Genomic DNA, 110407 nt, shown 5'->3' on the forward strand with positions numbered 1-110407 from the left:
ATTTTTAGAGTATGCATCTTGAAATATGTCCGACAAAGAAGTTGGAATAGAGGCTCGATTTTTCTTCCATGTTCTGTTCTGCAGAAATTACCACAATGGGTACAGTAACCTACTGTACCAATCACATTTTTACAATCTAGGTCTATTTTTTTTTACTACATTTACATGTGTCTCTTCAGTGGATGAGAGAGGGATCTAAATGTTTACAGATACAGATGACCTAAAGATCCTGTCCCGAGAGCCTATTCTGTATGGATGCAGCTTCAAAATCTGTCAACTGATCACTTTGTTTATCACAGATAAAGGTGATTTTATCACTTCATTTACAACAAAATAAATTCAAAGCAAGCATTCAAATTTTTAACATTGTATTTTAAGATGCCATCCAGTGAGTGTTTACATTTCAAAGTGGACATAAAGGTATAAAAATAGGATTACAAATTCAGTCCTTTGGCTTTCTTTATTTTACAGGTTCAGTAATACACTGTGATGATAAATGCAGGTGTAGAGCTGGTTTGGGTCTTTATTACTCAGTCTTACTGAGGACCTCTGAGAACCAAAGGTTCTCTCTTTTGCCACAAAAGGGGCATATTAGAGATGGATGGTCACTGTGACTGGTTACGCAGCTTCCCACTCAGATCTTGCAGCTCAGTGATGACTTGCTCCACAGCAGTAACGCCGTCCTGCAGCTCAGCATGGATCCTCCCTGTGGCCACGTCTGTGTGGATTTGCTGGAAGACGATATAAAATGGAAGAGTCAATTATAAAGTCATTAATGTTAACTTATACCACTGAGAAGAACGACTTAACAACCCAAACGCCTGTGTCTATAAATCTTCACGTCTGATATTTGTCTTGATCGCCTGCTGGATGAGTTTGTTCAGGCAGAACAAATGATTTGAATGGTGTCACAACCTGGTAAAGATTTTGTGTCAGGCTGCATGCTGACAACATCTGCATGAGCATGTGCTGCCGTCGTCACTTACTGAGTGAAGGCCACGAGCTAAAGAGGTTCCAGACACCTTATTGTTATTTTGCAGTTTAAAATAATCCTTATTTATCTTATACTAGGCCTTGATGCAACCATTGACTTCACCCTGTGTCTGATGAAAGTAATTTAGTCTTGCCCCCTTTAAGGTCTGCATTTCTTCAAGCCAACTTTTCTTCTGATTGGCTGCCCATGGTGAAGTGAGGCAGGAAGGTGTGGCTTTCTTGCTCATAGCCAAAGCTGTACACCTAGAATGACCATATAAGGATGCCCATTCTTACTAACATCATGGAGAGCCAAGAACAGAAAGAAAATGAATCAGTGATCATAGCACTCCTAAACCTGAGCTTTTACTTATATGGATGGTATGAAAATTTACTTATCTTTTAATATCAGCGTCTAATATTGGTATACAATATACATTAAATGTCCGGAAACAAGGGGAAATGCAAAATAGGTGCAAACAAGGTTTAGTGTTTAATTTTTCATGGCAGGTCAGAAGTACTCGACAAGCAGTAGGAACAACCCGAAAACATCACTGAAAGAGGTCCTATAGGAGCAATTGCTACAGTAAGAACACACACAGTAGGACAGGCTAAACTCAATCCTCCTCCTAGTTCCTGATCAGGAAAACTGTCTATAAAGTGAGGCAGATATCTGCTTCGTGCGAAGTGGGGGTCTCTTAATGTTACCTTGGCTTTGGTGGCCAGACTCCTGAGACTGAGGCGTGTAGAGGAGAGTATCTGAAGAGCTTCTGTTGGATTACTCTTCTTCACACTGCAACTGAGTGCCACTGTGATGCAGAGAAAGAGAGACTTAGAGAATGCAGGGAAAAGCTTCTGCATCTAAGCACAGAAGCAACATTTAGAAAGTCAGAAATCAGATTTATTACCATAGTAGTTAATTCTTTGGGACAACCGTGCACAAGCGCAAATATCAAATATAGGAATCCTAAAGGTGTCTTCCAAAACCCTCAAAAGTGTTGCATTTCATTGCTTGTGTGAGCTGTATCACTGGAGTGTGTTTGGACCATTTTGCAACCCACAAGTATGCCCCCAACATGGAGGGGATTAGGGGGAGATTAAAGGGATTAGAAAGAGTTCAACCAAGACCTGTAGTCAAGTAACAGCAACACATTTTCTAAACTCACTAGGAAGTACTATTTTGCTATCTTTTCTCTAAGCCCTCTCCATTTATTCTTCTGTCTTCAAACAAAAGCAAAATCTAATCCTACAGATGGTAACACTTGAGTTATTCTCCATTTCAGATTGATTGGGCATTTCTACTGTATGACAGTGTCCAGCTCACTTTTTGGCGAATGTTTACCTCTATTTGAGTATTTCATAGAGTGTGTATGTAATCAACTCCTAACCTTTTAGTACTTTGGGGAATCCTAGCAGTGGGAATGAGAATCAGCACCTCCAAATCTGAGGCCATGGTCCTCAGCTGGAAAACAGTGGATTCCCCACCTCGGGTCAGAGACAAGTTCCTGCCCCAGGTGGAGCAACTTAAATATCTTGGGGTCTTGTTGACGAGTGACGGGAACAGACGAATTGGTGCTGCGGCTGCAGTGATGCTGATGTTGTACTGGTCCAGTTTGGGGAAGAGAGCGCTTAGTGTAAAAGCGAAGATCTCAATTTACTAGTCGAACTACATCCCTACCATCACATATGCCCACGAGCCGTGACTGAAAGAACGTGATCGTGGATACAAGCGGTGGAAATGGGCTTTGTCCGAAGGGTGTCTGGCCTCTCCCTTAGTGACAGGGTGAGGAATTAGGGGCTCAGAGCAGAACCACTCTGCTTAGGTTGCTGCCCCTGCGACCTGGCCACGGATAGTGGAAGAAGATAGATGGTTGGAATCCTAGATTCAAGTGTGGCTGATGTTTGTAGCTTTCCCAAAATGTTTTGTAATTTTTAAGTGTCCCAGAAGCCATTTTCTGTACTCAAACACTATTAAACAATGTGTACTTGGACTTAGGCTGTATAGCTTCTGCTTAAACATAAAAACATCTGGTTGATAAAACTCTTGATCACCTCCCTGATTAAAGCTGCTGTTGTTCAGTGGTTCAGTTTGGACGCTTTCATTTAACAGTAATTGTTCCACCCCTTTTCCATTAGTGGACACTATAAGAATTTATGCTAGCCAATTTCAGGGGTTTTTCCTTGAAATTTAAATTTTTTACATCATTGACTTCTAGTTACAGCTTCTAGTGTTTTTTTTAATTTCACACATTTTAAATCAGGTCAGGGGGGAGATACCAGCATGTCCAACTGTGAGATTAGGTACCAATCCCAAAGGACAGGTAATGCATCGAACGCACTGAATGCCTCTCCACCTAAAAGAGAAGCTCATGACAAAGATCTGGTCCTCCATGCCCAACTGCCAATACTACATGAAGTAACAGACCCCATCTTACTTAGAACTCATACTACCATATCACCTCAATACAGCACTTTACTCTCAGTTTACTTGTGAGAGCAAAAAACTATATTAATGTGGAGTTTTGTAACACTATCAGATTTACATGGGTGAAAATCACCTGACATTAGTGTTTTAGGGTTAACAGTAGAATGGGAGGTAGAGGCTTCAAGTTTCTCTGTGGAACCAGTGCCCAGTTTGTATTTGGGAGACAAACTGGGCGCTTACATTTTTTTTAAAGCTTATTGGCAGGAATAGATCAGGTGACCCTGAACGCTTACCCAATACATCACAAAAGTATTCTCAGCACTTTACTTGTTTGTCGTTTTGTCATGTAAGGGAGGTGATCAAGAGTTTTATCAACCAGATGTTTTTGTGTTTAAGCAGAAGCTATACAGCCTAACTCCAAATGTTGCATGTTAAAGCCTCAAGTCTAACTATTTTTGAACAGGTTCTTCCATTCTTCTTTGCAGAACCTCTCGAGCTGCATCAGGTTAGATGCAGAGCGTCATTGCACAGCCATTTTCAGATCGCTCCAGATATGATCACTTGGGTCGGGGCTCTGGCTGGGCGACTCAAGGAATGTTCAGAGTGGTCCTGAAGCCACTCCACTGTTATCTTGGCTGTGTGCTCTTGGTATATAAACCTTCGGCCAAGTCCGGCCTAGTGAGCACTCTGGAGCAGGTTATCATCAAGGCTCTCTGTACATGACTGCATTCATTTTTCCCTTGATCTCACATCCTCACAGCATGTGGATGTGTGCCAGCGATGGTATTGGCCAGATGATGAGCCCAATTTCCTTGAGAGAGGACACTTTGCATTTAGGCCAAAGAGTTCACTCGTTGTGGCCGGGTGGGGCAGTGCCAGGAAGCCTAGCAGGGCAGCTGGGTCTGATCAGGCTCTCCCTATATCAGGCGGTAACTGAGTTGAAAAGCTGCACAGCACCCCAAAAACTAAAAACACTCTAAGTAAAAAGTCACCAATCCCGCAATATTGTGTACGTGAATTAAAACTGAATGTATTTCCATTTTGAAATAAGGGTGTAACGTGACAAAATGTGGAACAAGTGTTGTGGATACTTTCCAGATGCACTGCATGTATAATTTACCTTTTTGGTATTTGGAATAATTCATTTGCTGTTTTTATCTTAGAGGATGTAAGGGTTCCTCTTTCAGATAATAAAACATTGTAAGTAAGTAAAATTTATTTATACAGCACTTTTTAAAACAGGAAGTTATTTCAAAGTGCTTCACAAGGGAATAAAAGCATACCAAACGAAAAATAAAACACTATAAAGAGGGTATAATAGCATATCCACTAAAACAGTATACTACACATGAATAGTACCTAAATGCCTGTCTAAACAGATGTGTTTTGAGTTGTTTTTTAAAAGTAGCTACAGAGTTGATGGTGCGTAGCGGGGGAGGTAAACTGTTCCATAATATTCGAGCCAAGGTTTGAAACGCGGGATCCCCCTTCGTTTTCAAATGGGTCCATGGAATGGTTAGAAAACCACTATCAGTGGATCTAAGGATCTGGTTTGGAGAGTAGGGTTGGAGAAACTCAGTGATATAAGTGGGGGCCTCACCTTGTAGGGACATGAATGTAAAAGTGAGGATTTTAAACTGATATCTATACTCAACCGGAAGCCAGTGCAAGGATTTTAACACAGGGGTGATATGGGAGAATTTTGGTTTGAACATTGGTTTGAAGAGAGCTTGCAGATGAGCAGATGGTACTGTGATCCTGCATCACAGACAGCATACAAAAAACCCCACAGACTATATGTAGCATGAGGCATTGATCGTTATTATTATTATATTGAATACAAATATTAACTAAACTAATGTAGACATGTACAAAAATCCAGTCTTATTCACTGACAATCAAATCTAACACACAAGTATTTAAAAGTATCTAAAGTATTTAAAAGTGAAGGGATTTGAATTGTGTTTTAAAGAACCCAAACATCACACCCAGGAACATGGCTAACATTAGTTGAGGGAGGAAGGATAAACTGATGGAGAATGCAAACACATTTAATACCTCACAGCATTATTATTATTTTTTCAAAGTCACTTCTGATTGCCTCTCCAGTGTTTAACTCTATGAATCTGTCTTACTGTAATGAAAACATCAAAGGTTTGAGGAGATTATCATCTAAACTGTAATCAGAGATATCGCTTTTCCATCTCATCACCATCCTTTCATCTTCTCTGTTCCTCTGAGAAATGGCTATGAGGGCATACAGAGCTGGGTGGTGAGCTAACCTTCTCCCATGTGGACAGCTTGTTTGATCACCTCCTTGAAGAGAGCAGGTTCTTTCTCCCAACCACCTCCCTGAACCTCACAGCGATGGGCCTTGGACAGGAACTGCAGTGCCTAGAAAAACAAAACAAAACAAAACACAGAAGCTGCAGTACCATTCTGGTAGTCAAATGCAGCCCCCACTTTTACCCTTGACTTGTTTTAAATTTCCAAACAAGGAGACTGTTGGAAACCAAAAGTAAAACAAGAGTGAATAATTGATGGTGATTCACTGAGGAGTGCTCAAGGAATAGAGGATTTATAAGAGACCTTCTGTTAGCCAAATATCCACTGGATCATTAGGCATCCAAACCTACAAACGGGTGTTTTCAAAGCCATCTATTGCCACTTTGTGTGGCTCAACTAAATACACGATTCAAGCAGCAAAGTTAAACAACAGGGATTACACTACAGATTTGACTTGTGAGGCCATCATGGTAACATTTTTCCACCATATGCTTATGAGGTTTGTAAATGTTATTTTAATGTTCAAATGTGTTTTATGCGGTATATTACATCAGTCAGTGGCATTCTGTTAGTACAAGGAACCTTGTATTATTTCATTTTGTAAAACAAAATAAATTTAAGTATAAATAAAAATTTAAAAAAAGCTCCACACCAGTCTGCATCTATCCTTTATATTACTCTGATCTTGTGGCATGAATGTAAAGGACAACAGGCTATTGTTGCTGAAAGCTGCGCTTGTTTCATACTGATATATACTGTGGCAGTCTCACTTTGTTAATGACTGGAACTGGACAAACTGAGAGACCAGTAGCTTTTTTCTAATGATTTGCAAAATGCTCAAGCCTTTTAATTTAGCTGATTTTTTTGATTAATGTACATTTCAAAATCAAGATTTAGCCTGTTTCTGAGCTCAGCAACAACCTTTCCCCCCCCAGAGATCTGTGGTCCTTAAAAGATTAAACGATTGACATATGATTTAAAGAATAAGAATTTACAATTCTTTAGTCAGGAAGGAGTGCAGAAAGCTGAAGATGTCTAAGCAGAGTGCTGAAAGGCACAAATGTAATTCAATACAATGTATTTATATTAGAGATGGACCGATCCGATATTACGTATCGGTCCGATACTGACGTAAATTACTGGATCAGATATCGGAGAGAAATAAAAAATGTAATCCGATCCATTAAATATCAAAAAAGCACCTCACAAAACTTGAGACATGGCGTAACTCGGCTCATAACCGTAGCACGTCGGAACAGTGTGGTCACGTGATAGAGCAGCTGTGTGTATTTGTAGCCTCACTACCAATCCAGCATTTCATCTCCGAGGAAGTTATCTCAGAGAGAAGTAAAGCAAATGTGTAAGTTCATCTCTGAATGTTCGTAAAGCATTCCCACGTTAAGCTTAACAACCGATATATGGAGCGACTGCCTCTTCTCTCCCCCTCCCTCTCCTGCTGCTACTTCCATCGTGAAACTGATCAATGATCAGCTGATCGGCTTTTCTGTCGCGAGTCCGTCTCTCTTCTTTGTTTTTGGCCCACTTTGCACCAGAAAGAGGAAACCAGCGGCTGAACAATAGCAGCACGTTTAAGCTTGATAATCTGTTGTTAGAATTTATTTAATATTACTTTCTACACCAGGATCTTTTTCTACGTAGCTGACGGCTGTAGCTGTGCAGGGGCGGATCTAGCAAAGTTTAGCCAGGGGGGCCGATAGGGCATGAACAGGGAAAAGGGGGCACAAAGACATACTTTTCTTTCTTATTCTCATTTAAAATGTCGAGCTTTTAATAAATAATTATCCGAATCTTACACCCAAAGCTTTAATCTGATGTAAACTGTATAGAAGTCCATTACTGTACAGGGAGTGCAGAATTATTAGGCAAGTTGTATTTTTGAGGAATAATTTTATTATTGAACAACAACCATGTTCTCAATGAACCCAAAAAACTCATTAATATCAAAGCTGAATGTTTGTGGAAGTAGTTTTTAGTTTGTTTTTAGTTTTAGCTATTTTAGGGGGATATCTGTGTGTGCAGGTGACTATTACTGTGCATAATTATTAGGCAACTTAACAAAAAACAAATATATACCCATTTCAATTATTTATTTTTACCAGTGAAACCAATATAACATCTCCACATTCACAAATATACATTTCGGACATTCAAAAACAAAACAAAAACAAATCAGCGACCAATATAGCCACCTTTCTTTGCAAGGACACTCAAAAGCCTGCCATCCATGGATTCTGTCAGTGTTTTGATCTGTTCACCATCAACATTGCGTGCAGCAGCAACCACAGCCTCCCAGACACTGTTCAGAGAGGTGTACTGTTTTCCCTCCTTGTAAATCTCACATTTGATGATGGACCACAGGTTCTCAATGGGGTTCAGATCAGGTGAACAAGGAGGCCATGTCATTAGTTTTTCTTCTTTTATACCCTTTCTTGCCAGCCACGCTGTGGAGTACTTGGACGCGTGTGATGGAGCATTGTCCTGCATGAAAATCATGTTTTTCTTGAAGGATGCAGACTTCTTCCTGTACCACTGCTTGAAGAAGGTGTCTTCCAGAAACTGGCAGTAGGACTGGGAGTTGAGCTTGACTCCATCCTCAACCCGAAAAGGCCCCACAAGCTCATCTTTGATGATACCAGCCCAAACCAGTACTGACTTTTCTCAGTTCATGGGCAGTTATTTTGCGCCTTGGTTTTTCCACACGCTTCTTGCGACCCTGTTGACTATTTTAAATGAAACGTTTGATTGTTCGATGATCACGCTTCAGAAGCTTTGCAATTTTGAGACTGCTGCATCCCTCTGCAAGATATCTCACTATTTTTGACTTTTCTGAGCCTGTCAAGTCCTTCTTTTGACCCATTTTGCCAAAGGAAAGGACGTTGCCTAATAATTATGCACACCTGATATAGGGTGTTGATGTCATTAGACCACACCCCTTCTCATTACAGAGATGCACATCACCTAATATGCTTAATTGGTAGTAGGCTTTCGAGCCTATACAGCTTGGAGTAAGACAACATGCATGAAGAGGATGATGTGGACAAAATACTCATTTGCCTAATAATTCTGCACTCCCTGTATATAGTAACTATTAAGTCTAATATACCCTAGTAAGCTATAGTACTTTTTCCTTTGGGAAGGTACCATCTGTGCCGTCTGCAATTCTGTTGAAGAAAAATGTTGAATCTATTTAATTATTCTTGAAAAATAATTTATTTCTGGGCATTTTTTTCACACTGCATCAAAGGGGGTGGTTCCCTATTTTTTATTTTTTTTGCTGGGAGTTTTAGAGCCCTATTGGTTAGGTTGCTTACTCTTTAAAATACCAGAATAGGGAGGATGGAGTAGGTTTAAGTTTATTAGATTGATCAGTATTGCTGAACTATGAAATATTTTGGGTGCAGTGTATTTTTTGCATACAGGTATAACAGAATAGCTTTAGTGTTTTTTGTTTTTTTTTAACTTGAATATGAACTTATACAAAAAGCAGCAAGATATTAAAAAAAAAACAGTTTTATTGATTAAAAAACACACTATATTGGATTCATATCGGTATCGGCCGATATCCAAATTTATGATATCGGTATCGGTATCGGATATAAAAAAGTGGTATCGTGCCATCTCTAATTTATATAGCACCAAATCACAACAACAGTTGCCTCAAGGTGTTTTATAATGTAAGCTAAAGACAGTACATTAATAGAAAGAAAAACAAATGGTATGTTTTAATTTGATCAAATTTATCTAAGATGATGACAAATGTTTGTGTTGAGGATTATCTTTCTGTAAAAGTCACCGCACACCACTGATTTAAGTGCATTTAGTTTTTATTAATGTTTAGGTGCCTTTACTTTGGTTTTTTATATAAACAAGTGCCAGATGAAAATGAACTTGTATGTGAAGTTGTTTCCTGCGGATTTCTGCATTACCTGTTAGGAAACAAACCGTTTGGAATCACATGCTTTGAATGAAGAGCTGGTCTGATCCTTTGTATAGTTGTAAAGTGGAAACTGGCAGATCCAAGACTTGTTAGAATAAAAAAACAACAAAAACAAACAAACAAACAAAGACATGCGAGTGCATGTTACTGACCTTGTCGTCGTTTTCTGGGTTGGAGCTGTGGCCGTCACCATACAGCAGGGCATACTGTCGCCATATCTCAGCGTCACTGCTGTGGCGAGAACTGACCCGACCTAGGAGCTCCTTCAGTTTGGACTGGAGGGCTCCTGCCTGCTCACCTTGGCTGTCTGTCAAATTCTCAACAACTGCTTTCACCAAGATCTGCAGAATCTGATGGGGAAAAAAACAAGTTTAAACATCATCATGGAAGATCTGATTTACTGATTTCAATGTGTTGCTACAACCTTAATCACTGTTAATCCAACCAGCAACGTTGCTCAAGACCATTAAAACCCCAATGACTGAGAGGCTGGATGGAAAATAATGGGCTTATGGGAAATGCGGTTTTCAGTTTTTATTTTTAAACTTGAATTTGTGATGGTATTACAGAAGTCTTTAAATAAATAGAGTTACTAGTCTGCTCATAATTATGCCAGTTTGCCACAGTTAGTACAGTTATTAGGACAATAAATAAATAATACAGTCAAAAAATAAATAAATGAAAAACAAATAACACGAGGAAGAAAACTTCTGCATGTAATACTTAAGCTTACTATTGGAACACAGATGAGTAATCAGAGGCCAATTGCACCAATAGAGTTTTGGTCTGATCATAAACTAAGCCAATCATAACTTTTTAAGTCATTCTAAGTCTGTTGCAACATCTAGGTTTAAGCCGCCTTCTTGGTATGACTGGGTGTAAATCTTAAATTAGTACCGACATTAGGCATCACATGTTGACTTTACAACAAGCAAACTTTTAGGTGGTAAGGACAAAAAGCCATCAGCTGGACATATACAAACATGAGGAGATTAAAGGTTTCAATAGCTGTCATGGTCAGGTCCCATCTTATCTTAAACACTTTTATAATACCGTATCAACCCATTAGAGCACTTTGCTCTGAGACTGCAGGCTTACTTATGAGTATATAAAAGGAGAATGGTACCCCTTTTCTGTGGAAGCAGTTTGGATTCAGGAGACAGACACCTTCTCTACTTTTAAGATTACGGTAGGCTTAAAATGCTCCTTTTGTTAAATAGTTAGGGTTGGATGAGGTGACCCTGAATCCTCCATCAGTTACTTTGCAATAAACTTGGCGGTGGCTATCATGGAAGATATGATTTACTGATTTGTGTTGCTGCACCCGTTAATCACCGCTAATGTACCGGTACCACTTTGCATGTAGGGCCTTTACCTTACAATAATAAGAGCCTTGAGGTGAATGTTTGGGGCTTTCTAGATAAAAACTGACTTGAAATTGATTAAGCCTGGTTCTGTCGCAGATTTCTTGCTTTTAAAAGGGATTAAGATTCGTGTTGAAGTGTCAGGGTGTGAAATTAGGTGGAATAGTACTAATTTCTGTGTTGAGAGAAAACAAGAATAACAGGCAAAAAGTTTCTAGGAAGTTCATTTCAAGTTCTATCCAAAAATGGAAAAGAAAATCTCCTCCCTGTGAACAGTAACTGTAAGGAAATGAATGCATGTGCAACTATAGCCCCCATTTAACCCCATGAAGCACATTCTGCTGTAGATTTCTTGCTGTTAAAAGAGAGTGTTTCCTTTCCAGCATCAAGTGCTTGCTTATAGGCATTTTGTCTAATTGTTGGGGTTTTCTCTGTATTATACAGGGTCTTTACCATCCATCCATTCGCTTCCACTGATCTTTTTCAGGGTCACGGGGAGCGCTGGAGCCTATCCCAGCTGTCATAGGGCGAAAGGCGGGGTACACCCTGGACAGGTCGCCAGTCTGTCGCAGGGCTAACACACAGAGACAGACAACCATTCACGCTCACATTCACACCTATGGGCAATTTAGAATAATGTCTGTGAAGGTTCTCAGTCATCCAGGTCATCGTAGTCAAAGGAGCTTGCAAAGAAAAGCGTCTGGACTTCTGTCCAAAATGTGAAAATTGGCATCCTCGAAAAGTCAGCAAAAAAGTCAGCAAAGAGGCACAGAAAAGAAGACCAGACACCAGCGAGGGAGGATAAGAAGGACAGACGCAACAACATTGTCATCCCCTATGTAGCCGGTGTATCAGAAAAACTTAGGAGAATTTTCTCCAAGCATGACATCCCGGTGCATTTCAGACCCAGCAACACGCTCAGACAAAAACTGGTTCACCCGAAAGACAAAACGCCAAAACACAGACTTAACAATGTGGTGTATGCTGTACAGTGCAGCGAGGAATGCCCAGACCTCTACATTGGAGAGACCAAACAGCCACTTCACAAGCGCATGGCACAACACAGAAGAGCCACCTCCACAGGACAAGACTCAGCAGTCCATCTGCATCTTAAGGATAAAGGACACTCTTTCGAGGATGCCAATGTTCACATTTTGGACAGAGAGGACAGATGGTTTGAAAGAGGAGTGAAAGAAGCCATCTATGTCCACTGTGAGCGACCATCTTTGAACAGAGGCGGGGGTTTACGACACCAACTGTCTGCCATCTATAATCCAGTTTTGAGATCCCTTCCCAGACGCCTTAACGCCCACTCACATCCTGGGCCATCTGACCTCAGGAATTCGCATGATAAGGTGGGGCCAGGTTTCACAATGAACACACCCGAAACTCTGGCTGATTGGGACCCACACCCAGTTTCACACCTTGGCTCAGGCGATTAGAGGATCATCAGGGGGTCCTTTTGTCCCTCTGTGGGGGGATACTCCCACTAGGTTTATATCTGGGACTCTCCACCATTTGACCTTAGAACTGAAGAAGCTTCTCGGATGAGAGGTGAAACGTCTTCAAGTAACTTAAAGAAGTCCAGACGCTTTTCTTTGCAAGCTCCTTTGAATTTAGAATAATCAATTAACCTATCCCCACAACTGTTAGGTAAAAACCCTGTGGGGTCTTTACCTAACAGTTTAAAGGGCCTTGAGGCAACGGTTGCTTTGGTTTATTGCTGTATGAATAAAACTAAAATTAAAATCAAATACTGTCTGATATATCTCTCTGACCTTACTGAAGCGCCATCTCTGCACTGTAGTTTGTGTTGCACCACAACTCAGCCCCTGATTTTTTTAAGCTGACAAAATTGTATTCATTTTGAATTTTTATTTCTTTGTACAGTGTGACTCAGTGTGTTGTCCTGTCATGAGCCTGGCAGAGTCTAATGCATAACTTTATGCTAACCTTACCGGAACAAATGCATAGCATTTCCTTTATCCGTTTCCCTGTGATTGGCACTCGTAAGCTTCGTAAGCATCAGGTGTCAGATCATATTCTCAAAAATGTTCTGAAACCCAGCAGCAGAAACCCTGACTGGCATTATTCTCATCCATGGACATGTGGAGATTTTCCAAGTTTTCCACCTCAGTGGGCAACAGAGTGCAGTGTCAGCATCAGTCTGAAGATATTTTGTCTTTCTGGTCATTCATTTGTCATTTTGTCTTATCTACCATTTGCTTTCGTTATGATTGACTGTGAGTTCTAATAAATATGGCTCACTATCAAAATGTAATGACTTGTGGCTATAATAGAACCTAGGTCACAATAACTGGACCATGTTCTGGATTCGAACCCCGACCTGTTAATAGAATTTGACAGACCATTTCTCATACTGACAGTAACATTACTTTAATCTACACAGCATCTGCCTTTTGTCTTTACAGACACTGTGTGTCCTCAGGAAACACACAAACCAACCGTGTACATTATAATTCATCCCAGGGGAACCAGGGATCGAACCACCAACCTTCCGATCAGTAGACGACCTGGTCTACCTCCTGAGCTACAGCCACCCCATATGAAAACAGAAAACTCCACAGTGGGACAAGGTGCAGAAGTAAGTCGTGGAAACAGACAAAGAGAAAAGAGGAGCTGATGCTCTGCTGATTTACTCGTGAAATGTAATTAATAAGAAAGAAAAAAGGAAAATATATTTTCATTATTTTTTAAATTAAGCACTTTATTAAAGGCACCTTTTAAAAAAGCTTTTATTTTTGAATAATAATAATAATTATTACTGGAGTACCCTCCAGGTCACTGTTAACATTAAATTAATAACAATTAATATTAATTAAATATTAATTAATAGTAAACACTGTTGACATGCTGTTGAATTTGAACTTTTTTTGTTGTTTGTTTGACAGTCAGCAGCTAACTCTTCAGACACTGATACAAGTGGAAGGCTACTTCAAAAATACATTGCACTGAATTATAAAAGCACCTTTGTCTGAGAAAATGTTCTCTAATTGGACCTCCTTAAAAATTTCCTTGCATATCCACGTAGAGCAATCCGCCATTACATTTAGCTGTGGTTTTTCTATAAAGTCAGCTTCAAAGATGGAAACAAGCCACATTTAACAGATGAAAATGCAGCATGGTTAGGCCAGCCAGCAAGCACCCCTTCACTCCCTGATAAAATACCTTCTCTGCTGAACTCCATCTTATTTTGGGGTGATCGTAGCTCAAGAGTTGGCAGTTCGTCTTGTAATCAGAAGGTTGCCGGTTCGAGCCCCGGCTCCGACAGTCTCAGTCGTTGTGTCCTTGGGCAAGACACTTCACCCGTTGCCTACTGGTGGGGGTCAGAGAGCCCGGTGGCGCCAGTGTCCGGCAGCCTCGCCTCTGTCAGTGCGCCCCAGGGCAGCTGTGGCTACAATGTAGCTTGCCATCACGTGTGTGTGAATGGGTAGATGACTGAATGTGTAAAGCGCTTTGGGGTCCTTAAGGACTAAGTAAAGCGCTATACAAATACAGGCCATTTACCATTTATTTCTGCCATCTACCAGTTCCCCAACCCCCACCAGTTAGTGAACCATCTGCCAGGTTGCACTGCAGTCACAATTAAGATAAATCAACTGCAAGGCTATGGAGCAGAGACTGTAACATCATGTTAGACATCCTGCAAAACACCTCAGAGGTGTGCTGACGGACACATCCTCTACATCTGTTCAAACTCCAACACACAAAGTGTGATTTTAAGAGGGTAATCTGTAGTTCAGTCCGTTTGATGGGATTTTCCAGTGAATTCTTGTGAATATGGCAGTGCAAGTACATCTGTAAGTATTAGTTTTGGTATTTATCACTCTGGTGAAAAGTGATATTTAAAGGAAAAAACTGAATGAATCGATTAAGATTCCTGTTGAAGTGTCAGGGTGTTAAATTAGGTGGAAAAGTACTAATTTCTGTGTTGAGAGAAAACAAGAAAAACATGGATAACAGGCAAAGAGTTTCTAGGAAGTTCATTTCTACCCAAAAATGGAAAAGAAGAAAATCTCCTCCCTGTGCATAGTAACTGTAAGGAAATGAATGCATGTGCGTCTATATCCCCCATTTAACCCCATGAGGCACAAAAGCTGAGCCATGTGACCACCAGCTCCTCTGTCAGTAGCCCTTTCCACATTCCATAGGACAGCAATCCTTGGTGGCCCCTCCCACCTTCTGAGCCTGCGATGAAAAACTAACACAAAAAGCACATAAAATGAAATAAGGCAAAAACGTTGCTTCTAAATTTGTTACTGTGATCTAATGAAATTAACATAGTCTGTCACCACCAGTTATGCAAAGCAGCATTTTAAGGTGAATCGAAGTAAAAACAGACGGGTAAAAATAGAACAGCTATTTAAAGTACAGACTTTCAAGCTTTGACAGACTTTTCGGTGATAAACCCAGGGGACAGTACTACATTTTATTAAAGTAGTCATATAAAAATATTTAATTATCTCATACACGCCAGCACACACTGGCCTGGCTGTTGCAAATCGGCATTCAACATTGCTAGTGCTGTTGAAATGACCCAGTCCAAAGTCAGCGGCACCTGACTTTGGAAATACAGAAGACTGCAACATCATCCACTGGTTTCTGAACTTTACCCTTTAAAGCCTTATTTGTTTTTATTATTCAAATGTTTTTATTACATAAAAAGCACCTTGAATTAATTGGAATAATTTAACAAGAAAAAAGATCGAGTAGAGGATTAAAGCAGGAAAAAAGCCAGAAGTTGAAAATGCCACAAATGAAGAAGGATGGCTGTCAGAAGCTACTCTTAAGGAAGGGAAACAATCAGGACAGGCAGGTGTATGCCAAATTACACAGGAACTGGACACAGGTCATATGGAATAATGAATCCAAATTGGAAATTTTCAAATCACTGTAAATATGTACAGATGAGGTCAGGAGAGCATTATAAGAGTGAGTGTCAGGAGCCATCTGTGAAACACAGTGGAGCTTCTGTCAAGGTTTGGTGCAGCACTTCAGGCAGTGGTAATGGCGAGCTTCTCAAAATTGAACAAGTTCTATGTTCACTGAATTATAAACATAGAAAAGTACAGTGAGATTCTGATCCACCAGTACCATGTGTAATCCAGGTCAAACAGATTGGCCTGGATTTAAAACAAAGTTGAACACACATGTGGGCAGTCGGCCGGTCGCGGCTGGCCTTTGCAGAGCCTGAATCTCAACATTATTGCAGCAGTGTGGGGTTATCTTGACAGAGAACAGAACAAAAGGCAGGCAAGATTCAAGGAAGAGCTTTGGGCCATCGTTCTAGAAGCCTGGAGTCTGAGTCCGACTGCAGCTGTTCGGGGACGGAATTCTAACACACAAAAAAGTGGTTGCTATGACTACTTGCAATCTGTTGCTTGATATTTTAAAAAAATACAATTACCAATTTTTCCTAGTTGCAAGGAGGTTGTAGTCTTGTTCTCACTCTAGTGTGACTGAGCTATCATTAGTCACAGTTGATATTACTAAACACTCCTTTTATAGCACTCCTTAAATGTGCAATTTCATGCTCTTTTCCGTGAAAGGGCTTTGGTGTTAGGTTGTCTGTAGGAGATTGTCGGCCATTAATAAACTGTTCAAGAAAACTGTGTTCTGAGAAGATATTTAAAAATGAGGAGGAGGCAAACAGAGAACTAAAGACTGAGTGAGCTGCTCTGAAGCTGCTGCTGACCTTTTCAACCTGTGTGCTTTTACATCTGCCAACCTTATTGATGAGGCTGACCAGGACACAACCTGCATAAATGACCATTTTGGTTGTTTGAAACAGAGAAGACAAAGAGGGACACAACAAAAGAGAGAAAAAAAGAAGATCATGTATTGTGGGATAAATGTGACTCTGTTTGTATATTTAATTCCGAGGCCCACAGGATCTCTGAGTCAGAGCTGTGATTTTTATCCATTCCCATTAGGCTGGAAGACGTCTTCTTCAAAGTTAATTGCTCAAAACTACGTGAGTAAAATGACTGCAGGGCTGAAGCAGACCATTAACAATGGAAATACTACCACTGGCTGTCTCGCCTTGTTTATTCAAAGCTGATGGTTAATTTCTTATTTAGAATGCATCAGTTGCTGTGGAATTAATGAGCTGTGACTACAAGAGGCTTTTCCTTCAGAGTTTCTAAACGACTCGGCATGAGTGACCACAGTGATAAAGATTAACAGTTTCACCTGCTCGGTGTGTTGTGATTGGACAACAAATCACGTTTCCCCTCTCACAAAGCTCTGAGACTTTGCACAGAGTAGAAGAGGTGGATAAAGCCAAAACGCTGAACTTGAGCCAAGTATTCCAGAATTTAGAGAAATGTATATCTTTTGTTTCAAAAGTTCTTCCTTTCAACACAGACAAAGCTTCATTTACAGAAAGTCAGTTAATTAGTGCAACTTATTAGGAGCACTGCAAGGTGAAAGAAATACAGAGAGCAAAGGGACCAATTCCTGCTTCACAGCTCTGTCTCATGTGTTCAAGTCAGACATTTTTATTTGTTATTTTTGACCATGGTGAGCTAAACCTAACAGATTTCAGGAGACATAGATTGCCCCTGAGAAGCTTTATCCAGCCAGGTATAGTTTATTGTTTGCCAAGCTGCGTCTCATTAGACACGCAGCCTAGAATAAATGTTTTCCCCATTCTACATGGAACAAAAGAAGAGACTAAGTGCAGTCATGTACCTGGATGTCCTTGTAGTTCTCCCTCAGGTCCATAAGACGGTGGTATGCCTTGATGGCTTCAGCAAAATCTCCAATGTCAGTGCTAACAACAATGAAGTTCTCCCAGATCTGCCAGTGTTCGTAATTACACTTAAGGGCTTCCTGCAGGGTTCGAAAAGCCTTATTTCTGCCAATGACAAAAAGGAGAGACAAGTTAGAAGTAGATCATTAAATGTGTTGAACAGAGTTCTAGGAAGTTCTAGGCTTGGTTCATTTCAAAACTGCTTGAGCTTAACTGGCAGTAGAACTAACCAGGTATTAATTAAAAACTCGCCTGCTTTGCTTCGGTTTCAGGCCCGAACGGACAGAAGGCTGCTGTCAAGGGCTAAAAGTCTACCTCTGTATCTGAAAAGCCCCCACAGCCAGAAATTACAAAAAAAACAAACAAACAAAAAACACAGAGAGACACGAACATGGGCTGGAATGAAGAACTTCACATATTTTTATTTAGAGTATTTTTATTGTTTGTTTGTTTATCTGTACATTATAAATACATAAATAAATATCTGAACACTGTCTGGATGGTTACAAAGTTCTGGGAAGTTCTGATGCTTGTAACGACTGCTGTGAAGACTGTCTCAGCAGGCAGGCAGAGATGACTGTAAACTGGGACAGGCGAGATACTATTTTACAGCAAAGCTTAAGAATGCACTGGATTTACTTCTGAATGACTAAATGACAGCATGGGACACCCTGAATGAGTGCGACTTCACTCATCTGTAATGGCAAGTTTGTCATACAGTTCAATTCAGAATTACTTTGGTCTAAATTCCTTTTATAAGACATTAGGGAAGAAAGACAATGGTTAAGTATTAATAAATTCCATTCCACTAAGCTGTTTCCCCCCCACACAGATTTAACGATGAAGCTAGATCAAAAAGAAGCTCACAGTTCGCATGCAGTGGGAGAATTAGAAAGAAACAGCTGTGCTTATCAACAGAAAAATTCAGGTTATCTTCAACAACTCAACGGCCTCCTTCTGTCATCAAAGAGAACGGGGCTGTAAAACTTTCACAGAGCGTCCTCCACAGTAAGCAGACACTGACACCAGCTGAGGTAAACAGCAGCCTGACTGTCTACACTAACTACAGATGAACAACAGCCTCCGTTTTAAAGCAGTTACTGCTGATAACAAAAACAGTTAACTTCTGCTCTGTTTCATGAAAGTCTCAGTATATTGAGGAGCAATAATTAGGGTTTCCCCCTAAAACCTCAGCATGATGACTAAGTGAAGAGCTTTAGGACAGAGCAAGTTTTGGCGATACAAACTTTTGAGCTGCAAAGCACACCAAGTGCAGACTGCGCACTTATTCAGAAAACATCTCCCTCTACTAAAAACCAACACTCCTAGTAGTAACTATCACAACTACAACAGGCATAAGGCATGATTTTTGTTCACAGATTTTATGTAATATGCAGTAAATTCAGTACAACTGATTCATTTAAATACTCTTTTCCTGAAAGGGAAACTCTTTATGCCACAAGGCTGCAAAAACACTCTTGTCCCAAACTATCAGCCACAGAAATGACCCTCTTTAATACATCCAGTAGCTTTTTAATGTCAAGAGAAGGCTTTTCACTGCTGTCCACAGTGTGTTCTTTTGTTGTGTCTCTCATAACATCTGCAGATGGCCGCCCCTCCCTGATCTGCCAGAGGTTTCTTCCTGTTGAAAGGGATTTTTTCCTTACCACTGTTGCCAGGTGCTTGCTCAAAGAGGTTTGTCTAACTGTTGGGGTTTTCTCTGTATTATATAGCAGCGGTCCCCAACCCTCGGGCCACGGACTGGTACCGGTCCGTGAGTCGTTTAGTACCGGGCTGCGAGAGGTGAGGCTCGGGTGTGAAATTTATGTTTTTTGGGGTTTTTATCGTTTTTTATCTTCATTTTATATCGTTTTTATCGATGACTTGGTTTCTCCTGGGTCTTTTCACGTGTGTTATGAATAAATTTTCTTGTTTTTTGGTACCGGTACTGGTTTTATTTTGTTGTATTTATCCACGACACCTTAAAGGCTGGTCTGTGAAAATATTGTCGGACATAAACCAGTCCGTGGCGCAAAAAAGGTTGGGAACCGCTGTTATATAGGGTCTCTACCTTACAATATAAGGGGTCTTGAGGCAATGGTTGCTTTGGTTTGTTGCTGTATAAATAAAACTAAAATTAAAATGAACTACTGTCTGAAATATCTCTCTGAACTTACTGAAGCGCCATCTCTGCACTTTCAGTTTGTGTTGCACCACAACTCAGCATCTAATCTGTACTGTTTGACCACTAATTGACCTTACATTCAAGCCCAATGACATGCATGTTGGTTAAATTAATTAAAAGCTTTACCCATATGTGCATTCATGTTACAATGCTTAAGTTGGGAAGGTTCAAGTCCATTCGTAAGACTGGTCTTAACATTAAACAACTTTCCAGTTAAATCGCTGATTTTTTTAAGCTGACAAAATTGTATTCATTTTGAATTTTTATTTCTTTGTACAGTGTGACTCAGTGTGTTGTCCTGTCATGAGCCTGGCAGAGTCTAATGCATAACTTTATGCTAACCTTACCGGAACAAATGCATAGCATTTCCTTTATCCGTTTCCCTGTGATTGGCACTCGTAAGCTTCGTAAGCATCAGGTGTCAGATCATATTCTCAAAAATGTTCTGAAACCCAGCAGCAGAAACCCCGACTGGCATTATTCTCATCCATGGACATGTGGAGATTTTCCAAGTTTTCCACCTCAGTAGGCAACAGAGTGCAGTGTCAGCATCAGTCTGAAGATATTTTGTCTTTCTGGTCATTCATTTGTCATTTTGTCTTATCTACCATTTGCTTTCGTTATGATTGACTTTGAGTTCTAATAAATATGGCTCACTATCAAAATGTAATGACTTGTGGCTATAATAGAACCTAGGTCACAATAACTGGACCATGTTCTGGATTCGAACCCCGACCTGTTAATAGAATTTGACAGACCATTTCTCATACTGACAGTAACATTACTTTAATCTACACAGCCTTTGCCTTTTGTCTTTACAAAGGCTACTAATTCCTATAGGTGTTCCAACTTTTCTGGATTACTTACAGCCCCCTCTGTTTGCATAAAAGCAGTGTTGGAACACACTGTGGTGCCATAGCCTCGTGAGCATCAGTTGAACAGTATTAACTACAGAAAATAGTGTGTTGCTACAAAAATGTTGAGAGAAAGGTAATTAACAATGGAAGAGAGACAGACCATCATGACACTTAAAAATGTAGTCCGTTCCTACAGAGAAATCACAAATAAAGTCAAGATGTCAGTGAGCACAGTTTCCTTCACCATCAAAAGGGACTCAGAAACTCTGACAGGAAGAGGTCTGGCAGACCCAACGCCACAAATGAATCTGAGGACACGTTTCTGAGAGTTCACAGGACAATGGCTTCAAGTACAGCTTAGTCTCAGTTTCAACTGTGAAGAGAAGACTTTGAGCTGCAGGTTTGTCTCTTTGTCTTATTCTAAGACGTCAGAATAAAACAAAGAGGCTTGGCTGGGCCATGGAACACCGCCATAGGACTACTGAAGTCTGGAGAAGGCATTATGCACTGATGAATCAAAATTTGAAATCTTCGGTTCTTCACGCAGGATCTCTGTATGCCACAGAGTAGGCGAAGGGATGGCTCCATACTGTGTGGCATCAACTGTCAAACATGGAGGAGGAAGTGTGTTGTTCTACCACAGCATTCTGCAGCACCATGCAAAACCCTCTGATCTGCCTAGCTGGTCAGGGGTTTATCCTACAGCAAGATAATGACCCAAAACGTACATCCAAGCTATGCCAGAACTACCTCAGAAGAACAAGATGGTAAGCTTGAAAACATGGAGTGGCCAGCACAGTCTCCAGACTTAAACCCCATCGAGCTGGTTTGGGATGAACTGGACAGAAGAGTGATAGCAAAGCAACCTACAAGTGTCACACATTTGTAGAAACTGGAAACGGATATGAGAAGAACTTTCTGAACAATATTTGATTTCTATTGTAGAAAGAATGCCCCGGGTGTATTCAGCTGTTATATCTGCCAAAGGTGGCTACTTTGAGAAGTTTAAGATACATTTTGATTCCATGATTTCTTTGATAATTCCAATTGATTATTTGTATTGTGCTTTCATTTCAGAGTGGAATGAGGCATCAAACTGCATAATTTTCAATTTAAAAAAAATGGAAAAATGGGGTGTGTTCTAAAACTTTTGACCAGTAGAGTACGTTGATGCACGTTTTGTAGTCAGTCTGCACATTGTAGTTTCAATAAGGTGGACATCCAGCGTCATATTGAAAGAAGACTAGTGTAAAATAAGAAGCATAAGGAAGAACCTTAGGAATGCTCCCAGAGACTGTAGTTTAGAAATCTGAAGAGATAACTAAGGTGGGTGGTAAAATCCACTACATGGATAGTGTATGTCATTCTGTTTTAGAAACTAAATACCAGCAATAGCAATTTAGAGAGATATGGACAAACTTAGATGCAGTTGACCTCTGACCTTTCTGTCATCATCACCTTTGGGCACATTTATCCTGCCCAAGTTATTTTGAAAGACTACTGGAGCGTTTTCCAGTCTGCTGGGTGTGGATGGTTTCAAACACTTTGCTGCTTACGGCAGAAATCCTATTGGACAAAACTCAACCCATTCTATTACCTGGCACACACGTTCTTACACCAACAAGTTTCCAATATGCACTACACTCATACTCACTTCATTTGGAGGCGAATGTAAGCTGTAGAAAGGTTGTTCCATGCTTCTGCATTCTGGATGAAGGTGGGGTAGGGGGTTGGGCGAGACACAGGTCAGTGAGGGAAAGAAGACAGTGAGGAAAAGGAAGTAAAGAATAACAAAAAAATCCTACAAGACACAATTTTCAGGTTTATGCACATAAAGAAAAGCTGGAGTGACTATTAAACCCTCACCAAATGAAATGGTGTGTTAAAATGAGAGACGTCTATATATTTGCTGTGCACTAACTGTGTGCTATGAACATAAATTTACTGAAACGTTCACTTTGGGAGGACCAAGCAGAAACAACCTCCGAGACTGAAAAATAATCACAACTGCCACAAACTGCGTTAGCTCAGTTAGCACTTCAGGCTGTCTTGAAAGTTGATCCATAGAGACTCCCACAAACTTCACTTCATTAAAAAGCATGTTTACAGCCTGTTTAAAACATTTTTTCCAGTGGTCTACAGAAAATCTCCCCTTCATAACAGTTGTCTGCAGGGTGCCCTTTTCCATTACGCAAGGCGTAAAGTGAGGCATGTAGTTCCTTTGACATCTATACACATGCAACAGTAGTTGATAGTTGTCTACTAGCTTCACATCTACTTGTTCTACTCACTGTACTTGACATCTCCATGTCTGTCACTAAAATAATGTTATGTAATATGTAATTTAATATGGCCCTCTGCTTGGTACAACCATCCAAGAAGTGAAATTTGAGTATTTTATTAGTCTGTCAGTCCTGCAAGCTTACCAGCATTAGAACAAAACACTAAGGCTGCTGAGGTTTCAAAATGTGGAGCTCAAAACAAATAGGTGCTGTTATAGTAGCAATGTCCACTGTACAGTGGTACATGCCAACCTGTGGTGTCGCCCACACCAACACAACCACTATGAACCACCTGCCAGATTTGCCTCCCTGTGACTTTGTCCAGTTCCCAACAGTGAAAGATGCAGCATAAAGCTGTAGTTGATGCTTTGGACATTACTGAAATAAACTGCATGATTTATTTGTGTTAAAAAAAATCTTCATGCACTAGCAGCCTCAAGCAAACCCACATTACTTGGCCTTTAAAACTAAGGATGGACTTGGAGAAAATACATTATGTCAAAGAGTGTCCCTAAAAAGAAAGACTTTGTGTGTAGGTACTCACGTCTGGCTCCAGTCCCACACACCTCTGGAAAGCCTTAGCAGCTCCCTCATAGCCCTCCAGGGCAAAGTAGGCACAACCAAGAGAAAACCACACACCGAGCTGTGCACACACACACACACACACACGCACACACACACACACACACACAAAAGGTTTGTATTGAAGCGTTAAATTAAGGCACAGATATTTCCCTGAAATGACCTCAAAAAGTGTGTGTTAACAAAGCAAAGAAAGATTAAAATCCTGACCAGGCTGAGAATCTATCCCAGCTGTTCTGTTAATATGTACTTATGCATAGAGGTGTTTTAATTAAATATCAGTGATCCCACTTACACTGATTACACTGATGGATTTAATTGTCTTGTATCTTGTACCTGATGTCTAAAAATCTGAACATGTAACTACATTTTGAACAAATTAAATTCATGACTAAATCTGGTTGCTGTGCCTGTGGCTCGTGCCATGCTTGCTCTAACTAGGTAACGCATGGCTGTATAATGGTAACCTTGTACATGTCTATTATCCAGTTCCACTGCTCAAAGGTTTCAGGCAGTGTTTCCCCACCAGCTGGATCACTAGGTTGTAGTGTTCTTTGACATCCTTCAGGTGCTTTCACAAAGAAGATCTTGTGCTAGCAGTTAGACATACTTTACTGAGTTGGACTGCAACTAGTAACAAAACTTCTGTTATGTCACCAGTTGCATTGCACTCTAACAGCCTCCTTAACAGGAATACAGTCACCAACCGCAGTCCAGGATGGTGGAGTTGAAATTCATCTGCAGGATTCTAGACTCACTGAATTTACACCTCAGCCAAACTAAATCTGTGGAAAACACTGAAAGGTGAACAGGGACCAGTGTAGAGACTACAGAACGGGCCCAGCATTTTAACCACCTGTAGGTCTGACCCATTCTTACACATGTAATAGTGATCACTGACACACTCAACTTTTAGTACAATTGAGAAAATAATTCATTCTTGTGCACTGCTGAACATGAAAAAAAGTTTTAAAAAAGTAAATTATTATTAAACTTTATAGACAAATGTGAGAGAATGATGATTTTCTTGTACCTGCATGCTGTTGATTTTGAGTGACTGCTCAAAGCAGTTGACGCACTGCTGGAACTCCTTGTGGCGGAGGTGTAGCAGGGCTTTGGAGCGCATAGCTCTGGCGCTGCGCTGACCTGACAGCTCCCATGCACGGTCGTAATACTGATGCTCCCTCAAGATGTCTCCTAGTAGACAGTACAGACTAGGTGTCTCCTTCTTCTCCAGCTCCCTGCGCACAATTTCCTCGGCCTGAGCAGAAATAGAGAAGAACAAAGGTGAGTTCAGATGAGACATGTGACACTGCATTCAGCTTCCATGTTTGTTGGATTTTAGGTGGAATTTTACTGATTTCATTTCCAAACATAGCAACATGAACACTAATATCTACCTGTGTTAGATGTTAGGACATACGGAATATACCTCAGCGTCGACCTTTTTGAATGCCTCTAACTTCATCTATAATTTAATACAATCTTAGAAACAGTGCATTTTTCTTTTCAATATAGGTACTTGCTTACATAAGTTAACTAATCAGGTCAACCATTAATAGCTTAATTTAATGCCTAAAACAAAGATGAACTTTTGTGATATATCATATTAATCATGCATGTAACAGCAAAATGTGTTCTACCTTATAAAACCCTTGTCGTGATTTCTTAGAGCACCAAAAAGCAAAACAAATATTTGGCATTTTATATGAGGATAGGTCAGAGGCAGCTGACACACATCTCACCAGCTCAGACTAGGCTTGTGAGTGTTTTACATGTAGTCCATAAGCATGTCTCAAATACATGTGAATGATCCCCAAGAGTCGCCCTAGATATTATGTGGTGTTAAATAGGTTCATAGTGTCTTTATTTGTTTTTGGGGCATTTTTACACTGTCCGTTTTAGTTGACATCCTACCGGAATAGCATCTCTTGCTACTTCCTGCCTGCCTTTGCTACCTTTTAAGCCAACACAGTCTGTTAGTTGGCAGTAATGTTGTATTTTACTATTGTGTGTTTGGCACTAGCTGCCGTGAGTTGCTTGTAATAGTTTGTACAAGTGAGTTCACCTAAAGATGTGCTTTATCAGACATTAGCCTAGACGCTAATTAGCCATTAGCTTATTTCATTGTGCTTCAATTTATATGGTAAGGAAGTATAGCCTATGATGCTTAAAGGTCACAGCATTTTCTAATTGTAAAAGAATGTTTACGCATATCAGATCACACATGACATTTTGTGTCTTATTTATAGTTTTACAATTTATTCTTTCATCAAAATCCATGCTATGTATCCAACTGGACATAAACGAGCACAAAAGAACAACGGTGTGGTTTTTATTTGTGTGACGATTGTTATCTACCTGCCTAGTTAAGTGCAGGGGAAGAATAATAACCAAGTGACATAAAACTGCAACACTTAGTAAAACTTAATGATAATCAGATTGATTATATTTCTTTACGCTGCAAATTTAACACCTACCATAAATTTATGGCAAATTTCAGATATTCTGAGGACCTTTTGAAAAATTGTCATTTCACACTTTCTAAGACTTTTTAATGACTTGTAAGAGCTCTATTAAAAGATCTCCTCTTCACCTCTCCTCAGGAGATATGAATACCTTATCCTACCAATCTACTCATAGGCAGGACATAGTTTAACACTACGAGAAGCAAAAAAACCCCAAACCAAAACAAAAGAAAGTATCAAAACACAGGCTGAGATCTAGGAATGAAGTCTGACAGAAAAACAAAATTAACATAGGGATTATGTTACAAGTATAGTAGCTGTCAAATTACCTGTGGACATTTGCACTCTGTGCACTTTGTCTTGCCACTACATGTTTTGGATTGCAGCTCACGCACTTGTGAGGGTGGAATAATGAGATTGTTTTCTCTTTCCAAATCCCTGTGTCTTGATTTAGGTTGTGAAGAGTGCCAATCTAACCACTGCTAGCGAGCCGAGGGCCTCTGAGGTTTGACAGAGCCTTAGGTTCACTGCATTCCTTTGCTGTCATGGGGCTGATGCTGGGCCAACAGCCCAGCCCGATTAGGAACGAGAAACCCCATCATACTTATCTAAACTACACAACGCTGAGCAGGTTGTACCCCATGCAACATTCCCTAATTAAAGATAATACGGTAACACAGACACACACACCTATTAAGACCATTACTTTGAATTTTAATCTAAACTATAACTCAAACATGGAAAACAAATTCATCTGATCTGTCTGAAGTTAAATGTCGCTCCCAGACTCGAGCTGGTGCATCTCAGATTAATTTAGTATTTGCATATTACATATTAATGCATGAGGCTGATAATGACTGTAGTCATACTGTTTTCTGAGAAAATTCAACAGTGCATAAAACATTATGAGGATAACTTCAGGTCATTTTAGTTTTAAGGTTGAACAAATTTATTCCGAAAATTACCCCCAGAAGTGCAGATCAATCACGTGGACTTGAAGGATGGTGGCTGAGCAAGGAAGACAGCTGGACACTGTGAAATGCAGTATACCAAGGGTAATTGCTATTCCTGTGCTAACTGCTTTTCTATGAAAACAAATGTTGTTAAAAAGACTAGGACCTACTGGGATCTATGGAGGAGAGAAGTCCAAATTGTGAAACATCAGTACCAAGACATCCAGACTGAAGTCTCAGTTATACAAACAAGAAACTATCAGAGCCTCGTGCCGTCAACAAACAAGCTGTGTGCCAAAAAATACAGGGTGAATATGTGACGCAGTATGCCACAACATCGCCATTTTACCTTTTTTTGGTTTCCTGCAATTTCAAAACTTGTATCAATCATCTTTATTCTGTATCAAGATGTTAAATTGTCCTTTTTCCCAATGGTTGTAGTTTTGAAACAATGCAAACTCCATTACAATTACAAAAAAATGGCAGTTGATGACAATCCAGACAGTTTTATCACCACAAGCTAACGATGGAAAAGTCGCCAGCATCTGTAAGGGGGCAAATTTCACTGGCTGACTGTGGCTGCACTGAGTGGGGGTTTCCCGTCACAGCCAAGAGTTTGCTGGTTAACGATTTCAGGCAAAGTAGACAGTTGTTTGTTTGCAGTTTATGTATGAGAAACTTTTCAATAAGCTACATTTTTAGATTTTTTTAATATAGATCTTTTGAACCCGTTTTTGCTGTTGGTGTTTTTAAAGTAATTTAATGGAAATATATCATAAATAAATTGTCAATTCTTGACATCTGTGCTTCATTTCTGATGACTGGATTTCTACTTTTTTATTAGTTGGCATAATTAGCAGGTATCTCCCTGCAGACTGCAGAATACAGTCATTAGTTAAGAGCATAGCACTTCACCCTCTTTTCCAAATATGGTCATTTTAGGCTCAGAAAAAACAACATGCCAGTGGCTGAAATACTGTTTTATCTGTTAATATTTAGGAAAAATGTGGAGTTTAGAAACTAATGGGATGGTTTCCACATGCTTGCTAGTAAGAAAAAAAAAAAAAAAACAAAGAACAAAACAAAGTGACATTTTAACAGCAATGAAGATGTAACGTAACCACTAAACATCCAAGTGTTCAGCCTGCAACTTCTACTGCAGCTGGGCAAATGCAATGCAAACATTTAGTTAAACAGAGACAAGCTGTGAGCCATGCTGAACACAGCAGTCTCTTTCATTATTTATGTCCGACATTACATTACGTCATGAAACAATGTCATTATGACAGAGCAAAAAGGGAGTGTAGGGGATAACGGAGAAGCAGTGTTGGACAGAATCCCAACCACTCCAGACAAATGGATCGGCCTTGTTATTTTGGATCTCAGTGAGTACATAACACGGACTATTGGCTGGAATTACCACAGCACATGGTTTAAGACTAGAGAAGGGCACTGCACTTTTTATTAGCAAAAAGCAACCTGGCTAATCAAATCAGACACAAGAGACACTGTAACTGACAAACAAAGAGCTGACAGGCTGTTAGAGTCCTGCTGAGAGCTCTTCACAAACAGATAGGTTAAATGTTCAGGTCAGTGCTCAACATCCACACACAACATTTATGCACATCTGCATTTCATAACTGAGTTGGATTTGAGTACTGGGTATGTTAAACACAAAATTGGCGCAATCTAGTGTTTGATCCGTTACCTAGACCCAGTAGGAATTTAATTTCATCTTTCTAAGTTTTTGCCTTATGAACAGTCTAAATCAATATGGAGAAAACAGCATTTGGCCTCTCAATTTCCCTCAGTTCTTCCACTTTTTGCTGTGATTTTGCATCTTTTTGTGTTTCATTCCGTTTCTCTCTGATCTTTTTGCATTTCACTGTGGTGATTGTTCCTGTTGTTGTCATTTTGCATCTGTGTTAACTGTTTGTTTTTAGCTCTTTGTTTATTGTTTTGTGTCTCCCTGTAATTACTTTTTTGTATTTGTTGCCACTTTGAATCCCCGTGTGCTCATTTTGCATCTGTTTGTGATTGTTTTGAATTTTTCCGTCATTTTGCATCTTTTTGCAGTAATGTCATTGACTTTCCAACAAGAAACGTTACCCGAGCAGTCATGGGGCCTGTGTCTGCTAGGTCTGTTAAGTAGTCCATCCATCATATTAAACTGAAAAGAAAACATTTGTCATCTGGTGTTTCTGCTGCAAATGTGTTTACCAGCACTAAATCAGTGCCATGTTTGTTTTGGCTTTGCTTATTAGTGTCATATATACATTATACATGTATGCATATATAATGCATACATAAATATGTTGCTAGTTTTGCACTAATGCTTCTCTGTGCATGCATATAAGAGAATATAAGAATATTAGTAGCGTACACACAGCTGCAGACAGCATACGTGCTGACATCTGCTTTTAACCGTCTCTGTAGTTGTACTGGTTCTCTGTCCACACTTTTGCATGGCTGACTAAAATCATCGGAGTGAAAACTATCTGATGCAATAGTGATCAAAACTTAGTAATGTTATGACTGAGTGAATGACTGAATTATTTCTAAACACGGTCATCACTGGATGTCTTTGGAATTAAACTCAAACCTAAATCTAAACGCCGAGATCACTTTTCACGGCACAATCACAGCAAGAATTGTGTTGTACTCTTGACAGGCAGGTAAGAATGTCCTTGGTGAGTGCTGGCCTATGAATTGGTTATACTCCCAGACTGATAATGCTTTTATGAATATAACAATCTCTTTGTTCAGCTGGAGGGTGGAGAACGCGCCCTCCTTAAAAGAACATGAAGTAATAGGACTTAGTTAGGAGCCACATGGTGATTTTCAGGCATCAGAGCTTTTCCTCTGCGACTCCCTTTGTGGTTTGTGGCTATGTGTAAATGGAGATCTCTGACAGATCCAGAGCCTACAGGGGACATTACCCCTTTAGTTTAAAAACAATACAAAGTTAGTCACAGTCAGCATTTGCAGCTGCAGTACAAGTTCAGATAAATTAAATACTTTACAATTTTTTTTTACCTTACAATGTAAAGCAACTTGAGGCAACTGCTGTTGTGATTTGGTGCTATTTAAATAAAATGGTATTGAAGTGAAGTGAACCGTAATCCTAGCATCATGCTATGAGAAGAACATTTTTTGGCAAGGGATTAAAAATCACATGCTCCAGTCTTGGAAGTCTGTAATCCTGATGGCTAATCCAAGGGAGTTCTAACAAAAGGTAAACAAGCTAACAAATGAGGCTCATGTTGTAGTGAAAGTCAACATTATACTTCCTGTTTACATTCCCGAAGGATTATGACAAAGTTATCAGTAAAACAAAATTAAGACAAAGAAGATACACAAAATCCAGTTCTTCAGATTAATCAGAATCCATTAATACCCTTTTCACTGTAAGATATCAATATTTCTGTTACTCTTATATGCTGAAGTAAAGTAATTGAGGATATGTCTTCTGCGTTGAAACTATGAATAAAAAGTCATTGCAATTTTGAATAATGACCAAGGGAAAGATGAGTGGAAGTGCGGTTATCCTGATTTTTGACTTTTTTCCCCCCGATCGCTTCATCACTAATTACTGACAACCTCTAATTTGGCCTTGACAACCAATTTAAAATACCGATCTGCCAAATGAGCATCAAATCATTTAGTTTGAAATCTACAACTGACATGTAAATCACACCATCTGTGCTGCTGTGAACAGAGATCTGCAGAGAGTTAACCACAGCTTGGAATAGACAAAAGTTTTCCAGTCTTATTATAGGATTAAAATCTTTTTCTGACTCTTTTTTTTCTGATAAGATAAGAAATATTGTATCTATCCCATAGCCAGGAAATTCTTCAAATATCATGGAAACCTTTAATGTTTTTCCTAGATGTGAAAAGGTTTCTCTATTACATGAGATAAGAGAATCTAGAATTCAATAAAGATGATTTAATCCAACAAAACCCCAGATAGAAGGAAAAAAAACAGATAGTGACTGTGGGGGTTGTGATTAAAAAATATGTGTCATTTATGATTTCTACCAAAGTAACTAGGGTCTGTTTAAGAGAAAATGAAACATTTAATTTGATTTTACATTACTCTTGCCTACATACAGTAAGTGTTACACTATTTATGTGAAAAAAGAAACCATGAATTATTAAAACAAATTCATATCAACTCAAAATATAGTTAAAAAATGTTAAACTAAGCACTATTGCTTTTAGATGATTTTGATTATTCAAACAGCAAGCTGCTGGAAAAACCTCTTCTAATAATACAACTTAGAAATGTTGTCTAGATTAAGTGAAGGATTTAGGGAATAAGAAAAATTGTATGAACATTAAAACGACTTCATTTACATAGATTAGTGGTTTAATATTCAGATCAGTTAAGTTCAGGAATGTTAAGATCAGCGTGTACCTTTCCATGTTGGCCGAGTCTCTCGTAGCAGATAATTGCATCTTCCCAGAGCTCCAGCCTTTCATAAATGAGTACAGCTGAACTGATGCAGCCGAGATCCATCAGAAGGCTGGCCAGCTGTTTCTGTACACAGGGAGAGAATAAAGCGAAGACGTCTGAACCATGTTGAGGCTGCTGGCATGCTAAGGTGCTTACTATGACAACGCTAATAGAGTGACAGAACAGGTACATTTTATATTAGCATGCTAGAAAGCTAACATTCATGCAAAATACTGTTTGCAGATCTTTAACAACTTCTATAACCGTTGGCATGAAGGCATATAAATGCATCTGATGACGAAATCAGATAAAACTTGCTCTGACTGACTGATATGGAACAAATATTCTATACCAATAATTTATGTCCATCCATTTGTTGTGTATGTGTATATATATATATATATATATATATATATATATATATATATATCTACATTCAATTTCACTGTGTTAGTTAGTTCTGTGTGACCTGTGTTAGCATGGAGAAATATAATATCAAAGTGCTTCTAGCAGTTGTAGACTTATGGGAAAGAAGACAGGAAGACTCTATTGTTTTATTCTCATTTATGATGAATAGTTATCGTAATTTGCAAAACGACAGTTATACTGATAAACCCAACAGGAAAATATTTGCTATGGTCACAGACCAGCCACATGCTGACCTTTTTTTTTTTTTTTTTTTTTAAAAAATGCAAGTTTTAAGACATTTTTACACTGGGTTCAGACATTTGGGTGTCTGCAATTTTTTTGTAACCATCCACACTCATCTGTAAGACATTACAATAGTATGATGCGCCAACTACTGTACATCCATCAGGCAGGCTTGAAAACAGTGTAAAAGACATGAGTGAAGATCCAACCTCACCACTGTATGAAATCACAAGTTTTTAAAGTACCATGAAATTAATGGAAATCAGTGAAACATAGGGAAGCAACTGATGGCATGCTTTAGAAACTGGTTAGTAGTAATGTAAAATATACACTCCCTGATGTGTGGTTATTGACCAGAAATGTGCAAAACCACCTGTAAGTAAACTATAAAAATGGCCTCACCCTACAGGCATAAAAATGAAATGGCTTGTCATGAAAACAAAGTGTGAGACGGAAAAAGCAGAAAGCCACCCCCGGCAGAAAAATGCATTGCAGTACCTGCTGCAATCCTCCTCCTCAACCGACTTTCAGCTCCCCAGACGGTAATACAGACTCTTCAATTCCAACTTCATTGCTGTTATCAGTTATTACCGGCTGCCTGTGTGATGTTTCCTCCCAAACTGATTTCTCCCTTTCTCCAACACTCCTCCTACTTCAATCTTTGTATTACTGCCTATTCAACCTCTCCTCTTTCCTTACCCTACCTGGGACAACACTGCTGGCAATAATGTCAGCTGGATCTGGCTGATCACTTGCCTAATGGTGCAACACAGACACAAAGAGACAGATGAGGCAAAGATTTTATCAAAATATGTCACAGCCAGTTTCTCCTTTTCAGGTGCAATTTATTTATCAAAATGTGGCCAATTTGCCCAGCTGGGCCACTCTGATGTGGAGTTTTCCCTGTGACTGAGTGGGCTTCCTCCGAGTCCTCTGGCCTCCTCTGAACTCCATCCTCCCACAGCCTAATGACATGCACGTTAAGTAAACTATTGATTCTAAATTGGCCATGGATGCAAGGCAGATAAAGTGCTTAAGGTGTACAGGTGTGCTTAAGGTGTGAACTCCAGAGGTCAACTATCAATCTAGTATAAAATTCCCATACACATAAAGTGCTTCTACATCCAGTAACTCGCTATAACTTTACAATGGGATTAAAGGTGACATTAGAGTTTAGATCAGAGTTTTGATACAGATATGGGGGCAACTTTTGTTACTCTAGCAAGCAAAAACCTTAAACAGTGGTATGCAACATGCCTTTCTAGTTCTATTATGGAAAAACTAACGTAATATAGGTAATATCATGCTTACTTCTTAACCTGACATCTCAGAGTTCTAATGTTTTTTTTTATCTGAATTGAGCATCACAGTATGTATGCAGCCAAAAAAGTTATTTACATACACGGTTTTTAAGTATGTAAGTTAGATGAACGTTTTTACAACAATCAAGCTGTTGTCACTCGGTGCTTTTCTGTTTTTGTCATGTTCTCTATGAAATAAAATCATCATATCATTACAAGTAGTTGATGTTCTCTTTAAGACTGTAAAGCGGATGTGTACGTTAGTAAATTGGAAATCTTAACAGACAATGTGGTAGCAAGGAATGGATTTTCTTTTAAAATTTAATCCAGTATAATAACAATTATGTCACATGCGCTGAGTAAGCAGAGAAGAACTTCAGGGTGATAAAGTTTGTTCTTGAGAGAGTCAGAATTTAAATTAGGAGAGTGCTGCTGAGAGGTGCCCCTCCATTAGAAATGCAGATGAATAGAAGCTCTGACCGCAGAATCAAATATTATCACAAACATTTCTCAATAGCCAAAAAACTTTTGAGATCTCATGAGAACTATATAAGCTAAGGACGACCTGCCAGAGAGGTGGAGAGATTTGTCTCAGACAATGATAAATATTTGTCTACATTACATTTTAATGCCTTAGAGGAAATTGGCTTATTGACCAGATATCTGCCTTGGTCGAATTATGTAAACAGATGATGTGATGTAAGAGACTTTGTGGTTAAATGTAACTATGCCATGAGAATTAAGGCACTTGAATTCTTATTAAAGGCAAAGAATCTTCATTATAAATAACAGCTGAACTGTCTTGTGTTTAGTGTTTTCTTTGAACATTGTGCCAGAGCTAAACGAATGTGATGTAACACATAAACAGCAGTGACCAGTACCAGTGTTCTAGTGGTACACGCACCAGAATCATAAGGTGATGTAAGCTATTTGTTACTGGTGACCAAAAATGTTCCAAGCATGCCAAAAGAATGGCAACGACAAAGCCAACTGAGCTGATTGTTGCATTGCTCTTTGTTCTGTTAGCCAAGAACAAACAGCAGTTATGCATTATTGATTATAACCTTTGACAAGGCTGCTACTTGAAGAACGCAGCACGTGGGCAAGCACTACCCAGGAACAGCTGCTCTTTTCCCCTACACCCTGCCCTGGAGGCCTTTTGTCGTATTGTTCTGTACCTGTTACGGGCATGACACCGCTTGATTTCAATCCAAATGTAATATTAATTTTAATCTAATTTGCCATTCATTTATCTATGCTTAAAGAGTTAACTTAATTATAACTTTGGTTATCTCTACTTTTTCTTTAGTTTATTTTGAAACAAAAAAGGAATTTAGAATAGGACAAGACAAGGTATGATAACAACAACATTAAGTATACGAGCTATGAGCTCTGGAATGAAAGAGGATGAAGTCAGCCCTGTGACAACATTCACAGTATTTAAAAAGTAGCTCTCAAACCCTTAACAGCAAGCCTAAGGGGCGTGTCAGCGCTTTAGTGAATTCTTGTTTTAAGGACAGCAGACGCTTTTTCTTATAGTAGAACAATCAAGGCAAGGTTTATGACCAAATAACAGCAAAAATGTTATTGTATTCCATCTCAGGTGCACTTATGTGACATTAATGCGAATTATTCAATGTATTCTTAACTGAGACATTATTGTTTCGTGTCATCAGTGACATTATTAGTCTCTGTCCAAAAGATTTTTTTAATGATAAATTTTAAAAAACACAGACTCTCACAGTCAAAGTGAATAAAGTGCTAGTTAATTTTCTTTTAGTTTACCAGACGGAACGTTTTTGAAAAAAACAGAAAGGGACCTAATACCTGGACAGCCCATCTGGGTGGTGCTTGGCAGCAGTAAAAGACTTTGAGGCGCTCCGTCACAGGACAACTCTTGTCTTCAAAGTGGTCTACTATTGCCTGGAAAAGAAAGAAACTCAAATAAAGAAGGAAACTGGAATTCAACAGCTGAATTTGTTCCACAAAATGTGCTGCAGTGTCTGTAACACCAGAGTTCATCCCCCAAAATGACTGAGTATTACTTCCATCAGTTGAAGATGTAACCAGTATCTTTACTGCTAGCAGTGGAAATATATGTATATATTCTGTGCCACTGACAGGGTTACAGGGTCATTAGGCATGAAATGGGCAATGAGAGGGAACATTCATGGAGACAAAGAGCAAATAGTGAACACAACTCTTGTAGCCTACAGCTGTTCGTTCTCCTTTTATGATTTTGAATTAAATAAAATGCAAGGAGGAACAAACAGACACTTTTTGTGGTTTCCTTCTGCCACCATCCTTGCAGAATCTTGGCATCTTTTCCAAAGGGTCAAAACTGATCAGATGAACAAATTAAAATTATTGAGACACGTTTTAAATGTCCCCCCATACAAAAAATGTCGTTTATCTCCAATGATACACATAAAAAACACAAAAGTAAAGAGGAATGTTTTTGTAAACACAGAGTTGTTGCTAATTGTTATGATTCAGTGTTTTTTTTTTTTTTTACTGTGTTTTTTGTCTGCCACACCAGAGGGTGGCATAGTTTGTGTCCTGTGTTATTGCTGCTATGTGAGTTCCAGGTGGAGGCTGACCATTGGTGGAGGACTGGGAGAGGCCAGCTATAAATGAGGACCCTTTTCAACCGGTACACCCCGCCTACTTCCTGTTCCCAACGAACTGTGCATGTGGCTGCGTGTGAATTTGTATTCTGGGAGCTTTTGCCGTGTTGTAAATAGTTTGTTGTATATAGATGTAAATAGTTGTCGATACTTTTTTTTTTTTTTTTTTTTTACTCGGTAGCTGTAGGGGTGAGAAGCCATTTTTTTTGGGAACCTTTTCTCCTGTTTTTGGTTAGGGAGGCAGGTAAGACACCTGTAATTTTCTTTTGGGGTTTTCTGTGAAGGTAAGCCAGCTGCATTTCATTTCTAGAGTTTTTGTTTGTTGTTTTGGCCATGCTCACCCTGACGCCTGCTACCTTTTGGGACTTAATAAACTGACTGGCTGTTGTGAAATCCGTGGTAGCTGTTTTTTTGTTGGTTCGTCTTCCTTGAGAGCAGGGAGTGTGGGGGCATTTCTCCTTATTTTTATTTTCCTTATGTTGCACGCCGGGTTTCCCTGGGCTGGGGTGTAACATAATAAATTAGAAAATGGCAGTGGAAAGCTAACTTTATTAAATTAAATAATTGATTGCTCGTTTTGGGTTGTGGGAGAGTTGCTGCCCCATGCGAGGGGGTTGAAGCACAGCACCTGGTGTGATGAGGACATTGTGGTACAGATAAACGTGAGCTAGAACACGAAGCCCTCAATTTACCGCTCGATCTACGTTCCAACTCTCAGTTATGTTCTTAAGCTCTGCGTAGTGGCCAAAAGGATGAGGCTGTGGATAAAAGCTGTCAGAATAAGCTCCCTGGGCTCAGCCTTAGAGGCAGGATGAGGAGCTCGCACATTTGGAGGGAGTACAGCCACTGCCGCTTTGCACTGATAGAAACAGCTGAGGAGGTCAAGGCATCTGATCAGGATGCTTTGTGGATTCCTCACTTTGTAGGAGGCAGACCGAACAGTCAGGAGCCTCTAAGGGTAGTCCCATAACCTTCTGGAGAGATCCTTTCTCTCTCATCCAGGATCCTCCATAAAAAAAACAAAAACCAAAAACCATTTTATCTGAGAGACCCTGTTAGCCTGCTTTCAAAGAGAAATTATCTCAGAGTGGACTGATGGGCAGACTGATGGATGATCCTTATCTTGAGAACTGGAATTATTTATCCAAAATCAAGCAAAACAACGTAGAACAACACTACATGCCAAATTGATTTAGATGCATGTCATCATATAGAATGAAATAGAAACCAAGTGCATTTTATTTGCTCAATAAGCTTGAGACCTTTATAGGAAACCAATCCAACTACACAAAATCACAATAATACATCTTAAAAATGACATTCACTGCTTACAACTTTACTCTCTACCAGCCCAGGCTGTGGCAGCTAAAACAGCCTCGTTTTACTTCTGTAAGGAAGACTGTTGTCTGCAAGCCATGTCCTCGAGTCCTCCATTTGCGGCTTTTTTTTTTTTTTTTTAATAAACCCATAATGCACCTTGTGTTCACTCTTTCAGGGATGTTATTGATCAACATCCACAGTAACATTTAGAGCTGTGCAACATTAATGGTTTGGTTTGTGCTCAGGGTTGTTTGGAGAAAAAAAGAACAAGGTTACTCAATAACTCACTGGAACTGTGAGTCTGTAGAGCTCTGCGGCTCTTAACTTTGTTTGTGGTCACACTAATTTTCTTATTCTGTAACATGACGGCGAAACCATTCACAGATGGGCAGATACGATTACACACAAAATGAAAACACAGTAACAAACAGTATCCTTGGATGGACTTGCACTAGAGCAAAAACCATACTCATCATGAAATCAAGGCTGCAGAACTTCTAGAAGCTTCTGCCATGATACGCGAATTGTCTTCAAAAACAAAGCAAGAAAACTAGCTTCCTTCATTTCAAGCAGTTCAGATTAATACTCAAAGTTCAATTAGATAATTGAACTTTGATAAACCTTTATGATTATTAACTTTTTTAATGGGCTGTGATTTAATTATCCAAATCTGGGCAGGGCAGATAAGGAAAGCATGTGCATCCGCAGAGTACTGTGGAAAACCTGGCCTTTGATTTTCCTGCTATGGTTTTCACTAACATACCACTCCCCAAAGGTGATCAGGTGACCAAAGAGGCCACTTATATCCACTTAACCACTGTCACGTTTATGAAACAAGCCTTTAGAAGATGCTGCACTCTGCCCACAACCAAGTGAATACAGCAAACAAAAAACTGACAAACTGAGATTCAACCAGTGATTTGTTATTATTTAGGTGTATGAAGAATGCCAAGAAAACATTCAACATATCACAGCAGCAGCCTGGACTTTCTCCATGAATTCATGGAGCCTCAATTTTGGATATCAGAAATACGGGTTCATTAATCCATGTTTGCAGTTTTCTATTCTCCAGTTTTGGTTCCAGTGCCCTGTGCCCACTGCAGGTGCAGATTTCTGCTCTTTGCTGATTGGAAATTATTTCTGTTATTGACAGCTCATTGCATAGTCCATGATGAGCAGCACTCATCATTCCAGATGTGCAGCTGATTGTGAGTCAATCAAAAATCATGACTCAGAGTCAGACGACTGTTACCAGGTGTTATCTCCTGACAGCTGATAGCACACTACTAACTTACATACGTTTTTGGAACGACATTCATTTTTCTGATAGATGCAGTTACAATACAAACTATCCAAAATAAACAAACAACAACAACAAGTCACAAGAACAATGTTTTTACCAATTCCAAGACGATTCATGTCCCCGTCTGCCTCCTTGGGACTGGAGGTGGAATGTTTGTACTTACAGACCCTTTCCCAAAAATGTGAATATAATGGAAAAGTTTATTTATTTCCATAATTCCATTCAAAACATTAAACTTTCATAGATGATAGATTCAGGGCCCACAACTTAAACGATTTCAAGTACTTAGTTGTTTATTTGTACATAATTTGGGCTTAGAGCTCATGAAACCCACGAAAACAGGCAGACAGAAGATTCAAGAATCTGGCAGAGATCCAGAAAGAGTGGAATGAAGCAGGAGTCAAAGCTTCAAAACCACTTCTGAGTCTGAGCCAACGTCGGAAGCGACTCAACTGGGCCAAGGAGAAGATAGACTGGACTGTTAGCCAGTGGTCAAAGGCCCTCTTTTCCGATGAAAATAAAGAGTGCCTTTCATTCGGGAATCAAGGTCCAAGTGTTTGGAGGAAGACAGGTGAGGAACAGAACCCAAGCTGCTTGAGGTCCAGTGTGAAATATCCGCAGTCAGTTATGATTTGGGGTGCAATGTCCAGTGCAGGTGTTGGTAAATTCTGCTTTCTTAAATCCAAGGTCACCGCAACAGTCTACCAGAATGTTTTACAGGGCTTCATGATTCCTTCTGCTGAGGATCTGTATGGAGATGCAGATTTCATCTTCCAGCAGTACCTGGCCCCTGTGCATACCGCCAGAAACACCAAAACTTGGTTTGATGGCCATGCCATCACAGTGCTTGACTGGCCAGCCAACTCACCAGACCTAAACCCCATTGAGAATATATGGGGTATCAAGAGGGAAATGAGGTCCACCAGACCCAAAAACAAAGAAGAGCTGACAGCAAGCATCAAGGAAATCTGGGCTTCCATAACTACCAGGCAATGCCACAGGCTGATTGCCTCAATGCCACGGCGCATCGAGGCAATGATTAACGCAAAGGGATTCCCAACCAAGTATTGAAGATTGACATATAATTTTGAAAGTACCACATTTTGATTGATTTGATGTGATCCTAATTTCTGTCTTTTTTTTTCTGCAAAAACTGAGAAGTAAATGGTGATGTCTTCACAGTATTCTAATTTTTTGAAATCCTGTTTTTGTGGGTTTTATGAGCAGGAAGCCCAAATTATGTACAAATAAACAACTAAGTACTTGAAATCGTTTAAGTTGTGGGCCCTGAATCAAAATGTATGAAAGTTTAACGTTTTGAATGGAATTTTGGAAATAAATAAACTTTTCTGTGATATTCTAATTTTTTGGATAGCAGTGACTGGCATTATTTTGACATATGGTGTGATAGGTGGTGGTGCTGGAAGAAACTCTGAATCTTATTTCAACAGGGTGACTCGTAAGGCCATTTCTACAATAAGCTGGATTGATTAAGGCAGGCAGACCCTTGCACACACTCTGCTTTCTGTTTATTTTGACCTTCCTCCCCGAGTAGTTATTTACCTGGGTTTGCATCATGGCTCTTTCTACACATCGGGATTTTCCTTTTTCCAGTTTCGTCCTGAGGCAAAGTGCTGACACTTGCACTGGCCAAAACTTGGGTTCAGACAAAACACACTGCGGAACAATAAAAGAAAAATAGAGGGTCAAAGATAACACTTTATTCACATCATCAAGGAATTAAACCCTTAAAAGCAAACGCAAGCAGATCAATCCAGATTCGTAGTCCATAAAACCAATTACATTACACAAAAAAGAAGCAAATGAAAAAGCAAACCTGGCATTACCTTCCCACAAACAGAACTATACAAGAGCTTTATATACCTGACAATACAAAGATTGTTGTATTAACAAATGTGTGTGTGTGTGTATTTTATTTATTGGTGAATATGGAACATGACACACTCGTTCAGCACTTCAAATTATCGACATCGTTCTGAACAAGAAGTAAATTGATGCATAACCAAGTTTTCTTTTAAACACAAGCATAAATTAAAGGATGCTTTGCCCCAAAAATCATAGCTTACAGATGACAAATGAAGTATAGTATGCATTACACTGGCACTCATGATTTTGGTATAAACAGTATAAAACAGTACAGAGACAAATAATAACATTAATAACCTAACATTATTAGGTCAGAATTGTCTTTTTTTTTCTTATCAAATTCTGCAGCTTTAATAATAAGCTCAGAATGCATCCATATGCACTACTAAAATAGATAAGACAGGGATTGAATTGTAAACTATAAACTGATCTGTGTTGTATGTTGGTCTGTCTCAAAATAAAGTGGATTATACAATATTTGTTCCTCCAGTATTCAAGTTATTACTGTTACATGTTGTGTATATAAATGTGCACAACTTTAAAGGTTGTCACAGATTGACTCCGCTTCTGATTCTGGGTGTAAGTATTAAACTAGACGATGATCAAAGTGAAGATTAGACATCAGTATATAGTTTGGCAGCTAAACCCAAAAAAGATCTCTTTGCTTTTAGGTTTTTCAGTCTGGGCAAGTATTGTCCCAGTATCATTCCAGTTTAGGATATTCTCCAAAAGCTGCCTTGCACTGAGCCATGCTGCAGAAACAAAAGTACAGTCATAATTGAATGCACTGTGAATGCACAGTGTGCTACATAAACAGTAATAGGTTCACCTTTTTGACCTTTACAGCATATACTATATTATACTGGTGGAACCTGAACTTTAGGTCTAATTGCAATCTTATTAATCAAGTAGTATTTTGGTAAGCTTAGTTTTTGTTACCGCATCCCTTCAGATTTTTTGTTTTTATTTTTATTTTCAGTTGGGACTGTATGGGCGGGGATGCACTGCTTACGAGTTTGTTTTGTTATGGTTATACATGGGGAGGGCGGTGGGGGGTGAGGGTTGGGGCCCATATCTTGACTGCAGAAGTATGGAGAGCACCAGAATTAAGCCGCCTTAATTTATTCAAATGCAAGACAATGGAAATGGAAATGAAAAGAATGTGGATCTGACCTTTTGTACATGGAATGTTAAAGGTGTAAATGAGCCTGTTAAGAGAGGCAAAGTGTTATCACACTTGAAATCTCTTAAAGCGGATATTATCTTTTTACAAGAAACTCATCTGAAAAATGCTGCTCATAATAAACTTAGGTGTAGATGGATTAATCAGGTGTATTACTCAACATTTTCTGCTAAAACCAGAGGGGTAGCTATATTAATTAAGAAAGATACTCCGTTCAGGCATACATAGCTGATAAGAATGGTAGATATGTATTAGTGACCGGGGAGCTGCACGCCATTCCGATTATTCTACTGAACATTTATGGACCTAACCATGATGACCCAGAGTTTTATAGAAAGGTTTTCAGCTTAATTCCGGATATACCTAATAATAATTTAATAATTGGAGGTGATTTTAATTTAGTGTTAGACCCATACTTAGATAAATCCCTCTCCAAAAAAAAAAAAAACATTGTGTAAAGGTAGCAACTTTATTAAAACATATATGAACAATATGAATATTTGTGATGTGTGGAGAACTTTAAATCCATCAGGTAGAGAGTATTCTTTCCACTCTTCTACACATAACGTTTATTCAAGGATTGACTATTTTCTGGTAGATGGAAAAATGCTCTCCCTTGTTGGTAACATAACCTATCACAATATTATTATCTCTGATCATTGCCCTGTCACCTGCTCCTTTGCACTTAGCAACTTCACCAAAGCATATAGGAATTGGAGATTTGACCCACAACTACTGAGCGATTTAAAATTTCAACAGTATATAAACTCTCAGACCTCTTTATTTTTCGATATAAACGATAATGCCGAAATCTCACCTAATATATTATAGGAAACGTTTAAAGCCTATATCAGGGGGTGCATAATATCATATCAGGCCTCACAGAATAAAAATAATAAACTAGAACAGTTAAAATTAGAAAAAATGATCCACGATTTGGGCGCCAATAATGCAAGGGCTCCCTCTTTAGATAAGTACAACACTATTTGTGCATTAAAATATAAACTAAATCAAATACTAACCAGCAACATTAATAGAGCGTTCACCTTTGTAAGACAGAAGTACTTTGAATTTGGGGACAAGCCACATAAGTTGTTAGCTAGACAGCTAACAACTTATGTGGCTGTCTAGCTAACATAAGTTGTTAGCTAGCAGGGCTAGCTAACAACTAGCCCTGTTAGTTGACAGCTAACAACTAACAGAATGACAGAATGATTCACAAAATTAGATCACGCAATGGAAACCTGGTTACATCACATAAAGACATTAATGATAACTTTAGACAGTTTTATGAATCTCTCTATACTTCTCATTCCACTGCAGGGCCTAAAGATATGCAGGACTTTTTAGACAAGTGTGACCTCCCTGTGTTAGATCAGGTGGATCGCAAGATTTTGAATGCCAAGATTACAAAGGAAGAAATTATTAAATCTATTGGTTTATTAAAAAATGGTAAGAGTCCAGGCCCAGATGGGTTAGGGAATGAATTTTACAAACAGTTCAAGATTAAACTTGTTCCATATCTTGATTAATGTTTCAAGTAGGAAACAGTGACAGGAAAACTGAAGAATAAAAAGCTTTAAAAAAAAAAAAAAAAAAAAAAAAATGGAGTAATTCAATCAATACTTGAAAATTTACTGTATAATTAATCAGTCTATATTCGAAGCTGCCATCCAAGCTTCTTTTGGACAAGATTTATTTCTCTGTTGGAAAGTGGAAAGACTTTATTATTACATGGTCTGTGATTTTAATCCAGTCCATACTGTGTGAGTATTAATGGTGCTATTCTCTTTTGAGTGCCATTTTTGACTTGTTTTTTTTTGGCACTTACTTAGCATTAAAAGTTAGTTACTGAATCAGATGGATGTACAGAGTGAGATTCTAAGAAGACTAAAACTTAATGAAATATGATTTCTAAGCAAGACTTAGAAGCTCATGTTCAGCACCATCATAAAATAAGAGCTGCTCTCCATGAACACTAAATATTTCGGTGCATACCTTTCGTCTATATTTGCATAGATTTAGACATTATAATCTAAACATAAAAAAGCCCACCTCTTAATAGTCAGAGGTACAGTTAGCAGCTATATGCTGTTAATGAAGTCTGTAACACAATAGAAGTACAAAGTAATCCAGAAAAATCTGAACACACCACGCTATCCATCAAAATTAGTACGTCATTAGTATTTATGAATATATGAATAAATTAACAAATTACATATACAACCCAAATTTTAAAAAATAAATTAATTGAAACAGAATGCAATGATCTGCAAATCTCGTAAACACATTTTCCCTTACAATAGAGGACAGAAACCATATCAAACATTTGAACTGAGAGAGTTTACCATTATTGGAAAAATACCCTTTTTTATAAAAGCTTTCCAGCAGCTGCTCTGAAATGTTGTCAGATTCTAGTCTGACAAAAGATTTTACCTGCTCAACAATCCTGGGTAATCTCGCGGCGTTTTTTTATTTCATGATGCCCAAATGGTTTGGTGCAGTTAAGCCAGTTCAGCAGTCAGACTCTTTTACTATGAAGCCATGATGTTGTTATAGATGCAGTGTTTTGCATTGTATTGATTAAATATGCAAGGCCTTCCCCAGATGGGAGCATGTGTTACTTCGAGCTTTGGCCCAGAGAAGAGGGCAGCATTTCTGGATCATGTTCACATCTGGTTTGTTATTTGCATGATAGAGCTTTTGGATGGCACAGACGATACTTTCTGGAAGGGTTCGTGAACACATGCAGTGTCTGCATACCAGGATGATGTTTTTTTTCCTAATGCAGTGCTGCCTGAGGACCCAAAGATCATGGGCAGCCACTGATTTTTAGATTTTCTAATTTATTTATTTTTTTAATACAGACACTCTGAATATCTGATGATCTATCATACATAATGACATAAAAATTCAAAGTCTTCTTTATTATGTTGAATGACATTCTGAAATGAATTCCCAATCTGTAGATACAGGTTCTTCTGCTCATTCATAAATACAGCCTCTCTAAACTGCAAACACGTCAGTGACCTGTTGTCAGTTAACCTACTTACATCTGAACACCTCTCAAACGTAACACATTTTAAGCATTTAATATATTTCTAATGCTCTATTATAGAATATATATGTTCTGCAAATTGTTGCCGTTTTAAAAAACATTTTAATTCCCAAATTATTTGGAGTTGCGGTTGTACCGAAGCACTGTAGAAATGCACACAAGAGTAACTTTCTTTTTCCTCTTCTTCTGTAGCTGAAATAAGCACAGGGCTCGCCTGTCTGCTGTGCACTGTAGTGGGAAATCAAGCAGCAAGCTTTAGTGAGAACACCTAATTATTAAAACCTATTACAGCCACAAAGTCTTTATCTGTGTGCTGTGGTGATAATCTGCTGTATAATAGCTGGCACAGCTTAGTGGTTTAGCTTTAGATGAGCTGATTAAAGGGAAAGCGGGGAGGGTGCGTTCAGCAGATTTACTGGTAGGTAGATGTCAGAGAGAGACGACTGAAGCTTTTCATCTGAATTCATGTCTCGACTCATCTTTAATCAGAACAAGTTATACAACAGTAACTTTCTACACACTGTATATTTATGACAATGGAAATGCGTGATAAAAGAGATACATGGTTCGAGGTGAGATAAACAAACACTAATGATCTTTGTGGATGCTTAGCAAGTCTTGCTGGAGTCATTAATGCAACAGTAAATTGTCCTAATTATGCAGTTATTCCTCTACCAACATCAATCGTTGAGCAATTAAAAAATCAAACGATAAAGCATCCAAAGCATTTGTCATGTCGCTCCTGACGCAAATGGGTGTTTCTCAACAGCAACGAGAAGACAGAGGAAGTTTTGATGGTGATGACTAAATCCACTTATTATATTGATTATTTTCTGTTGTGTTTGACTAAATGCTTTGGAGTAACAGAAAAAAAGCTTAGAAAAAATGTTGCATACTTCATAATTACAAGTGGTAAGACCCGTCCAAACTCTATGCTTTTTAGAACCTTAAAGATGTAGACTCACACTTTTAACACAGTGCTTCATCAAAGACAGTCGCTCAGTGGAACAGAAGGATGAAAAGTGACAGTTTATTGACACATATAAATGTTGCTGCCTGCAAGTATCTATAAAACACTCAGTATTTTTTGTCAGAAATATCAAAATATAATTTTAAGACTACATATCATTCACTCCTATTGTGCATAAACAAATACCCACAATGAAATGAAGAGGGGGTCAAAATTACAATACAACAATTTGAGAGACTGATGAAGTCCGATAGGGACAGATTCAATACGGCAGACAGCTGTCTACAAGAAACTGAGACTCTGTTATGAGGAGACAGGTTTGCTTGGGAGCAGGTTATACTTATACTAAATTTATGTATTTATTTTTGTAGGTACTGAGTATGGTGATCAAAACTGAGTTAATGTGAGAGGCATTTAGGACAGTGTGTAATGCTGCAAAGAGTAGACTGGGGCTGAACAAACACATCTGGATGTGACAGAGGAGACATCAGGCTGTGTCACATGGGAATAAGACCTGTGTGACTTGGCTGTGAGTTTTTACTCCAACCTTGAGATGAGGTTCAATTTATTCATTTTATTCATTAACTGCAGAATACCATGAACTCTTATTGTGGGCCAGGCTTTCACCTTCTTCAGTTGCAAAGGGAGTCAGGCCAATTTACCCTTCTTCCAGCATAATTCATGTCCTGCAAACGTATCGATCTGCATAAATATTTCTGTTCGGATGGTAGGGCAGAGCCTTTTCACCTACCGTACACGTGCTTTGGTGCAGTTCTCCAAAATTAACAGATTTATTGAATAAAAGCCAGGGCAATAAATAAATCCGCATTGCTACATTTACAGTCTCTTTTTGTTTTTGAAGATCATTGTTTTTCTTTAAAAAAAAAAAAAAAAACAATGACATATTTACTATGCAATGTCCTGATGTACGAGTGGTGCAGAAATAGAGATCAGACAGAGAGATCTGTGAGGAAGCATGTTTGCAGAGATGAAAGGGATATAGATATAATGGTCCTAACTAGGGATGGGTATCGTTTAGGTTTTATCCGATACCGGTGCCAAACCGGTACTTTTGAAATGGTGCCGGTGCTTAAACGGTGCTCAAACCGGTGCTTAAAGAATGGAAAACACAAAATTGGTCCAAAAACCTCTCATGTTCAGCTGTTTTTTGTAAAAAGATAACAATGTTAGCCTTTTCTGCAGCTATGGGGCATATATGGTATCACTCTGGGCTGGAAGCAGTGCTTAAACAATGGAAAAAAAACACAAACTTTGTCCAAAAACCTCTCATGTTTAACTGTTTTCCACTTTTTCTTTGGTCATTTTAGCCTTTTTGGCCAGGGTGAAGGGAGCATCTGCCATCAAACAAGAAGACAGCCGCATGTAGCTATGATGATGTTTGCTAGTTCACCTTACATGCATTAATGTAATAACGTGGTTAGCCTACTCAACGTAAATTACACACGAACAACATTAAGCTACTCACGCAGAGAAGAACGGCTGCTGCCATCATCATCATCATCATTTCTGCTACACTGGCAGGGCTAGGGGCCAGGACTGTACTCTTCAGATTTTTGGGGGATGTTGCTAACTCCGGGTCCGATAACAGGCACCACACCCGCAGTAGATGTGCCCGGTGTGAGGTCTCGCAGCAAGCTATCAAATACGGCGCATTTCTCGGCTTTAAAAAAAAAAAACGCTATGCGTCGCCAGGTGTTTCATCGGATTTGAGGTGTTACCTCCTTTGACAGTATCACAGTATCAGCTTAAAGCACTTGTTGCAGGCTGCTGAGTTTGCATCTTTTGCTGTGAAGTACAGCCATACTTTTGACCGCTTCGCCTTGGGCATTTTTAATCTGTAGCTCTGCTCTAAAAGAACGTACGTACCTGGACCCGCCTACTATCCTCGGAAACGTAAAATGATTGGCTAGAATCTAAAGCGTATCATTCCATACCAGTTGGTGGCGGTAATGCACCTTTCAGTTGTTTGCCAACCGCCAATACAAATGTAAGGAAGAAGAAAGTGTATCACAGCTCAGGGAAAAAAAGCACCGAAATAAAGCACCGAAATGTGCGCTGCTTTTCGGTCTGGTTACTACCGTTTATGTCAGAACCGGTGCCATCATGGCACCGGATACCGGTACCCATCCCTAGTCCTAACTGGAACCTAGACACAAGTCAGGTCCTTAAATCCTCTTTGTTGGATTTCCAGCAGCTGGTAGTTTGCTGAGGTGCATCATCAATCCCTGTGATACTGCTGCCTGAACCCTATACAATCTGCCAAAGTCTCATAAGCTTCTCTCTAGAATGAATTCAAAGTTTCACTGCAGAGATGAAACAACTCGATTGATTTTTGTGCAGCTTATTATTAGTGCCTGTAATATTCTCTGTTACACTCAAATCATGGGTGAAAAGCTCCTGTAATAACTGACACATTAGCAGTGCTGAGAGATGTTCTTCTAGTAAGGTGATAGGATTCAGGTATCGACGAAGACAGCCAGACATGTGACAACCATCTAACCAGCCTGCAGATTCCTGGATCTACATGTAGGCTGGGAAGATGCCTGCCCACAGAGCCAGCAGCTGCTTGCAGCAGCATTTCCAGCCAACGCAGTGAGACACAGATATGCTGTCAGCTTATTTTGTATACACAGCTGGCTTCATAATAACCACTGTTCAACTTCAAAGAAAAGTGATGAACAGAGAATAACCACTGGCATAGTACAAATGTACCCACAAATATATTTGTTTCCAATTGGATAGCACCAATAAACATGGATACGCAGACTTGCATATTGCCTTATCTTGTTAGGATTTCAGGTAATGCACCAGGATTAAAAATGCAGGTACAGGACAAAGTAATTAACATTTTTCAAAGAAATACAGAGCAGCTGTTCTGATCTGACTTTGACTGCCGCATACTCTTCTTTCTAGTATTTCCAATTTACCTTCTTTGCAAAACAAAGTTTTACATATCATGAGCTCAAAAAGTTACAACCACTCATATCCTAAGTGTAAATAACAGTGCTGTGTCAATTTACAGCCATAGTGACAAAGACTGAATCATTATATTAGGACCAGTGGTGAGAATGTGACAATGTGTCATTTTAACAATCAAATCTAATGTTTTCTAAGACCTCATGAAAAGGAAACAAAAGCGTTATTATCAGGCTTAAGCAAGCCAGAACAACTAGTAGGACACACTGAACTATTCAATAATCCCACCAGTACAGTATTAGTTGCTTCTTTTTGCCAAGTACAGCTTTAAAGTGCATCCTAGTGGCTGGTAGATGAAACAAGGAATTTTAAAATACTGTGTTGATTTGAGGTTTCACAATTTACTTCTTGCTTCTTCTTGTCAGTGTAAACTCAAAGCAGACAGCCCACCAGGGCGATGTCCTTTTGCACCAGGCTAATGCTACAACCTTAAGGTAGTTGATGTATGGTTTTGGCCTATTATAGGAATACATTTTTTTTTTGGGCTTAAATTGTTATTAGTAATTTTATAGTCATGCTGCTACCTTATATTTCCTCTTTCTTTATTTGTAATACATGGAGAACTGCGCAAAGCTCACCCATTTTAAGCTGTGTACTACATGCTGGTGAAAACTAACCAAATAATTACAGCAAAGCTAAGGTTTGAAGTTTTGAAGACGTGTATGCTCTCCAGAGTGAATTATGGTGACAATATTCTTCATCTCAAATACGGCTTTATTTAAAAAGGTTTTTTTTAGGTTATTTAATTACACAATTATGTTGTACTCATAAATATACATTGATTAGCGTGTAATTATATCTTCCAACTAACATCATCATAAAGATAAAATCGTAGTAGTGGTCCCACTACAGTTTGTCTGCCACTACAAAAAGTTCCATTAAAGTTTTCAGGAATTGCCTTCATAAAAATCACTGGTTGTTTTTGGGAGTGTCCCTAAAGATTTATGGTTATGTTTCCCTCAACATGAGCTCAGCTTTCTTACTGCTCACCTTTGGGTGAGCCATTTCATCATTTTTGTATTGTGGCTTATGTTTGTATGTCCACTTCAATTTGCTGGTACGACGATATTTTCATCATTTTCATCAGAATTTCAGCACTCTGCTGAAAAACTTACATTTAGGATGTTTACCAATCTAATTGCAAGTCTGGTTGTACATATCTTATTTATTGCCTGTATAAGCAAGATGAATGAGGCCTAAATAGTGATTTATACACTGCTGCATTATTTTTCATTTTGTTAATTCTAAGTTTCACTGTTAATCAGAGGAGTGTTTGTGTCGGCTGGGTTAAAAAAGGCAAGGCATACTACCAAAGTCATTTCTCTTTAATATTACAGGGAAAACTTACAATGCTGGTCATAAAAAAAGTAAACAATGACTTACAGACGTGAAGGCCAGGAGTTCTTCTTCTGTTAGTTTGTGCACAGGGTTATTCTTCTGGAAGTCAGTGCTGCAGACAAAAATATTTGTGAATAAATAGTGGAAAGATTAATACAAATATCCTATTTTACAAGTAAAACAACTGGTAACTTGAGCTTTAATTAACCAGATCCCCCTCGATTGCAGTTGTTAAACAAACATTTTCTACAAAGCGGTGTGTCAGGGAATTTGGGTCGTTGACCCGGTGTTTTCGGCTTTGCCCCCGTTTAGTTTCCCATGCCTATTTCCTGTTTTATTGTGATAACCTTTTGTTATCAGAGTCCCAGCAGAGAGGCAGAGCACCCCCAGAACCCCAAGTCTCCAAGCTTGCCCCAGACCCACCCTGGGGCAGCTAGGCTACCAGGCCAGTGTCCTACGTCCGCCAAAACAGACCCTCCAGGCAGCCGCCAGAAAAACACCATCCAAGAGCCACCAGAGGTCATGAACACAGCCCGAGGTTGAGCCCCCCAAGAAACCTGTCCCTAGAGAATCCCCAGACACCCCAAGCCCATACCTACCCCCGCATCAACCACAGTAATGAAAGCGGAAGAAAACCAAACACCCCCCCACCCCCCATCCCCACTAGGTGATGGAGCCGACTAAAGGAGCCCAGAAGGATTGATCTATAGTGGTGGAAGAGGCTGTATTCAAAACTAATATGATCTATCAGACAGTCTCTATATTGGTTAGAATTAAGATTATTTTTATTTTTCCAGTTCATGAGTACAGTCTTATTCATCTCAGTAGTGATGTCATCCAAGCTGACCAACAAGCAAACTAGAGGGGAGGCTGGATTGTTACATTTCGGACCACCGATTTCCAAGATCAAGAATGGTCTTTTACACAACTCTTGAGCCAATGTGGATAACATCAGCCAACCATGCAAGCTCCTGGGAATGATTTATGATTTGTTACAATCAATAAAAGGTAGACCGTTAGAAATTATTTTAATTATTATATATAAGTCAGCGTGGGAATTAATCAGAATCCACAGTGAGCTTTAAAAGAACTTTTTCTAAGAGGTAAATTTCAGATCTGCCAAGAGCTCAAGAGGGAGAAAAGAGAAACCAGACAAGGTCACATTCCCAGAGTTAAAGGGACCATGGAGAATTCATAACCAGAGTCTCTGCTGTTTAAGCCCTTGGCAAGGAATTAATAAATACTGATTATATCCTGGGATTAGCACTCATTAATACAAAAAGCAGTGACAATAAAGACAAGTTATTAAAATGTATAAATATACTATACAGGGCTCGCAAAATCGCTAGCCCGACGTCCCGGAGCTAGCGATATCTATATTTTCTCAAGGTTTCTATCCTAGGTTGAGTGTCAAAAGATTACCTAGCTTAATTTTTGAATAAATGTGGTCTGCTAACACTCTGGAAGACACACACTATACAAGAGACTTGTTTTTAACACTGTTTTGTAGTGGTATCAGGGTGTACAGATCTTCCTTTAATTTAAACAGACCTGCTGCTCATCAATCATCTCCTAGCAATCTCTCTGACTGCTCCACTGACCTTCAGTTGGCCCATTCAGTTCCAGCACCAGCATAGAAAATTAATCACCAAGTTACTGTGAAGATAACTATTTTTATATATTATATTTTAGTCTCTATTTTATTTATCCTTTTGCCTGGATTAAACCACCAGGACAAACACGTTCACAAATAACAGTCACTCAGCTATAAATTTAGAGAAAACTACAGGTCACAAAAAAAAGAAAGGGTTGGGTAAAAGAAGTGTTGATGAACTCTAAACTTTACATAGAAAAACATTAACTGACTCTGGAAAAATGTTTGTGCAGGTGGTAAATGTACACAGTCACACATTCAGTTTAGTACCCACTGCACTATATTCCAGTGACTGTCATCTAAGACCAGAGCACAGCCCTTAGTACACCACTGATAGACATAATTAAATCTTAAGAATCAGGGAATTCGATCCATTGACGGACCTTTGTTTGGTTTTGATGCTGACCCCATATTGGCTTTTTTCTGGTTTATGTAAGTTAATACTGCTCTGCCTGGTAACCAGGCAGAATTCATAGCTATGTAACATAGCAAAACAGTTGGGACGACATCAGCTAACTCATGCAAACTCCTGGGGCTTACTGGCTGAAAAACTGCCTGGTGTGTCACATATTTATGAAATATAAAGGATCATGAGGTTCCCTCACCCCCAGAGCTGACAGGGGGTGAGGGCTAGGTTAGCAAAAGAGAGAAGAAGTGATAAAGAGTTAAATAGAAGAAGAAAGAGGAAAAAAGAGAGACTTAAAAACAGTAAAGACGAGTGGGAAGCGTATAGCACAGGATATCCTCCACCCGCGACAATCATGTCCCACAAGGGCCAAAGTTCAGCAAGCCCCAGTGCCAGATAGTCATGGGCTATCTATTAAGGTGTCTTGTTTGGTAACACACTTGCTCAAATTTTTGATAACACTTTTTGTCATTTTATCTTATCTTGCTCACACTGCTAACACACTGCTCTGCTAGGCCCCAAGTGTTAGCATATGCTATCATCTGTTCCTGGTGGAGGTACAGCAAGTCATCTACTAATCAGAAGGTTGGTTCTAAGTTCAGTCAAAACTGAGGATATATTGTGTTTGGCTTAAAAAACCTCTCAAAAATGACGTATAACCATATACTTACTCCAACTCACATATTAAACAGATCTGTAGGACTGCCTCTTTTGTCTGAACAATATCGCCATTTTAGAAACATACAGTTTCCGAGTGATGCTGCCCTAAAAGTTAGGGCTAGATCAAGTGACCCATAACCATAACTTAATTTGATCTCCTATAGGCTCAGGCTGCAGGGGGACTTCCCAAGATGCACTGAGCATTTCCTCTTTACTACCCCCACTCATGAAGGATTTATATACCATCATCTCATGTCATTAACACAGTTATTCTCTCTCCAACAGTTTGTCTTTTGTACTTGTCCTCTGTCCCCTTCCCTCACCCCCCACAACTGCACAACTGTGTACTTCTGTTGTATCTTGCTACTGTACCTTTTTTGCATATTTGTCACACTGAAAAATTTCAGATCAAAAAAAGTTTACAAGAAAACAAAGATAATCAGAGCAAATACAAAATGTGTAAAACAATGATGTATTTGTTGCCTATCTGGCCCAATGTGAAAGCGTAATCCCCCCGACCTCCATCAACTCTGATTAACCACATTTTCACTGCCAGAACCTGCAGAATCAAAAAAGCATAAATAATACCTCTGTGATAAAGAACGCCAAATTATCTCACAAAGCAACACATTATTCCAACTAAAGAAACTCAGAGAGATACAGAACAAAGTCATTGACATCTATCAGTATGGAAAGGGTAACAAAGCGCTTTCTAAGACTTTGGGACTCTAGCAAACCATGGTGAAAGCCGTCATCCACAAATGGGGAAAATTTGGAACAGGAGGTCACAAAAACATAGAACAACATCTAAAGAACTGCAGGTCTCACTTTCCACAGTTATGGCCATTGTTCATTTTTCAACACTGCGAAAGAGACTGGGCAAAACTGGCATCCATGGGAGAGTTCCAAAACAAAGACCACTGTTGACCAAATAGAACACAAAACCTTACTTCAAATTTGCAAACGTGAATATCCCCAAGACCTTTGGGAAACTATTCTGTAGACTGAGAAGACAAAAGTAGTTAAGCTTTCTGGAGGGTTAGTGTCTCATTACATCTGGTGTAAAAATAATTCAATTTGTTAAAAAGAACATCACACAAAGAGTCAAACATGGTGGTGGCACTGTGGTGGTGTGGGGCTGCTTTGCTGGTTTGGAACCTGAATGACTTGCCATCATTTATGGGCCCACAAAAAATACAAATAAAAAGAAATAAGAAATTGGAATGGCCTAGTCAAAGTTCAGACTTAAGATGTACTACAGAAATGGGGAAGGGGAAAAATACTTTCTTACAGTACTGTATACTAACAGAACAGTGCAGAATATAACAAAGTTTGTCCACACAACTTTCTACTAAACAAATAGGTGACATGACAAGAGAAAAACTTAAGAGTTAATGGGATCTACAATTTTCCAAGTGGTTAGCAAAGTCATAGTGACGCTTCAGACAAAGCAATTTATGAATATGGTAGGGCTGCTCAATTAATCGAATTTTAATCTAAATTACGATCTGGGCTTTCAACGATCATTAAAAATGACTGAGCTTTACTCTCGCGCTGCTGTGTGGCAAATCGAGTGCACCTCTCTGCGTTTCGAACACCGTCACAACAATTAAGAAGACCTGAGGGAAGCTCGGAAATCTAAGAAGAAGTTATTTGGAGAGGAGAGGATAATGGCTGCTGAAGAAAGAATGCCGCTGGTTGAAAAGAGAGGTAAAAGAGCTTCAGTGGTAATATTTTTTATATTGCAAACATTTGCACTGTTATCAGTATTTGCACACTATTTTATATTATTTTTGACAATCTTTTAAGCCATTATTCAATACATTGTTATCGTTAAATAAATATCGTCAAATAATCAAGCTCTCAATTTCAGTGAAAATAATCGTGATTATCATTTTTGCCATAATCGAGCAGCCCTAGAATATGGCATATATTCATGCAGGGGCAAACTGAACTGAGGGGATCATTAGATCTAAATAGATGTGCAGGATGGTGAGAAGTTATTTCAGTCTTCAGGCCTGAGACACAATTTCTTCTGACATCCAACAGATGAACTATTAACCCAATGTTCCTTATGAGGCTACCGTCGTCGGTATGTATCACAATATACCTGCACTCTTAGTGGTTTTCCCACTGTTTTAAACAATCCTAATTGCAATTTTACGCACAGCTACAGTTCGGCTCTGAGGCAGCAGACTTACCAGATACCCAGGATGACGGCCTGTTCTTCAGCAGTTAGGTCAGGCAAGTGGTACTGATCTGGCTCTGCTAAATTGATTTTATCCAGTAGTGTGTCATCCCCCAGACTATAGTCCTGTAGGCAAAGAAACACAATGTGTACAATCAGCAGCCATAAACCACTGAATATGAAGACTATAAGGTTCTGCCAAGCATACATTTTTGAATGTAGCATTACTTTTCAGAAATTGCTTGGAGCTACAATGTTAAGAAGGGTAAGGGTTTTAAATTTGAAGACTGTCTCAAGCATGCTGCTACTTGGGGCCATCACTTCAATATGGATATTAGCAAGAAAATAACTCATTTTACTGAGCATTCAAAGATAAGCTAAACAATCAAGATTTCAGTTAACTGCTGGTAACTAGTGATTCTGTTAATATGGTCACATAGACTGGAGGTAGAGGTAGGCTGCCACACAGTGGCTGCAAATTAGGACTTCCATATTTTAGGCCTCAATTTTCTCAGGTTTCTGTGCCAAACTGAGGTCTGTTGTGGTAAAGACAGCTGAGTATGAAGTCAAAGCTGATTTACTGGCCAAGCCACATGCAGTGGATGATGACTGAAAGAGTGTCTGGACTTCCTCTAAAGACGATAAGGTGATATGCTATGTCATTCAGGAATGACCCATAGTATCTCTGCATCAAGAGAAATGTTCTCTTGCACCTCACCTATTCTTAAAGAGCTTTAGAATATATGGTATATTAAACCATACATTAAACTTTATGCATTTTTGATCAACCTCATTGCTAAAAGAAAATCACCAAACAACCAATACACCATCTTTTTGCCCAGAGAGGGTGTGCTTTACTCAAATGGACTAGCAGTTCTCACTGGACCAATAACTGGAATGAAATACCAACCATACAACTATAAGCCTATTACATGTAATAGTTTGGATCTTTGAAAGATCTTAGAAATGAATTGATTTAAAAGACCTGTTTAACTGCGGAATATATTTAAAAAGAGATGCTGTTTGATGACTAAGAGGGTAATGTTCAGAGGTGATTAGTACTGGTTTAATAATATTTAGCTTGGTATTCCCCAGAAACAAAACATCTAAGGTGCAAGTTCCACTTCCAAAGCTTTCAAAGCTGAATTTGTCTAATTATATTTAATTTAATTGAGTTTGTCACTACACTGCTGATTGCACAGTCACATTTGATTAAACCATGTCAGATGTCACTCACACTCACAAGTATCAGAAATAAAGGCACAAAAAATCAGTATATGTAATTCTGCCTTTTTTTTCTAAAGATGTTTTTGGTAATTGAGGTGCTTCATTAAGACAGACTGCCTTGCACCTACCAACCAACAAGCTAATGGGTAGGCCTATATGGATAGGTTATTCAGACATAACACACATAACATCTTTAACCTTCAACACCTACACGTGTACACACTCAGTTTGAATTTTTAGAGTCCTGCATAAGAACACCATGCAGTCAGGATGAGCTAAGGCTCAAACTACTTTACCAATTATGAGGTATTCAAAAATTCTGGACTTAATGATCAGTAACTGTCAGTGACAGGCAAGTGCATTCCTCTGGTCTGAGCAAACTCAATCAAATCCTCTGTTGTGATAATGTGGTTTGGCATCAGCAAAAAAACAGAAGCCCTGGATCTGACTTCTAAGTCCACTCAGACCCACAGCAACAGAAATGGCCCCGTTTCCCGGTTGGCACTAGGTTTGATTGGCCAGTGATAAACAGTTCCTACTCCTTGCCTCTCTACTTTCCTTCTATCCACTTGAGATGGGGAGACTGTGTGCTCTAGTTAATGACAGCTTTGATTGAGCCAATTTACTCCCCTCCACCAGTAATGAGGGTATTAGTGGTCTGAACATAGCACAAGGAACTGGACCTGAGCCATGGCTACAAGACTAAGAGCTCTATGGGCGCACTACAGGTAAGGTTCGAAAGATTTCAGAAAATGTATATAAGCTAGAACCAGTGTCTCGTTCCTAAATTCTTTAGCACCAACTACCAGTATCTTGGAATGTACATGGACTGAACTACATAGCTAATAAGGTTTTTGTTAGCATGATATTAAAAAAAAGAAAACACAACAAACAAAATGTCCCTGACAGCTTTCAGTGAAATGTTAGCCCCTAGATCAAGGAAAAGTTCCACCTTTGTAATTGTGTTTTGCCACTGCTATGGTTAAATGTTAGATTAGCTTGAAATATGTGATTAGCTGGAAACAAAAACACTTAGTAAGTGAAATATTTGGGAAATTGATGGGGGAAAAAAGAACTATTGCAATTATTACAAATCAGAAACAGAGTTTTTTGGCTTGGCTACTTCTGAATGGCAGATGACTAACTGGGGAATTATGCTTCAATAGGAACTGCAAACCCCTCTGAAACCTAATGTGCACCTCCCTAGAAGAGTGAATGCACATCCGGTTGATGCAGTCTGCAACTATTGCTATTAGCCTGCTGAGTACCATTGATTCCTCCTGTGAATTTCCAGCTAATATTTTGGAGAAGATTTTGAATTTATTAGAGAATAAATCAGATCAGATCAATAAAAAAGAAAATATGAATCATTGTCCATCAAGGGGGACAAATCAGGTCTTACACCTGATTTAGACCTCTGCGGTCTAAATCTGGCTTAATATCGGTTTAGGTCACAGGTTATAGTAAGTAGTTTAAGAGGGGTGTGGTTCCAATGTCACCGTAGCATAGATTTACAGATGACGGATAAATCCCCAGTAAGAAAGCTAGAGAGACGGTTCTGTCCATTGTGACTTTTTCTAGGTCTTAACAAGCTAGACAACGTATATAATCTCTTACCATGTTCTTGATCTGATTAACAATCTCATACCAGTTACACATGATAGGAAAAACCACCAGAGGCAGACACTTTATCAGATACCAGACAGACAGAGTGGCTCCTTTTAATGCAAACGAAGTTGTAGCATGAATCCTGAATATCTAAGCTTTTTATCCTAAGTCTAAGGCTCAGCCTAGCCACCCTGTGCTCCAAAACAATGTTAACATAGACAATAAAACTCTAGCAAAAAAAAAAAAAAAAAAGGGAGGGTTTTGGTGTCACTTTTAGATTAGAAAAGGGGTTTTCATTTCCTTATCCAATTATACAGACTAGATGCCTGAATCTCTGGATACTAAGCAGGATTACTATCACAACAACACAACACATTTCCAGCAGGGTACAACCACCCTGCCTCACATTTGTACAATCCACTTTACATCCAGTTCACAAGAGGACACGGATCTGCTTAACATGTAACAAATCAAGACCATCACTGTGAATGAAATGTGTTACAGTGATTGTTTTCGCTTGATTATCTTGCTTTTAATGTTAATGTTTTAAGTCAAATTCCTGTCTGAAAATGAAATGAATCACCCAGCCCGAGCTCACTGCCAGTCTACACAGCATCCAGCAGTGTGAGGTAAATAAACCACCTCGATGTAAGCACACAATGCTGGCAAAAAGAACAAAAGGAGTCAGCCAGAGAGAGTGATTGACTGTGTAGGGACCTAAAACCAAACCTGCGTAGCGTAAGGATGAATGGGAGACTTACCAGGTATGATGGAGGGAAATTAGACAGTCATTGTGCAGTGTGTGTGGGAGATCGTTTAAATCTCTGTGCTTTACAGACCATTTAAAAGCAAGTTTCTCTCTGCCTGGAGAGCATAATGAAACATTTAGACAGTAACCATTCTTCTCTTTTCTGCTTGTTGGTGTTTTTGTGCGAGAGTGTGTGTGTCAGCACACTGTGGCGGGCATCTGACCAGTACTTCATCATGAAGTGGCTGACACATCTGAGCACTAGAGATCTGACTGTGCAACTTTGGGAAACACCAGAGAGGGAATTTAGGGAAGCAAAGTGATATTTTATTTTTCATAGACACCAGGAAAATAGGTTGTCACACACCAAGATCTCTTTCTTACACACAAATAAACTAAACTTAATCTAAATTTAAAGAGGACCGAACTAAGGAGGACAATCTGATTTTGGCAGAGTGGATAGCAAAGGATTGTTTTGTCAGCCGATTTACGCAAAAAGTCAGACAAATCTATACCAGAGGTATGAAAACCACATGAGAAGTAGCTCTTAGAAGTGGTTACCTTTTAAAGTCAAGTTTAATCTAGAACTAGACCCAGGATTTTTGAGTAATTGTACAAATACATATCAAATAGAAACAAGGATAATTGACATTCTTCTGACATTCTCAAAAAAAAAAAAAAAAACCCAGCAAAAATCAATCTGGATCATAATATCTTTGCTCTTGTTTAATTTATTAACAGTTGTTGTAAAAAGGTTTTATATGAGGATATCAGCATGCAGTTCCTGTCAAATGTGGCCAAAATAAATAAAGAAAAAAAGTCTGGGCTTTTACAGGTTCTCCTCTCTATAAATAAAAGTTCTTAACCATTTACAAAAACTTGGGTCACAGCAAAACCAATACAGTTTTAAAAAAAAGGTTAAATTTTATATTCATCTCAAGAAAAAAAAGAAATAAAACAGTGTGGACGGACACCATGAAGGAAACACAGTGGGTGGTACATTGGTTCAGATGTTAGCGTTCAACTCAGATGATGATAGCGCCCACTTCAAACTCTAAACTATTTATGTGAGGTTAAAAAGAAAGTAGTTGAAGCACTCCGAGTGATCAGTAAGACTAGAAAAAAAGTGCTAAATAAATGTGAGTTCATTACATTATACAATGTCTGTGAAGGTTCTCAGTCATCCAGGTCATCGTAGTCAAAGGAGCTTGCAAAGAAAAGCGTCTGGACTTCTTTAAGTTACTTGAAGACGTTTCACCTCTCATCCGAGAAGCTTCTTCAGTTCTAAGGTCAAATGGTGGAGAGTCCCAGATATAAACCTAGTGGGAGTATCCCCCCACAGAGGGACAAAAGGAGAGACCAATGGAGAGACCAAACAGCCACTTCACAAGCGCATGGCACAACACAGAAGAGCCACCTCCACAGGACAAGACTCAGCAGTCCATCTGCATCTTAAGGATAAAGGACACTCTTTCGAGGATGCCAATGTTCACATTTTGGACAGAGAGGACAGATGGTTTGAAAGAGGAGTGAAAGAAGCCATCTATGTCCACTGTGAGCGACCATCTTTGAACAGAGGCGGGGGTTTACGACACCAACTCTCTGCCATCTATAATCCAGTTTTGAGATCCCTTCCCAGACGCCTTAACGCCCACTCACATCCTGGGCCATCTGACCTCAGGAATTCGCATGATAAGGTGGGGCCAGGTTTCACAATGAACACACCCGAAACTCTGGCTGATTGGCACCCACACCCAGTTTCACACCTTGGCTCGGGCGATTAGAGGATCATCAGGGGGTCCTTTTGTCCCTCTGTGGGGGGATACTCCCACTAGGTTTATATCTGGGACTCTCCACCATTTGACCTTAGAACTGAAGAAGCTTCTCGGATGAGAGGTGAAACGTCTTCAAGTAACTTAAAGAAGTCCAGACGCTTTTCTTTGCAAGCTCCTTTGACTACATTATACAATGTATCACGGTACATTTTAGAGCATTTCTAAGACAATGTTCATTGGGCAGGTGAACTAATATTAACTTTTCCTAAAATTTTAGAAGAACAGTGTGCAAAAACAAACAAAACCCGTCATTGTGACACAAATGCATAGTGGTGGGAACTCCATGTATCAACATCATGGTTTAAGGTTGCTTTGCTACTTCAGGTTCTGGTTACCTACCAAACATCAATCAGATTCATAAGCCACTGTCAGTTATCATTCACTTGGTTAAGTAGGCAACCTATATGCCAAAAGGCTACAGGGACCGGGTTTGATGCAGCCTAAACCATGCCTCTCTATAAAGACTTACGTATGCATGACTATGTGCATGTATGTCAATAATCAAAAATATTATGACAACACCAGCCTGATATGCTGTTGGTCTTGCACATGCAAAGTATTAGAGGTAGAATATGAATTTTAACTGCATTCCAGCATAAAACTTTTCATTTCTTTTCCCATTTCAGGAGAAAGATTGAGTTAAAGGTCTATATATTGAGAACTTGTAATGCACAGAGAACTAACAGGGTCAACAGTATCAACAGGTTTCACGGGGTATTATAAAAGGTCCAGAAGTAGACACCCCCCCCTGCTGATGATGGTGGGTATTAAAAAGCATTTGCACCTCTGTAAATTTTGGCTAGCAGAAAAGGTTAAATGGGCAGACTGTTGCCAAGTCAACGAGACAGCTTCCATAAGCTATCCATTTTTAGAGGAGTCAAGGTTAGACTCTTGTCTGTTTATAGTATGGCCCCTGCCATTAAAGATTTTCTCCGAGTAAACTCAAACATATCCAATTTAAGTCACACATCAAACTTCAAATACTTATGCAATCACGAAACTGAATAAGAGAGACATTTCAAGTACAAATGGTCTTAGAGTGTATAAAGGCAAAATAAAAAGGTTAATTCAAGTTAACCAAGAATATAAATACCAACAATAAACACATAGGTTTCATGGAATCTCTCTCAGTTTTGAAAGGTAAATTGTTTGAACTGTTGTACCAAGTGTGAAATAAATAAATAAATGAAATGAAATGAACACAGAGTGTGAGTGTGTGGACATTAGCTTAAAGGTGGAAAAGACGATGTGTTATCAATGTGTGTGTAAGTGGGTTAACTTAAGGGACATGTTGCAAGTTACCAAACTTTAAATAAATGTGTCTGAAACATAGAAGATAGAGGCTCAACAGTCAGTCAGCCGAACAACCAAAGTGTCAAACAATCACGTACCCAAAACAGCGTTGGGAAGAAGACAAACAGACACTCATACCTTGGGAAGACTAGCCTGAGGTGTAGGGGTGGGAGTTGCCTCATCATTGATCTGACAAGGCTGGTCCTGCTTTCTTTTGACTTCAAGGATGAGCTGAGCCAAGTAGTTCTGCTGGAACCGGGTACGTTTGCCAAGGGCACCTACAGATGAAATCAGCTTAAAAGGTTTAGATATACTATGGTTACATTTTGACATTTTATTCAGCGTCACCACTGGTAACTACATTTGCATTATTCAACAAATATTCAATAATACAACATGTTGTCAGTCCAGCTTAGAACGTTGGACAACTATTGCTCTGTCCATACTTCAACACACCCAAATCTGAAATCAAGGATATCAAGGATTTATGAGGTTATGCTGAATATAAAGTTAGCAAAAAGCTAGCTAGCTACAGCAGCTGACATCTAAAGATCTCTTGAATATCTCTGAATACCAATTTCTTACAAAAAATAAAAAATAAAAAATAAAGAAATCATACATCAACTCTATAACTTTTGAAATGAAAGTTGATTGAATGATTGAAAATGCCGGTGAGAAAGATAATAGTTATGTTAGTTTATATAAAAAGATCTTACTAGCGTAGACACTGCAGCAAAAATAAAATATCTGAGAAGTTTAATTTATGGGCTACATTGTTCGTAATAAAAGATAAGATAAAGGTAAAAGGGGTGGCTGTAGCTCAGGTGGCAGAGCAGGTCACCTACTAATCAGAAGGTTGGTGGTTCGATACCCGTCTGCTCCAGTCTGCATGCCAAATATCCTTGGGCAAGATACTAACCCCGTGTGTGAATGTTAGTGCTACTTACATAGAAAGAACATAGAAAAAAAAGTGCTGTGTGGATGAGCACTTTGAGTGCTCAGTTAGAGTAGAAAAGCGCTAAAAAAAAAAGAACCAGCCCATTTACCAAAACGGGAACTAAAATATAAAAATACAGCATAAGTATTTAAAAACTTATTTTTTCAATAAAAAGCTGCACAGGTGTAAAATGATAACTGAACAGTACTTCATGGAGTCCTATAATACAGCACTGCAGTACACTGGAAAGATGAGCCACAGCCAAGGCACAAGGTTAATGTTACTTTATCACTTAAGAAGCTAATAGTTTACACTTTATCCTGTTTGTAGAATTCGAGAAATAACGAGTCACTGACTAAAACTAAAGCTCCTTCCTAAACAATAAGATCTCCAAGAGTTCAACATAGGCTAAACTACTGGAGGCCTAATTCTCCAGCTCTAGTAGCTTTGGGTTTGCTAATAATAATTTGTTAAACTGTCAAATTGTGTTTCATGTAGAACTCCCTTTTGTCAACTCTCCCTGATTATACAGGCCTCCTATGGTTATCTGTCAATTCAGCATTCTTTTCTCCAGGTGTGTACTTCAGTTACCAGTCATGTTGATGGTGAGCCCCGTAAGCTCCCGAGCCTTCTCGATGTGTTCCTTGGCAGGCTGGTACTCATAGTAGGTGAGACTAGTGTAGACGCACTCGAGGTGGAATTGAATAGCCAGGTTTCTGTGTTGTGATAACACAGACTGGCATTTGAGCACTGTAAAAGGAAAGGGAAGAACATTCCAGTGAGGATGAACATGAAACACAGATTAGCTAGTATCTTACATTGTGATTTTGCAGTTAAAATGTTCAGAGATTGTCAAAGTAGATGGACACTAAGAAATGATAACATTAACTGAGAAAAACACCAGGGGTCCAGTTTCTTTTCTATGCATGAACCAAATATATCTATGCTCCTTACAACCCTGCTCGAACTCAGGCCCTGAAATGAGACATTAAAAAGACACACTGAGCATGGAGTCGATGGGAATGGACAGAGGAAAGCGCAGTCTCATTCCCTCATTCTTTTATTTTGACAGCGAATGCGCACCTGCGGACCACTTATGTGCAGCTCTGCTTATATTTATGCCTGGCCAACATTCTTATCATTTAAGGTACCCTACCTTTCCAAATAGACAAGACTAACATTAACAAACAAAATAATCTCAAATATAACCCTCGATAAATATATTTGTAGAGCATTCTTTTGAAGACTGCAAATGAATTGCATTTTTTATTTTTAAACACATATCAACATCATTCGACAATTAAACCCCAACAACAGAAGTACACCTTTGTTTAATCTCTTTATTTGCTTTTGTTACAGTAAAATGACAAAAATCTCTCTAATTATTGAGAAAACCTTTGAACACAGTTTGGGAGTAACTTGGTTTTTGCTTAAACATTATTTTCATTACTTTAAAAACACCAAATCGTTCACTTTCATTATGTGTGACCTTAGAAACAGTGCCTCAGTGTGATCATAACCAGTCTTATTAATGACTCGGATTACTCTTTTTTTTGGTAGTATAAGTATTAAATTTATTATTGTTTTAAAAGCCGACCCCCACAACTCCACACAAGAAAAAAAATACAAGTGAACAGGAAATTATATGTAAAGCTCTAATAGAGGCTTAGTGTTATAAAGAACACATAATAACTTTAACATTTTCCCTATAATATAATGAAAATGTTGTTCATAGGATTTTACATCACTGACTGTTTTAATTTTGGTATTAAAAACCTTTAATTCAACATTTTCTTTATATCCTTTTTTGGTCACAAAAAGCATGAATTGAGTTTTCTTAAGGGACAATCTGTTGATATCAAACCACATGTTAAGAATGTCATACTCACGTTCTTTTGCACACAAAATATCCTTTAAATCTTTAAATCATCTGCAAAAATAACAAATTTAAACAATTTACTCATTTTAGTAAATTGTTTATATCATTAATGTAAAGTCTAAAGAGTTTTAAACCAATCACTGATCATAGAGGTACCCCACATTGAACCTTTCTAAACTCAAACACAGTTTTGTTAATTTGCACACACTGTTGTCTATTTTTCAAATGAGCTTTAACCAGGAACAGGCTATTCCTCTTATTCCACATCTCTCTAATTTCCTTAATAACTGACAATAATCTACTGTATCAAACACTTTCTGTAGGCCAAGATAAATACCGACAGAGAACACATCATTTGCAATGGCTTCTGTTTAAAAAAAACAAAATTTGGAAGTTTACTAACAGAAGCAATGCAAAGCAAAGCCAACCATATCAGCTGGCTAGCAGGATCATTTGTAACAGGTGTTACTGCGCTGTCGCAGGTTGGCTATTTGCACGTTGACTAAAGCGAGCACATCGTGTTAACAGTTATATACTACAGTTTGATTCACAGAAGCAAATAAACATGCAGTGTTCATACTGATTTGCTTACTTATGGTATATCTCTGCAAAACATACACATCACAAATGTTTCTAGCTTCATGGGACTTCTTTTAACATTTTTGGTACAAACTGTGAGCCATCTCAAAGTACTGAGTGCCTAAAGCTGCTGATTTTGTTCTTTCCAAGTGACAATAACCTCAACCTTTCATATTAAAATAGACTTATATGTAAAATATGTCTCACACACAGACACACACACCCTTTGTAGATATTTATAGGTGTGTTTTTTTCCATTCTAACCCAACAACTACTCTGATCAGCTAAGCTGTGACAATATCAGTGGGCACTTTGAAACATGCAGACACTTTGACTTTGCAGCTGAGAGTAAGTCTCAAAGAATATCCTTACAGAAAAAAAACCTGTTATAATTAAAGGCAACTGGCCAACTGTTAATGAACAGTAAAAATGTTCAGGAAATTAATTCAGCAAAAATATTCCTGTTGAGCACCAAACAAAAGGAAATCAAGCCAGACACGGCAGCACCTCCATGGGCAGAAAACAGATGTGCATGCTTGTCACAGCATCACCCTCACCTTTCTGCTCACACCACTCGTAAAAGCATCGTGTCCAACTGCTCCTCTGGAATATGGATCAGTATGTTTTGTAGTATGTGCAGTTGGCTCGCCCTTCACACTCTGTTAACTGCCACACAACAGACTGCGCTCCAACAAACCCACTGCCTTTAAACAACAAACCCACTGCCTTTAAACAACAAACTCCAGCAAGCAGCCATTTGGAAAGGCTGTGGAAAAAACCCAACAATAATTACATAAACAATCCAAATGCTGATAAAAGCTCTGCTGGGACGATGGGAAAGGGAGAGTAGCTTTGCTTTACGCAGAACAGAGTTATTTCACATACTGATATTTTCTCCACTCTAATTCCATTACAGGAACACAGTGTGATTAAACAACTGTTTATAAACAAAGAACATTTCTTCAGTGCACTGGTACCCACATGTCAGTTTGGGTAGTGGTACTCTAAGAAACCAGTGCGTGCTTCATGTTCTATATGCCAGAGACATTTTTGAAAGGAGTATGCATATGTATGAAATGGGCCATGCCTTCCCAGAAAACCTCTCAGTACATAATGAAATCCAAGTCATAGACACACATATAGAGACAACAAAATAAAATTCATGAATAAGATTTATCTTATAATAATGCACAAGACTACTCAAAATCTTTAATATGGATGTTTGTCTAATGCAGGAATAATGTTTAATAATGTTTTTTACTTCATAAATGGTTGTCACAACTGAGGAGGACTGTGGGAGTCAGACTTTTATGTGGAAATGCTGCAAAGAAACCACTACTGACAGAGACGAAGAGGAAAACAGGACCTGCTTAACCCAAGGAATACACATAATGGATGCAAGACCAGTGTTGATCACATAGGTCACAGTGTACTACAAAGCTAGATTAATGGCTTTTTTGAGCTTAAAGTGAGACTCTTTTTGCGTGGCTAAACCGCTGTGGTAATAAATAATGCGGTTGGGAGTAAGTTATATTTGGAGTTTTGGTTTCAAAGCAAAGCAATCTGTGAATCAGTCAAAAAGAGTCCAGTTTTGACTGATTCTTTTACTTAAAGCATGTTTTAATCACAAAATAGAATATAATTACTAAAGCCAATGAATGAAGCACAAACTATGTGTCGCATATCATATTAATGTGGGAATGCAGAAAATGCAGAACATATATAAGCTTACTACTTGACTATAATCTGCTGCTAAGTCTATTTTACACTGCAGGAATTGCAGCCATGAAGAACACCTATCCAATCAATAAAATTAATTAGAATTTGATCTGCCAACAAACTAAAGCCTGTCACCCCGAGGCTGTTTGTGTCCTCCCAGCCTCTATATTGTTTTGGCATTTATTAAATTTTTTGCCTCAACCAACCTTAAAACATTTTGCGATAATTCACGATTTGTTTTTTTCGTTTCATGTACGCAATAAATGTGTATTAATTTCATCAGCCAATTTAACAGTTATATAAGATACTGATAGATATCAGCAGCACAGCAACTCAGAGTTAACTGCTGACTATGATGTAGTCCTAATGGACCACAAAGAATTCACTACTTCTGACACCACAGACGTAACTGGAAACAACTCTATAGTCAATTTGTCCAAACTGTAGGATGAGCACACACAGCGCGAATACACTGAAACGGCTGATGCTTGACGTGGTAAACTGGCTAAATGCTCACTTAGGTTTGAAATAACCTTTTCCACATACACTCACGAGCATATAACACAACACAATAACAATAACAAAAAACAAACAGACCTTTGTCCATGCTGATCTGGGCCAAGCTGAAGAGTTGTGGGGAACGGGCCTCTAGAATTTGCTGGTGTAGGTTAATGTAGCGAAGGGTCCACCAGGGCAGCAGCTGCATGTACATGTGAACAAAGTGAGTCAAGTTTTTATTAAACGAAAGCCACGACCCAACTTCTCTGACAACAGGGTTGTAGCTTATTACCATTTCATCTGATTTAATTAATACAGAGATGAGATCATTTGTGCTTAAGCTTCTTACACTCTTCAATTTCTTGCTTGTTAGTCTGAAGACCACAAATACCATCTAAAATAATGCAATTAAAATATTGATAGGCAAGACTGAGGCCATGATACAAACAGTATTGTGTCACAGTTCCAGCCTGTGTGCCTGGTAATCTACTGAAAAGCTGGAATGTTTAAAGATCAACATATCTGGAAACTACATCACAATAATGTTTTGATTTTCTTTTTTATTTCTACATTATCAATTTGTTGTGTTTTTGGTTAGTGAGGATAAGTGTTTTTACATAGCAATATGTGTTTAAAGTGAAGACATTTTTACTCTGTTTTTAATGTTATAACAAGCACTCCCCTCAGAATATAGGTGAATAAATAAACACATAATGCTGATCTCGAGGCGCCTTCAGGACAAATACAACACCAGCATTTAGAGTGCTGCATCCTGGAGCTAAGTGCTGAGCATGCACTAAAAACAGCTCACTCCTTAGCTTTTTGCATCTGAACAGAACAGAAAGTGGCAGAGAGAGAGGAGGAGTGTTTTATTTCCCCTTACACCATTCTTGTCACACACTGGTAGAGTGCAAGTGAACCATGTTAAAATCTTACTCATGTGTTAGCGAGGATGCACAGTCACATGGAGATTTAATTGCCCGTCTCAATGAATCAGTATGCACTCACATTTTTTTCCTTCAAACCTTATGCTAAAGAGAAATTAAGTCCACTCAGTGTGAATAATGATGGGCCTTGATGGATAGCAAGGAACATGATCTGTACCACTAGGATCTAAATCAATGACGTAAAACAAATATTTTCAAACTATTACTGTTGGGTCTGTGTTTCCACAAGCCCCGCTAGTTTAGAGACTTATTCATCATGAAGAAAACAAGACATAACAGAACATCTTCAACCGGTTTTTCACTCGCTAACGAGGAAAGTTTTTGGTCAAGAACCAGCTCTTGGAGCTCACGCTCCTAACCTGTCTCATGCCCAAAATCCTTCAAAGAGCAGCTGTCCCCGTAGCTATTTATTGACATGACAGTTACAACAAGCACGTGCAGAGGGGGGGCGGGCTGGAGGGGCTTGAGCACCCGCCCCTTTCCTGATGGGTACCCAAAGTGCCCTTTTGTTGAGGCAACTTTAAAAAAAAAAAAAATTATTTATTTATTTTTTTTATGTGTGTGGGCGTGCAGAGTCCTGTCTGTGCCCCTCAACAATAATATATACTATTAATCACAGTTTTGCTAAATAAAAGGATCTGGCTTGCATCAGTCACATGATCACATTTAACCAATGATCGCTCTTGACGGCAGAATGCGCTGGTTACGAGCCGGGAACGAGCTCACAAAGAGCACGGGCATTTTTTGCAGTCCGGAGCTGTAGGAGAAACACAAATTAACTCAGAGACACAGACTTACTATATTTCTTCCATACAGACTGATGCGACAAAACCAGTAAGTAGGTGTACAGCGCACAGGAGTATTGGCTTATTACGTACACGTTGGTAAGTTGTCTTGTGGCAACTGACGAACTGAAACAAATGAGCCTGCTGTGTTTGCAACAGCGCGACAAACATTACCTGTCCTTTTATTTTTGGTCATAGCTGCTAGCTCACTGGGTAAGGCTACCATGGGTCTGTAGCTCTGTCCACCGTTTTAGGGAACATATTTAGTTTTAAAGTAAGTTACCGGGCTTTTCCTGTCTTTCTGGAGGGCTTATATTTCACTAAAAAAAAAAAAAACGATCTAATATGCATGTCCACATAATTATGCATTATTATAATATTTTTAAAAAACACACGCTGTATTTTAAAGAACATACATTAAGAAGCAGATTATATTAGATTTATATTTTAAATAAGACAAAATTTGGATTTTACAGCAGTAAAATTATTGTATCTCTACAGTTTAAAAATGTAATAAGCTTTGCCCCTGCACAGAGTGGATAGTGAAACAAATGGAATCATCATAAATACATTATTTCATATTTATTACTTCCCCCTCCTCATTGCTTTATTATTGTAGCTCTAGTAATAAATAATAATGTAAGGATTCTGGATCAGCACCGTGATGCCCATAGTATATACAGTATTCTGAAGAAGGTCTAAAATGTCACTGTGTGTGCGTGCATGTGTTTGTTTTATGTATATGGATTTTTTTTAATTATTACTCATGATATAACATTGTCCAGACATGCCTGGTAAGGACATGAGGAGGAAACAGTAGGAGCTGTGTGAGGCTACTAAAGGCAGCGCTATAACATTTTTCTGTCATCATTTTATTATAGATTAAGTGCAAGAGTTGTTAGGTGTGGATAATTAGATTATAGTTTATTGCAATAGCAAGTTGTGCCTTGTTCTCAGATAGACAGCAAGTGGAGAGTGATATATGAAATGATGGGATGGAAGGAAGAGGAGAAGCAAAGAGTGATTCACAGGCAGAGCCTAAATTATTTCTCACAGTTTTTTGTTGCCTTATGGTTCCAAGCGCTGTCACCAATCTTTGCATTTTGTTATTATCTCATGATACTTGTTTAATCAGCTACCATCTCTCCTATGGTCTACAGTCTCAGATCAACACAGCCCTGCCCTCCAGCACTATCAGCAGCAGGAGCAGCAGCAACCCCTCAACAGCAACATTGTACCCATCAGGTAAAACATAGGCTACGTTTGCTTTGCCTTGTTGCCACCTCACAACAGTGATATAGTATGATGCGATCCCATATTAGATTCTTGATGAATGTGTGTTGTTGTTATTCAGCCTGGTTCAATGTGCCCCTTTTTAACTTTGAGCACCCGCCCCTTTAAACGTCTCTACACGGCCCTGAGTTACAATATACAATACAACACAAGCACCTCCCACCGTAAACCCCCCCAATGGTTCTAAGGCTACGTCCACACGTACACGGGTATTTTTGAAAACGGAGGTTTTCCGTTTTCGTTTTAAAAAATAATCCCGTCCACACGTAAACGCAGAAATGAAGGAAAACGCTGCTAGGAACATGCCAGAGCAACAGGTGGCGATATATTCCTAACCGTGCAGAAATGTTGGCCAATCAGAAGTCTAGAAGCCTCGGTGGGAAAAAGTAAACAAAGATGGGGCATAGAAGCAGAACCGAGTCGTATGTGTGGAGGGACAGTAACTGTGTGTGTATATGTAAGCATTTAAACACTGCAGAGAGTACAATTAACAGTAATAGTATTGTAGAAATTCATTTCACCGAAACAATAACGCGGCGCACAGTGTGACGTCAAAAAAGGCCCACACCTTTGACGCTGTGTTTTCTCCGTTTTTCTCGTCCACACGTATACGCAAAAACTGAGTTTTCAAAAATATCCACCCTGGCCAGAGTTTTTAAAAATCTCCGTTTTCAGTGACCGAACACGCCGTTTACGTGTGGACGAAAGGTGCAAACGCATAGAAAAATCTGCGTTTTCAAAAATACCCGGGTACGTGTGGACGTAGCCTAAGACAAGGCACTGCGTGTGTGTGTGCATGTGAGAATGTGTGTGTGCGTGTGTGCGTGTGTGTGTGTGACCTCCTGCTGACGAAAAGGATCATAAAAGCAGGAAGCTTACAACACAAGAAACAGATCTTTCAGATAGCATGAATCTGCAATAAAACCTCCCCCAGCACAGAGTGGCTGGAGAGGTGGCCAGGAACAAAGGAATAGCTTTGATCCTACTGCTTGAACCAAGACTGTACAAATTTAAGAAACCCAAGGACAACATTCAACAATTAGACTTAACAATTACAAACACACATCCTATCGATGTAGTGACCTTAAAATTTATGAAGTAGATGTGAGTTGGTCTCCAGTTTTCATCTCTGGTGTAGATTGTGTCATCAAGTGTTAGCATATATTTTTGGATGGATGGATTCGTTATGTATGGAAACAACACAATGACTTGTAAAATTGATTTAAAAAGATTCTGCAGGCCACGAGTAAACATCAATGAAAATTATTATTATAATGCATATATTTATAATGAATACATAAGTTCAGATAATTCTATGATCATTGTAACAGAAAGACTGACTTACCTGAAGGCTATCCATCTTGGGGAAGCATTTGGTGACAATTACCCTGGCCAACAGTAGGAGAAAGGGGTTGGCCACCTGGCTATACACAGATTCCCCATCCAGGAGCAGGCTGGAGTGGATGGCATCAACCAGCATCTGAGGCTCCTAGTCAGGAAATTAGGATTAAGTCCTCACACTGACAAATGGCTGACAAAAATGAAGGTCTGACATTAGGACTGCTTTCTTACTATTGCTGAGTCGCCGCTGCTGCTTAAGCCTAGCTCTGCAAATCAACTTTTTGTTGATTAGAAGCCTAAAGGCACATTAAGGCACAAAAAGGACCTGCCTATTACACTGCAAACACTACGTTAGATGGCATTTCAACATGTTTTGTCAAAGTCGTTCGTCATGCAATACAGCTGTCCACCCACTGAATGACAATTGTTTAGCTAGATCAGAGTCAGCCCGAGTTCAGCTTTTACTGAAGTTTCCCAGTTTTACAGCATGTTCTCTTCTCAGGTGATTGTGCCAAGCATACATGCAGAGTCATTTCAGTTACTTAAATTCATTGTGTCATCCTCTCCGTCACACTCTCTCGTCTCACTAACATGAATGAGAGATGAAATCCAGGCTCCCCTTCACAACAACAGTGCAAGAAAAACTCATTTCTCAGCAGGTGCTCAAACTTGTTTATTACCATCACATTAAGATCTGTTCTATGCAAGTGTCCTAGCAGCCCATGACTAAAACGTTTTTTAGATTTTTTTTTTTTTTTTACCCTTCTCCCTAGTGTGTGTGTAATATATATATATATATATATATATATATATATATATATATATAGAGTCTTAAGAACATGGTAAGGTCACAGTTCATTTGAAAAAGATCATCTACATTAATCGGACTCAGAAGTGCATTTAACTTTTTTTTAAAATTTTTATCAGAATTAATTCCACACGATTGAGCCATGTTTGTCCTCCCTTTCACCCATGCTGCCACGCATGTATGGGTGACCTGCTTCATACCGCAGCCTCCTTCATGTGACAGCAGAGATAAATCACTGACACCAAAGAAATTACTTTGATAAAAGGACTGGTCCTCTCTTCTGGTGTTATGGCAGGGTGAAATGCTCTATTGTGCTCACAGTACTGCAGTGCCAGGGGGAAGCAATCTCCTAAACCCAAGTAATTAGGACTCCAGAGATGCTTCAGTACTGAGCTCTAGTCCACAGAGCTCCGTCTGGCTCTGCTCGATTCAGGTCACTTTATACACCAACTTAAAATGAAGCTTTGACCCCTTTGACAAGACTATGATTCCTTGATGTATTTTATAATATGCAAACTTACCAATCAGTAGGAATTGGGATGTTATTTAGATTGTAATTTAAAGTACCTTACTCCTTCAAATAATAACTTAGTCAATTAAAAGTCTGCTCTCATAATTACACTATATTGCTAAAAGTATTCACTTCAATATGAACTCGAGTGACATCGCATTCTTATTCGATAGAGTTTAATATGATCTCAGCCCATTCTTTGCAGCTATAACAGCTATAGCTTTTCTGGCAAGTGTGGGAGTGCGTTTATGGGAATTTTTGATCATTCTTCCAGAAGCACATGTAAGGTCAGGAAATGATGTTGAACGAGAAGGCCTGGATCGCAGCTTCTGCTCCAATTCATCCCAAATCTAAATCCTGACTCTAACAGGTCTTTATGGACCTAGCTTTGTGCACTGGTAATGTTGGAGCACAAAGGTGCCATCCACCAAACTGTTCCCACAAATTTACAAACATGAAATGTTTGTCCAAAATGTCTTGGTATGTTGAAGCATTAAGTTCCAGTTCCTGTCACTGGAACCAAAGGACTGAGCTCAGCTCCTGAAAATCAAGCCTATAATCTTTACACTTGGACAGTGAAGTCACACAAGTACTTTCCTCTTGGCAACTGGCAAACTCAGACTCGTCCATCAGATTGCCAGACAAAGAAGAGTCCAGTGGTGGCATGCATTACACCACTCCACCTGCCTAGGTGATGTAAGGCTTGGACGCAGCTGCTCGGCCATGGAAGCTCTTTCATGAAGCTCTTTACACTGCTAATCTGAAGGCCACATGAAGGCCTGTAGTGACTGACATCAGCACATTATACACCTTAGTGTTTGCTGACCCTGCTCTGTGATTTTACATGGCCTACCACTTTGTGGCCAAGTTGTTTTCATTTCCAAATACTGAGCAGTATTATAGCTCTTCCACTGCTCAGAGCTGACCGGACGTGTTAAACAGATAGTTTAGCATCCTATCACATTACCGGTGGAATTCACTCAGCTCCTGAAAGTGCCATTCTTTCACAAATGTTTGCTGAAGCAGTCTGCAGGCCCAGGTACTTGATTTTTTACACCTGTAGAAGCAACTGGAACACCTGAATTCAATAGACTGTGTGTGTGTGTGTGTGTGTGTGTGTGTGTGTGTGTGTGTGTGTGTGTGTGTGTGTTCTAATACAAAAGCACAAATCTTAAGTTGATTTGGTTCTTTAGGATTTCTGTTAAACAGCAGAGTGATGCTGCATGGCAGACTTGAAATTTACACATCTTTACTTTGTCTCCAAAAGCAGGGGTTTTTTTCCATTTCAGAGATTTTGCTGTGCAAATTCTGCTTTGAAATTCAATAATGCAATAACCTTTATACAATCAGTAAGGTCAATCAACCTCAAACAACCTGCATCCCCAAACATGAAGAAAATCACACATATCTGTTTCAGTTTAGCTGACACTCAGCTCCTTTGCTTTTCCCAAAAGACTATTCAAGTTTCCTCTATTACAGTTTCACCGTTTAATTTCTAAGCTAACTGACTTAATTCCAATATATGTTGACATTTACTGATAAGCCCATGAAAAAAAAAAAAATATCAACAAAACCTTGACAAAGGTCGGTTCAAATTTTCGCCAGCCTATAAATCACTGTAGAACGGACAGGATGATGAAGGAGAAGGAAGAAATCATACCTGAGATGACAACAGGGCTGGGGTCAGCAGATCACAGATATCGAAGGAGACCGGAGGACCGGTCCAGTTACTCTGGGCAAACATGTGGAGACATGAGACAGCCAAGGCCAAAACTGCCAACTCCCTGCAGCCAGAGGGACAAGACACACAGCAGATTTACTGCACAGAAATATTGCAGAGAGATTTTTCAACAATACTTTTCAGAAGTGAGAAAAACAAGTGAACTTTTTTTGAGAGATGCTCACTCAGGTCTTTAGGAAAAAAAACAGACTACAGCCAGTCACTCTGGCAATGGAAGGGACAACCATCGACATGTTTTGCTGTATTTCAATTAGGATGAGAAAATGATGGAGGGTGATGGAAGAGACAAAAAAGGACCGAATTATGAGGGGTGAAGGAGGACGAGAAGGAACGAGAGCTGGATTCAACATTTACTCACGTACAGTTCTGCCCTGAGAATGAGAAGTGAGAGATGTTAACCTGAACTTATTAAAGAATTAATATTTCATGCCAAAAGGAATATTGGGGGTGAATGGAGAGAAAGAAACAATGATTTACACTGTCCATCTCTGGGTCACCATGGACATCTTAGTGTCCTCAATTCAGAAAACTCACTTTTTTAGAAGTTTACAAAAGTAACAACAGAGATACTCGTTGACTCTTCAAGCTCTAAGCTGCCATGTCGGTGCTCAGGCTTGATTGACACATTAATACTGCAAGGTAATAGAAACAGACTTTCCCTGGTACCCATTGCTTACAAGGAAAGGGCAGGCTTTTTAATATTAGCATTAAAAATAGAAGAACCACAACTTAATTACTTTGTCAAAATAGGAAAGTGTTAAAATGTGGTATAAGGTAGCTGTGCCTAGTGTGACTGCGCCCTGAAAGTCTAGATCTTGACATGAGTATACTTGGATGTAGGAAGATTAGGTAACAGCCACAAAAGGCTCACCTGTAAAAACAGGTGATAGTGTTTGTCTTTATGAACAAAACTCAGTTTTTGTACTTTGCTGAATTTACATCAAATGTAAAAAATAACTGAAGTTAACATGCATCGTCTTAATTTATTTTTAGTGCAGCTCAAACAAAAGCCAACCACACCAGATATATGCTAAACACATATTACCAGCACAGTATATTTGCTGTTAAGTGATTCATGTAGAAATGAATGACTGAAGGGAGCTTGGCTCACTACTGTTGTGCAACTCCCCTGAAACTCTCCATCTAATTTAGCATGAACCATATCAGCCAGATTAAATGGGAAAGGTCTTTAAAAGCCCCACAGTAGTAATTTACAGTAGTTTTTGCAAATACTGATATTTATAAATGCAAATAATTGAATTATTTAATTATTATTTTGGTTGGCATAGCCATAGAGTTTAGAAAAGTCTATGAGATTCACATAAGTCATACTATTCCCAGTGAAATAAAATCCAGCCATGTGGTGTGTGGATTTCACATGGAATCCAAGAAGTCACTTGGGTGAGTGACGAAATGTTTATCAACGTCCAGATCAACACAATCTGCGATTTCCTTACCTGGATAATTGAGCATGCAGAAATGCCAGTAATACACAATAGCAATTTTCCGATTCAAATCGATTTTTGTTTGATTAATGCAATACTAAATGTTGAATCGATTTTAAATATAAATATATTTTGCCAGAAACGCCAGAATCTCAGCTTAAAGGTCATGAAACATTTCAAAAACTGCCAAAGAGTTAAAACACCAAACAACTGAAAAAGCAGGTAAATGGATTCCGATCAAAGATGTAAACACAAAGCACGACCCAGCTGCACATACATGGACACGCCGTCAGTGCTGAAAGCCGACAACTCAAAGATTCTGAAGCTGCAGGTTTTGTCACTCGGACCAAAATTTGCTGAACCAGCAGCAAAAGAAGATCAAAACTACGCTTCCCATTTGAAAAACATTGTCATGAATTCTCTCTTACTTTTGCTGTTTTGCATCCATCACGGTTAAAAATCACACTTCCTGCACAGTCCTCTCTTGCTCAGTGTACTTCAAGACCAGTTTGCCATCAAAAAGCCGTTTTCTGTATTATTCGTTCACTTATTATGCACCAGTCTGTGTTCACTGCTGGTTTTTTTTAAATGATGGATATGACTTTGTGGGGATAGGTTAATTGACAAATCTAAATTGCCCATAGGTGTGAATGCGGGAGTGAATGTGAGTGCGAATGGTTGTCTGTCCCTGTGTGTTGGCCCTGCGACAGACTGGCAACCTGTCCAGGGTGGACCCCGCCTCTCGCCCTATGACAGCTGGGATAGGCTCCAGCGCCCCCCGCGACCCCGAAAAGGATAAGCGGAAGCGAATGGATGAATGAATATGTACTGATAAACGATTAGAATTATAATATTTCTGACTGAGTCAAAATCAAAGTCCACTTGGAGATCGAATTGAATCAGGACCTTGTGAATCAGAATTGAATCGGTTATAGACATCAAGTGACCCAGCCCTAATAGTACCTGCTGGTCTGGTTATCATTGGTGCCATCGGTCAGGTACAGTAGTAAACGTCTCTCCAAGTAGGACTCGACGTTCTCCCCTTCGTGGTAGTCGCCATGTCCGTTGAGCAGATCTGTCACTTCCGTGCTCAGCAGAACTGCTTCAAAGTCCCCTTCCATAAGGGACTCCAGCAGAGGGCCTGCCTCTGGAAGACAATATGTTTGGAGAAGTGAAGTTTACCGTTTGGTTTCTGTAACTAAAAAAATAATGCTGTGTACTGCAGTTAAGGAAATTTGGATCAAGTACATGAATGACGATCCCAATATTGCCAGGAAATATCATACATTGCTTTAATACAGCATGTTGTGAATAAGAACAGACTTTTGTTTATTGCCAAAAGAAAAGAACATGTTTAGTGTCACTGCTTCTTAGTCTAGAAAAGACTCATTTGCACTCATACGGAAAACCCTCATACTCCAAGGACCAAAGAACATTATACCAACACAGTATTGACCATCTCATAACAATTACATTGTTTCAATGTTTACAAAAAAAAAAGCCTAGTGACTGGTGCAATCATAGACAGGCAGAAAAAGGAGTGTGTGTGTGTGCTAGAACAAGTCTTTAGCAGTAATTGCAGTTTTAGAGCTTCAGATGTCTGTAAAACATCTGAACTGCCATCTTCGGGTCTTTCCATCAGTGTTCTGTGGCGCTGAGTCCGTGTTTTGACGGAGTCCGTTGCAAACTTCTGCTGAAGAAGCTCCATTGTGGTTCTGGCAATTTGCTATGTGGTGTTGAACTCTAAACCATCACGCCAGCCTTTGGTAACTGGTTAGACCTGAAAGATCAATGCCTTGGACACTCACTGCTCAAAAGGATATTCCAACGGATAAGAGGGGTTTTTTTAGGCCAGTACTGATATTAATACTTGCAGTTGTCAAGCTGTCAAATGATGTCAAACACTGTTTGACTTCTTTTGCAGCAAACAAAGAAACAGGTAACACCTTTTATGCAATGGCAATTTTATTTATGAGTTGCATTTCATGACACACAAATTCACTGTACTTAACATAAATGACAGAAACAAAACTATGTAGATCTGCTATACCCAAATCCAAAAACAAAAAAACAATTGCTACAAAGAAAGTGTAGTTTAAGTTTGTGTGTAAAGCTGAATCGATTGGTCTGATTTTTTGTTTTTAAATCCTGTCTGGTCTGGCAGCTTTTGCAATCAGAACTGTGATCTGACTGCACTGTGGCACCAAACACATTTTGCTCTCTATAATGAGTCTTTTCTTTAAACCCCTTAAAAGAACAAGAAAGCTTTGCTTTGCAAAATCTAGCTGTATAACAATGTAAACAGGGACAAAGTTTGATGTTGAAACAATGACCAAGCCCAAGTTGACATCAGTGGTGCTAATGCACTTATTTCCACTGTAGCCTTATTCTGCTATAAACAATCCCCTACCTATACTGCATACAGTGTGTATTTACCTTGCTAATGCTCCAAAACCACCGTACACTTGTGAGATAAAGAGGACATGCTGAAAAGGCTGATACCGAGATGATGAAAAATGTCGATTTATTGAAAGACAGAGGGCAGCTGCTGGGCCACCGCTTGCCAACAAGAAATAATTGTGTTGCCCGAGTGCTCCGTTCAACATCTCCCCGTCTTTCATTAGCTTTTTATTTGAGCAGGGAGACTGGCTTGGCTCATTAGCATTGATTACTTTGTGTTACCCTGGTGGAGGGAATAGAGGGGAGGAAGTAGATTGTGCTCTGAGCTGCATAACAAAGCCTGGCCAAGTTGAGAAACAGACAAGATTGTCTCCATCACAAACCAGGTGTGGACAATAAATAACCTAAACACTAATAACAGATGTGTCATGTCAGAGAACCTGTGCCAGCTTCAATGCTCTCTACAACCATTTTTCTTTCTTTACTTTTTTTAAATTAAAAATAAATAAATAAAATATCTCTATATCCAAAAGAGGTTTGCTTAGTTGATTTCCAGACAGCTCACCATGCCTTGAATGCTAAAATGTATATTAGTTTTTTTTTTCCACTGCCCACCGTTCAGTGGCATTGGCAATTACTACAAAATTTGCTCTGATACTTTTTACTATGTATTTTAAAAGATTAAAATATACACAACTACATTGTGTATCAAAGTTTGTTACGTAGGGGGCTGTATAGCTGCAGACCAGTCAGGGTGCCAATGCTGACCCATGTCCACTGCTAAAGCGCCAAATGTTTCCTGAGGTGGCACTCATTGTGAAAAGTTTGAGAACCACTGCGCTATACTTTGATTAGACCGAGTAATCAGAGTTGATAGTCAGCTGCTGCACCCTCTCACGGCACCAACATACCTTCACTTTTAATTGTTTAGGGACAGGTTACAATCTGCTCTAGTCAGAGAATGACAATGGTAGACTGCAGCTGCTTACTGAGAATTGCTGCTGTTTCTGTATAAATGATATATCTGTTCATCAGACATGTTAAGTGCTTTTCCCATGTTACTGTGAACCTGAATGAATCTGTTAGAAACAATAAGACGATGCATCCCCATTACCAATGACATGCATCCTTGAATCCAAACACCATAGTTTTGTCAAAGATAGAAAACTATTTTCATGTAGGAATGTGAGCCTATCCCACATGCCCACATCCACAGGTCAGTCACATGATCGCTCAACTGTCCCCTTGGCTTTAATAAATGCTTGCAGTGTGACTGGTGCTGTAAAAGAGGTGTGGAGATTTGACTGCCGATCTAATGAAACCCAGGGGCTGCCATAGTAGCGCAGTGAGGTGGGAGGGAGAAGACGAGAGGAGGAAGGCTCTGGCTTTATGAGGGGAAAATGAAAGCCTGAGGTATGGCCACATGTTTAATGACATTTCAACTACTCTTCAGGTCTACTGACGAAATGGCAGCAATTATGGAAAACAAGGCAGGGGCCCTCAAATTAGTCCATAATTCATAAACGTTCAGGCATTGAGCTGCAGTTAATAAGGAAATGGTGAATAGAATTTGCAAAAGCGTACAGGGCCGAGAAGCAATATAGATTCAAGATGAAAGATCAGGAATAGCTCACATGGGAACTCCAATTTCTCTACTGTGTGAAAAACTAAAAAATGCACACAGTCACAGGCTGCTTGTCTTTCTTGAAGCAGGGCTGTCCATACAGCTTCGATAATCTGCATAAAAGCTCAATCAGCTGCATTAGCCTGGCTTTAATTCTGAGTGTTATGTTCTACGATCATCTACACCCTACACCACCTCTGATACGACACACTTTTGGGAAATAATGCAGAAGAAGATGTCAGTTCATCATAAATCTTGCCACAACACTTCCATGGTAATAGGTCGAGGGGATATAAGAACAATGGTTTATGAAATATTACCTGCCAAGAAAGTCAAGCAATCTCATTTGGCTCGACACAAGCGGTGTCAAATTAACTTACTCCTATAAATTCTCACATAAAAAACAATCTAATGCTTCAGATGAAACCAAGATTGACTTGTACCAGAGTGGTGAAAAGTATGGAGTAGGTACACACGTTTGGAAAAGGAAAGGGAGCGCTTATAATTTGTCATTGGCAAAGTTATTGCATGGACATGTATGTCTGCCAATGGAGCCAGGCCAGTAGTGTTTCTTGCTGATACGACTGTTGATAGCCGGATGAATTCTGAAGTACAAAGGGCTATGCTCTCTAATGAGATTTAGCCAACTGCTGCAAAACTGATTGGATGCCACCTCACAGTGCAAATAGATAATGAACCAGAACATATTGCAAAAGCAACCCTAGAGTTTCTCAGGGCAAAGAAATGGGATATTCTTCACTGGCCAAGTCAGTTAGCTAATCTCAGAAACTAAAGACGGCTGGAGTCTTTAGTTTCTGCCTGCTAGAGCTATCCAAATCTTGCAGTAAATTATTTTTCAAATGATGTTATTTTGTCCAATTAATTTTATCAACCTGTGAATGGAGGACGATGCATAAAACTGTTATAAATACAATACTTTGGCTTAACCCCTTGAATTAAAGATGAAAGCCTATACATATATGGTTTCATTTCAAATTCACTGTATTAGTATTAAGCATTCTTTTGTTGAACTGTGATTTACATGGTTTTGCAACTGATTAATTGCCAATAGGTCTTGTTTATTCATCCAAACCAATAAATGACACCAAACATGAGCCAACAGAATAGCCAATTTCACATTGGCAAGTTTTTCTTAAGTTAGCAGAGTTGATTTTTTCATTTTTAGTTGTGCTGCTCAACCCACATGCATTTTCCTTACTACGGGGAAATACACAGGGTTTCCAGCAGTATATGATTTACTGCCAAGAAGCATTGTTACAACAAAGACATAATTAACCAAACACAAATTTCCTTACTTTTTGTGCTAAGTTTATAAAGAAATCAGGGGTGGCTCAAGATTTATGCACAGTATTGTAGCTTGCAAACTATTTGGCAAACATCTTAAACTGTTAGATGAACATGTTAGCTAAATGTAGCTGCTATGTTAATTTCTTCTTATAGTTCTCTCTTTCTCTTATATTAAAAATAATAACACTACGGTCGGACATGCGACTGTTTTACGCATCGGTTTGTTAGCAACAACGACATTAAAACCATCGTGTGGCTCCGCCATCCGCTTGTTTATTTTCCGCATCAACCTTTCACAATAAAGCTCAACAACCTGTTGAGACTTTCCAAAATAAAGAGAAATGATAACAATATACATTATTCTCAAACATCAAATTTCATCAAACAAATTACCTCAAATGAAAACATGAAGTAACTACAAACAGCGCTTACACTAAACATAACTGATAATGTAGTTGTTGAATAAAAGTATGCAGTTTCAATTTAAAGTATCAAAGAGTGGCAGTTAAACTTAGGTAAGAGTACAAAAAACTGTTACCTGAATACCTGTACAATAAAACAGTGGATCGGGTAAACAGAAAGACCTCTCGATCTGATACGAATAACAAGTTTTTAAGAACAAATTTTTAACAAGTCCATCTGTACAAGTACATACATCAAATAAAAAAAAGAGAGAGAGCAGTGCCTGCGGTTTTTTGTACCAAATTAATTACATCTTCAAATGTGCATTCATCACATGAAACCATCAACAGACTTTTCTTACCAACAGCATGAACACATCTCGCAATGACAGTGCAGAAACGAAACAGTTTTTTTGTATTCATACCTGGATAACATATAAAGATCATGACAAACAAATTTGTGGCACTGATGCACAGTTTTTCAGCTACATTTACTGATTTTCCATCTATGTTTTTTTGTGTGAAAAAACCCAAAATAAACTGCATATGTAAGCAAGCAGATGCAATGGTGTACAGAGGACTTTTCATTCTTTGTACTGTAGGGCACCTTAGATGCAGCAAACTACAAAAACTCTAGAGCCAGCTATGAAGAAAAGGTGTCTGATGACGTTAAATGGAGAGAGAAAAAGTATCTCTTTCAAGGATAAAACAGAAACCAGTATGACTGTTTCGGGATCTTGCAAAAGATCACAGCACTTACCCATGCCACTCAACCAACAAAGCCCATAAGAAGACAGTGTGGATGTCAGAGAGATGGACGATGCCTGCACACATCCTGGCACATAGAGCACCTTAGCAGAGCGCATCGAACCATTTACAGCCCGAGAACAACAGTGGTGTCACTCACTGTGAGCTGTGTCCAATTTAAAGACATATCTGTTTCATTTTCAACATAGAAAACGTGTCACACCAAAATCAAATGAGGTACAGGTCATTAAGTACTTACCTGGCTACAGTGGGACCCTGTAATAAAGAGCCATCTCTCGTTTCCTTCATTGTTTTAGGCTACTTTATTCCACAGCCTCAGCCTTCCAGTATAACAGAGCATCTGGGGTAAAGTCTGACTATTGCTATGCAGTCCAAAGCTAATGCTTTCCTAAATATTTCAATCTGGCCATTTTATTTCAACAGAAAAAAATGACTATCATGTTACCTTTAAACTGACAGTGAAAGGCTCTTTCACTCTTATAAGAAATGGTCTTCCAAGAACTGGATAATAGATTTACAGCTAGTTGCTGAATATTGTGCTTTAAGACTGCAATTTTCGTCTCTACCTAAAGTTTCTTTCATATCTCCACTGACAAATCACTCCAGTTTAATTAAATGCTAATGCACTGTCAATTACTGCGGCAGAAATAAGACGTGGTCTAGGAACAAACCGTACTGAAGTCACATTAGAGACGGGTTATCTAGCAGGAATCTCGCAGTCTGGCTATTTAAAGCCTGCTGGTAACAAAGAGAGCCCTAGTTAAACAGACAGCACTGTTTAATACAGGATGTCTACCATTGGGGCTTTCTGGCAGTTGTGGATTAGTTTCAGGGTTCTAAACGCAGCTGACAGATGCGGCTCGAGTCGACTGGACGCAGGTGTATGGAAAGAAGACGTCATGCTAGACTCTAATGATAAACCCTACCAGGGAAAAAAAACAAACACGCTAGCTTTAGTTCATAGCTTTTCAACATAACCATCTAGTTTCCGTCCAGCTACGTCTCCAGCGAACATAGGGACAACTGGGCGAACTAAAGCTAACGTTAGCTAATGTTTAATTTCTTTTAAATCGACTTCATCATTTACTGAAAATCAATCCCAGTATAAGATTAACGCCGAATAGCATAGTTACATACCACATTTTAAATCGCTTTACAATATTACAAGACGCAATAGCTACCGCTGCCCACAAGCAATGCAAGTTTTTACTGCCAAAAAAATAAATGGGATTTGGTGTGACATCCACCAGAGCGCGAATGACACGTACCGTAGCTAAGTTTGCTTAGCAGACATTACATGAACATGAACTCATTTAGACTGTTGCTCTAGCACTCAACACTTTTATTAAGACAACACAGGAAGTCCTGTCAATACCGTTAAAGATTACACTTAGACCAGAGCTGTTACCGTCAAATACTTCTACATTTTAAATGTGCCTTCGCTTGGCAGGCAAGCACAACCTGACAGCTTTGAGAACCTGAGACAAAACTAACCTCGTTATGACAGTGTCAATAGCTACGTGGTGAATAAAGGAGCAGAATCAAGCGGCTGCCTCACCTGCAATACTGAAAATGTTCTGCTTCCATTCCGCTGTTTCACTGGCAGTTAAAAACCCTCGGAGTGCTGCGATCTCCACGTCTAGCGGCGGCATGACTGAACGGATTTGGTTCTTGCCAAAGTCAAGCTGGAGCTGCTGCCTTCAGTCAGGACGGTCCCAGATAAAAGCCAGCTATAAAGCGCTGTACTAACGAGCCGATTCGGAGCGTCTCAATCAGTGATAAAATGCTTATTTCTGCCCATGTGGAGCAAGCGGAATCAGTGAGCAGCCATGACAGATCCGCGTTGCATTGTGGGAAAACTAATCAAGGCGTGCACAGAGATGCAGAGCATTTCCCGTCTGCACATGGCCCGGGGATGTGGAGGAGTCTGGGGGGTTTTGTTGTTGTTTTTTTCAGGATATTAGTAGATGCTACGACATTCTTTGGTCCTTTCGTGCTGTTCGCAAACTGATTAACCTAATCACACTGACAACAATGAAATAACATACAATAATAAAATACAGGATAAGGATGGGGCTTATTGTATGTTTATAAACAGGAAAATTAATTTACATCTATGAATGATTACGGGACCACGTCAACCATCGACTGTCTAAAAATAAGTGTGCTATACTGCACTCCTCAACCAAACATGGTTCACCCCCTTTGAGTAAATTTGTATTTAAGAATATATTTAATCAAATATCATTCCCACAGTAAAGAAGGTTTCACAACTTTCACTGTGGTTGGATACTTACTTTTTATCTATACACGTATATGATATGCACCTAACAAAAACGCAAAAAATGACATTCGGAAAAGAGGTGAATTTGTAGGCTCAACTAATTCACCTGGCTTGAAATCCCATTACTTGAGTAGATTTAGCCGACATTAAACTTTGATATAGTCCATAAATACAGTAAACTTGACTTCATAAGTTAATGTGTCAAGTAGTTAAGTGTCAATTTAGTAATATAAGATTGATATTGTAAACATCATAATTTGGAAATATCAAAAATAATTATATTTCATCTTTACAAATTAGATGTTATTATGGTGAAATTAATTATCCCTTATACATCAGGTGTTACAGATGCATGGATACAAAAAAAAAAAAACGTCAAAAAATTATATTTTGTACCTGTCAAACTGTCTTGTCTTGGCATTTACATGTATTCAACTAAAGAAATAAGAATAAATTGTTTAGAATAAATGAATTCTTTATTAAGTTGTCAAACATTTAAAAGAACAGAATTGTACAATAACTCAACTCACAATATCTCACAACAAATCATCTCAATACTTTTTTTTAAATAAAAATAAATAAAAGTATAGTCTATAAAGGATGTCACACTGGTGCCAAAAAATAAGGAGAAAAATGTGTTTTTAATTATAATTTTATTTTTTAATAAAAATGTAAATGTGTGTACTGTCCTACCTGTGCAGATAGATGCATGGATATATGCATTATTCCGTATATGTATTGCTATTAACCTCTTCTCTGTTTTAATCTGGTTTTAGGTTTGCGTAAAAGTATCTGGTTAGATGACTGACTTGATGTTGCTAAGACAGTTTAACAGAGGTCTCCATGGATCTCTGCTGTTCAGCTGAATGAGCATACACACCCGGAAGTCAAGATCAAAGCAGTGGAAAGAAATACTTTGTTTTCTAAAGATAGAACCTAGAGGCAAGATATACAATGAAAAGAAGTGGGCCCAGAATGGACCTTTGAGTCACTCCACAAGTGAGTGGTGCTGTTGTAGAAGTGCAGAGAAACTTCTGTTCGTCAGGTATGAATTGAACCAAGTCTGAACTGTGCCTTGGATTCCACCTTCATGTTCTAGATGAGACAGAAGGATCTTGTGGTCCACAGTCTCAAAGGCAGCTGACAGACAGAAGCACTAGAACTGCAGGGCTAGTAGAGTAAACGATTTAAAGTAGATCATTAAAAACTCTCAAAAAAAGCAGTCTCTGTTCTGTGCTATGATCTAGAACCTGTAAGCTTAAAAATTAATTGATTTGGTTTAAAACAACTTTTTCAAGGACAGAAAGAACAGAAACGATAATTTAGATATAGGTCTGTAGTTTGAAAGATCAGCAGGGTCTAGGTTCTTCTTTTTATTAAGTGATTGCAAAACAACATGTTTAAAGGCAGCTGGAATACAACCAGATGCAAGAGAATTGTTTATCAGAGCAAGTATAGTTGGTCCTGTTGAGTCAAAAGGCGAACACAGTCTGATAGAGAATATAAAGATCTTATATCCTGAACCATCTCCTTTAGAGGACGGACTCACAGGCTCAAACTGCTCAAGCTTTGCTGAGAGGAGGTGCAGATGGGAGTGCTTCAGCCTGAGATGATGAAGGTCTGAGAGCAGAATTTTTTTCCACAAAAAATTTGTAAAAAAAGTTTTCACAAAGTGCAGGACAGAGCACAGCATCACAGCGGGATTAACTATTGAATTAAACACTTTAAAGAGAAAATGAGGCCCATAACTGACAAGTAAACAGACTTTTCATATTTGACTGATTACTGATACTTTGAAAACAATATAATACGTAGGCTTTCTAATGAGACCCAGAGCTTGTCCTTTTTTTACGAGTTTGGAGACAAGCAAAGGATTTTTCTTGTATTACAGTATGATACCTTTTCCTGCATGAGAATCTTTTCTCCGCAGCTTCCACAAAAGTCATGTTATTTTCCAAAAACTATCAAAGACCGTGATTATGTACTGTTATGGAAATTTTAACAACAACCTGCAACACACCCGGTGATTGTAATTTGAAGTGGGTTTAATAAACATATTGCAATGTGGAGAGAAAAATGCTAGCCAAACACTAGGATCATCTCTGAAATTTGGCCACCGCCCTCACATCTTATATACCCACACAGACATTCAAACAAAGAACATTCCACAGCACATCACGTATCCCTATACCTTCAGTCCAGCCCATCCTTGACCCCCTCCCACTCTAAGAAAAGTTACGACCACCAATCACCTCCCTTGAGCAGGGTACCTGGATGTCTTCAACTTACTATAGGCTCTCTGTGAAGGTGCAATAACATTTCAGGCCCACTTGTGATAACATTCTACATGCATGCATACAACTGGTGAAAGGAGTGATCTTGCTGTACTAAAGTGAGGAAGTGGTATAATAGAATAGAATAGAATAGAATAGAATGTCTTTATTGTCACTATACAGTTGTACATTGAGATACAGAGCATCTCCAACTCAATCCAAACATCATGTACATCATGTACAAATATACAATCCGGTGTAAAAAAGTAAATATGTAAATAAATAGTGTTATGTATAATACAGTACGGGTTATTGCTCACAGAATTTGGTATTACACAGTGTTGGTTTATAGAGGGAAATGGGGAAATGGGAAAATGGGGGGGGGGGGGACTGTGTCATCTGTACGTGTATGAATTAAGGGTGGTTATGGCCTTTGGGAAGAAACTGTTCTTGAGTCTGTGGTTCTTTGTGCTGATGCACCTGTAGCACTTCCCTGAGGGAAGCAGGCTGAACAAGTTAGAACCAGGGTGGGAGCTGTCTTTGATGATCTTTGCTGCTCTGCTGAGGCAGCGGGAGGAATAAATGTCCATCAGGGAGGGGAGAGGGCAGCCAATGATCTTCTGTGCTGCCTTGACTACACTCTGAAGCCTCACTCTCTCCGCCTTAGTGCAGCTGCCGTACCATATTGTGATGCAGTATGTTAGCAGGCTCTCAATTGGCAAGCGGTAGAAGGTCAGCAGCAGGTTGTTGGCCTGGCACTACCTTCCAAACGTCCAGCTCCAAGTACACTTCAGTTTGCCTCGGCATCTCAACTCAACTCTCTCCTGCTTACTCTCCCGCTCCTTCACTGACACACACACACACTTTTGAAATGTGCTCTAGCACAACCAAAGTCTAGTTTAAGCATAAGGGTTTAAGCATATTTAGTTATCATGGTTTGATACCATCATAGGGAGGCTCGCGGCTCTCCAACGGGAGATTGAGAGACCAGCGTCAGAGTGTTAAAGAGCAGCTTGAAATTCTTCTGGGCTGCTCGCATGAAAGTGAAATCAACAAAATCAACGTCGTAATGCGGACACCACCACGGCGCCAGCTGCAGGCCCAAGGCTGGAGCCGAACAAACACTCCCTGATAACGACTGTGTGATGACTATTCTTCCCATCCCATGCAAGGCCACCTGGGTTGGCTGGCAGACTGTTTACTTAGCCTGATAGGGTGAGGGACACTGTCTCAGCTGAACTCTGGACACGCACACACATACACCTACACTGATAAGCACTCACACATCCCCCCTCCCCTTCCAACGCCTTCGATGCTTACCTCCCCCATGATGTGGACATCGGGCAGCTGGCGGCGCAGTCGAAAGATTGCAGCAGTCCCGGATCAGATGTACACACTGTGTTTATCGTGTTATGGTGTGTTATCCCCTACCCTACCCTGTGGCTTGTCATGTCTTTCACAATGTTGTGCTGTGGCCATTCATGTGCTTTTTTGTGCAGAGGAGTTTTTTTGTTTCCTGTTCTCGTGCTGTCCTACCATGGAAGCACAGCATGAGTGGAGGTCTCTTTTTTTCCTCTTGTACCCTCCCGTTGTTGTGTACATTTCAGTCTTGTTTTCTGTAACGCTACCGATCTCCGACTTGTAACCCCATGTGATGTCTGTGTTATGTGTGTAAGGTCGGGGGGGGTCCCATTTCGCTGCAGGGCAACCTGCTTGTGACAAATAAAGCTTTGATTGATTGATTGATTGATTGATTATCCTACAGACAGCCAAGTGTGAGTATGCCCAGAGTAGAGAGTCCAGCACATGAAGTGCAAACCAAAAAGCCTGTTAAAGTGGAAATGGGTATCCCCTTAATGCCTGGTGTATCATATTTGATATTCACAGTTTTCTGCATGAGCTGTGTGTTTTTCTCCCCTGAAAAACCAAAATAAATTTCACAATACATTTTAAGCAATTTTTAAAAATGGCAGATGTAGCAAATATGATACAAATTAAATTTTTTATATGGAAATTAAAATGTTATGTCCTTGGTGGCAGAGCCCCTGGTGTGGATGAGGTCCGCCCCAAGTTCCTGAAGGCTCTGGATGTTGTAGGGCTGTCCTGGTTGACACGCCTCTACAATGTTGCGTGGAGATCAGGGGCAATACCCCTGGACTGGCAGACCGGGGTGGCGGTCCCATGTTTAAGAAGGGGGACCAGAGGGTGTGTTCCAACTACAGGGGGATCACACGCCTCAGCTTCCCTGGGAAAGTCTATGGCAGGGTGCTGGAGAGTTTGTCCGCTAGTCGAACCTCAGATACAGGAGGAACAATGCGGTTTTCGTCCTGGTCGCGGAACACTGGACCAGCTTTTTATCCTCTCAAGGATACTTGAGGGTGCATGGGAGTTTGCCCAACCAGTCTACATGTGTTTTGTGGACTTGGAGAAGGCATTCGACCGTGTCCCTCAGGGTGTCCTGTGGGAGGTGCTACGGGAGTATGGGGTGTCTGGCCCATTGCTACGGGCCATTCGATCCCTATACAACCGTTGCAAGAGCTTGGTTCGCATTGCTGGCAATAAGTCGGACTCGTTCCCGGTGGGTGATGGGCTCCGCCAGGGCTGCCCTTTGTCACCGTTTCTGTTCATAATTATTATGGACAGGATTTCTAGGCGCAGCCAAGTGGCGGACAGCTTTCACTTCGGTGGCCTCAGAATCTCGTCTCTGCTTTTCGAGGATGATGTGGTTCTGTTGGCTTCATCGGGTGATGGCCTCCAGCTCGCACTGGAATGGTTCGCAGCCGAGTGTGAAGGAGCGGGAATGAGGATCAGCAGGCCATGGTTCTCAGCCGGAAAAGGGTGGAGTGCCCACTCCAGGTCGGGGATAAGTTCCAAAAATAGTGTTTGGATGAATAGAGCACGTTGTATAAAGCACTGTGAGTGCTTGAGTAAAATAGCAAATAAGAACCAGTCTTTTTTACCATCTTCTTGTTTCCATCAGAGAAAGGAGAGTGCAGCTTAATTCCACCCCATGAGATATTTGCAGCAGCAAAAGTATGACTACACAAATTTAGATTCTTCACCAAGTGGGAAAGGGTAGAAGATGCATTGAAACTGGCCCTCAGTTCCTCCAGCGTGTCTTGGGTTTTTAACCAGGTTCACTCCTGGCACCACATTTCAGAAACATGTCATAGATCATCATCACTGGCAGCACAATTTTGATCCTTTCACCTGTTTCTTTGCTTTAATTTTATTGTATAATTTTCTTCCCCATACTAAACTGGAGTATCACAGTCTTTGGTCATTCCTGCAGAAATATGACATGTAAAATTAGCTGTTGTTTTTTTTTCCAAGTGTTAGCAACCTAATTGTCTTAATCCTAGCAAGTCTTAAAACAATGCTTGAAACACAAACAAACAAACAAAGACTCTCTGTTCAGTTACTCAAACAAGGAGAAGCACATATTTCCTTTATAAGACCAACTAAAGCAGTTCAGTTGCAGAAGTCAGCAATTAAGTGGTGATTACCACAGAAATCTTTAAACTTGCATTCACTGAATTCAGTCTATTTTTATAAAATAACACAGGCCAGTGTCTATGTTTTAAGAACTGTGCTGTGACAGATATGGAAATAAGCAGGACACAGAGATATAAATAGTCCTTTGACTGATATTTATTCTTGGCAGCCTAATTATGTCACATCATTGGAGCCAAATGCAGCTTTTTGATGTGGGTGTGTTATGAACAAAGCAGTGTTCAGCTTTGTGTACAACCACCTCAAACAGACAACTGACAGATGAACCTTTTTTGATAGATACTACTCGTAACAGCATACCGATACGATGCAAAATAACGTGTTACTGATGTTATTTTAGGGGTGCAATTTAGAAGTTTTAGGATATACATATAATACCTATGACTGTGCAATTCCATAATTTTCTGTAATAACAGGAGTTATCCACCTTTGGAGAAAGCTCATTTCTGCAGCTCGTATCCACAGTCTCATTCTTTCAGTCATTATCCAGTCATTATTCAGACCTTGTGACCACAATTGCTCTCACGAACAAGACCCTGAGATACCTGAACTCCTTCACTTGGGAGAGCACCTCTTCCTGACCTAGAATGAGCACTCCACCCTTTTCTGGTCAGAACCATGGCCATGGTCTTGGAGGTGCTAATTGTCTTTCCGGCCCCTTCACACTTGGTTGCAAATTACTCCAGTGAGAGCCGGAGGCCAACAATCAATGAAATCAGCAGAACCACGTCATCTGCAAAAAGCAGAGCTGAGGTCCTGAGGCCACTAAAGTAGAAGCTTTCTGGCCCTTGGCTATGCCTAGAACTTCTATCTGTAAAAATTCTATGCAAAATCAGTGACAAAGGGCAGCCCGGCAAAGTCCAACACCCACTGCGAATGAGCATGATTTATTGCGCGCAATGGGGAGTGAGTTCTCACTGCAGTGGCACAGGGACCAAATGGTTTGCAATGATGGGCAAGATATCCCATACTCCCGAAGTACCTCCCACAGAATACCTGATTTTTAAGCTTCAGGTTTGACTAACAGATGGATTATCCTCTCCAGTACCCTGGCATAGGCTTTCCCAGGGAGGCTGAATAGTGTGATTCCCATCTAATTGAAGCACACCCTTCAGTCCTCCTTCCTAAAAATAGGAAACCACTACCGCAGTCTACCAATCCAGAAGCACCCCCTCATATCCCTACATGCCGTTGCAGAGGAATGTCAACCAAGACAGCTCTACAAAATCCAGAGCCTTTAGGAGCTCCAAGTGAATCTTACCCAACCTAGGGGACCTTCCACCAAGGACCTGTTTAGCTGAGTCAGTGCACTTGCTCTAGTGATGTACGAGTCATCCCTCTCAGTCAGCAGTGCCCTATCTGTATGATACACGATGTGAATAGAGCACTGTTTTTGTTTCCACTACTAACAGAGCCAAACTCTGCTTGGCCCAGCTGCAAAGTGGTTGGTACCTGTCAGAAACCCTCCAACAAATTAACCAAGACTTCTTGGTTAGATTGGTTAGTGTCTTCACCTGCTTGACGGGTCCCTTCACCTTCAGTGTTCTCCAAATAATTTGGGGATTGCCATGACCACCAGCCACTTTGCAGCCACAGCTTCATGTAGCCGCTTTAACAATGAAGCTACTGAACATGATCCATTCAAACCATTCAAACCCAATCTCCCCAATTATCCTTGGAAGTCTGTTCTCTTGAAGCTCTGCTGTAGGTTGGAATTGAAGATCTGACAGACTGGGACTACTAGACTGCTAGATGCTCCCAGTGTATCCTCACTAAACGTCTGGGCATCCCAGGCCTGTCACCACCACCAGATGGTGATCATCCATTCATCTTCCGCTTATACAGGGTCGGATTACAGGGGCAGCAGCATAAGCAGAGAAGCCCAGACCTCCCTTTCCTCAGCCACCTCCTCCAGCTTGTCTAGGGGAACACCAAGGCGTTCCCAGGCCAGCCGAAAGATATAATCTCTCCAGCATACCCTAGGTCTGTCCCAGGGCCTCCTTCTGGTGGGACATGCCTGGAACACTTCACCCAGGAGGCGCCCAGGAGGCATCCTTGTGAGATGCCTCTGCTGGAAGTGGACTGGGGCATCTGCCAGGCGTTCCCAACGCAACCTCACTATACATTTAGCAGCGCCAGGTCTGCCAGTTTTCTTGGGGTCCCTGGGTGTGGTGCTGGTTTTTCACCATATTGGCAATAATTACCACAAGAATGTAGTATAAGACGTTCCTGAAAATTGGGTTGCAAGAAGGTCCAATTCAAATTTAGTTAAAAGTTGATTCAAATTGTACGGTGGCCCTGAGAGGCCAAACGAACTGCAACTTAAGAAAACACCAGCAATAAGAAAAACGCTGCAAAAGCACACAAAACACAACGGAAATAGGAAAAATGACAACGGAAATAGGAAAAAAGAAAACAGAAATAGGAAAAAACACAAGGGAAGTGTTTCTGGGGAGCCAATAACCCGACGGACTAGTTGCAGGAACCCAAAACATGGTAGGCGTGTTTTATCATGATTCATATAATACTGATGAGGGATTTTTAGGCTAATAGTTAGGCTAACACACTTACCTCTCATCTTTTCTTTCCTCACAAAACCGATAGATCCTCCACTTCTTTTAAGTGTCTCCCAGCGCAATTCTAAGAATATTTTGGTTCCTATAACTGGTCCGTCAGGTTATTGTCTTGTGTCACTTCCCTTGTGCTTTTGGAGATCTGTTTTTTCTGTTTTCTTTTTTTCCTATTTCCGTCGTCGTTTTTCCTATTTCCGTTGTGTTTTGTGTGCTTTTGCAGTGTTTTTCTTATTGCTGGTGTTTTCTTAAATTGCAGTCCATTTGGCCTCTCAGGGCCACCGTAAAATTGGCTTTCTAAGTCCTATTATGCTAAACTGAGAAAGAAATAATTTTTTCACGCAGATAAGCTTTGAGAGATTCTCATAATACTAAGTGAGAAACTGAACCGGTATGAAAGCACATTGGTGGTGTTAAGGCGTTGCCTTCAGTCTCTGAACACTTGAGAAACTCTGCTTTCTTGACTTGTGGTGACCATTTGGCATCTACTCTTGAATTTCCTTCATCTGCATGACCACTGAAGGGTTGGGCTCACTTTTGAGTTCTCACTCTCAACTATCAAAGTATATATCATGCTTAAGTATCAGAGATTACTTTGGATATCAACATTAAGCATGAAAAAGACTAATAGACTAAAAGAAGAAAAAACATGGAGAAGAGGGACCACATGATCTGTTGCCCAAAGGTGAGAAAGTCACCGCACTAAAAAAAACCCAATCCAGATTCTCCTGCATCTATGGGCTTCTGCCCACAGTCATGTACATTAAAATGTAATATAAGATAAGATAAAATACAATATTATCATTATTAGTAGGAATAATTTTAAAGATTGTTTAAACTTTTTGAAATGCATCATTTATTTGTATGCATCAGCTGAAGAAAGCATCATCTAGGAAATAGACTATTAACAAATATAGGTACTAATATACTGATGAATCACTACTTTGTATGTGTAACATTTGTACACACCATGTACATACAGATTTGTGCATACACACAGTTATATGAATGAGGTCCATTGTCTCTGAAACTGAGATCTTAGTAATCCCAGGCATTTTTTTAGTCAGTTCATCACAACTCTAGTATTCTGAACTTCAACAAACAAAATCTACTCAAAATCTGTCAGTCATGCTGTCAGGCAAAAGAGACCCCTTTTGGAACATCTTTTGTCCTGTATTGTGCATTGTATGGAGAATTTTGTATTGTATGAGTTGTAAGTTGGGGCTTTAGACGGCTACTTGAAAGTACTTGAACAGATTTGTGTCCAGAGGTTTTGATCTGGATTAATGGAAAGATCTCACTCCCACTTTGTGGTCGGGAGGGGGATTGAATTCTCAATTTTTAACAGTAACTTATACATTTTATACAGGTCTTTATATTAAGGCTCTAAAAGCAATTATGATACTTAATACTGTTGCTTATAAAAGGCAGATTAGAGAATTTTATGTTTCCACAGAATACTTGCTCTAGGTCCAGCCATGGGCTGTCTAGCGAGCTTGATTTAATTAATTTTGAAATATATAGCAGTCTATAAAATAAGAAATAGTAATACAAATTTGGTAGTTCTGTGACGGTTTATTTTTCTATAAAAATTTAGAGATTTTTTAGTCTAGTGACTTAAACCAGGCAGCAGAGGGTTTATTGGGGATCACAGAAAATAAGTAGTTTATTTTAGGCAGAACCATCATTTCAACTGTGGCCACTCTTCCCATGAGTGATGTAGGTACTGCAATATGTAAGATCATCTTCTACTATTTTCAGTGGAGAAATAAGGTCATTCGCACCAAGTCTGAGAGTCCGTAGGAAAAATTTAATATCTAATGTCTAATTTGCAGTTCAGCAGCAGAACTGTTCATTTACTTCAGTTAACAGAGCAGTCTGACATGGATGAGAACTTATCTATGAAAGTGGGCAGCCCCGTCTGGTTCCTCTGTTTAGACTGAAGTTTTGGGAAGAAAGAACATTTGTCCTCGCACATGCATTTGGAGAGCTGGAAAACCTTTTGATCCAATTTATGAAGAACGAACCAAATCCAGATTTGTGTAGAACTGCTAATAGAAATGTCCAGTTTACTGGGTCAAATTCTGTCTCCCAAAGAGACAACTGTGGTTTATAATTTGTGGATGGAGCAAGAATCTATTACATTTACTAGTCTGCATGTATTGCTGGCTGAGTGTCGACCCTTGATAAAACCTGTTTGATCAGGGTGTATCGATGGAGTGATTTTTTCTAATGCTCTGGCAATGGCTTTGCAGAGTATTTTAGGGTCTACATTTATGAATGAGATTGGGCAGGAGGTGGATGGGAGTGTAGGATCCTTCCCTGGTTTTAGAAGTATTTGTAATAATGGCAGAGTTCCTGTTTGAAGACCGTGTGTCCTCATTCTGAATTTGAGTTGCCATTTAAAAAAAAAAAACCCTGTCATAGCGTACTAGCATAAACCAGCGTAGACCAAAATTCTTTGTAAAACTCTTCTGGAAAGCCATCTGGATGTGGGGCTTAACTGTTTCAGAAATGTTGTAGGGCTTTGTGAATCCAGAGCCACAATCTGTTTTATCTGGATATCTGTGATGACTATAAAGCTTCGTAAAAGTCTTTATTTATTTATTTGTTGTGGATCATGAGTAATGCTCCCAGTCGAATCTTTAGAATAAATAGCTGTTTTTCCTATATTTAGTTTTAACTGGTTAGCAAGAAATTTTTTTTAGATTTGTTGCCATGTTCAAAGTTTGACATCGTGTTTTCTTCTTAAATATTTCAATTTTTAGTTTTACTTTTCTCAGGGTGTTAATTCATGTGGTGAGGAAGCATAGGCAGATACTAATAATTGTTTGCTCTAATTCTAGTAATTTTCAAGTAATTTTTCTTTATTTTTTCTTAAGAGAAAATTAAGATATTTTAAGATATGCTGGTGTGACTCTTTTCTGTCACAGAGGTGCATGATCGGTCTTAGTGATAGAATGAGTGTCCGTAATATCCCTCAGTATTGGTGTTGATGTCTGCAACACTGGCCCTGCATTTACTTGGTATTGGATTGAGATGAAAGTTTGCAGTATTGCACGCCAATAATTGAAATTTTCTTGTTCTGTTTTGGTTTTTAAACAGTCTTCCGCAAACATTAGGTGCATTAACACCACCTTCTGGCTGCAAGCACATTACATTTGGTAAAAAGTGTTAACAGTATATAGTGCAAGAAATGAGCTTCTATTAATAATTTAATGAAAATTAGAAAAGTGATAACATTTTCTACAATACGCCCATCATTAATATAAATAAAACATAAGTACACTGTAAAATATAACTTGTTGTTTCAACTTAAAAATATGATGTAAAGGGCTGCCTTAAAATTTTAAGTTAAGTCAAGAAATAAAGTTTGTTCTTGTAACACAACCAAATGTTATGTTGATGAAAAATCACATGTTGTCTAAACTTTCATCTTAGTTTAGTTGACTGAGATTTGTTAGTCAGTTCAACTGCTTTAATTGTCATTTTTACTTGGGAAAACTCTTTCAGCTAAATTAAAATAATCTATTGTTTAAACTCTTGTCATAGTTCAGTTGACTTGGGTTTTTTAGTTAATTCAAATACTTTAGTAGTTCTTTTAACTTAGGAATCTATTTTAGCTTAACTAACATAATCTGTTAGCTAAGTTGATTTAAGTTTATTAATTAACTGAGCTCTAGCTGAGTGAACTCGTAAATCAGTTTCATTTTAATTATCAGAGTTGATTGACTGGATGTAAAGAAAAATTTGAACATCTTAAGTATTTTTATTTTTTATTTTTTAGCTTTCCAACATCCATTTCAGCAAAACTACCTGTTAGGTTTATCTTAGATCTCAGGTTTAAACATCTACATTCCTTTAAAATAATTTTCTGTTGTTTACAGAAAAAAAATTAAAACCCACAGATTCCATTAAAGTTTATCTGATCAATTCATGCAGAAAGTTTGTTTTAAGAACATGACAAGACAATTACTCATGAGCACCCAACATTCAACATTTATTGTGCCATCTTAGTCATCTGAGAAACAGAAAAATCAGTGACGTAGCTCATCAGGCTCACAATCCATCAAAACTCATAGGTTGCTCCCTGTGAAACAATAAATTTGAACTTGGTCTTGAGCCCAGTTTGGGGGAAGATTAAATTCTGACCAATACTCTAGGAGCAGTAGTGATTCTTGTGAATTGTGGACAGCTGGTCAACAGAACCCTCACCATGGCATGAGCTTATCAGACTTTCAACAAGATGAGATAAATACTGCTGTGTTAAAAGTAACAACATAAAGTCTGCATTAATGTAATGTATCAATGGGACACTTGCTATTTTAAAAAAAGTTATTCTTTACATTTGCAAAATTTTTAAACTTCATTGTGCTCAGTCACACCTGTTAGCATAAAACTTGAAATATTAAAATAGTACAAAACCTTTGATAAGTGACAGTAAAGATCAGTTTATAACAACTAAGACATCAAACTCTTGTATTTGTCTTCATTTACAATTGCAATAAATTCCACAGAACCAATTTCTCTGAAAATGAGTGCTGCATGCTTCTGAAACATTTGATAAGATGGATATTTCAGAAACATTAGTTTGAGTCGGCTCAATTGCAAAACAAAGGAAAAAATACTGACTTGATGACATAAGCATCTGCAGAGTCCACCATTATATTGTTGTTCACAGAAGTTTCTTAAACCATGAACAAATGAGTAATTGTCTAATCTGGAATGTAAAGTGTAGTCATTTAGTGTGTGAATTTAAATTTACTTTTGCTAAATATTGGCTGTGCTCTAAACCAAATGTGGCTGAGAATACACGAAATGTGCAAACTGCAGCTACACTACAGGATCAGATTGTGACTCCATAGACAATGCTTCTTTAATCAGTAAAGAGTTTATTTTTTCCTCTTATATTAACAGCATGGAAAAAGAGCATACAGACATGGCTGGACAGGTTGCATAATTGGCACTGAATATCAACATCCACCTTTACCCAGCTGCCCAATGACTCTGGGCCAGTAACCTTTAATTGCTACACAGTCTACACAGTCTCTTTTCCAGGGTCCAGGACACTTCACCAAAGTATTGCCCCCCACAGCTGTAGCAGTCACTGCAGCCCCTTAAATATCCTAATATCTCTGCCATTACAATATACAATGTGAGAACTCAAACGTAAAGCTGAAGTGAACAATACAGCAGCGAAATGTCAAAGACCCTGGGGAAGACATGAATAAACACAAGACACTAATAATATCAATCCTAGCTTGCCAGTTAGTTTTTCTGAAACCCAGACCAAATCCAGTGTCAAAGATCTTGTAATAATACATTTGGTGAGGAAGAAGTACACATGCTATCATGTGGCATCTATTGTTTCATAGATGCCACATGTTTCATTTAAAATCCACTGTGGTGCTGTCATTATTAAATTTACTAAAATAAACAATGCTAACCTTCACAGTCTTGAAAGTGTGTGAGGGATCTTCCTTTAGAAAATGAGGTCCTCTGTCCTCTTCCTTTGTGTAGTCAAAGGTCAAAGAAGTCAAAAAGAAAACAAAAACACTTTTTAAACAGTGTTTATGAAGTTCACAGCTTTTTGATACATAATTCCATCAATAATAATAGATTGCATTTATAAAGCGCTTTTCGGGCCCTCAAAGCGCTTTACAATTCCACTATTAATTCACTCTCGCATTCACACACTGGTGGAGGCAGCTACACTTGTAGCCACAGCTGCCCTGGGGCAGGCTGACAGAAGCGAGGCTGCCATATCGCGCCATCGGCCCCTCCGACCATCACCAGAAGGCGGTAGGTGAAGTGTCTCGCCCAAGGACACAACAACCAAGACTGTCCGAGCCGGGGCTCGAACTGGCAACCTTTCGGTTACAAGACGAACTGCCAACTCTTGAGCCACGATCGCCCCAATATATGATTATCATTGGAGATTTTGAATCAGGCTTATCAGGACATTCAAGTTGAATATGATATCCAACCTACCATCAATATACACAGATTCTGTAAAAGTTAAAACACTAAATGTCCAGTTGTGAAATATGATGACAGACTTATCAGCTATCTTTCAAAGAGTTCATCAGTTGAACTGGATAACCTGAAACTTAAACAAAGGAGAACATTTCGCAGTTGAACAGCATTTTATGAGCCTAGTTAGCCCTCCTATGCCACTCTTGATTTTGTACATCTCCATGAACCTCTCCATAATGGTCAAGCACAGCAAAAACGAACCCTTTTAGGTCAACAGATGTAAGACGGGCAAATTCTGCTTCAACCTGAGCAATAGAAGAAGAGGGGTGGGGAGTACAGGCAGAATTTAAAAAAATGCTTTGAGACCCAAATTTAAGCAAACTGTCATCTGAGGCCCATTAGAGAAAACACAAACACACAAAAGCAAACAAACAAAAAGATGCACTTTACCCGTCGTTCAGCGAACAAGGAAGTTCAGAGAACAATAAGCTCTGTCTTGAAATCTTTTAAAGTAGAATGATTGTGAAAATGACTTATGTGATGTAAAACTTTAGTAAATGTGTGATTAAAAGAACACCGAGTAAAAGGACAAGTAACAATTTCCTTATTCCTCAGATGTTTACCTTGATGAGCAATACTGCTTTAGTCCAACTGCCTCATTAAAGTTACACAACAGGCTTTTTACATTAAAGCCAGCAAGTCCATTACATACACCCTTTTTATATCTGAAATACTGTGCACATTCTGTGTATATGTAGTGGACAGCAATTTACCCAAAAGAGTGCAAAGTTTGCAAGTCCACCTCATTTAAATGACAAAGACAGATGTGATCATCTAGACCTGTGAAAATAAATTAATGACAAACCTGTAGTTATGGATGTTATTACAACCACAAGAACCTAAACAGTCTGCTCCATTGCTTTTGTTAATGAATCATTTGTTGGTAGCACGTCTTAATATTTAGTTTATGCCACCTGCATGCGATCATCAATATTACTTCTTTAGAAGTACCCTGACACTACAATCTTTATATCATTTGTTCTACAGAACTATTAAGTTACAATATAATCTGTGGTGTATCCAGTATGACAAAATGCACAAATTGTAACTTACCATTTGACTCCATTGACAAAAATAAATCCCCAGCATCAAGTTTGGCTTCACAAAATATATGTTATAATTATATTGTTTTCGCTTGGAAAGAAAAGTGTCTGGACCTTTTTAAGTTGCTTGAAGACTTTTCACCTCTCATCCGAGAAGCTTCTTCAGTTCTAAGGTCATCGAGCAACTTAAAAAAGTCCAGACACTTTTCTTTCCAAGCTGCTTAGACTACGATGACCTGGATGACTGAGAACCTTCAAAGATATGTTTTCGCCATTTATACGTGTTTGCTAATTTTCTGACATATAAACAATGTTAGTTTTGTTACAATACAGGGAATGCAGTTTAATTAAAAGGTAAATTATGCAAAAAACAAAAACAAAAAACTTCTGCAGTATACCATGCCAAAAATCAGTGTCTCTTATGCCAATTATTTTATCACTACAGCTCTTTTAGTATGGAAACTCACACAATCTGGCCATACTGATCACAAGAGTTCAAAAATAAGTCAAAATGGAGCTGTTGTTAAGCATACACTGCATACACATAACACATACACTGACACTATAGTGTCAGTGTATGTCTTTGTATCCCCACACATTATAATGACTCTGTTATATTCACAGTCATTGCTAAGTTTTGTTTGGTTATTTGAACATTCTTAAAAGGTCGTTTATTCGTGTTTCCAGCTTTTTTTCTATGTAAAAAAGTTTTCCATAGATATAGAAAGCAGTATCTACTTCCAATGAGAAGCAGACTTTGCATGAATGTTTTAGTGCACCATGTTCTTCTTTTCAATTTTTCTTTGCAACTGGAAACTGGACCTTACTAGCATTAATTGATGTCCATAGGTCATAACTGTGAATTAACATTCATTGACTGAATGTTAAAGGTTAAATAATCAAACTCATACCGACTTGATCATTTATTAATGGGAAGTAGGAATCGATGATACATAATGTATGAAGTCACACATTATTTGCATTACTTACATGAATACAGCACTTTGAGAGAGTTTTCACCAAGTGCTTCAGATTCAGATGTCTAGTGGAGAAACTATCAGACTGATTGTCAAATGAGCTTGCAAAGAAAAGCGTCTGGACTTCTTTAAGTTGCTTGAAGACGTTTCACCTTTCATCCGAGAAGCTTCTTCGGTTCTAAGGTCAAATGGTGGGGAGTCCCAGATTTAAACCTAGTGGGAGTATCCCCCCACAGAGGGACAAAAGGACCCCTTGATGATCCTCTAATCGCCTGAGCCAAGGTGTGAAACTGGGTGTGGGTCCCAATCCGCCAGCGTTTCGGGTGAGCTCATTGTGAAACCTGGCCCCACCTTATCATGCGAATTCCTGAGGTCAGAGGGCCCAGGATGTGAGTGGGCATTAAGGCGTCTGGGGAGGGAACTCAAAACTGGATTATAGATGGCAGAGAGTTGGTGTCATAAACCACCGCCTCAGTGGACGTAGATGCTTCTTTCACTCCTCTTTCAAAGCATCTGTCCTCTCTGTCCAAAATGTGAACATTGGTATCCTCGAAAGAGTGTCCTTTATCCTTAAGATGCAGATGGACTGCTGAGTCTTGTCCTGTGGAGGTGGCTCTTCTGTGTTGTGCCATGCGCTTGTGAAGTGGCTGTTTGGTCTCTCCAATGTAGAGGTCTGGGCATTCCTCGCTGCACTGTACAGCATACACCACATTGTTAAGTCTGTGTTTTGGCGTTTTGTCTTTCAGGTGAACCAGGTTTTGTCTGAGTGTGTTGCTGGGTCTGAAATGCACCGGGATGTCATTGATAGGTTCGTAGCTTAAACCTATTCGCTGGAACGTTGAAGACAATGTAATTACACAGCAAAGCAAGACACGAGTAGGCAAAGTTCTTCATGTTTCTCGTGCACAGGAGAGAACCGGACAAACGCCGTTCCTTCGCTTGACCCCAGTTGCTCTCGTCCGCTCTCCCGTAACACTGCTCTTTTTTGAGGTTGCATGAATATACATAGGTTCATTAACATATGACGTATACATACACACAAAGAGTAGCTTGCCTGTGCGTTGTGTAAGCATGTGTGTGTGTGTGTGTGTGTGGGTGTGTGTGTGTGTAGGGTCAGAGTGTGACCCCATAAATGACTTCCCTAAACCTGCTGGTCTGGAAGTCCAGCAGTTCATCTAAACAAAAGGCACTTAGACTAAAACAGATATAGATACGTTTATCCTACCATAAAACAATAAGACAAGGTACAACCTCTCTCATGCTCCCAGAGTGCTCTGGAATGCACACAAAGTTTGCAGACTATTAAGGATCAAACCTCTACCAATCTAAAACTAATTATAAAACTCTAAGCATATATAAGTAGATATTTCTAAGCACAAATGACAATCAACAATACAAAACCTGACATTTCCCCCCTTTTGACAGTTATGCTAGAAAAGTCCCCAGTTATGATCACCTCATGTCTGACAGTGTCAATGCAAACATTTTTATACTCAGCATATGTCAATCACCCTAAATTACTGTAAACACACACAGTTTGACAAATGTAGTAGCAGTTATCATATTTCTCATTCAATGGTAAACTGCATCCTATGAGCAAACAAATGAATTGTTAACAGTCAAAAGAGAAATTAACATTTTCAGAAACATCCCAGCTTGGTGGTGCTCCTCCTCTAGACATGTAAATCACAGTCTTTCTGCAGAGTGGTTTAAGTTCTGCAGGGCGTCATAAGCAGTGTTGGGTAAGTTACTTTAAATTAGTAACTTAGTTACATTACTAGTTACTTCCATCAAAAGTAACTCAGTTACTTCAAGTTACTCGTTACTTTCAGAGTAACTAGTTACTAGGGAAAGTAACTTTGGTTTTACTCAGAATTCTCTTGTTAATGTGTTGCTTCCGTAACTGGATACCCAGCAAGATTGCCAGTCTTCTAGCTTGTTTACTTGCCACAACTGCACTGTGCCACCTACCAATAGAAAGGAAAAAATAATGTGCACATTTCCACGAGAGAAATCCCACACCTGATTCTATCCTAGCCTGTGTGAGATTATAATATTATTTTATGCCATGTTAGACCCTTAATTAAAGATTGTGAATTATTATGTAGTTTTAGTTTGCATTATTCTCCTGAATTAGAAGAAGGTGATAACTATTGCATTTGTTAAACTGATTTGCATTACATTAGACTGCTGATTTATTGTGAATGAATGATATTGTTTTATGATGCATTATACTGCTGAGTTATAAGAAATACTGTTCGCAGAAAGTCATCGCCTTATTTGTCTGATTAGAAGAGAACAGAACATACTGGAGAGGTTTTCTGTCCCATCTCAGCAGGAGCAGATAAACAGGGAGCCAAGGTTGTAGCTTAGGCACTGTGTGAGAGAAAGAATGTGAATGTTTAGGCTTTTATGATTAGGTGGGGGCCACTAGAGGCTATAAGAGTTTGATCAATGCTCCACCATTTTGAGATCTGATGCTGTCTGCGTACGGTGTCCATCTCCCACGCGTGTGATCATTAAAATCATCGTTTGACTCAACCCGGCCGGACCAGTGTTGTTATTTTGGTTTTTCCTCTTGTATCCATCCCCAATATTTGAATCCGTAACACCTGCTTTTTACATCCAACACAAAAACTGCAGTCGTGGTGCTTTCGATTGTACTCAGAACTCGGAAATTCTGCCTTCTGAATAGGAAGATGTAGGTAACACCAGACTGCAGATGACATCTCCTGGTTTCATCTTCATGTTTCCCTCTCACCACATATCCAAACCGATATCATGACCAGCAGCTTTACAGCTGTGGCTCCAGCAAACATCAGCTGATACTAGAAATTAATATTAAATAAATTCTAACAACAGCTGATCAAGCTTAAACGTGCTGCTGTTGTTTAACGCGACATCCGGTGGTTTCCTCTTTCTGGCGCAAAGTGGGCGATAAATAAACGAGAGAGAAAAGCCGATCAGCTGATCATTGATCAGTTTGATGATTGAAGTAGAAACAGGAGAGGGGGTGAGAGGATGAGAGAAGAAGAGGCAGCTGTGCAGCGCAAACACAGATTAACTTCAGCTTTGTGTCTTTTTCATTGTAGCTGAAGTCCGGGACAAACTGTTCCTTTTCACCTCAATACGAAACGCGTAATATTTTCTCTGGATACGAGACGATTCCGTTTTTTACGGGACGGTTGGCAACTCGAATAATTAACCTTATGAACAAAATAAAGTTCAACATCAGTAACATAGCACCCACCCAGCTGTATAGAAACTCCGTCATGCTAGCTAGCACGCAGTACGAAAAAGTCAGCATAACGAAAATAAACTCCACCTAAACTTGGTTCATATCTGACCCAGATGGACTGCAGGTTATAACGTCTTACCTGAAGTTCAGTTCACCTGATACTCTCGGACCAGCGGCCGCTTCGGGTCTCTCCTCTTGCCTCCCTTTTCCTTCATCCACCTGCTGGCCTCCACCACTTGCTAATGTTATTGAATCTGTGGAAGCTCCGCGATAGCCACCACGCGAAGTAACGAATAACGAGCCTATCTAAATCCCAGTAACGAGTAACGCGTTCCTGGTTTTGGCATAATAACTAGTTACCGTGCTCGTTACCACAATAATAACGTAGTTACTGTAACGCGTTACTTAATAACGCGTTAGTCCCAACACTGGTCATAAGTGTCTCTTCCAGGTGTTTCCATCACTGTCCATAGGATCAGAGTCCAAATGTATGTAGAATAGACATTCAAACATACCAGTTGGTTTTGTTGTTTGTCAACATGGGTCTCAGCTATCGTGAAAGCTGCAGACCTCTTCAGCACTCTAGTTTTATGGCCTCTATCAACCCCCATCACCTCACTTCAGGCCTTCGTCCTGCGATGGGAATACTTATGACTCTTCTACTGTCCATCCTCTGCAGAAAAACCCCTCTGTGGAAAGGGTGCTGGGTCCAGTTATCTTACTGCTGTTATGATCCCAGCAGTCTTCAGAGTGTCATCGTATGCACAGTACAGTGACACAGCATTAGGTGATGTTCATAGGAAACTGCTGAAGCTTCTGGTTCCTGTGCTTTTCACAGAATCATGATGCCATCCTCGAACTCCCTCTGCGCTGTCAATGGAGCTTGGCATGCTCCCCTCATCCTTCAGGTGCCCGTCTGTTGTCCACAATCTCCTCTGTTGGCCTCTGGAAAGCCCCCTTGACACAGCTCTCATTCCTACACAGCTTCATGGTCCTTGCTGTGGCTCCAAAGTCTGATCTCATGATGGGCCCCAACCAGCTCGACCTTTGACCTCAACCACTGCCTGGGCTGTCAGCTATGCCTGGAATGGTTCTTGCTTCTCACTGGGCCTCTGAAGATTTCTTGGGAGATTCCTTTCAGCAATACTCTGACTGCTGCACCTGTATTTCCTTGCTAGGAGGAAAAACTTCTATTTGGAAAGTATGTCAATCATCATCAAACCACATTCTTTAGTTCAGTGAACTCCACTTATAGGCCATCAAAGCCTCATCTTAACATGGGTGCACCACTTGCATAGGTTTAATACCCGTAAATGAACTGTTAATCCCACAAATCACTGCAAAAAATCATAGAAAACATAGAAAACATTGTGTTTCATGTTAATCCTGGACCCCTCCTCTTGACGCATGGACACTCCCATGAGTCAACTCATCAAACCTAGATTTCTGTCTTAAAGAAAAGGTGAGCTAGATCACGTCGCAGGCAACATCAGGGCGTCTCCTCGGGAGTAGCTCCGTAACCCTGCAATAAAAGATGTTAGTGTGTTTTGCATATGAAGTTTGCTTAACACCTGGCTCTGCCAGGAGCCTGCATACACACCATCATGGCCTGGAAAACAAGATCTGAAAGTGAAATCAAACTTCACACTTATAAACAATTGTATCATAAAAGTAATAAAGTATTCAGCATCAGCAAGACAAGTATCATGTGCAGGTTTTCGCAAATCAGTAAACTACAATTATTTCCATAATTCGCCTCAGACATGGATCATGCCATGTACTCAGTCAACATTAATGTAATCGGTGACTTCCCTTAAGCAAAGTCACTCCACTCATGTATCACTAGGAGCTCAATAGTGGCCAGCTAGTGAGCCCCATATTAAACTATTCCATAAACACTGCATCTCTTATTTGTGTTCTCATGTCACTTGTCCGCCTCAACTGAATCCTCTACATGCACTCTTAGAAAAACAAACATTAGCAACACACATAGATCATCCTTGTAGGTATTGTTGTCACTAAGGAGAGTAGTGATCTTTGTATGGTAATCTGTAGTGTTTAGGACCACGGTGCATCTTCCCTTATCAGCTGGTAAAACAGTGATGTTGTGGTCTTTGCTCAGGGAAGCGACGGCCTTCTTTTCTTGTATTGTGAGGTTGGACGGAGGGACTTTGGCACTGGAGAGGGTGGCTGAGACTTTCATCCTGATTTGCTCTGCTTCTGTCTGTGATAATTTATTAATCCGTATGGCGGTTTCCGTGGCTGTGATGAGGTCCACTATGGGCAACTGTTGTGGAGAAATGGCAAAATTGAGTCCTTTGGCTAATACTCTCTTTTCAGGTTCAGTGAGATTCCGGTCTGAAAAGTTCTTTACTCATTTCTCCTGACTGTCTTCAGGTGTGTTTTCTTCTCTGGGTTGTGTAGGTTCAGAATGAGGAGTGTGTGTTTTTGAAAGCAAGGTGTGAAATTTCCTGCGTTGTCTTTCTTTTCCTTTAGAGTGTTGGGCCCGCTGAGCCTTGTCCACAAACTTGTAAACCTCTTCTAAGATTGGAGAGGGTAGAAGGGTTTCCAGTTCCTGCAGTCTGGCTGATCTTGATCTGGAGGGCATCTATAGTGAAATGGACCCGTCTTACCTTTTACTTAAAAGGTGATTTTGTGCTCTCTGTAGAATCAAGTCTGCTCTGTATCCCCTGACAGTGGATCCAAGGAGCAGGCTCTTAGGAACAACTCTGCTTTGTCTACATCTTAGGTTGAAATGGAGATGGTTCCTATAATCCGCTAGTTTCCTTGATTCCCTTTCATACTCCCGCACCAGTTGAAGGGTGTTCCTCCCAAAATGTACGGCAATATGTCTGTGAAGGTTCTCAGTGAAGGACACTCTGTGAAGGACACTCTTTCGAGGATGCCAATGTTCACATTTTGGACAGAGAGGACAGATGGTTTGAAAGAGGAGTGAAAGAAGCCATCTATGTCCACTGTGAGCGACCATCTTTGAACAGAGGCGGTGGTTTACGACACCAACTGTCTGCCATCTATAATCCAGTTTTGAGTTCCCTCCCCAGACCTTAACACCCACTCACATCCTGGGCCATCTGACCTCAGGAAATTGCATGATAAGGCGGGGCCAGGTTTCACAATGAGCTCACCCGAAACCCTGGCTGATTGGGACCCACACCCAGTTTCACACCTTGGCTCAGGCGATTAGAGGATCATCAGGGGGTCCTTTTGTCCCTCTGTGGGGGGATACTCCCACTAGGTTTAAATCTGGGACTCTCCACCATTGACCCTTAGAACTGAAGAAGCTTCTCGGATGAGAGGTGAAACGTCTTCAAGCAACTTAAAGAAGTCCAGACGCTTTTCTTTGCAAGCTCCTTTGACTACGATGACCTGGATGACTGAGAGCCTTCACAGACATATCAGACTGATTCCAGACAGATATTCACAAGAAGAAGGAAAAAAAAAAAAAAAGAGCCCTGATCTTAATTTTACATATTCAGTCACAAAAGAAATGTTGCAAATTTTGAAAATCATATCTGTCATGTGACTTGAATTATATTAAAACTGAATATACCGCTCATTTTTAATTGATGTTTGCTGCAGGGATTGCATTTGCTTCATTCCACTTTGAAAAGATTCAACAAAATAAGCAATTTGCCCAAACCTTTGTGTGCAGTTGTTTTACTGCTCAAACTCCTTATTTAGCTTCATATTCGTACAGGTTTTGGGCCCCACTATAGTCGAAAGATTCTAGGTTTTAAAGGGTTTATACATGAAGTACTGCACTTTTTTGGTTAACACATCCATTCCATTTGTAAGAACATTTGTATCCTTAGAGATGTGCTTTCAGCTGCTTCACAGTATCGTACTATATTTCTTACCATTTCTGTGCAATGAAAACTAGCACCACAAATTCTCTCATGTTTATTCATATTTAAAGTAAAGATAAGATATACTTGCAGAAATAATTACATAAATAAAAATCCCAAGGTGCAATTTCATGTATTATTTTAAATAATCAGACAAATAAATTCCTAAATTACTAAAACAAAATAAAACATTTACCAAGCGAAAATTGTTTAGTTGAGGTGCCTCTGATGACAGTGGCACATCATCAAGATACATGACATCAAATGGCATGGTGTTCTTTCTTCAGTTACAGATATTCTGTACTTAAGTGGAAGTACAAATACTAATATTAAGTTAAAATACTCAATTAACTTCTTTACTCAAGTAAAAAATTACAGGCTCTGAAATGCACTCAAAGTATGAAAGTAGGATCTCTTTGGAGGACGCCTCTATTTTTGTGTAAAGCTAACTGAACCTTTTACTATATTAACATAACAATAAAATAATATCAGTATATACGACTACAACTTTAGTCTAACTTTTTAAAAATTCTAATTATACTAAGCTTGCCTCAGAAGAAAAAAAGGAAAATAAACATCTATTTTCTGCTGCCTACCTTGTAGAGGGTAACTCTGCCTCAAACGGGTGGGATTCAGCACATGGGGAACACTAAACTGGTTGTAATGGCTCAGTGTGAGGAAAAGAATCATAACCCCGAACCCCAGTAGATTTTCTTAGTGTACAGGCTGTGATCAACTGACCTGTTGCTCTTTGTCGATGTACACAGCTTAATTCAACCAGATGTCAGCAGATGTTTCATAAGTTGTCCTGGTCAATTGTCCTAATCTAATAATCATCATTAAAAGTCCAAATGAATCTCTGCAACACTTGATGTAACCTTACTCTCACCATGAAACCAAAGCCACTGTGTACCAATGTACTGTAAATCCATCACAGTGCAGCAAACTAACCTGTTCATCCTGCACTAACCTGCAGAGGATTTTCATGCAGCCTTTAAATAACACAGTTAGCCTACCTCGGTCTGATTTGCAGCACGTTTTACTATATGAAAAAATCCCATAATGTCACATGTAATTTAAAAACATAAGGACCTACACACTGAACACTCCTTACCTTTAAATCTGGATATGGTAAAACTCTTCGTTGGATGTTGGCTTCATTTTGTGTTGACATGATTCCATACTGCTTTAATAAATTTGAGGTGTGGACTGCTAGTGTTGCATTGTGTTTTTCTACAGCATTGACAGCGTTTCGCATTACTTTCATGCTGAAGAATGGAGCCCTCGTTAATCAAATGCTTTCCAGATGGCTTTTGATGGATCAAAACCCGACAGTACTTTTTAACATTCATAATTTCATTAATTTTGACAAGCTCTCCAACATCACTGGCTGAAATGGAGCCTCAAAACATGACAGAACCTCCGGTGTTTTACAGATGGCTGCAGACACTCACTGCTGGATCTCTCTCTGAACATATTGTTAATGGACTGAACCAAAATTCTTACATTTGGATTCATCACTCCATAATACCTGTTGCCCCTGATTTTCAGTCCAGATCACATGTAATTGGGAGGATAAATGGCCTGTTCTCCAATGGTCCACCTAGAGTGACTCTCATAAGTGAACAAAAGACATAAGTGAACTGTACACTTGCTTGGCACCCACTATAACTATTTTTTCCCAGTAACACTACTACTACTGATAAAAATAATACGTTTAATATTTTTTGCATGTGAGAGTGTCAATTCTTGATTATTCATATCAAAGATAAATTACTGTACAAAAACAGTTTCATGTGAACT

At 39.4% G+C, this 110407-nt stretch overlaps 1 protein-coding gene across 1 annotated transcript; it reads right to left on the minus strand.

Moving 5' to 3' along the window:
- Positions 1-351: 351 nt before the first annotated feature.
- On the minus strand, positions 352-84686 carry ttc27 (tetratricopeptide repeat domain 27). The gene is made up of 20 exons (XM_084947743.1): positions 84363-84686; positions 77267-77450; positions 74778-74901; positions 71803-71946; positions 67532-67634; positions 63349-63507; positions 61959-62098; positions 55123-55235; positions 50247-50313; positions 40332-40445; positions 35346-35441; positions 31528-31650; positions 24720-24947; positions 23649-23747; positions 22477-22529; positions 17720-17885; positions 9794-9991; positions 5680-5791; positions 1681-1781; positions 352-731 (listed from the first exon to the last, which is right to left on the minus strand). Exons 1-20 carry the CDS (start codon positions 84454-84456, stop codon positions 606-608), a joined length of 2544 nt encoding a protein of 847 aa, XP_084803869.1. The 5' UTR covers positions 84457-84686; the 3' UTR covers positions 352-605.
- Positions 84687-110407: the final 25721 nt, after the last annotated feature.

The sequence above is a fragment of the Perissodus microlepis genome, chromosome 13 (assembly GCF_051167445.1).
Source record: "Perissodus microlepis isolate ML-2025 ecotype Zambia chromosome 13, ASM5116744v1, whole genome shotgun sequence".
Classification (NCBI taxonomy): Eukaryota; Metazoa; Chordata; class Actinopteri; order Cichliformes; family Cichlidae; genus Perissodus; species Perissodus microlepis.

What these genes read in the sequence shown, in the direction of transcription:
- ttc27 (XM_084947743.1), bottom strand. Translation starts at nt 84,456, where the DNA reads ATGCCGCCGCTAGACGTGGAGATCGCAGCACTCCGAGGGTTTTTAACT. An exon ending in CTCAGGCTAGTCTTCCCAAG is followed by an intron (nt 55,236 to 61,958) that starts GTATGAGTGTCT and finishes CTTTGCCTACAG; the next exon opens with GACTATAGTCTGGGGGATGA. An exon ending in TCAAAATCAACAGCATGCAG is followed by an intron (nt 23,748 to 24,719) that starts GTACAAGAAAAT and finishes GTGTGTGCACAG; the next exon opens with CTCGGTGTGTGGTTTTCTCT.